The 132,134-nt window shown below is 51.5% G+C and overlaps 3 protein-coding genes across 7 annotated transcripts; 1 reads left to right on the top strand and 2 right to left on the bottom strand.

Annotated features, from left to right (window-relative positions):
* Positions 1-4,638: 4,638 nt before the first annotated feature.
* Positions 4,639-9,579, bottom strand: ACTB (actin beta). 2 transcript variants are annotated; one of them, XM_030002481.2, is made up of 6 exons: positions 9,442-9,579; positions 7,799-7,927; positions 7,242-7,481; positions 6,273-6,711; positions 5,757-5,938; positions 4,639-5,381 (listed from the first exon to the last, which is right to left on the bottom strand). In XM_030002481.2, exons 2-6 carry the CDS (start codon positions 7,919-7,921, stop codon positions 5,238-5,240), a joined length of 1,128 nt encoding a protein of 375 aa, XP_029858341.1. In that variant the 5' UTR covers positions 7,922-7,927; positions 9,442-9,579; the 3' UTR covers positions 4,639-5,237. The 2 variants fall into 2 exon arrangements, with proteins under 2 accessions (XP_029858341.1, XP_040976213.1); XM_041120279.1 differs by having other exon boundaries at positions 7,799-7,923; positions 9,442-9,546.
* A 24,263-nt stretch (positions 9,580-33,842) lies between these two features.
* On the top strand, positions 33,843-45,101 carry FSCN1 (fascin actin-bundling protein 1). The gene is made up of 5 exons (XM_030002195.2): positions 33,843-34,717; positions 42,080-42,236; positions 42,720-42,841; positions 43,105-43,272; positions 43,370-45,101. Exons 1-5 carry the CDS (start codon positions 33,895-33,897, stop codon positions 43,570-43,572), a joined length of 1,473 nt encoding a protein of 490 aa, XP_029858055.1. The 5' UTR covers positions 33,843-33,894; the 3' UTR covers positions 43,573-45,101.
* A 3,137-nt stretch (positions 45,102-48,238) lies between these two features.
* Positions 48,239-130,324, bottom strand: RNF216 (ring finger protein 216). Of its 4 annotated transcripts, none has more exons than XM_030002017.2 (17): positions 130,151-130,324; positions 113,838-113,966; positions 112,532-112,665; positions 110,580-111,437; positions 108,689-108,765; positions 104,837-104,939; positions 103,754-103,918; positions 102,589-102,703; positions 102,163-102,302; positions 101,171-101,221; positions 100,018-100,155; positions 98,857-99,005; positions 98,319-98,397; positions 62,928-63,025; positions 60,197-60,419; positions 51,611-51,680; positions 48,239-50,943 (listed from the first exon to the last, which is right to left on the bottom strand). In XM_030002017.2, exons 2-17 carry the CDS (start codon positions 113,902-113,904, stop codon positions 50,624-50,626), a joined length of 2,787 nt encoding a protein of 928 aa, XP_029857877.1. In that variant the 5' UTR covers positions 113,905-113,966; positions 130,151-130,324; the 3' UTR covers positions 48,239-50,623. The 4 variants fall into 4 exon arrangements, with proteins under 4 accessions (XP_029857877.1, XP_029857880.1, XP_029857878.1 ...); XM_030002020.2 differs by lacking the exon at positions 130,151-130,324 and adding an exon at positions 129,679-130,123; XM_030002018.2 differs by lacking the exon at positions 130,151-130,324 and adding an exon at positions 129,456-129,678.
* Positions 130,325-132,134: the final 1,810 nt, after the last annotated feature.

Here is a 132,134-nt window from a genome sequence, read left to right as displayed (position 1 = left end):
TAGCTCCTCATCCCAAATCTCAAGTACAGACAGGACCAGAGCGCTGGAATTTCCAGTTACGTGTATGCTTCGGGAATTTTGTTCATAGAAAATGTGTCTTAAAGATGACCCACAAAGGAAGATGAATAGGTTGCTGCTTTCTTCCTGCTTGATTGTTGCCATTTAAGGCCATGAATTAGATTAGGGGTAGATTGGGGGTTTCACTTAGAAATAGCAAGTGCCTCAAGTCTTCATTACCTATTTTGCTTCTAGGCCTGTGAGAAGGCTCTGGAGTTGAAGAGGAAAACCCCTCAGCCCTCAGATGAGGGAGAGCCTCGGTTAGAGAATCTGTACCTGCTTTGTTTGTCATGTGTTTCACTTAAATAGAAGGTAATGACAAATTAAATCCGGAGGCTCTTCAGTCAAGACCGACTTGTTTGACATCTGGGAAAAATACCAACCTACCATATTTGCAGTCAGCAGAGAAAGCAGAGACCAGGGTGGAGGAGACCTGCATTTCCAATGCAAATGTTAAATAAAATCATCAGCAAGGCCCATAAGCAGAGTAAAAGCCCTGCCCAGAGAGCCAGATCGGCTGGAGCAGCCTGCATTAGGGCTAGCCACAGGTTCCCTCCAGCCCTGGGGCGTACATGGACTAGACAGCAGTTGACAACCCCAAATAAGAACTGGGAACAGAGATAGGTATAAGAACCTCCCAAGGAGAAACCAGGCTCCCAGCAGTTCATAAGAGGAGCTGCACTTGGACTCATGATCCACCAAATAAAAGAGCAATGTGGTAGTATAGATAAGACACGGAGGTTAAACACAAGGCAGCGGCAGGGCATCAGATGGGCAGTAAAGGAGAAAGGAAACGAACAGCTACACCAAACTCTGGCATTTCATGTGATGGTCACTGGGAGGTGGCCAGCCAGTGAGAGGAGGAACCCTCTCTGCTGTACCTCGCTTCGGGAACACTCTTCTCAGTGTGGGCCCTTGGGAGCCTTCTGTGAAGATGGGTTCAGTTCGGGGCTGGGCCATCTCAGGGCAGACTTTGTTCATCTTATGAGTAATACACAGTTTTCTTAGCCCAAAGAAGGCAGGCACATACCATGCTGTCCCAGTCCAGGAGGGCAAACAAACAAATTAATGCTAGCATCAAGATATTTTGTCCTGTATAAGACAAAAATCTCTTAACTCTTTAAGGCCAGACTGGCCTGGGGATTTTATAGTTTTCCCTCTGGAAAGTCTTGGGTCATTTCTCTCCTCTGATTCTTCTTAAGACTGATATGGTCTGGACATCTCATCTTTTTGTCAGCATGACTAAAGTCCAGCCGGACTACAGTGGCCAGAGCTCTTGGTATGCTTGGGTGAACTGCTAGCTCCACTGTTGTAAGTGATTTTCAATACTTGATGCAGTTTAATACTGTAAGGCCTCCTAAAGTAGCTTACAGATGGGTATAATACAAGTCAGGGCAGACTCCAGGTCAGCAATCCCTCTGCAAAGACCAGCTTCAAAGACCAGGACTCCTCCTGCCCCAAGCACAGCCGATACCCACAGTCCCATCCCTGAACCGATACCTCAGAAAGCCCATTTTCTGAAGCTGATGCTTTGCTCCCTCGGAGGGGACTTCTGTGAGGAGGCCAGTTTTGTTTGAATGCTCTGGGATTTCCTGGGACTTTTGCATGCAGCCAGCTGGCTCGTCTCCTGAAGCAGCACACGCTCGCTAACGAGAGAATGGGACCCCCCCAGCCAGGGACCATTTCTAGTCAACACTCCCTGACACAGCTAAGAGACAATGAGGCCCTTCAGGGCTAAATCCCGAGAGCTGCAACTGTCTCCTTTGCCAAGGACAGCACTAATTCCTGGCGGTGGCTTGATTCCATAAGCAGCTCAGCGAGGTGACTTTCCAGGTCACCAGCTAATTGCAGGTGAAGTGCCAGTGACTGTCTCCAGCAGGAGCGAAAGTTGGGAGCTCTGGGGAAAGAAAGGGCGTAAAATGTGTTTGCTCAGCTCCCTTGAGCTGAGCCAGCTCCCCGCGGGCAGCTAAAGGGAGGCGAGAAAGGGCTGGGTGGCTTGCAAGGATCTACAGCTGAGTCCCGCCGTCTCTGCGGCCTGAGAAATCCCAGTACATCACCACCGCTGAGCCAGACTGGGATGCACTCAGCCTGGCCCATGGATGGCTGTTTTAAACCTCCTGGTCCCCCCACAACCCCAGCTATTTGTGTGCTGGAGAGGAGGAGGAGGTAGCCAGGGGACTGATTATTCCCTACACATCTTCTCCTTTGACTCTTGCCCATGGCTGGTGGCTTCAAGCACCAGGACATGGCTAAACCAACTCCTCTACCGCCCTTCCTGTGACAGGCCCCTCGGCATTTCCCCACCTCTGTGAAACAACGAGGGGTGAACCAAGCCCTGCGAAACACAATGATGGAGAAACTGCAGTTAAAAAAAAAAATCCCCCCTCTTCCAGCGCCTGGCGTTCCTGAGAGGAAACCACCCTGGGCTCCCCCCTGTTTGTCGGAGTCGGGAGCAGTGAGTAATGCTCACAGGCTTCCCTGCCCGACACCACATTCTTTTCTCCAGCATGTAATGGCCCAGAGGAGGAATAAACTGAGCCTTGCTGGAGCAGCCTGCAGAGTAGCCATGCACGCTGCAGCCTCCCGCCGGAGAGGCATCAGGAAGGGCTGTGAAAGGCTCAGCCTCATTTTACTGGGGGGCTGGTTGCCTGAAACAGCAAGTGACATAGCAAGAAAGGAGAGAAAACACCCTGCAAAGTGTTAACTAACAGAAAGCCTCGCCTGCTGTGCTCTGGAGCATGAAAATGAGCCCGGCTCCCCTGCGCCCAGCGGCTCTGCACCAGCGCATGGCTCGCCCTCTCCCTGTGCCCACACCTCTGCCTGCCTGAGCTGCTCTCGGCCCCTGGCGTTTTGCTGCTCTGTGGTTTTTCCCTCACCGCCACCATCATCTCTTCTGTTCTTTGCGTCTCAACACATTTTTCCACAGCAATCAGTGACCATTTCAGGGAGGGCTGAAGAAAGGCACCCCATTTCCCTATTGTCATCATCTTTTCTTGCCTCCTGGCCTTTTTCCTGCCCTGCTCCCACCAGCTCCCTCCCCAGGAGCTGCCATTGCTGCCTCCTCACCCCATTTCCCCAAGACCTCAGGTTATAAGCCCAGTTTGGGCCTTGCTCCAACCTGTTTCACCTCCCCTGTTGCAAACTGGTGCTTCCAGTAACTCGTCTGCTCACAGCCCAGTGTCTGCACCTACAGCCCTGCCAGGCTCCTACTGCACCCGGGGCAGCCAGGAGGGAGGCTGGGGAGATGATGAAGGGCAGAAACCAGCAGGTCCGCCCTGAACACAGCATGATGCCGGAGCAGGATCAGGCCAGGCAGAGGATTAAAGAGCCAATGGAGCCTGTTCCCTGCCTTTCATCTGCTGTGAGCGTGACACAATCACAGCCATTAGCTCTTCAAAGACAGGCAGGTTGGAGGAGCCTTGGGAAGCCAGCACGCCTGTGAGCAAGGCTCCAAGGTCTGGTCTGCCCTTGGCAACGCACAAGTGTCACCTGGCTTTGCTCTCCCTGGTCCCAGACCTGGCAGCCTTGGTCCTCTCTGTTTCCTTCCTTCCACAGCAGTGGCTCCAGCTCCTGACTTGCAGGCTTTGCTGTGCCCAACAGGGTCTCAGCTCCCTGCAGAGCTTTGTGAGGGTCCCCACCGTGGCTGCTCCTTTTCATGAAACTGGAGAATTTGATCCATCAAACAAGGCTGAAGCTTCACTGAAGGTTCAAAAGCCCAGAGGATCGGGACAGAGCCAAGAAGCCGTGCAAACCTGCCTGCTGGCAGAGGCTGGGCTAGAGGCAGGTATCTGCACTGCCCACAGCAAGTCCTGGAGCTCTAAGGGTCACTCACCATGCAAGAGCTTCCTCCCTCCCCATGCCCTTTTCCCAGCCCCAGCCCTGCCCAGTCATGTGTAACAGCCCAGTGGCTCTGCCCTCTGAAGTCAGTTTTTTCCACTTCACAAGATACTTTCTCTTGCTTTCACCTGAAAGCTGCTCCACCCAGCAAGGAGCCTGCCAGAGAGCATGAGTCTCCCAGCCTGAACACGGGACTCCCTCCCAGGGAAAACTAGGAGGACAAAAAAAAAAGCTCAGCTACCTGGTGCAGGGAGAAGAGGGGACACTGCCCCATTGCAGGGTCTGCAGACTAGCCAAAGGAGCCTTGGCTAAGGGAAAAGCCAGCTGCTTTGCACGATTTTTATGGCACCACCACGACCCCCCCCCCCCCACTTGCTTTCAAGCCAAAGCTAGTCATACTGCCCTGCTAAGGAGACACACACAAGTCAGCATTTCAGAGGGTGCAGTTGGATCCCCACTAAGCCCAGCTCCTCCAGCAGCTCCCTGTGGAACACACCAGCAGTATCTGGAGAGCTCCAGCCAGGGCAGCCGTGGAGACCTGTGCAGGTTTGGCAGGCTCAGTTCTTCCCCGCTGTATCGCCATGAGCCATCTGGCTCGCACACTAGACCGCCCGCAGTACTAGCATCCACCCCCAGTCAGATAGCTGACCTGTGCAGCCTGGCAAGGCTAGATCAGAGCATGTAGTAACTGTCAAGAAGTGGCACAGAAGAAAGAAAATGAACAATCAACACCAGTCAAGCCTCTATGGTGTGCACTTTTATTTGAACTGGTCTTAAGTCAGTGTACAGGTAGCCCCTCCCTCCCCCACATACTGGCACCACTTCTCCTAGACCCTGCGGGGGACTGTAAAGCCTTCATTCACATCTATCACTGGGGAACACAGCCTGCTTGCTTGACAAATCGAAGAGAAAAAGGATCAAGTGTGTTTTGTTTTTAAGGCGGAAAGATACAAAAAGACACTTGTTGGGTTACATAATTTACAGACAAGCAATTATAACCTAACACCAGTAACTGGCATGGGCTCCCTCCGAGCTCAGCTGCTGCCTTCACAGAGGCGAGTAACTTCCTGTAACAATGCATTATAACAATATTTGGAATGACTATTAAAAAAAGAAACAAATGTACAATCAAAGTCCTCAGATGCATTGTAGAACTTTGGGGGCGTTCGCTCCAACATGTTTCATTTTAAGACTGCTGCTGACACCTTCACCATTCCAGTTTTTTAATCCTGAGTCAAGCGCCAAAAAAAAAACAAATAAAGCCATGCCAATCTCATCTTGTTTTATGCGCATTTATGGGTTTCATTTCATCACAAGGGTGTGGGTGTTGGTAACAGTCCGGTTTAGAAGCATTTGCGGTGGACAATGGAGGGTCCGGATTCATCATACTCCTGCTTGCTGATCCACATCTGCTGGAAGGTGGACAGGGAGGCCAGGATGGAGCCTCCGATCCAGACAGAGTACTTGCGCTCAGGTGGGGCAATGATCTGCAGGGAAGAGGAGGAATCGGTCAGATGCCCAGTGTCGTACTACACTCACTGCCCACGCATGGCCCCGCAAGACAGAGCTGCCTAATTCCCTTATCTAGCCTTGGCCAAGATACCCTGAAGTCCAAACAGGCTTAAAGACACCTCACACATCCACCTCCCTCCTCCCACCTTTGCAGCCAGTATTTACACTAATCCCATTATTCCTGTGGTTGGGTAGATGCCATCTTGTCCAGAGCAAGGCCATTAAGGCCGCACCAGACACAGAAGCATGGCTTCTATCTTTTTTAGCAGGAATTTAGCTTACCCCCCTCCACCCACTCTGCATTTCAGCATTAACAGGGGTGCCAAGGGGTTACCCTGACTCCATCCTACCTTGATTTTCATTGTGCTGGGTGCCAGGGCTGTGATCTCCTTCTGCATCCTGTCAGCAATGCCAGGGTACATTGTGGTACCACCAGACAGCACTGTGTTGGCATACAGGTCCTTACGGATATCCACATCGCACTTCATGATGGAATTGAAGGTAGTTTCGTGGATACCACAGGACTCCATACCTGTGAGGAAGAAGCAAGTCTCCAGTCAGCAAGGGCTCAGACACAGCAAAGGAGGCCTGAGGAGCTACTATGGGCAACCGAGAAACCAGCAGCCCCTTCAGTGGGAAGGCACTACATAGCCACAGCTCTGACAGGCTCAACCTCCTGTTCTATTGTCCCAAGTCCCTCAAACAAACAGCTTCAGGTTGTGTGGAAAGCGAGACTAACTGGTGGGACAGCACAGACCTTGCTATGGACCAGCAATAATACAGTAACTGGCTGCCATGGTCTCCAGGCCACCCTTTACAGAAAGGAACATTGAGGGCACAGGGTATCCTAGAGGAGTTGGACTTACCCAAGAAAGATGGCTGGAAGAGAGCCTCAGGGCACCTGAACCTCTCATTGCCAATGGTGATGACCTGGCCATCAGGGAGTTCATAGCTCTTCTCCAGGGAAGAGCTAGAGGCAGCTGTGGCCATCTCCTGCTCAAAATCCAGCGCGACATAGCACAGCTTCTCCTTGATGTCACGCACAATTTCTCTCTCGGCTGTGGTGGTGAAGCTGTAGCCTCTCTCTGTCAGGATCTTCATGAGGTAGTCCGTCAGGTCACGGCCAGCCAGATCCAGACGGAGAATGGCATGGGGAAGGGCATAACCTTCGTAGATGGGCACAGTGTGGGTAACACCATCACCAGAGTCCATCACAATACCAGTGGTACGACCAGAGGCATACAGGGACAACACAGCCTGGATGGCTACATACATGGCTGGGGTGTTGAAGGTCTCGAACATGATCTAGGGAGAGAAAAGAAGGGGTTGAGTCAATGGCAAAAAACAGGGTTCTCGCTACAGGTCTACACCAAGTCCATGCAAGCGGTTTTACTTTTGTCCCTAGATAAGACTTCTCTCTCCACTCCCCCTCGAAGTCCATGCTCAACTTGCCTGGTCTCCACCCACACCTGCCAGCTCAGAGCCTGAGCAGGGACACCACCACAACAGACCCATCCGCATGTCACAGCAAGGAACGAAACAAATGCCAAGTAAACTACAGTACAGTCACTCAAGGCTGGTAAATGGATTAGTGTGTCTAGTCAGAAACAGCAGTTAGACAAGTTGCTAGTTCAGTCTCAGAGAAAGCCAGCTTAGAAGAGCAAACAAAACCTGTCAAGGTCCAGCAAAGAGGAGACTCAGGTCAGGAAAGGAAAACCCTGTAAAGATGGCAAAAAGGGAGAATAGTGGTGAAGGAGGAGAGAGGACAACATGGAAGAGGAGAGCTGGCCTGCAGCAACATCCGCTGTAGCTCCAAGCTCCAGAGCTTTACACACCTGTGTCATCTTCTCTCTGTTGGCTTTGGGGTTCAGGGGAGCCTCTGTGAGCAGCACAGGGTGCTCCTCAGGGGCGACTCTCAGCTCGTTGTAGAAAGTGTGGTGCCAGATCTTCTCCATGTCATCCCAGTTGGTGACAATACCGTGTTCAATGGGGTACTTCAGGGTCAGGATACCTCTTTTGCTCTGGGCTTCGTCACCAACATAGCTGTCTTTCTGGCCCATACCAACCATCACACCCTGCACAACAAAGAATAAGCAGTAAGTACAGCTGAAGGGCAAGCCCCACGGGATGGATAACCCGCTTTTCCCAAAACCGGGTCTCCAATTACTGCCCCCACCCTATCAGGAAAGGCATTCGGCCAACCGCTCCAGCACGCGCCGCACAAAAGCTCTGCAGGAAGCCGTACTCCCCACCAGTTGTGCTGCAGCGCAGAAGCCTCTCGTGTTATAAAGCCAAATAAAAGGGCTTCGTGAAGCTCAATGCCCTCTAGGGGAACCGCTTCCACCGAGAACTCCTCTCCTTTGTCCCATTAACGGGCACCCCAGCCACCTACCTGATGTCTGGGGCGACCCACGATGGATGGGAAGACAGCACGGGGGGCATCGTCCCCAGCGAAACCGGCCTTGCACATACCGGAACCATTGTCAACAACGAGCGCGGCAATATCATCATCCATGGCTGGCTGCGGAAGAAGAAGAAGAAGAGACGTGAGCGTCACTGGGTCACCCACCAGTCACCGCGGGCGGGGAAGGGAAGGCGATGCCGCCCTGGACCTTCTTCCCCCCACCCATTTCCTTCCTGCCGGCGAGGCACCGCTTCGCCCGGCGCCCGCTAGAGGGTGCGACGCCTGACCAGATTTCGGCGCTGCACGGATTTGGGACAAAGGAAGTCCCTGCGCCCTCTCGCATTATTACCATAAAAGGCAATGGATGGAGAGCGCCACGCCTCGCCGGCCTCGCCCGCCACCAGTTTTTTTTTGGGGGGGGGGGGGGGTATGCCGGTGGCCACATCCCTCTTCCCCCCCCCCCGGCAGGGCGTGGCTGCCACGCCCCAGCGCCCCGCCGTGTGCCCAGCCAGCGGGGCTTGACGCCTCGCCCGGGCTCCGCGCTTCCACGCAGCACCCGTGGGTCGTGCCCGGTGCTCGCCCTGGTGCGAAGGGGCTCCTGCAGCCTCGGGGGGGTGGTGGTGGGGGGAGCAGTAGCCACCTCGCCCCATCCGCTAGCCAAAGGTGAAAGGGGCTCTCTGCCCCACCGACCGGCGGCAGCACGGGTGGGATTAAAGCCAGGGTCTTATGCAATTGCCACCTGCCCCGAGGAGGGCGAGCTCGGCTCCGCCACCTCCGATTTAATCCGCTGGTATGGCGGGGGGGGGGGGGAACGGACGGGGAAGGGGGTGGACGGCGGCAGCTGCCGGCACATGTGCCAGCCCCGCACGGGGCAGCCCGGGAAGCGGGCAGCCTGCCTGCACAAGGGCACTGCCTCTACGCGGGCACAGGGGGGCTTTTCCCCTTCTCTCTCCCCCCCCCCCCCCCCCCGCTTTGCGTGCAGCTTTTGTTCCGATGCAACAACCTCGCCCTCGGGAGGGGGTGCCGCCCCCCCTTCCCCTGCAAGAAAAAGCCACCGGGGCTCTTTGCATGTGTCTGGGGGGGGGGGCTGCGCCCCTCCCCAACGGGGGACAACGCCCCCAGGCCCGACCGCGGACCCCCCCAAGCCCCCCCCCACCGACGGTTGGGGGCGGGGGTGCAGCGCGGAGCAGACAAAGCCCCGAGCCCCATTCACACACACACACCCCCCCCCCAGCGCCGCTCCCCAGGACACAATAGCCGAACCGCCCGCTCCCCCCAACCCCGTGCACGGCCGCCAGCAATCCTCTTACCGAGGCGGATTAACCCCACGGATAGCTGGGGGGAGGGTGGAGGGGGGCGCGACCCCCCTTCCCACGCAAGCAGCACCCCCAAACTATTATTAAAGCGCCATCTCCTTCTACATCCCTTAAAATATTTACAGCGGACCGGGCTCCCCACCACCACCACCCCCCCCAGCAAACAAAGGGAGCGCCGGGAGCGAGCACGCCATCTTCCAACAAGCTTAATTAAACTAATATTGATAATAACAACGATTTAGCGGTGGAGCTCGGAGAGGAGACACCCCCCCCCCCCCCCCCGCGCTCCCCTTTCCCTCCCCCGGTCCCGCTCACCTTCGGGGAGTTGCGCGGTCGGAGCGAGAGCGGCGGCGGTGGCGGGAACGGGGCGCGCGCGCGCGGGAGGCAGGCAGAGCTCGCAGCGGCTCCCGCCCGTTGCCCGGCTCTGTTTTTATCGGGCCGCCGCCGCCGCCGCCTCGCCATAAAAGGAAACTTTCGGAGAGCGCGCCTCTGATTGGGCGCCGCCGCGCCTCCCCGCCTCGTGCCGGCCCCGCCTCCCCGGCGCGGCGCGCACCGCCCCGCCCGGCCCGGCGCGGCGCGCGCGGCAGCGCCCCCCGCCCGGCCTGCAAAAAAAAAAAAAAAAAAAAAAAAAAAAAAATTGGGGGGGGGGGGGGGGCAAAGCAAATTCGGGGAGGGATGGGGTGCGGGTGTTGTGGGTGCAATCCCCCTTAGTTTCACTCTGCTTTGCTGGGGTAGGGGCCTGTTGCCGCTGTGCTCGGCCCCCCCACCCCTTCCTCCGGGGGTCGCGGTGGTCCGGCAGCCCCCCCCCCCCCCCCGGGAGGGGAACCACCGCAAGCCTCACACAAAGCCCCGTTGCTGGAGGAGGAGGAGGAGGAGGGGGGGGCGGCCCGTTCGCCCCGGGGCTGTTTGGGAGCCGGGTGGGCAGCTGCAGCCCCCCCCCCAGGAGGGGAAGGGAGTAACAGTGGGGGCAAGGTGCTGCAGGACCCCGCTGCCCCCCCCCCCCAGGGGTTTTGGGGGGGTTTGGCTCCTGCCTGCTCCTGCCTACAGTGCTGCCCATCACCCAGGCCACGGGGAGGGCCGGTCGGGGCAAACACCAGTAACCCCCCCCCAGCGTGTCCCAGCTTGGAGTGGGATGCGGGGCCAAGTTCGGTGCTGATGTCAGCAGGCAGCGGTGACACGACGCGGCTCCTGCCAGGCCGTCGGCCCTTGAACCCACCCGGGGAACATCGTGGCCGCCTCCGGGCACCGTTAAAGGCCGTGTCCCTACGGCGGCGGCGATACCTGGGAGAAGGAATCGTTCCACCGGCTCCCGCTCGGATGCCGAGTCGAACGAGGGGTCCCGGTTCCTGCTCCCCATCCTGCCCCGGGGTTGGTGCGGGGGGTGACCGCCGGAGCAGCGATTTGGTCAGATTTGGGCAATATTTTGTTTCTGTCCTCTTTGATCTAAAGCTTGCCGGAGCGGGAGACGTGGCTGCTCCTGCCCGGGCTGCCTTTCTGCAATTCCCTCTTTGGCTGTTACGATCAAATATTGGTTAGAAATAAAGGCGAGGGCAGCATCCGCGGAGCGGCAGGCAGCAGCGACAAGAGGGCTTTGCGTCTCCAGAGCGTTGTACGAACGCGGGCTGATTAATCAAGTTAATTAAGCAGCCCTGTAAGTAAAGTAGCAGCAGCCACTCGCAATCTGTTGCCGGTTGGAAGCACGCAGACTTCGGTGTGGGGACCTTGAATGTCTAATCTCTGCGGTTTGAAAACAGCAATGACAGGGGAAAAAAAAAAAAAAAAAAATCCCCTGGAAGAAAAAAAAAAATGCTAAAAATGCCTGTCCTCCATGGGACACCCCTCGCCTGGCATCACGGTGGGGGAAGCCAGCTCTGCCATCAGGGTCTTGCAGCCCACACCAGTAAGCTCTTTGTCACTGGGGAGCCACAGAGACCACAGTGAGGATGAGGATGGGGCCTGGAGGATGGGGGTCCCTCTCCAAACCACCAGCTGCCCTCCCCAGTGTGGGGTCTGGCTGAGGGGAGGACCCAGGCGTGATTTCTCCCCCCCCCCCCAGCATTGCTCCCTGCTGCGGGACAAACAAAGGAGGAGAACAGCAAGGAGAAACCTGCAAAAGCCTGCTGGGATGGAGATTTGCAACTACCTGGGGGAGGGGGGTGGAGGGGAATGGGAAGAGCTGGGACACCGGGCATGGATGGGAACATGAGGAGCAGCCCTTTTCCATGGGAGAGCATCCCCTTCCCCAGGAGCACCTTGTCCAGGAGCTGGGTGAAGGTGCCCCAAAGCCCAGCACCGTGGCTGCTCCCAGATGGGTGCTGCGGGGGGGATGCTGTGGAGAGGAGAGCCAGGAGCCCCGTGGGCTCTGCTGGGCCACCCCAGGACCGTGCCTCATCCCTCAGGGCAGAGGTGGCCGTGGTGATGGACCTGCCCTGCCAGGCCACCTTGGGACCATGCCATCCCCTCCACGGTCGTTTCCCTGCCACCTCGGGTGAATCGTGGAAGATCTCTGTATTGCAGCTTCCCTTGCAGTAAAATGGGAGTCATCGCTGTTAATTACCTACCTCACGGGGAATTAATTAATGTTTGCGCTCCGCTTTGAAAAGGCTGATTATTAATTAGAAGATTATACGTCAAATAAGGGGAGCCACAAGGCATGGGTACAGCTGATGGCCCTTGCGGGTGTAAACCGTGGTCCACAAACGCGCTGATAAGGGGTCTGCGGAAAACAGCAGCGGGAAAAAGACCTACGATAGCACTGGGGTGACGGGTTTGGGATGGGGAACGTCAGCAGGAGGTCAGGACCAGGTGGGGAGGCCACTGTGACTCACGGGGGTCTTGGTCAGCTGGATGGGAGCGCAACAGAGGGACGGGATGCTCCTCTCCGCCGCATTCCGGTGAGGCGGTTGGGTGGAGCGGGGCTGAGGAGCCACAGATGCAAGACAGCCCATTAGGCAGGGAGGGGAATTACTGGGCAATTAGCGTCTCTTGATTATTGGACTGAATCAGAAAGCAATCGATCCACCAGCATCCGGCGGGCAGTAACACCGGCCCCGCGTCTCCTTGGCTTTCGGGGGCGGTGGGATTTGGCCTCGGTGGGGATGGCAGGATGTGGCCCGCAGCACACGGTCAGGCACCACCGCTTCCTCCCAGCCTGAAGACACTTTGATAGCAAAGCCACTAGCCAGTCACCGTGTTCACCGCCCAGACCATGCACGCTGTGACGGACCGAGCCGGCTCCGCTGGCCACGGCTCGGGGCTCTCCTCCCGTCAGCTCCCGGGCTGCTGCAAAAACCAAGAGGAGAGAAAAGGGAACCGAGCAAAGAAGTCCCCCCGGCTGTCGTGTTACCCTTGGACAGAGATCGCAGGCTCCTGAGTTTCCCTGTTTTGCTTCACTTCTCCCTGCTTGTCCTTGGCGCTTGGCTCGCCCCAGCTCCGGACAAAACTATCCGGGGGAGGATTCTCCTGCCCTTCGCTGGCTGATATGGCTGGGCTTGAATTTCTGCACTTTTGGGACAACATGTGAGCTCTCCTTTCCACTCGCTTCTTCCAGCTCTTCCCCTACAGCAGGAGCCCTTTGCTCAGGCAGGGATGGTGTCCGCTGCACATTTGGAGAGAGGAAGGTCAAGAGGGGGGAAATAATCCCAGCAGCTTTTGGGGCTGGCTTGAATTTCTGCACATCCCCTTCAGCTCCTCCATCGCTGTCCTCACCATGCACTCGGGCCTCCGGTCTCTCCCTCCTGCTGTCGTGACAATGAGAAAAGAGGTGGAAACTTCTGAAACCAGCCCAGTTGATTTAAATCACCCTCCCGCAAAAATCACGGACGTTTTTCGGAGCGCTGCCTTTCTCCTCCCTTCCCACTCCCCAAGGGGAACAGGGAAAGGTGCTGGCCACATCCCCTATTTTGCAGGCACGGGGACCATCCCAGAACCTTCCTCTTTTTCAATTCACTCCTTGCAGCTGCAATGGGAATTTTCAGGAGGTAAAATCTAAGCGGGAACCCCAAGCCCATCTCCCTCTTTGGAGATGATCGGGGGCCTCACCACAGCCCCCACCTCTCCCTTTACGGGGACACCTTCAGCGTTAAAACCTGAAGCAAAACAGCACCTGACATTTTCCTGACTCCAACAAGCTGCAGATTCTCCTCTCCCCCTTTAAGCATCACTCTCCACTCTCGTGCATCCCTCCCCGACGTTCCTGCTCCTTTGTATTGATCCTCAAGCTCTCTGATTTATCAGTGCCTTTTGCAGAGAGAGATGAAATCCTTTCGTTCTGCAGACCTCCATGTGCAAGAGACCATTCTCCCCTGATCTGCTGCATCCGCATGGATGGGCTAACGGTGCATCCACACCTATCCACACCCAAGGTAAATCATTATATTGGATCACGCTGGAAAACTGTATAAATTCACCGCTTTCCATCTTCAGGGCACCGATAGCCAACCTGTGCCAGGTTTTGCTGAGGCTGTTGGAAAGGGCACAGCCCTGCCCAGGTAGCAGAGGTGGTAGAAGGGGACATGTGCCTGGTTTGCAGCCTGCTGTACGTGATAACAAGACTTTGCTGGAGGGGTTGAAGCCCTGAGCAGTGGTTTTTCTTCACCCATTTCCCCAGCTGTGCCTGTCCTCGCTGCCTCCAGCCCCATCGCTCCGTGCCTTCCCTAGCCCCTTCATTACATACCCCTGAGCTGACCCCCGCACCAACATTTCCAGATCATGATGCTGGCCCCAGAGTCCCCCAGTCCATGCTAGCGGCAGGAGACCAGGGCTTCATTCCCAGCCTTGCAGGCGGCCGGGTAAGAACCCATCAGCCGGTGCCTGGGCTGGACATCCCCTGCCCAGCTCCATACTGGTCCCCAGCAGCCGTGCTGCCCTCCCACCCTCCCTGGGCTGAGCTGGCTCAGCCGGAGCAGAGCAAAGCCCTCCCTTCCTCCACCGCTTAAACGTGCTGCTGGTTTTGTCTTGGTTGACCTTGACAGCAAGAGCTGGTGAGGCCCAAGCGCTGAATTGTTATTAGCCCAAGGTCATTCCCCAGCACAGCACGATTACGCCGGCACAGCCAGACCCGCCGGGAAAATGCCAGACAGGCTCCCAGCCTCAGCCCTCCCGGCCACCCTGTGCATCTTTTGGGGTCCGCTTCTCTCACGGCGATGGGACGGGTATAAACTAAGCCCTACGCTGGGCTCTTTCCCTGGGTGAAGAGTTTCTTTGCAGGGATTGAGAGCAGCGGAGCCGCCCTGCCCCTCCAGCCAGGCCCGGCATCAACTTCAGGGGGATATTTCCTCCAGCTAAAAACAGAAGGGGAAGCGAAAAAGCTGATTCTCCCTGGGCTTTCTCTGCAAGTCTAAACTCTCTGGCCCCAGCTGCATCACCTCCCAAACACCACTGAATGACCCCTCTGCCGCGATGCAGCCCCGGGAGGGACTTTGCTGCAAAGGATGCTCCCCGGGTTTTGGTTACCGGTCCTGGCAAAAGGCTCCCACACGTGTTACACGGCGCTATGCCGAGCCGTACGGTGTATTTTCAACTGCTTCTTAATTACTTTGAGAATTGATTTTTCTCGGTCGCTGATAAAGGCAGGGAGGCAGCTGGATGGAGTTTTCTGCTCATACTGTACCTAGGAAATGAAACAGATCCTGGCCTACCCAAGCACGCCGGGAAATTCGCTTTGATCTCTGCTGGGCTAATGGCACTTTCCATCTGGGGGCTTCAAGCCTTTGGCAGAGGTCACCTGTCCCATCTCGGAGAGGGAGGGAAGAGCGCTGCCTTTGTTTTCGGTGTGGGAAACGGAGGAGCAGAGAGCGGGGATGCCCGTTGCCCCCGCTCCGGAGGGCTCTCCCACCCGTGCCAGGTAATATAAAGCACTTCTGACTCTGCAGGGAATTCTGCTTTGGGGCTGGGGGTGTAATCGCCTTTTATCTCCAGCGACGGGGATCACGTTGGCTTAGCTGTTAAATGGAAGAGAGGGGTCTGAGACAGCCGTGCCGCGTTGCTGTGGCTGGGGCAGCCCTGAGCTCCCGCAAACGGGGACCCCCACCCCTCCGGCAGCCCCGGACCCGCACCCAGCTCCTCCGCCGGCGGGCGCAGGGATGCTCGGGGAACGGACGGGTGAGGCGAGGTTTGCCCGTTCCTAGAAAGAGGGATGTGGAGGCATCCGCTGGAGCCGCTCTGGGCCCCGTCCCAGCTCCATCCCTGCCCGGGCTGGCCCCCGGCTCTGTTTGCACAGCCGGTGCTGAGCCCTGACGCAATCGGCTCGCCCCAGGCGGGGAGTTGGCGATGGAGGAGTGGGACCTGCTCTTGTCAATGCCCCATCCGCTCCCCGAGCTCCTCCAGGTTAAAATAAACCCTCAGGGGTGATTCAGCCTCCCACAAGAGCCCCCCAGAAAATGAAACCCAGCTGCCACCCGTCTCCCCCCACCTTGGCTCCCTGCCGGGGAGCGGGTGCAGGGGAGGAGGACCGGGAGGTTTTCGCCTGGTGCCAGGCAGAGCGGGCTTGTTTCTGGTCCCCACGGCAGGAGTAAGAGCGGGGTGATGCCGCTCCCAACCAGCCCCTCTGGTCCAGCTTTCGCCAAAATCTGCAGCAAACCGGGGGCAAGCCGGCGACCTTGCAACGATACCATCCCTCCGATATCATCCAGCGACCGACCGCTCCGCACACAAACTGGGGATGAAAGGAAACCACCGCCACAAAGCCTGTGTGCAGAGGCACCGATCCCCACTGCATTTTATTACCCTCTCAGCCCATTGTCCCCGAAGTTTCCATCCCTCACTCGAGACAGTATTTCCGTGTGTGCTTTGTTTGGCTCATTTCACACATTCCTGCTGGCAGGAGATAAGATCTCAAGAGAAAGGCAAACGAAAGCCGTGGGTGTCATGTGCTGACTGTCCCTCGCCCTGACACATTAAGGTACCTTGCCCCCTCCTCACCAGCTCTGACCTGGGACCAGCAAGGACACCCCGATGTTCATCCCACCGCGGGCTGGTCCGTGGGATGGAGATCTGGCAGAAGAAAGTGTGATGGGACTTGGGTCGTTTTGTGAGTTGTCAGGTCAGTCCTGCTCCCGAGGAAGAGGATGGCAGACCTCTGCTCCCTCCTGGCACCGGGATCCTTTTGCCACCCTTGGGCGCCCTCTCTGCTGTCCCATGTGGGTGATAGGTGCCCGGGCAGGCATTGAGCCCCTCTGGGGTGGTGGAGGTGTTATCGGCTCTGAGAAAATTTGAAAAATGCACTTAAGTCCCATTAAAACCTCGAGAGCTCGCAGGTGGCACTCACCAGAGCAATGGCACTGCCCTGGGGAACCCCCGCCTGCCCTGGCCCGGGCATCCCCCAAGGGAGCCCGTGCTGCCTTGTGCAGGTGTGTATGAATACATCCCTCCCTCTTATGGCCCCTAACAAAAAATGGGGTTAAGATATCCCTATTCCTGCTCTCTTCCCTTCCCCACACCAGAGCCGGAGCCGTGCGGGGGTTGCAGAAGTGGCTTCCAGACCTCCTCCATCGCTGGAGCTCCATGGGCAGCAGAGGAAGCCAAGCAGACACAAGGGCCACCGGGGCCACGGTGGGGCTCAGACGGAAAACGGGCTGAGACATGAAGGGCGGCTGCTGTCTCTACAGCTTCTCGGCCCAAGGAAGAAGCAAGCCAGCAAGCAGAAAACAAGGGAGTGATTTTTCCTACGGGGGCTTTGCAGGAGCCCCTTTGATCCCAATACCACTACCCATGGCTGTGAGATAGCTGCATGGCACCTTTCACTCTCTGGGAGCCCTTGTTCTTGTTTTGCAAGAGCTCGGAGGGAGGGACAAGCAAGAGGAACACTCAGCGACCAGCTGCGGTGCTGGGAATGAGGAAGCCTCGAGCACAGGGCAGCTCCGGCTCCGGCACAGCCAGGGCTCAGTCCTGGTAACAGCCTGGCAGGGCAGGAGTGTCCCTGCTTTGCCCTGGCATCACCCGGCTTGGGTCCCTCGCTCGGGGCTGGCTCGATGGGCAGGGGGGGCTGCTCACCCAGCCCCATGGGACCAGAGCCCCCTGCCCTGACTCTGCAAGCTCTGGGACCAGGAAAGTTTTTCTCCTGCCCATCCAACACGGGGGCACATCATTCCACAACCAAACCCAGACCCCTCACCTTTTCCCTCTGACGCAGAGGTCGGTGAAAGGAGAAGACACGGGAAGGAGGGAGGTCGGGATGGCGAGGGTCCCCCCTCCTCGCCCGCGAGCACCCACCCCTCTCTGGGCACATGTTTTAATGAACGGAGAGTGACCGAGGGACCGACCTACCCAGCAGCTCTCAGCACAGCCGCCGGCCTGGGGACTTAAGCCTTAAATGGCAAAACCTGGCCCTGCCTCTGGGTAACCAGCCGGAGAAAGAGGCAGTGGAAACCGAAAACCAGAGAACAGCTGAGGCCCACTGCTCCCCACCCCGCATCGCTTCATAAACCCTAAATTCACCAGGAATACACCTTAGAAATGATCCCCTCCCTCCTCCGCCCAGTCTGAGCGGTGGGGGTGCCCTCCAGCAGGATGGGTGCCCCGGATCATCCTGCACCCTATACCTGGGGCAGGCACGGGAAGGGAAAAAGGTCTCTGTATTTCCCCTCCCTTGTGCATCAGCTCGAGGAGCAATGACAGACAAACCCCCCCGCAGCCCCGACACGCTCTGTTGTTAGTTTTGCATATTCACTTCCAGCAGATGCCACGGCAGGAGTTGCTGAAGTGCTGGAAGCCTGTGCTTGCTTCCAAGATAGATAACTCTCCACGCTCAGCAGTGAAAACTTTTCTGAACTCCCAAAGTCTCCGTGTACTGGGATGGAAAGGACCTTGGATGCTCACTCGTCCCCTGGAGATTTTGAGGTGCCCCCTCAAATTCAGCTGCCCTTAAAGGAGAGCCACCGATCTGCCAGCAGCCTGAGCCCCTCTGCAGGGCTGATATTCTCCATTGGGTTGTGGGCAAGGGGGGGTCTTGCAGTGCAGGACAAGCCCACCAGCATCATGGATTTCCTCCCATAAATCACCAGTCCTACCTAATGAACCCTGCGCTGGTGACCGGTGTGTTGGGAGCTTCCAATATTTGCTTTGGCCAGTTTATTGGCCATCCCATTTTTTTTTTTTTCGGATAAGCATCTTTCTTACACTTGGTCTAATCACATCCTGATAGCAAGCGGGCAGCAGGCTGCCAGCAAGCTGCTCCCAGCTGATGCTGGGGTGGAGAGCAAGGTCCTTTGCCCAGCTGCTCCCATGGATTCACATCTCTGGGATGAGACAGCCCGGAAAGCCGCACGATCCCAACGCCAAGACTTGCTGCGTTACCATTTCCCAGCACGTTTCTCCATGAGCGCTCTGCCAGCAGACTTGTTAGCTGTGACATCTCATTAAAGCAACCGTCCTTGGGGAAATTGGCTTGCACACAGGAGCGCTGGTTTTGGTGTTGCCCTCTTCCTCCCCACCTTCAGACGGGAGCGAGGACCGAGCGGCGGGAGAAGACCCGTCTGTTGGGATACACGCAGCAACTCCCCTTGCTGCAAGGGAAAATCTGCAAAGGGAAAGTCAGAGGGATAAGTCTGCACACATCAAAAAGAAATAATCTCAGCAAAGTCACGATTATTTAAAAACCACACAGACAGTCACCTCCCTACAGCTCTCACTGAGCCTGCGGAGGAGATGGGTTTCTCCTGTGCCAGGACCAGTTTCTGAGCTCGCCAGCCCAGTGTGGATGGAGCTTCGCCCGCCAGCCCCACTCAGTTGCAGGGTCCCCACCCCGGCCAGCTTGGGGACGGGGAGCCGCAGCACCCACAGGCCCTGGACCGGGAGCGTTTCCTCCTGGAGAAGAAGTATGGAAACGACCTGGAAACTGGCTCTGGGTGGATTTAATCCCGTCTGATTTCCTCTTCTGTGAGCTTCAACCATGTCTTTTGAAATTCTTTCCACTCCTAAATAATAAGAGATGTTTCCAGCATGGGATACGCTCTTCTTCATCAAATAGGGAGGCACCAGCCCCTTCATCTCCCTCTGCTACAGAAGTCCAGAGGCTTAAGTTAAATAGGACACAAGCATCCCTGTTGGGTAGAGACCTAAATCCCATAATTCTAAGCCCAATTTTAAACAACAGAACGGGGCTCCGGGGGACCAGCAGAGCGACCGATCCCTGCAGCCATCCAGCACTTTGCTGTGCGGGGTGGTTGATTTCCACCATTAAAAGTGATGCCGCAACCAGCAGTTGGCTGTTGTCCTGCATCACCGGGTCACCTCCGAGCCGCTTCCCATTGCTCAATCTTGCAGAAAAATCACATAAAAACAGGCTCCGAGGATGGGGACCCCACAGTCTGCATGGGAAAGGTTTCCTCACCTCTAGCCCACATCTCTGCCGCTGACGGTTCAGCCCAGGATTTCTGCATTGGTAACTGTGGCCACAGAGGAAAAGTTGGTCCCTTTCTCTCCACCTTGCCCAGCTGTATCCCCTCTAACTTCTTTTCTCCAGACAGATAAGGGGAAGGGGAGGTTCCCTGCAGCCTAAGCGCTGGGATGCTCAGCACATTTCTCAGGTGAGTAAGGCTTTTTCCCATCGCAGCCGGGTCCGGAGCTCAGGTGTCCCAGCCCACCTCCACCCTGCCTGATTTCTAATATTTCACACGCAGCGGGTCTGAGCATGACCAGCTCAGCGAGCAGAAGAAAAACAAAGATGAAAAAGCTTTTTAAGCCCCTTCACCCTATCTTTTTCAAGCCTCAGAGGAGCTCAGCCCCTCTCAGCGTGAGCTCTTGGTCCTGGGAGGACCTCACTGTCCCTCCAATGCAGACAGCAGAACCAAGCCATAAAAAAAAAAGGACTCCGAGCCCCTTCTCCATAAATTTATTCTTCTGCCGGCAGCTGCCAGGAGCAGTCATGCTGCTCAAGGAGGTCGGACGGTATTTTTTCCCCATGGGTTGTCTTGACCCAGGGTTGAGGGAGCCCTGCCCTCCAGCCAAACCCAGCCGCCAGCAGCCGCAGCCGGGCCGGGCGCCCGCGGGGCTGTGGGGACCGTCCCTCGTCACACCGTTCCCACAGTCCCAGCCTTCGAAGGTTTCACCTTTTCTGAGGCGGAGCAGTACCTAATGACAAGCGAAGGATGGTGCCACACCTGCAGAAAGCCATTTTTGGAAGGGCACCTGGGGAAGAAATGATTCCCATGTCGCTGCTCTGTAATTAGCATTAATTACTGGGGCTTGTGAAACCTCTTCCCCATTTACTCCAGGCAGCACCTGACGGAAACTGTGGGAATCCCGTCCAGCTGAGTCAGCCGGGAGCCGGGGAGGGGACGATGGGCCCCCGCGGGGTGCGGGGACGAGTCTCTGGGGTCCCTCCCTCTGCCCCCCAGCCCACAGGGATGGGATTTTGCCCAGGGGGGGCTGCATGGCTGGTTAATACACCAAAGGACAGCCAAGCCTCATCCATCTCGCCCTTCCCAAGGAGGTGCCGAGTCCTTCTCCAGCAGGGAGACAACCTGGGACATCCCTGGGCTGGGGGGGGGGGGGGGGCTTGAATGTGCTGCCCTTTAAAGCATCCTTGCTCCCCAGCCCTGCCTCACACAGCAGAGCAAGAGGACTGTCCCCAGCAGCACATTTCCTTGGGTATTTGCCTCTACCCCAGCTCATTGCCTTCAGCAACGCCCTGAGGTGTTATTATGGGCCGGGGGGGGGGGGGGGGGAATCCACCCCAAAAGCCTAACCCCAAGCAGCCGCTCCGTCACCACCAAATGGCAAGGTACCACTGCCTGAGTCACTTCTTTATTATTTTCTTTTTTTTTTTTTTTTTTTTTTTTAATATTAATGATTCGAATGAATCAGGACATTTCATCATCCGGAGCTGCTTTGGAGTCATCTAACCCTGCCCCAGTGACTCCTCGGTGGCCTGGGGCTGGGGACACATCCAGCCTCCCCCCCCCCAGGGGGGGACCGGCTGCTGCAGCCTCACCCCTAAGCCGGCAGCGTTTGGCTTCAAAATAAAATGATAAAACAAGAGGAAAAACCCCTCCCCACCCGCAGGGGCTGTTTTCTCCCCAGCTCCTTGCAGCAGCTCAGGGTGCTCCAGCACCCTAGGGGGGGGGCCGAGGGTGACCCCAACCACCACCCTGGGTGGGGGGTCCCAGTGGCACAGGGCATCACGACGGGGGTCCCAGAAGCAATGCCTGGGTGTCCCCCAACTTTCCACACACCATCCCTGCTGTGACCCCCCCAGGGGTGGCCGCAGGCCCCGTCCCCCACACGGGACCCCCGTCCCTCCCCAGGGACCCCGGCGTCCCCTCGCCCTCCCACTTGACCTAACCTCCTGTCCATAAATGGAGAGGTTTGAGAGCCCGTCCCCGGGGTGGAGAAGGAGGAGAAAAAAGGAGAATAATGCCAAGAATGCAGGACACAACATGAAGAGCCCAGTCCTGGCCCCCCGGCACGGGCTGGGGGCTACGGGGGTGGCCACCCCGGGTGCTGGGGTAGCCCGGCCAAAGCCTGGCCCCATAAGTCACCCCGGCCGCTAGAAGGAAAGGTGCTATTTTTGTTTCTCTTTCTCTGCATTTCTCACCAGCTGGGGACTTTCCAAAGCTGGGCTGTCCCGTTTTCACCTCAGCTCCACGGAGCAGCCCCGGGGTGCTGAGCGGTGGGCCCCCCCCCCCACCACCTCAGGGTGTCCCTTTGCAGTGATGTGTCCCCTGCAATGCCATCATATTGCAGCAACACGTCCCTGCGCAGATGAAGCCCCCCGCCCCTGCAGCAGCATCCCCTTGCAGCGATGCGTCCCCCTGCAGAGACGCGTCTCCCCGCAGCCTCTGTCCCCTTCACCCCTCTGCCCACGGGACCCCCAGCCTGCACGAAAGCCACGCTGCGACGGACGTGGGACAGAGACGTAACCTTAAAGGGGGGTGGCACGGAGGGTGCCAGCACCCACGCACCCTGGCTGGCACCGCGGGCCAGGCCTCCGCTCGGGGCCAGCGTCCAGCTCCTTAAAATAGAAAGTGAAAACATTCGGGTGCCCCGTCCGGATGGGGAGATGGGGGGGGGGGGGGGGTCCATCCCCGCCTCCACCGGCCGCACGCTGTCCCAGCGTCTCGCCACCCACCCTAGTCCCCAGCCACCCTGTCCCCAACCCGGCGGTGCCCATCCCCAAGGTCAGGGTGGATCCCTTTGGGTTCTCTCGGGGAATTGCTCCAGTGGCTCGCTCAAATCCTCCATAAAAGGAAAAACAGCCGGCAGGTAGCACTGCCAAACTTAGTCATCCCCAGTCCGGCAGCGCTCACAGCTCCGTCAGCAGCAATTTCCTCTCCGCGTTCCCCTCCGTGCGGGGGGGGGACAGGGAGGAACGGTTTTGCCTCGGCAAACGCCGTGTCGAAAGCACCCTGTGCCGGCTGCGATGCACCGGGCTTGGCCGAAGGCTGCTGCCGGACTCGGTGGGCTTGGGGAGATGCTGCCGTGGTCCCGCACAAGATCCAAGGGGGAACCGCACGCCCCGGGGTGAGCAGAAAGCTTGGCATCAGGTACAGTGGTACCACAGTCGGTCAGGCACCGAAATCTCACTTTTTCCAAAAAAAATTGGTCTAGAGGCACGGAAGTGTAAATGCACCTGGGAGCACCTTGAAGCACCTGGAGTTGGGTGGGTTTTGTTTGCTGCCCATGGAACAAGCATCACAGAGCCCATCATTAATATAAAGGACCTCCAGCGCATCCGGAGCACAGGGACTGGATCCCGGTCCCATCCTAGTGCCGGGCTGACTCCAAGGGTGACCCCCGAGCTGGCCCATCCTTCCCCAGCCCTACCCAGAGAGGGACACGGAGCATCCCTGGGTCCCCCCCACGCCAGCTCCTCCAGCCCCAGCTCTGCCTCCGTTTCCCCGTGCAGGAAGCAGGGCTGATCGCCCGCTCCGCCCCGGGGTGGTTTAATAAACCCTTGAGAAGCAACCGGGGCTCAGCACCGTCACGGCTCGGCTCATTCCTGCCAGGGATTCCCCGCATGATGCATTCACCCGGGACTAAATGCCCCGGGGTGTGAGGAAGAGGTATTTTCTCCCATCGCCCCGGGGGGAGACAGCCCGGGTGTTGGTCCAGGTGGCCCCGTCACCTCCCTTGTCACCTCGCCACAGGGACACGGCAGTGCCCGGTGGTTCGGAGAGCCTTCCTCCGACCACAGGGTTGGGAGGGGATCAGGGTGGTGGCATCCCCACCTGCACAACGGGGCAAACACCCCAAAATACTCACGGGGAAGCCAAAGCAGCAAAAGGACAACTGCCAACCCCGCAATCGCCCCAGCAGTGGGATTTCAGCTGGGTTCTCCCTCCAAGCTTTCCCAAATCCTGGCTAAACAAACCCACCCTGGACGGGCAGCCCCAGCAGGCAGCGATCTTGTCCACACGCTGACTGTCCGCCCTGTCCCCTAAATTCCCCTTGTGCAACCGGTTCCCCGCACGGGGCAGAAGAACCAGCGATGACCCCTGAGCTCACAGCTTTACTCGGGGAGCGAGACCCCCCCCCCGTCCTGGCCATGCTCAGCTGGCACCGGCTGTTACAAGGCTTTTGTAGGCAGCCTGCCCGCCCCAGTAAATGATTCACCCCAGCGATGAACGACCGGGGAAATGTTCCGTGACATCCCACAGCATCGAAGGCGCATGCGGGGCCATGGGGTACACAGCATCCCGGGGACGAAGGGAGCTCCGAGGGATGACCAGGGCTGCTTTGGGGTAGTTTGTGCTTTTCTAGTGCGGTTTTCCTGCATGCTTTGGTGAAGGGTGATTGGGTCTGTGCTGAGGCCAGGTCCCTCCCCAGTCCCACCAGCAGGGATGATTCTGAGAGTATCATGTGGGGCAGGGGTCCGGGGACCCACAGCGTCTCTTGTCCCTGCGCTGGGTATCACAATCTGGATCGGGCTGTGATGGAATAGCGGTTACACCATCACTTTGTGAAATCACGGCACGAGATGAACCAGCCCAAGCAATGAGGTTGGAGTCTGCCAACGATGGCACCAGCTTCACTGGCACACATCGGCCAGTACTGGGGCACCCAGTTCCCCTTGCTGCGATGCTCACTCCCACCCTGGGCTCAAATCCTGCAGCATCAGCTGCTGGAGTGCTGCAGAATCCTGGTTTGTGTTTGGAAGTGATGCACAAGAGCAAGGGATCTGCTCCTGGAGAGACGCAGCATGCCCAGAGGGGATCACAGACACTCCTGTGGGGACCCGAGCAGGCAGCAAAGCCACCACGCTCACTCCCCTTAGCCGCTTTGTTCGTCTCCATATTGTCCACCCTGCCAAGGATTTCCAGAAACTGCAACACCCGTGCAACACACTGCAAAGCACGGCCGGGCTGCTGGGTGGCAGTGTTGGGATGCACACTGCACTGCGCAGAGCTGCACGCAGGGCCCTGCACGCCCGGACGCCCGCTGCATGCCGGACTGCGCACGCCAAGATGCACGCGTGCCAGGATGCACACGGGATTGCATGCACCTCGGTGTGCGTGATCCCAACACATATGGAGTCGCACGTACGGACGTGCGCATGGGATTGCACGCACCAACATGCGTGTTGCACGAGGAATTGCACGCACCGAGGTGCACGCTGTGCAGGGGATTGAACATAGCCAAGTGCACGCTGCACATGGGATCGCATGTACCAAGGTGCACACTGCATGTGGGATTGCACGCACCAACATGCATGTTGCACAAGGAACTGCACGCACGCAGCACATGGGATTGCACACACCAACATGCATGTTGCACAAGGAACTGCATGCATGCAGCACATGGGATTGCACGCACCAACATGCATGTTGCACAAGGAACTGCATGCACGCAGCACATGGGATTGCACGCACCAACATGCATGTTGCACAAGGAACTGCATGCATGCAGCACATGGGATTGCACGCACCAACATGCATGTTGCACAAGGAACTGCATGCATGCAGCACATGGGATTGCACGCACCAACATGCATGTTGCACAAGCAACTGCATGCAGCACATGGGATTGCACACACCAACATGCATGTTGCATGAGGAATTGCACGCACCGAGGTGCACACTGCGCAGGGGATTGAACATAGCCAAGTGCATGCTGCACATGGGATCGCACGTACCAAGGTGCACACTGCATGTGGGATTGTACACACTAACATGCATGTTGCACAAGAAACCGCACGCAGCACATGGGATTGCACGCACCAACATGCATGTTGCACAAGGAACTGCACGCACGCACCACATGGGATTGCACGCACCAACATGCATGTTGCACAAGGAACTGCATGCATGCAGCACATGGGATTGCATGCACCAACATGCATATTGCACAAGGAACCGCATGCACACAGCACATGGGATTGCACGCACCAACATGCATGTTGCACAAGGAACTGCACACACGCAGCACATGGGATTGCACGCACCAACATGCTCGCTCCACATGGGAGCACACACTGCACAGGGGATCACACACACCAAGGTGCACGCCGCACATGGGATCGCACACACCAACACGCGTGTTGCACAAGGAATTCCACACACCAAGGTGAACGCTAAAGGTGCGATTGTGCCTGCCAACGCTCACATTGCACAAGAAATCGCACGCCGACCAAGGACCTCATCCAGCTCCAGCCCCCCCATGGACACACGGTCTCCGCTCCCCACCAAAGGCCTTCGCTTTGTCCTGCAAAGCGACAGCAGTCCCTGTCCCATCCCCTCCAGTGACCCTCAGGGTGGCTCTGCACTGGGCACCCAGTGCCTTCCCCAGAGCGCAGGAAACCCAATCTCCAGCCCAGTTTTTGGGGCGCACACCCATGGCCGGGGAACGGCTCCGCTCCCCCTGGACCCCCAGCCCCACATCATCCCGGGTTTATTCCCCTTCTCGCCTCCATTTCCAGCCGGGAAGCTCTCGCGCGACTCAACCCCAGCTAACAACGCACCGCAGAAATGGGGCTGGGGAGGGGGTTACCAGCACCTTCCCTAAAAGGGGGGGGGCTTCGCAGGCGAACCAGACCCCCCCACACCCCATCCCTGACACCCCCACAGGCACCGAGCCCCACGGCAGCCCCTTCCCACCCCAAAGCCGAGGGGCCTCCCGCCTGCAGCCGCCGCTGGTCCGGATACTGAGACCCGGGGCCCCTGCGTGGAGGTTTTGGGTTTCAGTGGCAGCCCCCCCTGCTCCGCATTCCTGCCTTCCCGGGGGCCTCCCTGCAGCCAGCCCGGCCGCAGGCTTACGGAGAAGCAGCAGCATCCCCCCCCACCCCACCACGTCTCCCCATAGCCCTTCACCCGTGGGTAAAGCTGGTTTGACAGCCCCCCCGTAATGGGAAGCGAAGGCAGCGGTGGGGTGGAGGAGGCAAAAGCCCCCCCATCAGCTCCCATTGCCACCGGTTTCACACCAGGAGCCCCCACGTTTGCCGAGCCAGAGGTTGGATCCAGCACCTCTTTGCAGAGCGCATGGGGAGTCACGCTCATTTCAACAAGGGGCTCCAAATTTGGGGCATCATCCCCCCCGCAACCACCCCTCCTTGCGGGCCCCACAGAAAGGACGGCCTCTGTCGTCATCCCAGATGTGGTTTTCCACATGCCAGGTGGCAAGCACAGCTGGGATCTCCCTGCCTCAGTTTCCCCATGTGCAAAACTCCCTCCAGCCTCACTGGGGCCCTATAAGGATGCATAGGAAGCCCAGATACTAAAGGGAGATGGGCATGGATGTACCTAAGGAGAGAAATGAGAGGCTGCAAGGACTCCCAGGCTGTCTAAGAGCCAAAAATCCTGGTCTGGGACAATACTCCCTTCCCTCCCGCAGCCCTGAGCACCCCCAGCCACCCCCAAAAGCACAGCCTGCCCCCAGCAAGAGCAGGAAGGTTTTTGCTTGCCCCAAAGGCTCTCTCTGCCCTTCCAGCAGCCGTTGCCCACCAGCGGGTCAGTGGCCAAGGCAGCACGGTCCCGTGCACGCAGGGCTGCTGCTGGGGGGTTTGCAAGCGCATGAGAAAAAGCAATGGGGAGCAGGATATCAAATCGCTCGAGGACCCAATTCACTTCTTTCCACCCGCTCCCCCATTTCTCAACCCCACAGCTCAACCAGAACCCCATCCAAAAACAGAAGTGGGGGGGACAGTGCCCCAAGGAGGCAGAGATGGGTCCCCCCCAGCCCAGCACCCACGGGAAGCAGGGGAGGGCTGGGTGGGAGGTGCAGGGCTAATCCCCAAAGGCCCCATTCCTAATCCTGACTAATGGACTCTTTTCACCATCAACAATAGAGTTATCCATCTGGAAGGGGATCTCCTGGCCCAGGAAGGCACAGCTGGCAGGGGCCATGCTTGGGCTGGGAGATTTACCCCCCCACACACACCTCAAACCACTGCCTCCAGCCCCTTCCCTGGGCCAAAATCCCAGCCCCAGCACTCCCCGCTGCAGATATGGGTACATGCACTACCGCTGCCTTGCCTCCCACCCCAGGATGCCCTGATATCTCCACCAAGGAGTCAAATAACCCGCTCACCTCCTCTCCAAGCCACAGACTGTAAAAGCCCCCCCTGCCCCTCTCAGCCCTTTATAGGGATCCCCTGGGGCTTCCCAGCTGGCTCCTATTACTGTTCCTATTACTGCTACCTCATCCTTAAAGAGATGGCCCCCCCCCTGCTTTGGGGGTGCCTGGGGGGAACCCCCTTGTCCTGTTGGGGCTTGGTCTTGGTTTCTCTCCAACCTGAGCCTCGGCCCTCTCACCCCACCGGAGAGGTTTGCACACAAACTTGTGCACCCATGGGTGCAGCCCCTGAGGGGATGGGGGTCTTGGCACCAGCATCCTGCAAAGGGCGTCCATGCATCCACTCCAAAGCTCCACCTCAAGAAGCTGGGGAGATGGCAAAAACATCAGCTGCCTCCTCCTCCTCGTTCCCCATCCTTGGTGGCTTCCTCCCACCCTGCTTGCCTTGTCCCCTGTTCTCGACATCCCTCCCACCGCCCTCTGCCTCCTTTCCAGCCGCTCCAAGGCTTCTCCATCCCTCTGACGTCCTCTTCGGGATGCACCGCGCGCCATCCCAAGGCGAAGCCGGAGCCACCGCGTTGCGTCTGATCGCAGCGGTGACGTGCCAGCAATGGGGACTGCCATCCCAGCTTTTTGGCACGCTGTGGGTTCGGAGAAAGCAGCCGTGCCCTGGGGATTCGGGCAGTGCCATTCCCCTGCCCACCAAACCCTTCGGCAGCCCTGGATGAGGCCACGAGCAGAGGCGGCTCTGAGGCCGTGCATCGGGCACGGTGCACCGACCGCAGTGGGAAACGTGGATCCGGCCATGACGGAGCGAGAAAATCAGAGCAGAAAGGAGCTGCTGTCGCAAGCTGAGTCACCTGCTCCGCCTGGCGCTGCCGAGCGGCTGGGACCGTGTTATTTTGGAGAGCTGCGTGGGCAGATGCTGATAACACACTTTCTTCTTCCCTGCGAATTCTTCCGCGCTGACTCCATGCTGCAGCGGGGAATTAAAAGCGGGGACGTGCGCGTTGGGCGATGGGGCTGGCACTGAAGTCTTCCTCTTGGCCTCCCGGTTTGGGTCATGGCTGCGGCTTCAGTGCCGACGGGTGCAAGCTGCAGGCGAGAGCTGAGCACGGGCACGCTCGTTGCACCTCTGGGCAGCGGCACCTCCTGCCGCCACAGACCGACCCGACGCCGGCCCCGGCCGAAACCTCCGTCCCTGAGCAGCCCGGGGGAGGAGGGCAGCCGGCATCGCCCGCTGCCGGAGCCTCCTCTGAAGTGGTTTTTGGGGCCAAAATTCAGCGCCGGGCTGTGCGTGGGCAGCCAGCGAGAGGCAAACACACTGTGACGCAGCCCGCGGGTCGGGTTTTTTTGGTCCTTTTTTTTGAAAGGCTGGAAAGCATCCCCTGCTACCTGATTATTTTGGCCCACAAAATGCCCTGCGTCTCTCATCTGCTCCTCCTGGGAGCTGCCATGGGGTTATGGGTGCCTTGTGCCCCGGCAGAGCCCCTGAGGACCAGGCAGGGCGCTGGGTCGAGGACAAAGAGCATCGTCCCAGCCACCGAGGCTGATAACCGCTACACAAAAGGTCTTTTAGGCTTTCCTAATAAAATTCATTCTCCTGCTGGATGAACCAGCCTCCAGCCTCCATCCCACCTCCGTGAGGTCCTTGGGGAGAGCTGGAGGAAGGGGCAGGTTTTCACCTTAGCTTCTGATAATGTAAAAACCACACCAGAAAACAAGCTTGGGCAGGAAGAGAGGGGACAAAGTCCCAACCCAGACCCAGGACTGCCCGGCCATGCGTGCTTTTCCGTCCGCTTTCTTCCTTCATTTGTTTGAGCCTTGCCTATGCCCAACACCCAAACTGCTTGAAACAGAGTGCTTCGAGCATTTCCATCCCTTATTGCGCTCTGGATGCAATTAAATTAAGCTAACAGGATAAACCCAGCTAATAAAGCGCTGAGCAAGCAGCATGACCGGTACCATGACCGCTCCTGACGGCTGCGAGACACGGGGACACGTCTGAGCCCCGACGATGCTCCACTGCCATCCCTTGCTTCCCGGGTCGTGGGGCTGAGCAAGCCCCCTCGGGGCAGCATCCCATGGGAAAACTCCCCTGGGGAGCAGGATCCGCTGTTCCGTGCCCCTCTTTTAGGACTGCCCTTTGTTTTCCCTGGTGCTGCTGCTTTTTTTTTTTTTTAAATACTGCCTAATACAATTTTAATGAGGCCGGGGCGCCTGCCAACTGTCAGGACAGCCGCCGGAGAACCTCTGCTGAGCTGCCTGGCGGCATATGGCAGCGAGGCTGGGGCAGCCAGGCACCCCGGGGTGTCCCCCCCGTGGCCCCCAGCAGCAGCAAAGGACACGTCGGGGACCCCGGGGAGATGGCAGCCTCCAGCCACGGTGTTGGGTCCGCGCCTGGAGCTTGTTCCTGGCCCTGGTCCAGCGCTCCCAGACCGCCGGGTGGTTTTGGCAAAGCCCTTTATCCCACCGGAGAACAGCTCGCTGAGCTGCACGAGGTCACCCTGTCCCGCACAAGGGCTCCTGTTGTCACCAAGCCCTGTCCCGTGCGGGGACGGGGATGGCTGGAGAGATGGTGATCACCTGGCAGTGCGGTCCCCAATCTCTGCCAAGCCCCTCCGTGGGGCGAGGGGGGGTACCCACGCTGGGGGGGGGGGGCTTCCCAGGCCAGCCTTGGCCATCTCGCAGCCGCCGCCACCGCCGCAGGGGACATGGACACCCCCGGGACGTCTGTCTGCACGTGCCAGCGCCACCGAGCCAGGGTTGGCAGTGCGCAGGGGTCCCGGGGGCAGCAGGCGGCCGTAAGCCAGCCCGTGTCCCCTGCGCTGCTGGGATGAAAACCTGCGAGCAGCCCCCTCGTAGCGAACCCCCAAAATCACTCTACCGAGGACAAGGAGGGCTCAGGCCAGGCTGGCGGCTATGTGGCACGAAGCCAGAGGACAGCCACGGTCCGAAGGGTGACCCGGTTGGCACCGTGCCGCCGTGCCCTGCCACCCACCCTCCCCGCAGCGGCCCCGGCCACCAGCTCCGCGTTCAAGCCCGATTTCACAAACTCGACTAAAAGCCCCGGGACCGCTCGCAAACGAAGCCGAGCTGCAACAAAAAGCGTCCAGGCAAGCATGAAAATCTGAGGGCGTTTCTGTGCCCGAGGCAGGCAAGACAAGGGTCACTCCATGACCGGGGCTCCTTTTCTCTTTGCTTTTCTTTTTTGGAGCCGGGGTTTATTTGAAGTCCCAGCGGGTGACTCACGCAGCCCCTCCGGAGGGGACACGGCCGCGCTCCGGAAAGCCCTTGTCATGGATGCTGTGTGCCGGGGATTGGGTCTCCTGTGGGATCGGCGGTGGGAGGGCTGCGGGGGGGGGGGGGGGGACCTCAGAAGCGTTTAGTCACGGCAGCTTGCGAAGTCGACGGGAAATGCAATATATAGTGGGAAACCCAGCGCCTTCCTTACTGCTCCAGCGCACCCGGTATGCACGGATGCTCTCAGGCGACTGCTTTTGGCCGCTGCATCCCCAGGCGAGGGGGCACCGGCCATCCCTTGCTGCCACAGTGACATGTGGGGACGTCTCAGACAGTATTTGGGGCTCTCCCGTCCGTCCCCCCCCAGGCAGAGGGTGCGGGCAGGCTGCCCACTCCATGAGGGCAGGCTCTGCTGAGCCAGGCAGTGCCAGCCATCCACGCCACGCTGCTGGGCGGTGGGGAGAAAACAGGGTGGTTTTTTTTTTTTTTTTTTTTTTTTTCCCCCTGCATAATTGCTTTTTTTTTTTTTTTTTTTTTTGTCAAGCAGAAAAGCCGTTTCTTTCTCAGCCTTGCCACCATCTGCCTGCTGCGGCAGGAGAAGGCAGATCCCGGCAGCTGTGGGCCCGGGCAGCTGCTCGGCCTCATGGCCGGGTCCTAACGCCTGGGTGTTTTTAGCAAGAGAAGCAAAAGGACTTTGCGAGACAAACGTGGATCTGCTTTGCTGGAGCTGGGGGGGATTTATTTCCAACCCAGCTGAGAGCCTGTGGGGTTGGTTCTGGTTGCAAATGGTCTGTCTGTCCGGATTTGCAGGGCTGTGCGGCAAGCGCGAGCACAGAGCAGGTCTGGCCAAGGCGGCCGGGAAAACAAACCCCATCCAAACCTGGCGGGTTTGCCCCGGGGCGGTTGTGCCAGCGACCCCCGGGGCAGGGGCGGGTGGTTGTGGGGAAGCCCTGAGGTGGAACAGGGGCTTTAACCAGTATGGCCAGTGCAGAACCAGTGGAGCCTGGGGGGCCCGGGGAGATGGGGGCTGGATGCGGCCCTGCCCCAGGGGGGGCTGTGAGCCTGGGGGAAAAAGGCTTTGTGCCAGCCAGCCCTGAGCACCCTGTTGCACCCTCCCACCCGCACCCGTGCTCCAGCCCTTCCCTTGTCCCGCTTCAGCTGGGGCAGGCGGTTCAGCTCCCTGATCCGGCTGAAAACCGTCTCCCGTGTCCCTCCCATCCCTCTCTCTCCGATTTTCTGTTTCTGCACATTTCCCCAGCAAACAGCTCATTTTCCCCAGGCAGCTCCCCTCTGTGAGCGCGCAGGAGCGTGCGTGCAGCCAGGGGGGCTTCAAATCTGCGACCCCAGCCACGCTGCTCTTTATCTGAGTTTGTTTCCAAGTTAGAGACATGGGAAGGGTCCCTGTCCCCAAGGAGCAGCGGGCAGCACCCCTGGGCAGCGCAGGCAGCTCTCCCTGTGCTGCACCCAGGCTGCGGTGGCCTCGCACGCGCGCAGCAACGCAGCACACCTACACCCTGAGAAACGGCCTCGAAATACCCCCCCCCCTTGCACTGGAGTGCCCATGTTTTGCTTCTGGCTTTGCTGGGGGAATTCAGATTCCCCGGGGCTCAGATGCTCCAGCCTCGCTGGTGCCTGGCACAGGGTGTTGGGATGGTTCAGAGACGGCGGGGGGGCCACGGCATTATTCACCCTTCTCCCCTTCTGTCCTGCAGCCCTGCAGCGTGGCCAAGACCCTGGGAGGGGCAGAGGAGTGCTGGGGGGGGTGTCCGGCAATGCAGGAGGAGTCTTGCAATGGGATGGGGTCTTGCAACGCAGAGGGGATTCTTGCAACGCAGGAGGGGGACTTGCAGTTCAAGGGGATGTCTTGCAATGCAGGGGGTGGTCTTATAACGTGGGGGGATCCTGAACTGCATAGGGGGTCTTGCAGTGTGTGGGGGGGTCTTGCTACGCAGGGGGTGTTCTGGCAACGGGGGGAATGTCCTGCGATTCAAGGGGGCTCTTGCTATGCAGGGAAGGGTCTTGCAACGCCAAGGGTTTTTGCAATGCGGAGAGGAGTCTTGCAACGGGGGGGGGTGTTGCATTGCAGGACAGGGGTCTTGCAACGCGGGGGGTTCTTGCAATGCAGAGGGGCTCTTGCAGTGTGCAAAGGGTGGCCTTGCGAGGCGGGGTCTATACAGTGGGGGTCTTGCAACGTTGGGGGGGTCCTGCAATTCAAGGAGTCTCTTGCTGCTGTGCCAGAAGGGGTCTTGCCATGCAGTGGGGCCTTGCACTGGGGAGGGGGGGGGGCTGCAATTCAAGGAGGCTCCTGCAATGCAGGGAGGGGTCTTGCCGTGTCGTGGGGTCTCGCAGTGTGTGTGTGTGTGTGTGTGTGCGAGGGGAGGTCCTGCAATTCAATGGGGCTCTTGCAATGCAGTAGGGTCCTGCAGTGTGTGTGGGGGGTCCTGCAATTCAAGAGGGCTCTTCTGTCAGAAGGGGTCTCGTCATACAGTGGGGACTTGCAATGTAGGGGAGGGTCCTGCAATTCAAGGAAGCTCCCGCAATGCTGGGAGGGGTCTTGCCACGCAGTGGGGGTCTTGCAATGTGTGGGGGGGTCTTGCAATCCCAAGGGGGCTTTCGCAATGCAGGGAAGGCTCTTGTGATACAGCGGGGTCTCGCAAGGTGGTGGGGGTGGTGGTGGTCCTGCAATTCAAGGAAGCTCCCGCGATGCTGGGAGGGGTCTTGCCACGCAGTGGGGGTCTTGCAAGATGGGGGGGGGGGGTCTTGCAATCCCAAGGGGGCTTTCGCCACGCAGGGAAGGCTCTTGCGACGCAGCGGGGCCTCGCAAGGAGGGGGGGGGGGGTAGTGGTCCCGCAACTCGAGGGGCCTCTGGCTGCACCGGGAGGGCTCCCGCCCCGCCGCGGGGCTCCGCGGCGAGCCGGGGGGGTTGGGGCGGGCGGCGGGGAAGGGGCGGGCGGGGGTCGCGGCGGCGGGGGCGGCCCCGGTGGGCGGGGGCGGGGGGCGGCGCGGCGGCGGCGGGGCTATAAAGGCGGCGGCGGGGCGGGCGCGGCGGTCGGCGGCGGGAGCGGCGGTCGAGGCAGGATGACGGCGAACGGGACGGCGGAGCCGGTGCAGATCCAGTTCGGGCTGATCAACTGCAGCAACAAGTACCTGACGGCGGAGGCTTTCGGCTTCAAGGTGAACGCCTCGGCCGCCAGCATGAAGAAGAAGCAGATCTGGACGCTGGAGCAGGACGGGGAGGATTCCAGCGCCGTGCTGCTCAAAAGCCACCTGGGCCGGTACCTGGCGGCCGATAAGGACGGCCGGGTGAGCTGCGACAGCGAAGAACCGGGTCCCGACTGTCGCTTCTTGGTGGTGGCTCACGGCGACGGGCGCTGGTCGCTGCAGTCCGAGCCCCACCGCCGCTTCTTCGGCGGCACCGAGGACCGGCTCTCCTGCTTCGCCCCCGCCGTCTCGGCGGCGGAGAAATGGAGCGTCCACCTGGCCATGCATCCCCAGGCCAACCTCTACAGCCTGGCCCGCAAGCGCTACGCCCACCTGGGACCCCGCCGCGACGAGCTGGCCGTGGACCGCGACGTGCCGTGGGGAGTGGACGCCCTCATCACCCTCCTCTTCGTGGAGCAGCGTTACAGCCTGCAGAGCTGCGACCACCGCCTGCTCCGCAGCGACGGCCGCCTGGTCCCCGCCGCCGAGCCCGGGACCGCCTTCACCCTCGAGTTTCGTTGCGGGAAAGTGGCCTTTCGCGACGGGGAGGGTCGTTACCTCGCCCCCTCGGGACCCAGCGGGACCCTCAAGGCGGGCAAAAGCGCCAAGGTGGGCAAGGATGAGCTCTTCGCCCTCGAGCAGAGCTGCCCGCAGGTCGTGCTCCGAGCCGGCAACGACAGGAATGTCTCCACCCGGCAAGGTACGAGGGGACGGGGTGGGCGGGGGGGGGGTGTCTCTGGGGTGTCGGTGCCCCCCCCGCATCCCTCCAGAACCGCCACCCCGGAGTGGCCCCCGCTGCAGCACTGCCAGCCCCCCTCCCCGTCCCTCCAGCATCCCCTGCCTCCCTGCAGCGGCAGCCCCACAGGGTGCCCCCCTGCATCTCTCTGCCATCACCTCTTTAGGGTCCCCCCCCCCAGCTTGAACCCCTTGTCACCCGCCATCCCTACACCCCTCCCCTGAAGTCACCGTCTCCCCAGGGCACCCCCCCGCACCTCTCCAGCGTGGCTGCCCGCGGTCCCTCCCCCAATCCCTCCATCATCATCCTCCCACCTTCCTCTCCCTTCCCCCTCCCACAGCCCTCCAGCATCCCCTGCCTGGGGGACCCCATCCCTCCAGCACCCCCATCCCTGCAGCATCGCCTCCGCAGGCTGCCCTGGGTGGGGGCGGAATGGTGAAGGGCCTGCCTTGGGGCGCGGGGATGGATTGGGGGGGGGGTTTGGAGGGGGGGGGGGCTGGATGGCGTCTTCCCTTGCCATGAAGGAGGCAGGGCTGCTGGCCGTGCCTTCCTACCTGCAGAGCTCATTGTTCACCCAACAAAGCCTCCACCAAACTCCCCCTTCCCCGAGCATCGCTGAGCCACACACCCTGCAGAGCAGGGCCCTGGGGGGGGGGGGGGGCTGTGCTCCCCCCGCTCCCCTCCATGGGGCTGCAGATCCCCCCATGGGGCTGCGATCCCCGGTGGGTTGGGGGAGCGGGTGCCACCCACCCTCGGCGGCGTTACAAAAACGGCTTCGCCAAAATGCTCGCGTCGAGCCGCGACCTACATCCACCCGCACAAAGGCAGCCGTCCCTCCGCGCCCGCTGCGCCGCCCGTCCCCTCGCCGGAGAGGCCGCCGCACCGCCTGCCTCGAAGGTCGTGGCCACACGGCACGGCTCCCCGCGCACGTGGTCGCCCACCCGCCTTCGAGCACCCAGCGTGTATCCTGGCCCTCACCCCCCCCCCACCCCACCCCCAGCTTAAGGGGTGCTCGCTGGAGGACGGGGTGCGGGTCCCCGCTCTGCAGGCAGGACGATGCTGGAGGTGCACAGCTGCGTGCTGGGTCGGTGTGGGAGCCCCGGGGCGCATCGCCGGCGTGCCAAGTCAGGCCGGCACACGCTGGGCGCGGGATGGGTGCGAGCATGTCTCGCTGCAGCAAAGCCTGGAGGAACAAGCAGCGGGGAAATTTTTTTGTGTGTGTATATATATATATATAATATTTCAAGGTTGCAGCTTAACCCCCATCCATGCCTGGGCAGCTCCTTGCAGGGAGCTTACCGCCTTTCTCCTTTCTGAGAGCAAATCCTGCCCTGCAAAGCAGCTCCTTTAAAAAAAAAACAAAACAAAAAAATGCCTGCAAAGATGGGCGGTGGGGACTATTTGCCCAGACGCAGGGGTTTGGGGGAAGAAGAAGAGGATGGCGATGGCGGGAGGCTGCCGCAGCGCCGTGGGGGAAGGGCTGCTGCAGCCCTTTGTCACCGGAGATGGGAAAACCAGATGTGGGGGGAGATGTGCGGGATGGGGCGGCGGCAGCGGGGGACCCCACGGCGCGGGTGGGAGCGCTGCTGGCAGACCCGCCGGCTTTGTGTGATTCGGGATGGATGGGGGGGAGCGGAGGGTGGGAAAGGGGGGGGGGGCCGCAAATCTCCCCAGCAACAGGGGGCTCTTGGCTGCGCCCGGCCCCTTTCCAAGCAAAACACGGCGGGGAGGGGTGCGCTGGGTCTGCACATCCTCGCTGAAAGCCATTTTGGCCAGAAAAACCGTTTCCACCCGGTTTATCCCGCCTGGCAGCGGCGAGAGACTGCGAGCCGCAGCTCTCCGGGGCTCGCCCTCCCTTCTCGTGTCGGGAAAGCGCCTTTTCCCAAGGTTACGGAGAAGGCAGCCGAAAAACAGCCGTCGGAGGAAGCGGTTGCAGACAGCCCTTTCCCCCCGCTGAGCTGATAAGCGCCGCGCTGCTGGCGGATGCGCTGGAGGCCACCGGGGATGGAGGATGCGGGATGCGGGCAGGGAGCGGCTGCGGCTCGCTGCAGGCTCCTGGGAAAAGGCAGCTTGTGCCCGTGGGGAGTCGGAGAGGGAGCGGGGATGGCAGCGGTCATCCCCCCCGCCGTTCCTGCCTCATGGGAGGAGCAGGGATGGGGTCACGGGGCTTTTGTGGCTTCCCTGGCTGGGAGCTGGAGCTGGTCCAGCCTTGGGGAGAACGTTGTCCCACGAGTGCCGAGTCAGCTCCTGGCTTGGAGTCTCTTCCTCGTCCCCGGGATGGCCGGCGTCACCAGCCCCTGCACACAAGGGCACTGGGGACCACGACGCCAGCCATCCCAGGCTGTGGGGTGGGGGCATGAGGTGGGTGCCCCTGCCTCTCGGCACCGGGGCTGGGGGCAGCCCTGGCACCTCTCCCCTGCCTCGAGCTGCAGAAGGACGGGATCCCCGGGGAGCCCCGGGGTTCCGCGAGAGCCCCCATCTCCCCATTGCACCTTCAAACGGAGCCGAATCGGGGTTCTGCCGGCAGAAAGCAGCCTCCTCCGCGGCTCAATGGCTCCTTTCTAGCCCCGGCTGCGGCAACAAAGGGCCCTTTGTGGGCGCGAGGGTCCCCAGGGGCAGAGCGCTGGCGTCCTCCCCGCTCTGCTGGGCCCCTGCCAGCCCCCCGCCCGGCGGAGGTGTGCCGCCTGCCTCCCCCATTCCGCATGGGGGGAGAGGATGGGCCGACTCGGGAGCGAGGCATTTCGGGAAGAGGGGTCCAGGGAGGGGGGGGCGAGCGAACAGTGCGGTGACGGGAACGTGCCTGGGCATGCCGGTTTGGTGATGGGGAGCTTTGCTCTGGGGCCAGGGGTCCTCTGGGCACGGGGTGGATCGGTGGTGTGCAGCCACAGCCAATTTCCACTGTCCCCCCCCCCCCGGTTCATCTCAGTGCCGCAGCGAGGTGGGGAGATGCAGCTCCGGGGGGGGGGGGGGGGGGGGGGGCACAACTGGGGGACACGTGGCCTCAGCCGCAGGTTTTCATCCAGAGGTGCCAAGTGGCATGTTGGCACTTGGCAATACCACGAAGCCACAGGAAATCCATAGGGAAGGAGGGGTGGGTTTTCCAGGAAATCTGTGTTTCACCCCTGCCTGTGACCCCCTTGCAGAGCTGCACGGTCCCCAGGTGCTCCAGGCTTTCCTTTTAGACAACAACATGCTTGGATTTATGTACGGGGACAACATAAGCCCATCCGAAGGGCAGGGAGGGGACAAGTCTCGAGGCACGTGCGCGGCTGCGGCGTGGGGTGGAGGGTGCCAAAACCCTGCAGGGAGACCGGACCTGACCTGCACGGGCAGAGCTGGCTGCAGCATCCCCTGAGCTGCTGGGGCACGAGGACCCGAAACCCTGCCCTGCCACCCACGAGGGCTCGGGGGGCTTTGCGGGGTGCTGCCGGCGTTCCCTCGGAGGGAGGCGGGCTCGGGTTTTATTTTTTTTTTTTAGGCATAACCGTGGCTTTTTTGAAAGGGAGGCTCTGGGGAGTTGGAGGATGGGAAAGGTGCAGCATCCCGTCTGCTCCTGGTGCTGGGCAGGGCTGGCAACTGCCTCTGCGAGCCATGTGGGCTCCCAGCTGTAGAAAGACAGGGAGCAGGCAGCTCCTGATGTGCGGGTCTGCTCCCCGTGGGTCTGGGCATGGGGGCTACACCAGTTGACTTGTCCCACCGGTTGGCCGTGGTCCTCCAGGCTCTTGGCCTCCTCTCCGAGGAGCGCGTCCCACTGGGTCTCACCAGCATCCCGGGACGGCTCGTAGGACGCCTTCCGCGTGAGTTTAACGTAGAGGGAAAGTCTTCTACGTGCCATAAATGCCCCCCACGCTGGGCCTGTAGCCCCTCGTGGCACGGAGGCTGGCACAGCCGCAGCAAGCTGCTGCTCCTCGAGGTGGGAGAAGCTTCTCTCTTTGGGAGGTGGGGGAAGGTGTGTGCGTGCTCTGGGACGGCCGCGGGTCTCCGCGTGAGACCAGCGAGGGCTGGGGCATCGATCCTGCAAACCCGCGGGGTTGGCAGCGGCTGGAAACCTCTGCAGCCGAGGATTTGGGAAGCCCTTTCCTGCTCCAGCGCTGCCTCTCCTCCCCATCGCCCTTCCCCAGCTCGCTGAGACCTCGAGCCCAGGGACCTGGTTTGGGGGGACTCAGTGTTAAGAAGCCCTGTGGGGGGGGAACACACGCCTCAGCCCCCCCCCCAGCTCCCACCTCCAGCCTCTGCATCCTCCCCAAGACCCCCATAGCAAATGCATGTTGCAGACACAGCCGAAGGCCATCCCACGCGGGGAATTTTGGGGGGGCACAGGCGTGCCTCCGCTCTTCCCCCCCCCTCCCGAAGCGCCGCCCTGCCTCCGAGCGCTCGCCCCCCTCCCGCCTCCAGCTGTAATTAGCAGCTTCGTCAAGGTCAGGCAGAGTCGGTGCCGGCTCCAGACTGTAAATTTACCAAGAGCAGTAATTAAAGCGTGATTGCAGCGGCTCGGCCGGGCGCTGCGGGAGAGCGGGCGGACGCCGGCTCCCTGCCACAGCCCTGGGCTGCAAAAAGCAAGGGGGGTGGCGGGGGGGGTGGCAGGAGGGACAGCGTCTGTCCTCCACCGTGGGGACATCGCTCTTGGACCCGCCATGGTCCTACCACCTCTCAGCCCGTGCTTCTTCCAGTGTTTCTCCCATCCTGCCCGGTTCTGACCCCCCAACCCTCCTGCTCCAGCTCGGTTACAGCCCTTTGAAGCCGCCTTCTGCCCCAGCCGTAATTGCATTCCTTTCTGCTGAGTCGGTGTAACCCAACCCAGCGCCGCTTTCGGGGAGGGGGCGGTGGGAGACCCTCCTGCCGCCGAGGGCCCTCGGGGAAAGCCAAAAACCTCGGCGCAACGGCGAGAGCGTGGGCAGTCGCACGGCAGCGGGGTGGGGAGGCTGGTGGGTTCGCCGTGCTCTGTGGCGGGGGTCTCCGGGGAAGAGGGGACGGTGCTGGGAAGCTCCCGGCACTCGTCGTCTCGTCGCCAGTCCGATCCCGCTCTGCGGAACAAAGCATCCCCCCCCCCAAGGCTCTCCCCATCATATGGTGCCTTGCAGGTCAGGGAGCTCTTTCCCTAAAAGCGCAGCGAGGAGGAGGAGGGAGCGCTGCCGCCCGCTTCACTCCCATCCCCGCAAACCGCAGCAGCAGCTCTTGCAGGTTTGGGGGGGTTCAGGGGTGCCGGTAGCCTTGGATGGTGGGCTACGTCCCCCAGCGTCCTCTCCCGCAGCCCAGTCTCTCTCCGTGAGCCCCCGCAGAGCCCCTCTCTCCTTCGAGCAGGCAGTTGTATGGCTCTCGAGGGGGGCTGGAGCAGCCTGCCGCGGCGCTGCTTTCCCGGCGGGGGTGCAAAAATGAAAACCAAATGTTTCCACCGATCCGCCAGCTCGGCCCCCGGCAGCAGCCCTGGGAGGCGGCGAGCGTGGGACAACCGCGCGAGCCGAGGACTTGGCCGGTGGGGCTGGGGTCGGTGGCCGTGCAGCACCTCTCTGTCCCCCCCCCCCCAACCCCACGCTGCCCCAAATACCCCGGGGAGCAAAGCGCCGGGGTGGCTGCGTTATCCGTCAGGAGCTGCAGAAGGTGCTGGAGGATGCCGGGCGGCAGAGGGGATGCTGTGAACAGGCAGCCGTGTGGCAGCCATAGGACAGTTTGGGCGTGGGAGATAAGATTACAGCTAACAAAGCAAAGGCTTCAAAAGGGAAAGGTGGGAGGCTGGTACGCAAAGCAGAGGCTGCAAAGCGGAGGCTGCTCCCTGGAAGCCACTGGATGGGGATGCCTGGTGGGAGATGGGGCAATGGGAAGCCGCCAGGTAGCTGTGTCTGCAGTTTCTGGGGGAAGACATCTCCATTTCTTCCAAGGTCGATAGCTGGTGTGTGGAGGTAGATGGTCCCTCCCCAGGTGGGTCAGCACCTGCTGGGTACAGCTGGTGGGACTTGCTGGTGGCTTTCCAGTGCAGAAGAGCCACCGAGGCTGTGGTCCCCGAAGCCTTCCCAGCGACCGTGTATTGCAATGCTTGAAATCCCAGCAGGCGAGAAACTGGGAGGCAATGCGCTGCGGAGGTGCACGGGGCTGAACACATGGCCAGCCCCACAAGCAGGTTCTTGGCTCCAGGAAAAGGCAGATTTGGGCAGAAAGGTTGCACGCACGCTTTGCGTCCTTTCCAGGACCAGGTGCGTGGTTGGACTCGAGCCCGTAGCACCCGTGCAGTGGGGGATGGATGTGGGTGCTTTCTGCTCTGAAAAACTCATCCAGTTCCTCTAAACTGCAGTCTGTATCGCCATCCCCCCTCCCCGGGCTGCTCTCACTGGTTACAGACCCATGCCCCACTGGTGGTACTGGGGCCCGTCTCTGCTCATCGTGGCTGTACACAGGCAGGGAGGAGCGGGGCTGAGCACGGCACCCCGGCTCCCTCCCCAAAACCCGGCACGGCAGCTCGGCCACTTTGCTTTGGCTCCGGGCTACGGCTTGTGACTTGAATCCCCGAAGTATTTTTAGGCAGAAATCCACCAAGCGGGAGAGCTCTGGAGAGGATTTGGCCCCGCCAGCCCTGACTAAGCAGGTTTGCTTGGGCTCAGTGCCTGTGGGTGGATGTGCACGTGGCCCGGGGGGGGGCCGGTGGTGGCCCCAGGACTGTGGCCGGTGGCCCCAGGACCGGCTGCATCCACCTCCGAGGCTGCCGGGGCAATGCTGTCTCTGGTCCCTTTGGTGCAGGGACGGGTCATCCCGCCTGGGGGACAGGCTGGTGCCGATGGTTTTTTGGGAGCCAGGGAAGGGCTTGGCTGCCTCAGGACTTTCCCGAGGCTCCTCTCCCTGCAGACCTCGCCGCCCCAACGGGCTGTGACAATTTACGGATGAAAAACGGTGCCACGGTCCTTAAACATGCCACGAGCTGGGGATTCATAGGTGGTGCGGCGGCCTCTGCTAATGGATTGAATAACCTGGCTGTCACCTCTGGGGAAAAAATTGCAGCCCTTTCCTGTGTGAAATATCTAAGTTGGTCTTTGCTCGGTGCTTAATCGTGATGGAGCTGGAGAGTCCTGAGCTGAAGCTCCTGGCTGCCTCAGCTCAGTGCAGCCCTCGTTTGCGGCCTTAACACTCGAGCAGCCAAATGAGAACCTGGATTTGAACCCAAAATGCCAGGGGGGAGATGCGTGCGAGGGATTCGGGAGTCACCAAAGCTCACCCAGGGGAGCGGGACGTCTGCTCAGTTGGGTTTCCCTGGCTGCCCCCGCACCCGGACCTGCCGGAGGTGGGTTGGGGTCCCCCCTCCGGTGCCCCCCCCGACCTCCATCTGCCTCTGCCCCGCAGGGATGGACCTCTCGGCCAACCAAGACGAGGAGGGCGACCAGGAGACCTACCAGCTGGAGATCAACAAGGACACCAAGAAATGCGCCTTCAGGACCTACACTGGGAAGTACTGGACCCTCACCTCCAACGGGGGCATCCAGTCCACCGCCTCCACAAAGTGAGTCCCCTGTCCCTGGCGGCTCTGGGTCACGCCTGGGCTTCGGGGACCTCTCTGCCTCCCCCAGGGGAATCCAAGGGGGATTTTCCAGCCGAGGCGCTTGCCCTGAAACACTTCCCAGCGAAGGCAGTGCATTCCCCGGAGAGCTGGGGCCGGGTTGAGGCTTGCCGCCCGCAATGCTCGGGAAGTCCTTCGGGCCACGTAATCCTTCCCGGCTGGCTGGGGCTGTCGAAATACTTCACCCTGCAGTTCAACCCTATGCTTGCTGAGAGCCGGGTGGAAACCCCAAAAGTGCATTTGGCTGCCTGCCTGCAAGGCGAGGGCTTCCCGTCCAGATGGCCACCACGATGTGGCTGATCCCACAAAAAAATGGATCAGATCGGGGTCTCCTGATCCAGCCGTGGCCCTTTCTAAGCCGGCAGGGTGGCACCGGCACGGCGCCCGTCTGTCATATCCCGCTGACCGCCCTCTCTGCCCCCGCAGGAACGCGAGCTGCTATTTCGACATCGAGTGGTGCGACAAGCGCATCACCCTGAAAGCTGCCAACGGCAAGTACGTGACGGCGAAGAAGAACGGGCAGCTGGCGGCCTCCATGGAGACGGCGGGTAAGGGACCCCCTTAGGGACCCCCGCGCCACGCTGGGGTGGCAGGGGACGAACAAATTCCCCCCCGCTCCCCGAGCCAGGCTTCTCTTCCAAGTGATGCTCAGGGATGCAGGCAATAACTTTTCTTAATGACCGTTTCACACGCTGTGAGATGGGGGAACAGGTGGGGTGGGTGAGAAATGGGGAGGGGGGGGTTCAGCCAGGGTCCGGGCTCTGCACCCCCCCCCAGCCCGCTCTCACAGCCCCTCTCCCCTCTGGCGCAGGCGAGACGGAGCATTTCGTGATGAAGCTGATCAACAGGCCCATCATCGTCCTCCGCGGCGAGCACGGCTTCATCGGGTGCCGGAAGGTGACCGGCACCCTGGACTCCAACCGCTCCTCCTACGACGTCTTCCAGCTGGAGTTCAACGATGGAGCCTACAACATCAAGGGTGAGTCCCCGGGGGTGGGTACGGGGGGGGGTGACGGCCGTCGGGGTCCCCGTGGTGGCTCACGGGGCCACCTTGTCCCCTCTCCCTCTGCCTGCAGATGCCACCGGGAAGTACTGGATGGTGGGGAGCGAGTCGTCCGTCACCAGCAGCAGCGACACCCCCGTGGACTTCTTTTTTGAGTTCTGCGACTATAACAAAGTGGCTATCAAAATCAATGGCAAATACCTGAAGGGCGACCATGCCGGGGTCCTCAAGGCATCCGCCGACGCCATTGACGCCTCCACCCTCTGGGAATATTAATGCACTTTAGCGTACCTCCCATTGCCAACTTTTCTTTCCCCTCCTCTGTCCTTTTTTTTCTTTTGGGTTTTGTTTCTCCTCTCTGTAAAATGATTTTCAGACCGGCTTGCCCTTCCCTCCCTCCCACCCTAGAGTCGGTGCGTTATGTGGGAGGTGGGTCTCCATAAATCTCTGTAAGAACTGGAAAAGCGATGGGTCAGCCTGCCTATAGCTTTGTAGAGGGGTCTGTCTCTATCCCCCCCCGCCCCGCCTCTCTCCAGGTTTGCTGGGCTTGGAAACTGCCGTACCCCCCTCCCGGCCCCGAGCATCACCTTAGGTAGTTTATTTTCCTCTCCTCAACTGAAAAAAGGGAATAAGATCACCTCTGTGCTCGCTTCTGCCATATCACTGCTGGTACCACCTCGGTCTGTGCTGCCAGCGTCCCCCGGAGCGCCCGTCCCATCCTGTCCCGCTCCAACCAGGGGGCAGAGTGACGGTGCTGGGCTCAGCCGGCTTCTCCTGGCAGCTTCTCTCCGCTCCTGCCTTTCGGGGCAGGATTCATCCCCAGCTGAGCCGTATGAGGTGACCTTACATATCACAGCATCCCTGGGGACGGGGCTGGCGTGTGCCGGCACGTGTCCCTGCGGAAGGGCCAGCAAGCTGCCCCCCTCCCTCCCGTGCACCTGGAAATGATTTTTTTAGGGTGATCCCGTCTGGAAAGCCTCAGCCTTTCATCTCATGGAGCCCCGTGCTCCTTGTGTCCCTCTGCCCCTCCTTGTGCTTCTGGCTCTGGAGAAGCATCTCAGACCCCCGTGGTGGGTCCAGCCTGGCAGGCGCTTCCCCAAGGCTGCTGTCCCTGGGAGGGGATGGCGTTGGCGGGGGGGGGGGGGGATGCAGGGTAAGCCCACGCAGGGTGGTGGGGGGCTTCATCCAGCCCACCTCCAGCGCCGATGGGCTTTGTTCCCCGCGGGAGCCCGGCTGGCCAATGCAGCCCCCCACCTCCACGTCCCTGGGCGGTGGCTGGAAGCATAAACTGCAGATTTTGGTTTACAGAATAGAAAAAAGTTCCTTAGCAAACTTTGCACAGTGATATTTGCTCAGTACCTTTGTTGTTTTTTTTTTCTTTTTTTTTTTTTTTTTTTTTTTTTTTTCTCTCATAAAATACTGGAACAGTGAAGCAAATCACTGAACACCTAATGTTGAATTAGGAAGCGCCCATTCCCACGGGCTCCCCCGAGGAGGGCAGCTCCCGGTCCCACCGCCCCTGGGGCCTGGCTCTCATGCCATCGCAAGCCTACTGGAAAAAAAAAAAAAAAAAAAAAAAAAAAAAAAGGAAAAAAAAAAAAAAAAGACCAAAACAGTATTTTTGTTAGTCTCTATTTATATATGCTCTCCATGGCACTGTGTTACCAGCTGTTGTCTGTACTAGGTCTGCATTAGAGTATAACGCTGTTTGTAACGGGTGATGCTGACGTGTTCGTTAGGGTGTTGAAAGGCACTTTATCCTTTGGGGCCTTCCCGGGGTCGGTATTTGCTCCCTGCAAACACACCAAGGAGCCTCTTCGCCCCTTCCGCGGGCTTCCCCCCCCCCTCCACCGCCCCACGCCAAGGGTGCTCGCGGCGTCGCCGCCGTGCCAAAACAGGGCTCGTCCTCTATCTCCGGAGGCGAGGTAGGGGCTCATCAGCCTTAAAGCCATGCGGAGGGCTAACCCTCCCCTAGGAGCTTGGTGCTAAACTCTCAGCTGGGAGAGCGAGTAACCCGTCGCCCTACCAGGGGCAAAATTCCGGGCCGGGGTCCCTGGCCGGCGCAGGGGGATCCCGGCTGGGACTCTACCTCGGCTCCGCGCTCACATCCAGGGGCTGCCTGCGTTCCGGCTCACCCGGGGACCGCGCTGGCCCTCGAAGGACCGAGTGTCTTGATGAAGCCCTGAGTGACCCTGTGACTTGGCGTGCACACTTTTCGCTGGCCTTCGCCCCCCCCCCGTCCCCGCGTCGCCTCCTCCCTGTTCCCCCATCGCAGTTCGAACCATGTTAACTCCCGCTCCGGCTTCTTCCGTGTGACACTAGGTCAACATCTCTCCTGTCTCCTCTTATCGGGTGTCGTGACTCTGAAAACATCTCACTCTGAAAATTTTCAGTTTTGGGTTTGTTCGTTTTTTTGGTTTTGGTTTTTTTTTTTTTTTATTATTATTTTTTTGTAAGTGCCATTTGTATAACTTAAAAAAAAAATAGCTTCAAATGGAGAAAGATGAATAAAAAATAAAACCTGCATTCGGATACAAGCAGTGGTGCGTGGTTCTGCGTGAGCGTGAGCATGGCGCGTTTCGGGTGGCGGAGCGTTTGGGGGCCAAATCGCTTCACGAAGCTCGAGCTGGCTCTAGAAAGCTCAGATGAGTTGGCGGGAAGGGAATGGCGACCAACGGGCTCATTTCCACCGAGCGGGCTTAAAGCCGAGGCTGGATCACCTCTGGAGATGCTCAGAGCAGCCCTAAGCCACCGAGGCCAGGGGCGTCTTTGAGGACGGGTGCCCCATGCATGGGTCAGGGAGATGCGCCAGCAAACCAGCTCTCCTGCCCGCGGAGCCGGGAGCGGAGCCGGGAGCGGAGCCGTGCCCCCCTTCAGCCTGGCAGCGCTGCGAAGAAGCTGCTTTTTTTCCCCTCGGGCTCAGATATTTCTCCCCCCATACGATGGCCGTGAGGGGGAGGCACCTGCTGGGAGGGAAGAGCGATGGGATGCTGGTTTTGGATACATGGCATGGTGGGGTTCAGCAATAAGCCCCGTCCTCCTCTGCTTGGTTATATGGAGAAGGGGAAGATTAAAAAAAAAAACCAAAACATAAGGATGGGAGGGAGGTGGGAAGCCCAGCCCAGCCCAAAACACGACATCCAGCCGGAGGAGCTGGGATGTGCCCCCAGCCCTCCTGAGACAGCCAAAACCAGCCCTAAAACTCCACCAACCCACTCAGGTTTGATGCTGGAGCCAACCTCAGTTTTTAAAACCTAAAGTTGGTATAGGAAGGACCTTCAACTTCAGACACGGGTTTAAGCACCGCGGCAAGGGCCGAATGAAGGAAGGATGTTCGTGCCTTAATACAAACGGGGCAAAATTAAGGCTGTGCAGGGCACGCGCTCGCCCTCGTCCCACCAGCGACATCCGCGTGCGCACGAGCAAACCCGGCCGTGACACCCGGACCGGGGGGAGGCAGGCGGGGGGGTGTGCCGGCGCAGGGAAGGGGCTCCGGAGCCGCTGGACCGCGGCAGGGAGGACCCTCAACCTTCCCCTCTCCCCCAGTCGCCAACACACAATTCCTTTTGCTTTTAAGGGCGGATTCTGCGTTTACCATTGCTCCTGCAAGAGGGGAAAAGCCCCCCCCCATCCTTTCCCCCCACACATCCTGGTTTCCATTTAAAGGAGCGACTGGAAACCATTTTCTATCCCGTCCAGTTCTTCCTCGGGAGCATGTGGAACGTATTAAGCTTTTCCAGGAGGGTCAAATGGGTTTTGCCTCGTAACTTGCAGAGTTTTCAACCGCGCAGGCTGAGATCTGGCAAAACAGCCCTGCCTCCTCGTCCCTGCTGCTGCCTGTCATTAGCCCCAGCACCAAGCCGGCACAGTCAGGATGGAAGGACAAGGTTTCGGCTGTAACGACAGCACAGAGGTAAAAGCCAGAGTGCACAAATTTATTTACAAAAAAATTCAAATTACAATATAATACAGGAACTTTTTACACACAGAATATTAGAACAGTTTACTACCAGAAGGTAAAGAAAAATATTTTTTTTGGTTTGTTTTTTTTTTTTTTTTTAATAAACCACCTATTTATTTTCAGCTATTGTTATACAAAGTTGCAGAACATGCACATCTTTACAGGGTTTCTTTCTTTTAATATAATGTTTTGCTAAGTGCAAATACTAAGTTTCTCTCTCCACCTTTAAGGCAAGTAAAGTGGGACACTGCAATTAACCATAAGAAGTACCTGTTACGGAATCAGCCTGGGCACAGCAACCTCCAAGTCGCCTTTTAAAGGACAAATGGTTTCAAGGATGGTGGGGTGGGTGGGAAAACAGGTGCAGGAGTTAGAGACCAGATCACGGATCGCTCTGGTGGTTGTGCAGAAATTTTTGGTTTTTTCTTTTCTTTTTTTAAAATAAATCAACACAGATCCAAGTGCTATCAGCAACCACAACTCGAGGTCTCTCGGGTTGGAGGGGAGAAGCAGCGACGCGCTTTGGCTGCGGAGTAATTTTTGGTGAAATGGGTGTTTCCTCAGGAAGAGAGGCAGCGCCGGGAGCCCAGCGCCGCCCCAGGACCGGGTGGAGGGCTAAGCCCATCGCTCGGGGCTGCTGGGCACAGCGCATCTCCCCATCGCGGACCGAGCACCGATTTCTCTTCTCTTAGACACAAAATAAGCTCACGGTTTTGCAGGGGACATGGGGACAGCGGTCTTCTCTCCCCCTACCTCTACCGGGCTCCTCCAGGACCGTGACCGCTGCACCACGGCAGCAGAAGACGCTCACGTCCCAAGCAGGACGGACCACGGACACCAACCTCCCCACGCCACCTCTGCCCGACGTTTCTCCATCCCTCTCGCTCCATCTCTTGCTTCCCTCTGCCAAGGCTCAGGTCTCGACGCCCGCGCATCTCTAGACACGCGCCAAAAAATGGGATTAGACCATCGGTTTTTTGCTCGTGCTCCCAGCTACGTAGGGCTGTGCGACACGTCACGTTTCCTTCGCAGTTTGGGCCACCGGTTCAGCAGCTGAGCCCCGGCTGCCCGACCCACCGCCGCTGCGTGACCCCCCTTTGCACAGGCAGGTGCTGGGGGACAACCACGACCGCCCTGCCAGAGAAAGGCACATGCTTTAGAAAGCCTCGAGGGCTCATCCAAGCCGGCCCTGGAGCCCAGAAAATCTCAGCTATTAAAAAAAAAAAATAGGATTCCCTTTCCATAAGGGGAAGCCACCCATGCTGCTTCTGACCTGGGTCCATTTTCTCACCACCCGCTGATGCTGTGAACCCAGCCCTCCCCAAATCCAACGGGACACCCTGCTCCTGGCTACCGCAGGAATCACTTGGTGCAAGGCAGGGCTTACACGTGGCTAAAACCCAGCTGAGCAGCAAGCGATAAGCTCCTGCAGCCCCCAGACTACTTCCAGAAAGAAGTAAAAATTAAAAAAGCAAACGATAGCAGCAAGGAAATACCACTTGGTTATTAATGCTAGAGACCATGGCACTGAAGAACTGGAACAGAGCACTCCGCACGTTCAACCCAGAGGGAATGCCCCAGAGGGGAGAAAGTGCTGACCGAGCTCCAAAAAGCGTGGAAGTCCCCTCCGGGAGACCCCCCTGGGGACACCCGTCCCCAGACACTGTCCTGGGCCACGCTGGAGGCTGCGTCTCTCCGGGAGCATCCCACCGCCAGCCCCGCGCCCATCACCCACCGCACGCCTGAGGAGATGCTGTGCCGGGAGCGGTAAGCAAGGATTTTGGCAGAGTCCGTCAGGAAGAGGCAGGGAGTTTTACCTGACAAACAAACAAAACCGAAAGACACCTAGATGCTTAAATTCCGGGAGGATTAACGGGAGGGGAAGTGCACCCAGCGGGTTCCCAGCAGGACAGAGCAGGATGTGGCCCAGACCAAACCACTCAGGGAATGACAGCACAACTGGGCTGCTAAAAGCTAGCCCAGTGTTTCTGGGAGGAGTTGGGTTTTTTTTTTTCCATTCCAACCATTTTCTTTTCTAGAGGGGGCCTGTACCAGACAGTACAGCCAAGGGCTGCGGGGAAAGGGCTTTGTGCCAACGCTCCTCCCGCAGCCCAGCAGCTACACCCTCCGCTTCTTACAAGGAAGTTTTGCTTTTCCTAAACCCTTACTTCCTAAGCCCAGCAATACTCAACGTTTGCCTTTTAACACGCTTTTCCAAAGCCAATTAAACTGAAACACGCATCTTCAGAAGTTACTAAGCGCCGCAGAAGCAGCCAGCTTCCTGCAGCACAAGGCTACAGCTGCCCATTCGGTTGCAGGGGGTTCAGCTAAGGGGGCTCCCGGCTCACCGCCGCCTGCACGCACGACTACAGGGGTAGTTCCTAATTTTTCTGCCACAGCACACATCACACACCACTGTCTACGCATCTAACCGGGTATTTGCCCAAGTAGTTTCTGCAACGAAGGGCGCAGCTTAGGCTCCGGGTGCTTCTACCAGCTGTTTGGGGACTGCTGCCAAAAGCAGGGGGAGATTTGGGGTACCAGATGAGAACGGCAAAGCAAAGGCCACATTTTGGAAGCTGAGAGGCACCCACCTCTGGGGGAAAAAAACCTGAGCCCTTCAAAGGGGGCAAGTTCAGTTCAGCCAAAGATCAGGGTGCCCGAGTCTCCTGCTACTTGCTAAAGCCCTGAGACAGAACGCAGCTCCGGGCTTCCTAGCAAGATCTCAGCAACGAGGTGGCTGCTACATCCCCTCACTCCACTTGGAGAGCGAGAAATGCTAAAAACACTAGATTGATTTGGTTTTGAACAATTTATTTCTGCTGGGAGGTGCTAGCAGGTTACAGGGATGCTGGAGAACATGGGAACCCCAGCCTCATGCCTCTCCGCAGGCAGAAGGCTAGGGCGGCCGACTCCGGTTATCTTGCTCCTGAAGGTCTTACTCAGAGGCCAAGTCTCTCTTCCCTTGCCCCAAGACTCATTTGACTCTGCGGCAGCTGCTCTGGCCGGCAGGAAGGTAGGACTTTTGGAAAGTCCCCAAGGAACGGCTGCATCCCTGCACTCCACAAAGCCTCACTTTCCCTCCCAATAGCTGCCTGAACAGGCTTTGTCAAATCAAAATACCTGGATGCCCAACATAGGGAGAGACCCCTTGGAAATGCAGCACCGAGCCCCGTTGGGTTGAAATGTTTGATCGCAAAGGTTCAGAGAAGCTCTAGAGAGGGGTGCAGTGCAGGTACGCGTGAGTCACAGCAGGTCCCCTTGCAGCTGGCTAAACCGAGAGGGGCTGGAGCAGGACGGGGGGGTGACGTTACTGGGGCGGCTTTGCCCTGCAGTGACTCTCTGCCAAGTGCTGTAGGAACCAGGTCAGAACCGGTGTCGAGGCTGAGGGCCAAAGTGCATAGGCAAGTTGTGCTCCAGCTGAACATTGATCTGGGGAAAATCATAGTTCACCCTCATGTTAGGTAACGGGGGGACGTAGGGGGCAGGGATAGGGCCGATGTTGAGGGGGATGTTATTGTACATGGGACGGACAGGAGGGAGCGGGAAGGGAGGGTGCACAAAGGGGTAAGGGGGCATCCGGGGTTGATGGAGGTTCTGAGGAACAGGTCTGGGGATGACTTCAATTCTCTGGATTTTCTCCATGGGCTTTTCCGCAGGAGGGCCGATCCGCTTGAAGCTGTTCTCTGCAGAGGGAGGAGAGAAAAGAACCAGTCATCCCACAAACAAAAACTCACCAAGCTTGGTCCGTGGTCTTACATTTGCAATCGGCATCCTCCACCCTGAGCATATTCCTTAACCATGCTCTCTACAGCATCACTGCTTGCCCCTTCTGTGCTCCAGACACCATGGAGCACAGCACTAGCTTTCCAGGTCGGCTCCTTTCATCAATACCACACCACAAAGAGGGGGAAACACCTCCTTTCGCAGGGATGTGGGGCAGCTCCTTGCATGCCCCCGTGCCCTCCACCACAAAGAACAGAGGTTATGCTGCCCTTCAGCTACTTTGCCAAGTGGAGAGGAGACAGATCTGTGCATCCATGACACCCGGCGCCAACCGAGAGCTGGACACAAGCCTCGTGCCTCCCCAGGGTCCCAGCTGAAGCCTGCAGGCAACAGCACTTCAAAGCTAGACTGGTTCCCAGGAGGAACAGGGGGATGGCTTGCACTCCTCTCTGGAGCAAGATTTGGGTGATGCTTGGTGCAGCACAGCAATGCACGGAGAAGCCTGCAAGCAGTCAGGCCGTGGGAAGAATCCAGTGAAAATCCAGAGTCTTGTCAAAAGCTGGGAACATTGTGGTCTCCTGTCGTCCTCAGTCTGATCTTAAAGCACAGGTCCAGACTGTGACTTACCTCCGTTCTTCTTCCTTTGCTCCTCTTCAGCCTCTTTCTGAATCTCCTGGATTATCTTCTCATCATCTTCCTAGAAATCAGAGGAGTATCAAGAGTCAGTGGGCTAATTCCTGCTGCAGCAACCTTCTGTTCTCTCAGTGCTGCTTTTCTTTTCAGCATGTGTTTGCATGGGAATAAAAAGGTAAATTTGGCCGAACTGTCCTCATTTGGGGTTGACCCAGGTTTAATCAAAAGCAAGGCTGCCATGGGGGACTGCAGCACAAGCAACTTGCACAGAGCCAAGCCTACTCTACGGAGTATAACGAAGAGGCTTAGATCAGCTTTCCAGGGAGATCAGTGCTAAAATTCATAGACTTGATGGAAACCAGAGAACTGCAACCCAGCAACGCCCATCTGAAGAGTTGCTGGAGAGCTGTTAATCTTTTAAATGGCAATAGTCTATTAAATATTTACATTACACTAGCACTTCTAGAGTTTTTGGCCCAACAGCTGGAATTAACACAACTTAAATACTGGCTCTAGTAGCTAAATGGTGCTGTGACAAGGCCATTTAGATCTTATCTGTAACTCTGAGGAGGGCATAAATCGCAACATGTTTCTTTAATGTCTATCTAGAGGTTATAACAAGAATATTCAGACTCGCTGCTCAACAAGAACACAAGGACAAGCCAGAAATTGAAAGCATCCTTCTGCCTCTCATCACCTTCAGTTTTCTCAACCCAAAGGAGCAGCAGTGAGACCAAACAGCGCAGTGAAGCCTCAGGTGGCTGACTGCAGGTATCTAGAGAGACGGCATTTACACCACCTTCTACTAGACCAAGGGAGCGTGATGGACAAAGTCCTGGAAGAGGACTATGCAACTCCTGAGCCAGCAGAGGCTTGCCCGGAGGGATGGTGGCCATGGGCACCAACAGCCCATAGGGTCCAGGCAGCTCTCAGGCTTTACACAAGCTATGCGTTGGCATGAGACCAGAGAATCACCCCAATTCATGCTTCAGCATCAGCTGTCCACTCCCAAGCAAGGCTCTGAAAAATGAGCTTCTTCACTGCACCACAGCATGCAACAGCTATCAGGGTAATAAAGATCACACCAAACAACTCGAGAGACAACTCCCTTTTAGTGCCAGGCAGCAGATGCTTCTGCTGGCCATATGTGCAGCGATGGCAACAGAGGTCCTCCCGGTCTCTGCAGGGTTGCATCTGCTGCTGCTTCATGTCCATTGGGATGAAAAACTACCTGGCACTTGCAGAAAACAAATGAGAATAGCTAAGCCTCCTCGACAGTGTTTGTACTCTTGGTGTTAAGTTATTAGGGAAGAAGGCCAAGAACAGGAGCTGTTGGATGACACGCAACACCTGCATCAGGCATCAGCCACTCTAGGTCTACCTGCATATGAAGAAGCATTTGGTTTGCTTCAGCAGTTCATCTGCAAGCACTAACGGTGGAGCAGGAGGGAAACCCCAAGCCCCACGTACCCCACGATGTGCAAGACTCTGCTTCGTTTTATTCATCCTAATTTCAGTACTGCCAAACCCCATAAATTTCTTCCTGAACACTCTTAATGTGGAAAATATCCTCTATTTTGAAGAGTGCTCTGGGACCAAATTCGAAATATGCTCCATGTGTGCAGCTACGTTGAAATTATTTTAAGTCTAGCCAGCTTCCCAGTTCCAATCTCACGGTCCTGCACATGTCTAGCAGCAACGCCTGGAGGCTTGCTAAGATGTCGCCTCCTCCCGCCACCAGATAAGGTTTCCCTGGGAGACTGAAGTTATCTTAATCTGCAGAAAGCCATCAAACTCAATACTTCCCTCCCTTTTATTATTCTGTGAGTCAATGGTTAAAATTAAGACTTTCTAGGACATGCTTTTTTTTTTTTTTTTTTTTTTTTTTCCAAACAGGCTGCTTCCATGGATGGTTAATTACAGCCTATCTATCTCCATAAAAACTGCTGAAGAATGGCTCTTCTGAGCCTATACAGAACTTCTAATTACCCCCCAAGTATCAGATTGCAACGTTCCCTGCCTGGAAAACAACCTGGGCAAGATCCGCAACAGGCAACCAAACATCCTCCGCTCCTTTGCTGCCCCAGTAACACTCTCAAAGGGTGGCCTCTAAGCTTCAAGATTTCAGTATTTTTCTTCTCAGGCTATTTTTTGCAATCCTGTTGAAAATGGAGATAGCCACCTCTCCCATCTTACTGCCACTTGCTGGAAAAGATGCACCTGAAAGGTTTTTAGTTATATGAGAAGGAATGTATTTTAAGCTCAACTGAACAAGAATCACCCCTATCTCCTTCCCTCACACAAAGGCATAAACCTCACCTTAAAGCCTAGAAACATGCAGAAGTCCCTTCTAACTTAAAAAAACCCCTTTTACTTTAGTCTAAGTCTGGGACTAACCCTCTGAAACAGTGCTTTCCAGGTGGCTTTCCTGCCACCACCACCCGTGATGCTGCAGCTCCTGCAAACCCCGCTGCTGATACCGGTCAGTCCTGCGGAAGGCTGGGGAATCGGACACATCAACGACGCAACTTTACAAGATCCTCCCGCAGCGAGGGCTACTCCACCCTCCCAGTTTAAACTGCAGCTGACCTCCACACTAATGAGGGATCGACAAAGCCATCTGCCCCTGGGGCTGGCGAGCCAGCTGCACGCACACCCAAGGTGATGCTGGCTTCAATTACTGCAGCTCCCAGAGCACCAGGGAAACACGTAACAGCAAACCCCATCTGCCAGATCTCCGAAATGACGTCTATCTCGCAGGGACAACATAAAACACATCACCTCGAATGCAGTAGCCAGAAATCCCTACTCAACTCCATCCCCTCTTGGTCTTCAAGAGGAGGCACACCTTGCAACACACCCTGGATGCAAAAAAACTGCCAAGAACAGACCTGGATCGGGATGATGAATTCCTGACTTGTTCCGTGACTGCAAATCACAGCAGAAGCATAACAAACTACATCTCCAAGAACAGAAGTTTTCAGCTTTGTTGCTTCTCTGCCGATAAAAGTGTTCCACGTTGGAAGGTTAAGCAGTATTTATACTTAACCCCAAATACCAAGCCTTGGCTTAGAATTCTTTTGCGTTAGTATTTCTGAAAAACTGGTATCCACTAATAAAGGAAGAACAAAAATACACTGCACTTCCTATTTAAGAAGCTGACATTAAATTTGGCAAGTGATGAATACACAGCACAGTTCAATACCTGCAGTATTTAGGAAAGATCCACATCCCAGCTGGAACAAAAAAAAATTGATGATATGTGCATAGTAAGACAATTTTAGGATATTCGTGAAGGAAAGCTGATGCCACAAGTTCTGGCTATTACATCTTGTACTGGCACAGGTCAGAATTAAAAAACAAGTCTCAGTCCTGCAAATATTCACCATGTACAACAGTAATTTTTGCAAAACACCGCAAATTCTTTGAGAAGCAAAGGCTGGTTTTTTTGATTCCACAGTTAATTGGAGAGAGGTGACACATTCACCTGGGGTAAAGCATCCACACCAAAAATTAAGTTTTCATTAGCGCACTTATGGCTGGCTGTTGAGGTAAGAAACCATTTAATGTCACATGGGGTGGAGGTTGCAGTACAATTTCAAAAGCCTCTTGTGTCCATTTTCCTGAGCGGGTTCAAGTCTCTTAATAAAGGATTAGATTATAATTTTAATAGCCTGTTCACAGGCTGTGTGGATTGAAACGACTTATCTTGTCAAGTTAACAGTCATCTTCCTGTCAGCTGCCTTGCCTACAGCAAAAAAAAAAAAAAAGAAAAAAGAAAAAAGAAAAAAGAAAAAAAAAGCAAAAAAGCAAAAAAGCAACCCCCCAGCCCCTGGGGGGGGTCTCAGCACTGGCCAGCCCGCATGATTTTTGAGCAAGGGTGTAACTTGGCTCTCCTCCTGAGAGAGAAAATGCAGTGCAATGCTATAGCACGGCCCTTCCCCAGGCTCTGTTGCATCACGGGAGAAGGGAGGTGGCCAAGAGAAAAATGCAAAGGATCTATGAGATGTATTCACCCTTCTTATCTGCAAACACTGCAGAAAGCAAACGCTGTTATTAATAGCAGCTGTATTTTTAAGCGGCCAAACGGGACCAAGCTTCGCCCCAAACCCAACAGCAGGATGCTCTTTGCAGGAACCATCCCCAGTCCCATAGCCAAAAAAAGTGTTCGTCCCCGGCCAGTCTGAGAGCCTGCCCTTGCGATCCCCCACCTGCGAAAGGATCTCGGCACGGAGGAGGCTTTTCCTTTCAGCCCTCTCCCACTGAATCCAGGGAACGCGGCGAGCACGGAGCCAATCGCAGCAGAAAGGATGGCTCGGGTCTGTGGATGGATTAACTAAAGAGCTGGGTTGGGTTGCTAAGCGAGGCACCTTTTCGGGGCAAGGAGGCCCGTTTCAACAACGCTGGTCCTGAGCAGCTGCGTCCAGCATCCACGCAGGGCCCTGCACACGCACAGAAAGAGCCGCTGGAGCAACAAACAGCCCATCGGGAACATGAAAACACAGCAGCAAAGGAGATAAAAGCTCCACCAGTCACACAGAGACAACCTCTCCCCAAATAAATCCTCCTCTGCTCAGAACAAAAGTGCCATCCATGGAGCTTTTGAAAGCTGTTTTTATCTACTGTGCTTCTTGTTATCTTTAATTATTAAGTGTCACGGGAAAGCGGCTGCCCGCCTCCTGAAAGAGGGAAAACAAGAGACCTGGTAACTATTTCTGGGCTGTGCAATCCCTCCCCTGTCTTTAGAAAGTGCCTTCATCACCATTGCCTCCCCCTTTCTGGCTTTTTACTGCTTTCTTTTTCCACGTACGTGTGGCCGCAGCCGTTACTAATAAACTTGAAATGATTTTTCACGACGGAGGCTTCCAAAGGACTAAGGGGTTTTGTTTCAAATCATTCCCAGATCAGCTGCGGAGAGCCTGAGCAAGAACAGGCATCGGCTGTCTCCAGCGTGTTCCTCCATGCAGCAGGAAGCAGGGGATAAAAGCAGGCTGTGTTGTAACTGGAACAGGGCATCCGCAGTGCTGCAGGAAAAGGGGGGCCAGGATGGGGACGAAGCACACGCTGGCGTTTAAGAAATGCAGAGTTATTTTAGCAACAGGCATTCCATATTGATGGCTTTCTGTGAATACCCTGGATTAACTGCGTGCTTATGATTAAGGCATTTTATAGCATGTCTAAAAAAAATAAAAACACCACACCCTCAGTTTAGGGGTGCTTCCCCCCCTCCAAATCCTAAAGGCAGTGCTGTGTACTTCATGCATTTCCTTAATGCATTTGAAGTTTTACACGGTCTTCGCTCAACATCTTCTTTTTATAAGGCTAGAAGGAGGGATAACTGCAAACACCTTATAATGATTAGTCTTCTGCTTTGAACTTTAATGATGGGCCTTTGGGAGTGTTTTAAGAGTTTACCGAAAACATCTTAAACTTTAAAGCCAAAAAAGCCGCTATGCAGTATTATTGATAGTCCAAAGATGGGTATTAAATTATAATACGTATGAGAGAGAAAAATAATACATATGAGAGCAGAACCTGGTTTACCAAAACAGTCAGAATGCATTAGTCACATTGCATCACGGGATTTGTACGAACCGGCTAAAATGCACACAGCAGCCTCAGGTTTGCTACAGATATTTAGAAAACAGGGAAAACACAGCCCCTGAGTCCCAGAGCCTGCTGTTTGCAGGGCCAATTCTCACTGCTCCGTCCTGAGCTTTGTCTCTGGCAATATTGCATCAGCCCCTCCTGCAGCCAGCAACGTCTCAGCGAGCCGAGCCAAAGCTAGCACGGGCTGCAGAATAGGCACACGAGGGCTTTTGGCCAAGCGGCTTACTGAGAAGAGCTCCTGGCACGTGTTCATATCCTACAGGGGTGCAGGGCACCGATTAGCTCTAGAAGAAATGCAGCGATTAAGCGATTACCGCCTGCTACCCTGGAAGCTGCTGACCACAGCCCGATTGCAGCTTGTCTCTGAGCCAGCAAATATTGCACCAATACTTTTAAATTAGACTCCAGTCTGATTACAGCACAGGGACAAGATTTTAGCCAACCTTTTATTATGGGAAATTTTGAAGCGTCTGCTTTACTCTCTCAAGATCATTTGAGACAAAGACTAACAGATGCTGCAGTTCCTAGAGGACTGTCTTTAATTTGTTTTTAACCCAAGCTAATGAATAGGTTTACTTATACTTTTGCAAGAATCATTTCAGACTCAGAAAACGTTAAACATTTGGAAAAGAACAAAGGTTCCCTATTTTAAACAAACCTGAATTTTGCTGTAAATAATGGGGAGTTAGACCCAAACCAGATCCTTCACAAAGGATTATCCAGATCTGACAGAAAGCTGAAGTCTACATCCGTGAAATGCAAATGGACAAGACCACAGTACTGTGACTATGCCACCGGTTTGCTGCGAAGACGGTTTCAAGTTAAGGCTGTACATGAATATATCGGAAATCAGAACAAAAACATCCTGTCACCCTCTGGAAGCCAGGCTTTGGTGCCACACGTGTGCCCTCCCCATTTTGCAGCAGAGCCTAATCCACAGAGAGGAGCAGCAGCTCCTAAGCGATGGGCTGCAAATTCCACAGGTGACAAGACAACCTGGTCTTGTCTTCTCTGTACTTGCACACACAGCATGGCTGCAAACATGTGCGAGCCCGTAACAGATAATCTCTTCCTATACGCACAGTATCAGCTGTCTATTTACTTCAACAGAATAGAAGACATTGAGCCAAAAGAGGAAACAGAAGACTTGAGAAAGGCACAAGAAGATGCCAAAGCAGCTGCCAGCAGAGCAGGGATGGGGTAATCCCTTGGATGGACAGCATCCCTGACAAAGGACAAGACACTACCGATACAATAGCCTTTTGCTCTTTCATATCCCCATGTCAAGATTCAAATTCATTCCCCCTCTTCACACCTACCACGTTAACTCCTGTTTACGTGTCCCACACGAGAGTGTAGGTCACCCAGGTGGGACTGCGTTAGTGTCACTAAGCCCCTTACGAAGGGGGACAATGCACACAGGCATCCGTCATTTCAGCCTTAGAAGCCAACAGTTGAGTTTCATGTTATTCTTTGCACTGCAGCAAGGACAGTCACCCAGCTTTACCTCCCCAGCACACCAGGGCTCCATCACCCCAAAAAGAAAAGAAAAAAAACCCAACCCAATCCAGAGCAGGCAGTGCCAGCTCTTTGCTGACGGTGGGAAATTTTTCTTTGCCACAACATTGGTTAATTAGAGAGATGGAAAGGGCCTGATGACAGTGCCCTCTTTGTGCTTCTTATTTATTTATTTATTTTAAAGTACAGTACGAGCTTTTTGAGAGGCCTCATGTTTTCTCTGGCTCTGAACAAATGCCATCACCCAGCACAATCAGCAGCCTGATGGGAACAAAGGATGTCAGCGCTGCTGAACCCTGAATCGCATCCTGGTAGATGGGGAAGAGTGGGACAGGAATCCGAGAAGCACATAACCAGGTGTTGGAAACGCTACAGGGGTGCCTAGAAGGAGTTGTCTGTGTTCAGTTTAAACACCTTGCATTGATAGGATAACACAGGGAATAAAGGCAGGCAAGCAGAGGACTAGGAAGTTTACACTGGTTGGGACACCGCTGGGAGATCCCCAAGCGCCCGCAGGTAGGAGGGAAAGATTTAGAGTGGCTTTTCCTTGGCTCTGTGCAAGCACAGAATTGTGCACATCCCTTGCAGGAAGGGGGCCGGTAGCAGTCTGGCAAGCTGCAGCAGCCCAAGACAAAGAAGCGTTGGGACAAACAAAGCTCAGACATGCCCTGGGAAGGCAGATCCACATTGATGTTTGCTCTACTGCTTTGCTGAAATCAGGAAATTCAACTCCTGCTCCTTCCTACACTCATTCCAGATTTCTGGTATTGAAGACTTCTATTTACAGAGATGCTGCACTAAGTTTTCCCATGCTTGCCACAGCTACAAGCTGTATTAAGTTACTACAGCTTGCCTTACAGCTCAGTCCATGCTTCAGTTCTCCCTTTGCAGCTGTTGACAACAGCCGTGAGAACAGTCCCAACTATAACTCGGGTCCGTTGGCTTGCAGACAGTTTTCTCGGTGGGTCCATCTCTGCGAAGGGACTCGTAGAGCCAGCAATCAGCTGATCTGGGCACCAAAAAGATGCAACTCCCCTTGCCTCCAGATGCAAAGCCGTACCAAACAGCATCTCAGCTGCAAAACTAGGAACGAGTCCCAGTAATCCCAACGCCGGCTACCGTGGCTGGTGCCAGCACACGCTCCCCACCAGCTCCTTCCACAAGCCCCGCTCCCCAGAACAACGCTCAGAGCACTTCCAGCCAAAGCCCTCGTCTAACAGGAGCTGTTTTTCCCTAAAGCAACACCAGTTCCTTCCAAGTTGCGGTCAGATGTGACTCTGTGCTGATGTAGGCTTCCAGTGTGTTTTTTAGCTGCCTTGGGAAAGGAAAAAAGTTGTGCTGCCTAAAAACGGCTGTTTTCCTCTGGTGGAAGGCATGTATTTCAACGCGCTGGCATCGAACGGTAATTGAAATCAGGGTGCGAATCATTCACAAAAGTCCTAAGTTACTTACTGTGGGATCTGTCCAGAGAGAACACTTTGCACAGTCCTGGCAGGGAGCCCCGGGCGACCGGGGGTGCTGGCAGAAGTGGTCGTACCCGTTAATGGCAGCCCGGCAGAGGTAGCACATCTGAGCACCGCAACGGCAGGACATGCGGTTGCAACCCTCCGATTTAATTAGGCCAGTCCCACACTTGTGGCATTTTCTAATTCGGGCGGCTGTCATTTTCTCTTCTCTGCAACACAAGGGGAGGGACAAGAATTAGAGAAGGGGTGTTTGCAGTCACCAGCCTGCGGTAAAATTACTGTTGCGCTATCCCAGCGATGCTTTAACCCCCCTTCTCCCCAGTGCACCTCTCCCCCTCCTCTTCCCTCCTACGCCATCCCCACGGTCCACCGCTGTTCCAAGGAGGTCTGGGCTCAGCTCCACTTGGAGCCAAACCATGACAACTCAAGAACAAATTAAGTGAAAGAAAGTCAATCACTGGCTGCATGCTGCAGACCCGATCCTGGTTTCCATGTGAGCCATAACGCCGCAGCGGCAGGCTCTGGCTTGGGAAGAATTTAAGCCGTAAGTCAAAGGGCCAAAGGGCACGTGGATGCTTGACTTGGCTGCGGAGAAATACAGCCTGGGAGATAAAGTTCAGGAAAAGCAAACCCTTGGCTGTCATCTGCTAGCAAGTTTTATGTTTGCCTGTTGCTCTGGCTACAAAGTTGCCACGACCATATTTTTTTTTTTTTTTTTTTTTTTCTTCAAACCCTGGCTGCTACACTCCAGATTTATTTGGTTTTCGTTAAATTTAAATCAGTAACTGAAAAATAATCGCATCTTTCCCCACAGAGACTGGGTTTTCCCCCTTCTCTTAAGATTCCCTACATACATTTTCCAGAGGTTATTGCTTTAGGTTCAAGAGATGGGATTTACTCTAACGGAGCACTAATGGGAATCCAGGACAAAGCACAGTCCCTGTCCCCAAGAGACATCCTGGCAGCGACACGCGCTCCAGTGCAAAGGCTCAGCTAGCGGCAATGCTATTTTGGCACAGAAATGAAGGAAAGCCTCGGTCATTTAATTAAAAGACTTAAGACTATAAGTTGTCGTCCTAAGGGCCAATTTTCTGACCGCTGGAGATCACATTACAATTTAATTCACAACCTAGAAGTGAAATCTGATGACAGAAGAGTAAAGAGACTATGTTTTCATTGAGGGAAGCACAGTTCTCTGGCTGTGCTGACCTGACAGTGGGGAATAATCTTCCTTAGCCAGGCATCTCCACCCAACTACTTAAGTGGACCTGCAAAGTCAACATATGTTTGGGAGATGACAGGAAGGCATTTTTCAGGAGGATCACAGCAGCAAACCAGGCTACAGCACAGCCCCACAAACCGCTCCATCAGCACAACCGGAGGAGCAGGGAATGGCGAGGTGGCAACTTCAGCTGCCTTGCAGCTACCCAAAGCTCCCACGCAGTTATACCTGGCATGACCTGCACCCAGGCATTTGGAGATACACTAAGAATAGAGATGAAAAAAAACCAACTTGAGCCTGACTTTCCTCTGAGCTGCAGCTGCTCTTCCCTCCGCTACTCGACAGGATGCTGCTGATGCAGATTTTTTTTTGGAAACTTTGAGCAAGGCAGGAAGTTTGGCCTGAACTCCAGCTGTGCTTCCCTTTCCTTACGCAGTGGCTTCAAAAGGAAGCTTTTATTGTATCAGGCAGTTAGACTCATCTATCCACAGCAACGTTCTGCTAAAGGTTTTGAAACTGGTATTTTTTTCCTTATTAGGGACATGACAACTCATTCTTCCCCCCTCTCACCACTCTTTCCTATCCTACAGGGAAAGGAGTGGCAGAAAAAAAAGTCGTATCAAACCTGTAAAGATTTTGTTCTGAATTAGGGACTGCAGGATGAGCAAGCAACAGTCATTCAGCTTCCCAGTGGTGGAGCTTTCCAACCTCTACTCATGCCAGACAGACTCTAAATCAGAGAGGGAAGGATTGGGCAATGTGGGCAAGTCCCATTTGACTGCACCAGACATGCAGCTCCACGGATCAACCCTCCTTTATTTCCTAAAGGCAGAGGATTTTGTCATTTACTGTAGCAACGAAAGAGATCAAACTTAAAAAGATTTTAGGGCAACACTCAGGATTTACACCTGAGTATTTCAAAATGCGACTCCATTCTGTAACAATTCCTACAAACCAGTTAGAGACATTCTTCTGTAAGAAAACACATCCCCTCCCAGGAAGCCAGAAAGCAGTAGCTGAGCAAACTGCCATCGTCTCCGGTCTAGACTTTCAAAGGGTAATAATGACTTACTGTGACTCAATACACTTCTTTGCCTCTGTGCCACACCTCCCTTCTCCCCCCCAAGCAACACTGATGGGGGTTTCTCACCTCTGAGAAGGGCCAGGTGCCAGCCTGTGAGACACCGGGCTAGCCAGAGGAACAGGCTGGTCTGGTGACAACTCTCCCACGTTCTCCAATTACCAGCTGGATGTGCTGCCAAGTGTCTTTCACAGAAAGAAATCCCATCCTGGGAGCCTTCTGACCCCTCCGCTTTGACAGCTCTAGGACCTCCCTGACAGACGGTAGCGACATCCAGCAGAACTTTAGGGCCTCTGCTAGTCACAGAGACAGAGGGGTTTCTCATCCCCTCCACACCAGAGTGTATTGCCTAGTGTATTGCTATTACGAGTTCATCCACCCCCCCATTTTTGCCCGGTTGTGGAGTTTACTTACATGGACGTCCTGTATCTGATGTCATCCTTCTCAGCCAGCTGCTCGCAGGTGAGGTTCATGTGCTCCTTCCAGAGCCCCTGGCATTTCCGACACGTTTCCTGAGGAGGACAACAACAATTAAAGGAAGAGAAGACCCAGCACACCACTAACAGCATTAGGAATTGGAAGAATTCCCATCTCCTTGCCCACCACGCTGCAGGTTCTCTGTTGAGGATGGGGCTGGCAGTATGGTGTAGAGGTCTGCAGGTCTGTCCTCCACCAGAGACCAGAGTAAGTCCATCAAATAATGGGAGCCACGGGTTTTTCCGAGGCACGAGAACCCAGGTACAAAATGAGTCCATAAATCCTAGTTCACCTAAAACTCATGGAACAGCTGCCAGGTCCACCAGTTACTTCCCAGAGGAGACTGCAGAGATGAAAACGCGGTGCTAAAGGACATCAAGTTCATCTGTTTCCTGACCAAAATCCTTCACCTTGGTATAAAGGGCTTCTAGTTCAGCAGGCGACAGAAACCTTGCAGCTGCCTCAAAAACTCTGCTTCACCATACATACAGAAAAACCCCTATTATGCTTTGTAAAACCTCACAAAATAAAGTTAAAGCAGTTTACGCGAGTAAACAGCTTAAAAAGGCAGGATGTGGACAAATGTCCATAAAACAGAGAGGTGGAATATGAGCAAATGTTTATGAATTTAACCAGAATAGCTGAAATAAACTTAGAGCAAGTGACTGAACTCTCCTGTTCTTGTAAACTTTTTAGCAACAAGGCTCTAATCTGGGACTGGTAAAGCTGCATGGAGTGGGAGAGCTGTGGAGGCACTACTGGCAAGGAAACTTGGACTAACACTGGGGATAGAGTTGACTTTTTTTGGTTGGCTAGCCAAAGAAAACATAATTTTGTTTTGGGTCAAACAAGAGATTTTCCTTTAATTTGAGGAAGATTAAAAAACATCCAGATCAAACTTGGAAAAAGTACACGTTTCACAATCCAACTGTTTCATCTTCAGGATGGCTGGGGCTCAAGCTTTTTAAATCCAACTTTCTCCCCCTGGCAGGAAAACCCATTCGGCTGTGAAGCATCCTCTTCCCCTCCACACCAAAGAAGGTCCCAGAAGAGCTTTGCCCAGTTCTGGTCCCACTATTAGCAAAAGATGATGACTGCAGAGACAGATCTTAATTGATTGCATCACCTTAATTCTATTTTAATGAAGAAATTGGACCTTTATGCCAGATACGATAGAAGTAACTGCTTAAAGACACACGTAGGCAGCAACACTCTTTTGATCGCGAATCAGACAAACAGGATGAAGAATAAAGCTTCTAAGGAAGCCACCCCTCGGAGGGGAGTGCAAAATGTTGACTTGTGTGTATTTGCGCTCACTGGGAGATGCGTAAGAGCTTGTGCTTTCATCTGGAGAATTAAAGGCTCCTCATCCTGGCTGGTAAGCCCGACATGTTTGCAGACTGCAGGGTAAGGGCTGTAGTAAGAGGAGAGCCAAGCGTGTGACTCTGTCCCAAAAGCTCAGCAGAGGATTTTGTGATCACTCTCCTTGCAAATGCACCCTTTGGCAGGCAGGCAGTAGTTTCAAGGGGCAGTAAATGCCTCGGTTCTATTGATCCTCATGAATCATTCATCATACTGTGTGTTTTCCTGCTAAAGCTGTTAAAACAGGCACCATTTTGTGTGCATTTGTTGGCAGGCCACGTCTGGCTGTTATCGGCACGGGAGGATCAGACTTGGACCCACCTTCCCCTTTTATTCTCGACACCCGGCCACATGCCATTCCAAGATCAAAAGTGCTGCAGGTTTTGTTTTTTTTTACGTACATCAAGGGTTAAAACCAGTCTTTGGAGCCCCTGCTACACAGAACCACTTTCACACGCCAGCAACAAAGATTTAACAGCTTTTTGCCAGAAGGGTTGGCACACTTTCCAGCCAGGAGCCTACTATTCCCAATTACTTAACTCCAGGAGCCTCCTTCACTGCCGAATTAGAAACGCTGCCCTTCTGAAGCAGATGGTGCCGCTTATACTTTTGTACCAAGTCACTCCCTTTGCCTTTTGCTACTGCCACCATCCTTGCTTTGCACGCTGCAGCTATTTAAAAAACAATGCTCTCCCTTAAGCTGAGGCTGCTGTTATTTGCCAAACAGTTGTCTCCTACGCTCAGGAAACGGGATTTCTGTGCAGGCGAGGAGAAGGGAAAAAGGCACGGCAACGCAGATTCCCAAACGCGCTGGGATGGCATGAGATAGGAGGTATCCGGTTCTCCGCATTACTGTGACCGCTGCACAACGAGTGCCGTTGCAGCTGTGCACATTTCTGGGATCCCTCCCAAGACGCGTTGGCCACGAGGATCTGCAAACCCACGGGCAGCTCTGCCTGCCTGTTCCAATGCACCCCCCCGAAGGAGATGTCCCCGTGGCTTCCCAACTTCGAGTGTCACCTGGTGCTGCCTCTGACCGAGCCACGTCCTCTCCAGAACAGAGGCAGGGGAAAAATGGACAATACATGCGCCATTAGCAGAACTCAACGCAACTTCTCCCCTTGTTCTACCCAAGACAATGGCACATTGTTGGCAGTTACAGGAACCCGTGTTGGACCCCTTTGCACAAAAGGGGGGAGAAAGCCCACAGTTGAGACAAAGGCAACGGCTCCAGTGCCGTAACTGAGGTCACAGCTCTCGCCCGAGAAAAGAAAGGTGACTTTTAAAAATTTTTACTCTTAGTCAAATTCAACCCACGCGGCTGATGAGAGTTTTGCACGTCTCACGTGATGACAATTCTGATCTCTACATTTTCCACAGGGGGTTCTTTTATTTTAGAAACAGCTTTTTGTTTGATAAAGAAACATACTCTGCCATTACCATATTAATTAACCTAAACACACAGTAGGATAGCTGATTTTTTGCAACCAGCCTAGATTATTTCTATTGTAAGAGCAGCACTTGGCACTAAGACTGGCTACCGCAATATGAGGCAGCACCTAAACACACACAAAGAGGGAACGCATCCTTCCCAACCTGGAATCTTCTACTCCGAGTGTAGCAGACAAAAAGCAAGTCAGTCCACCAAAATAAAGACCCTGCCCAACTTCTTCAGCACCTTGTCCATTAGCAAACCCTGGCCTACTCACGTTGGGGTACCTGATGTGGGAAAACACTCTTTGTTTTAGTTTTAACAGCTTTACATTTCATTTCAGGATGGTGTGAATTCCGCGTGTTTCTCCTGCCTTTCCCCAGCCCACTCCTCCTCGCAGGCAGATACAGCTAACGTAGCTCACGCTTTCGTTGCGAGGGGCGGCGTGTTTGCACGAGCCCTGGCATTAGCAAACGGCTCCAAACCAGGCACGGATGCAGGAGATTAAGTATCTGCTGCCTGTTACATCTGCCCGAGCTTGGCAGGCAGCCTGGGACAGTCCATTAATGCGCCGGGCTGGGACGGCGGAGAGGAGGATGTGATGGAGAGGGTGTTTAATCGTACCCTGTAATCTCCTCACTGTACATCTGTTAGAGGTAGTGGCTCCGTTTCCTCTCGCTGGCCGCCAGGAAGCAGCCGGGATTAACACAAACATGTTTGGGTTCAGGAGGATCCTTTGTTCCCAGGGTCAGCAGTGCGGATACGAAGCTTTCTGTGCTCAGGGCCAGCCTGGCTAAGGGTGGCCAGTTTGCTTTTAGCACGGGCATCGCAATCTTTAAACGTCCTTGTTAATTGTCCCAACACCTAATGAAGGTGGAAGGGAGGGTTTTATGTGAACCTACCTCCTTCCTCAGCACTTCTACTGGTACTTGCAATGGATGCTGCAGTTTTAAAACACAGCCTAAACTTTTTTTTCACTCTGCTATCTACTACTAAAAATAACTCTCCAAGGTCCAACCCACATATCAGGGGGGAAAAAACCTCCCCAAGTAATCAACTTCTCCCCGCCAGCCTCCATGTCCTTTTGGCTACAGTCAGGCTGTTGTGTGCACTGCCGGCAACCTAGATGCACCAGCTTTCCTGGTTTCAACCCAAACAAATGCCACATGGACAAAAACATCAGATGATACGCACAGATCGCAGACCGACTGCCCACAGCATTCCTGTGTGCCCGCTTCTTCTGTAGGAGTTTACACCAAACCATTTACTGATTGAGCAAAATGCAAAGGCGGGGGGGGGAAAGCTCAACTTAAACAACAACAGGCAATGGACTAGGCTGTCATCACCGCCCTCCAGCTCTCAGCGGTGGCTGAGCAGAGTCCAGCGCTCGCCTTAGCTCTCCATATGGTGGTTAATTAAAACCTTTTGCCGCTGTGCCGTGTGACTGCCTGCGTCCCCCAGGAAGGGCGAGTTGCACACTCCAGCGGTCTCTGCCGATTGCACACACGGGGACGTTTGCTGCTGCGCTCCCTGCTAGGAGTGAGAGGGAGGTAAAACACACTGTGTATCCCTTCGATGCTCGCTGGGACGGAGCCCCGGTGATTGATTCTCTGCTTCTTCCTGCTTTTAGACACACAATAGCACAGGCTAACCTCAAACAGGCCAAGTTTTACCCAAAAGCAGATGTGAATGCAATAGTCTTAGAATAGCACCTCAGGGCCAGTCCATACTGCACTGGTTTAATTAAAGGGCTGCAATTCCCAACCAGATGAGTTAATGGGAAAACAAAGAACCATACAGTCTTCCTCCCCACAAAGTCTCCACTGTCCATAAAGCTGCACTGCCCTTAACTAAAAATGGATGCAGAAGTAACTAAATAAATACAACCTTTAAGCATGGATAAACCCTCATGAGCAAACTCTTTCGGGGCTGTTTCTGGGATTTCCTATATGTTAAGCTGGGTTAAAGAGACTATAATCCAGCCCAAGCCAATCCCATTTTGGCGAGAGACCCCTCTTTAGAGATGTACAAGCACCCAGCACAGGGAAGCAGGACCCCAACTCCACAGGCACCCGACTGCCCAGTACAGAGAGCACTCCTTTCAGCACAAACTGCTGCGCCAGCTCTCCAGTCCCGGAGCTGTCGGCATCGCCGCACGCAATGGGCGAGATAGTCAGCAGGTACCGACCCCAACCGCACAAAATCCACGCAGCGCAGAGAAACGAACGTCGTGCCTCGGATAGACGATGGGGTAAAGAGCAAGGGGCTGGGAGGACGTGGGTGCTGGGTGGATTTGCCGCTCCCCCCCAGGGGAGCTGTGCTGGGTCCCCCAGCAAGGCTGTTCCCCGGGCAGCGCTGCCGCTCAGCGGCCACCGGCCACGCCGCAGCTCCGGGCCCTGGGACAGAAAGGAGGAGACGAGTGGCTAAGAGAAACCCAGGAAAAACCAAAGTCTCCTCTCCTTAGCACGGCCATGATTTATTCTGGGAGGGGAGAGGTTGCAGGAGGAAATAAAGCAAAGGCACAAGCCTTGGACTAGGCTGTAAGAATGTGCCAGGGTGTAAACAGAGACATACTATGAGTGATGGAGAGTTAAAAGCTGGATAAGGAAAATAGGCATTTATATCCAATACCCACCAGGAGGGTTGGTTAAAGCTTTTATGGCCATATATTAAACCCCATTACCAAAAACAATGACCCCAACCAATGCCTCCTATTTTGCATGTTCTTGTTAAATTGAGCACATGGTACTCCCTCCCCACCTTTAAGACAGTGGAGATACGCAATGCCCTTTTGCTTCCAGAAACACACCGGCAGGCCGGCTCCCATGGAGTTTTGGGTCATCTGCCTTAGAATCTGAGAACCAGAAACGCATAGTAACTCCCACCTCACGCTTGCCTAAGTCAGTAGGACTATCTCATATCTGTAATTCAGACGTTCCTGAAACACATATACCAAACCAAAGCAAGCTTTTCTCCTCCCCAGAGCTTGACTGAGAAAGGCCAGATCAACTCCTGGTTTGGGTGCAGCAGTTAGAGACCTATAGAGCAAAAATAGCTGCAGCTTCATGCAAGAAGTGCCGCTCAGCATCAATATCACCCTATGGTTGGTCAGAGGTGCAAACCGCGCTAGCAGGAGAAATTGCTCACTGACCTCATGCTGATGTACCACAGTGTAATTGGAATAAGAGAAACAGCAATTTCACTGAGAAGGATCATGATTTAATCTGAATTTGTACAAAATGTTAAAGTTTTTTTCATTATTTGGGATGTTTTGAAAGAAGTATTTTTGTTTCAAAGCTACTTCCTCTCAAGCTCCAGAGGTGAGGAATATACCAGAAGTTGCAGGCAGCAGGTCAGCTGCGTAAATGAGCACTGGAGTATTTGCATCACACATTCATCACACCAGGATCCCTTCCCCTAAACTGAGAAACAAGTGTTTCTCGTAAGGATAAACTTTCCCCTCGAAAATAACATTTTTCAGAAGCTAGTCCCCTGCCCTGAGCAGACTGGTATTGCACAAAGCAGCATCTCTGAAGCTCAGCCCACCGGGAAGTTTGGATACGGCCAGGGTGGATTGGCTTTGTGACCTACCCAGAGGTGGTCACCCACCAACCTGAGTCAGCCTGCAGTGCAGATAGAGAAAACCGCCGCTTGGTCACTTTATAAAGGGAAGTTAAATATAGTCTGTGACCTCACACTGAAGATATTGTCTATATCAGTATACCTGAGGTCATATTCCTCCTTCCCAGGGCAGAAAGTTAAGAGAGATTCAGTACATACTACTGGAAACACATCCGTAGTTGTTAAGCACAGTTTTTAGATCTGTTGGACTGATTGCAGATAATAGCTATATGCCTTCCCAGCCAATGTAAATAATTAAATACTGGCAGACTAGTTCAAAGCACTCAGCAGCTGACCCTCTTGCTCTTCCCCCAGTGCAGATTGCCTTACCCCATTCAGCAGAGGAGATCTAAGAGGTTATCCATTTAATCCTATGCACAACCTCACACAAAAAGGGATGCTGCTTCCAACAGCTGGAACTCTAACTGATGAAATCTAGCAGGGCTAAACAACAGCGGCAGCAACTGTGGAACTGGTGGAAACAATAGAGACCTTAGAAGAGGAACAGATTTAGATTTCAAGACAAGCAATCTGATTTTTAAAGGATAACTCTGGAAGGTTACTCGAGGGGTTGCACCCAACAACATTAAGAAGGTTAAGGGGCAACAAAAGCAACGTATCTTATTTGCAGAGGTATCTGCTAATGATGCATTGTAAGACTGAAAGGAGGAACAATTACTGAAGTTAATTTTGAAACTTCCCTCTTATACCATGATAAAAAAATCCATCCGTTCCCCCCCCACCCTGGCACCCCATCCCAGACACAAATCCCTACCCAGGGCTTTCGGTGGCAGGAACTAGAGAAAGCCTCCTCCAGACCTGCCTTATTTTTTCTCGTGGTTCTCTCTCCCCCTACCGTCTCCCAGATTTTATTGTATTACAAAAGGATCGCACGAGGAACGTGGTTACAGATGTCCTCTCCTCCATCAACAGTTGCATGGAGACCCAGGTTTATGTAACACACCTACAACCACTTTTAATGAGTCTCTGCAATATGGCAATTTTGATGGTAATTGAGCAGCATTAACACACTTTGTTTCCAATTTAGACCCTTTTTAACTTCTGCTGTAGGTAGAGAGTACGGTTAACACTCCAGGTCATTATAACACCAGCAAGGGATGAGAAAAGGTGAACTGTCTGAGCAGAGCATCTTTAGTCTAGGTATAAATACTCCCTCAGAAACCGGGGAAAGTACAGCTTGCTTTGCCAGGGAAATTAAACCCAAATGAGGGGAAAACCCTAAAGTAAGGCGCTCCTAGCCTTAAACTGGCCATAGTAAAACCAAAACAAATAAAAAATGTTGGGGAACTAGCAAGGGTAAAGAAAAAAATGAAAGCAAAGTGATACTTGGCCTCCTTGAAATCTCAGAAGTTCAGCTGATTTATTGTTTTGATGCCTCTGTGGTACAGAGTTACCTCTTACCTGCTGCTCCCCACAAGAACTCTGCGCAGACAGTAAGAGGACAGCTTTGCAGCCTCTGAATCTGCCACACAGCGCAAAAGCCACAGCAGCCAGCCTTGTAACTATAGTATTTATAGCTATAGTATTTACGGCAGATAAACTGAAAATGGCCCTCTGAACTGCTAACCTCCATCTTCCAAATTCACCAGTGTGACAGTGAGTCATCTGCAGCTCATTTGCTATGCTAAAATAAGCTAGCGGTAAAACCGAAGCCGATGGCCCGTACCAGCAGCCTGCTAAAACTTCCCAGCAAGAAAGAGCGCTGCGTGAGATTTTAAAAAGCCAAAACCACCAAGAAGTGCAGCGTGATGGAAGAGTTTACACCTGATGCTCCAGGGCAGATATGCACTGGATTGCCCCCTGCACCACAAAAGCTACTCAGATGCCTGTTCAAAATAATAAGATATCAAGCAAATGAGTATGCACCAAAATAAAGCAGAGTAAAGCACTGAAAACTAATCAGGGAAATAGATGTGCTGGCAACTCACCGATTCCTCTTTCAGAGCCCCCAGATGATGTTTCCATTCCGTCCCATACCTAAAGCACCCACCAGCCCAGCCTAACACCAGCTGACCCTGGGTTTCTGTTTGGTGGAGAGGTTGCAAAGAAGCCTCAAAACTGCAATTTGGGGGTGGTTTTTCAGGCCCTGCTAAGGCTGTTTGGCCCCGCAGCTTCAGTAGATGCAACTTGCCTCCCCAGGGCTGCAGGGAGCAGAGGGACACTGGGAAGGAGATGCAGTGAGACGAGTGATGACCAAAACCATCAGGCACAGGTTGCAGCGTTCAAAAGTGTTTCTTACCCAAAGCACGCCTTGCAATGGGGGAAAACACCAGCTTCAGCCCTTGCCAGGCGTACACCGTCACATCCCCACACGTCACTGCACCAGCACCGTGTGAATGAACAGAGGTATTTTGCGGGCACGACCATACCAGCCTTGAGGCTTTGAAATAACGGAGGAATTCCCAGCACACATCCCGCAAACCCGCCAGCCCTGGCAAGGAGCGTGGCAGAGGGGATACAGCGATCCGAGGCCGTTGTGCAAAGTGCCTGCTTACCCCCAGACCGGTCTAATCTTGACCAAAGCAGATCAGCCGCCTTAACTCCTGAGGGAGGACGGGTAGGTTAATAACAGCGCGGCTGCAATATCCTGCCAAACAAGGGTAACTCAGGACACGTTTATCTTCTAATTAGAAGAACTGTTTAATCTGTAATTTAATTTTTGTTTAAGTCGTATAATCCCTTTCAATTCACTTCTTACTTTGGGGTTTTTTTTTTGTTTTTTTTTTTTTTTTTTTTAAATAGTCACAGAGAAATGTGGGGCTTGGAAACATTTTGGAATAAGAGGAAAACCATCTCAGATCTGCAAACATTGAAGCTAAACTGAGTTAGCAATTCCAAGGGGAGCCTCTCCACCTGCACCAGCTCGGAATCTGCAAACATTGAAGCTAAACTGAGTTAGCAATTCCAAGGGGAGCCTCTCCACCTGCACCAGCTCGGAAACAAAAACTGGTAATCCAGCAAGACAGGCTCACTTCCGCACAATCATGTGAGACCAGGCAAGAGGCAGGGAAAACGAGACCAAAACCAACTCTTTGAACCCTGAAATATTTGTGAGGTCCCAGCGCCATGCAGAAGACAGCCCATCGCAACAGAAGTGAGACGGGAAGAGTGCACTGCAACCCTCAGCGTTGTGAAATCCCAAGGCAAGCAGTTCCCTTTCTGTTACGCTTACAAACACTGATCAGAAAGACCCGTTCCCCTCTTCTTCCCCTGCTTCAGTAGAGCACACAGGTTTAATTAAGCACACTGTTCAACTATTTGCACGGCATGACTTGTCTACAAACCAGTGCTGTTACAAGCCTGTTTTCTGTAAAAGCCAGAAAAAAAAAAAAAAAAAAAAAGGACACAAGCCACCTCATCAGGGATCCGTTTGAGACCCAGCAGTCATTCCCAAGTAGCAACAGTCATTTCTGCCACGACCCAACCACAATGGCAAAACAAAACGGAATATTTCATGTTGTATTGTTGACATCAATTTAATTTTGAGGGGAGAACCCTGGCTGGTTCAGGAGAAGGAAAGCCATCCTACCACCCCAGACCACTGAGGAATGCTGCTCATGTTGCAAGATGGGGGTCCACTGCGTGCTCACCTTTACCACACGCAGACCATCTCCCTCCTTCTACACCCATACAGTAAAAAAAAAAAATTAAAAAAAAAAAAAATTAAAAGAACTGCAAGTACGGAGTGCTTTGGTATGATTGAATGTAGGTAAGGATCAAGACTGGTGCTTTGGGGGTTACCTTATCAAAAGGGTAGATTATTAAGTTATGCTGTACATGCAGTTCCTCTGAAAGGATTAAGTATGATACCCTCAGAGGGGTAGGAACCACAGACAAAAATGCAGAGTGTGGGACAGTGAAAGATTAAATCAACAATTTTGGCAGCACAAGTGAAGTATTTAGAAACAGGCCTGGTTTCAGCCTTTTCCCAGCCCCAGAGCAGCTTACAGATCCTGTCCTCATTTTCCCGGCACCTCTATTGTAAAGACAAGGAGAGGAAGGAAAAAAAAAAAAAAAAAGTGTGATCACAGACAAACCTTCATTAAAACAGCATTGAAGAATATGCGGATGCTACTGAAAACCATTTCCAAAGTGCTTCCCCAGCACGTGGGGAAGCATTTAGCTCCTACTGACCAGCTAGTAACCCCGGGGAAGAGGCCTGCCATGTCAGCAAAACCTGCCGCCTTTCCTACAGTCAACCACGAAGGAACAGAGATCTTCAAAACACCTTTCGCCAAACAAGAAGCCCCAGCCACACACCTTGCCAACTGGAAATGGATGGCTGGAATTCAACACCAGACCCATAACATACTGAGATGGTTGCATGAGCCCACATTCACCACTCAACTTTGAACATCCAACTCATTTGTTCAAAGGCGCAAGTAGGGAAATACCAACCAGTTGGACCAGGGTAAGAACCGTCTTTCAGCTGCCTGCCAGAGGAAAGAGCAGGGGAGCCTGTAAATGAACCATTTTGTTTAGGTCAGCAGCTCCTGGAAGCAAAGGAAGCTCACGGGAACATCACAACAGACTCTCCTAACCAGTTACTCTTTTTTTTTTTTTTTTTTCCCCCCCTCCCTCCTAATTTCAGAGCTCAAGTGCTGAATAAGAACCCAAACTAAAGTGGCAGCCAGCAGGTTTTGCAGGGAAGAAACACGAGCTGTACCACTTAAAAATCGAGGAGTTTAACCGACTGCCAAACGAACCATTTGCATTAAGGTCATGAAACAGGATATGAAGCACTTTGTAGCAAGGAACAGGAGATTCACTTTATTAGAAAAATACTTTCAAGGTTCAAATTCATCGAACCATTTGCAGCCACGGATGATTTGTAAAAGACATTACTGGCTGGCAAAGTTGGCTTTTGGCTTACCAACACCATCAGCAATTACCACCCAGAGGGACATTACCTATTCTCAGCTAATGAGTGAAGCCAGTGCCAAGTGCCAGGCACAAAGACCACATTAACTGCTGTAGAAAATGGCTCTTTAGGGTCCAGGAAGAAAACTGTTGGAGACATCCATAAAAGGCCAAGACATTTCTGCTTGGTGTAAAGGACAGAAGGTGACTATCCAGAAGAAGTGGGTATTGCCCTCCTATGCTTATCTAGATTCAATCAGAGTTATCTAGACTCAATCACACTATCTGAAAACCATCCTGGGGTTGGACTAGATAAACTTCTCCCCATGAAATCAAGGTGAGTCACAATTCCTAATTACTGTCTTAAGCAAGAGGACTGGAAATCTAAGGCACCCCTCAAGCAAACAAAACCAGCGCCTCTGGGTAGATGTTGTAACTTGGTTTATTTTAGCCTAGAATTTACTGTGTCGCAAATCGCATCCCCACCCATTCAGAGCTGGTAAGACCAGCCCCTTCCCCCTGCCTGACTTCTCCCTTCCACTTCTGACCCAGGATTTTATTGCAAAGGGAAACCAGCATTATTGGCCATAAAAGGAAAAGACCCATCTGTCACATTTCTGTGGAGGGCAGTCAACGAGGAGGAACTTCAGCGACTTCCTTAAAACTCCGGAAACACCACAGGCCGCCGCTGTCCTCCCCATAAGGATTAAAGGGTTTTTCTCCCGCTTCTGTCAGGGATGCACATGGGCAACGACACCCAACTGCAGAGGAGCACAGCTGTCTCGTTTTAAAGGAAGACAAAAGGAAACAAAAAAAAGATGGCAGCAAACAGGCAGAGTCGGGCAGCGTTCGGGGAGCTCTGCCCTGGGCTCCCGCGCGTGGTCCGGGAAGCCTCGGCGAGAGCGCTTCGTACCCACGACGCACCGTCTCACCGGGTGACCCGGGATGCTCCTTTCCACGCAACCCGAGTTATGCATCTGCTGGAAAATGATGTTTAACAAGCTGAGAATCTCATATAAATCAGGAACACATTTACCTCTTTAGTTAGCACGTGTTTATGTTTGGGTAACAAACCCCTAAGTTTCTTCCCAAAATTATTATCCCAAATTTCTGAGCTTAAATGCAGACACACTCAATCTAAAAATAAGAACAGTCAGAAGCTATTTTATTCAGGAACATTAACTTTGATTTTTTTTTAAATTTTTTTTTTTAATGAAAAACTATTCTCTTACTCTTACACCATTACACATAGCTATACTTAAACCCGCTTACACAAAGGTGAAGGCCAAATGGCCCTACACTGAAAATCGCTTGCTGGTTGCCATCAGCGCTTTACACCTTGCATTTCAGATGTATCAACAACAAAAGCTGACAGGACAATTTCATTTTTGTTTGGCTCTAGTTTCACTTTCAGAATCATATAAAACAACGCAGCAGTATTGGGTAGAAACCACAAAACTGATTATGACTCCAGAAGTAAAAATGAACCCGAGCTTCACTTTGTCAAGTCTTATTAAGGGAGATGATGTCTGCACAATGGCATTTGGGGAGAACAGTCAGCGTAATGCTCGCAGGGCATGTTAAGATCCCAAGACATCATCTATTGTAGTTTTTCTGGGGGCAAGTTGCTATTACTGAGGAATCTATGTAGTTAGAGCTTTATGTTAAAAGGCATTTTAGAGAAAGTAAAAGAATCGCTGCTCTGTACTCGCAATGTCTCCAAGTTTCTTCCCTACTATGGTTCCCACATGCATGACCCTGGTGCGTCCTCCCCTTCCCAGTACCAGCCTCTCAAACCAGAAAACTTCCAGCAAGAAGGGAGCCAGACAACACTAAAGGATCTGTGTCCTTCCCCTTTATACCAAAGGAAATATTGCTCTGTCCCATGCCAGACCTTAGGACAAGCTGCTTCTCTCTGGGCATCTCCCAAACGCCTCCAATTGCTCTCCAGTGACAGTCCCACTAGCAGAGCACCCAAGACCACTTCTACTATTTATCTTGACTTTCGTTCAGCCTTTTTCAGGTGCGTAAGCTTAATCTTTGGTAACACACATACTACAACTGAGTACCTTTGTGAAATGGTTCAGTGTGGTGGGTTAGACGCTGCCTGGCAGCCAGAGTGAGCAGCTATTGAGACCCTCAATCCCTTTCCCCCTTTTTTTAATATATAAGCACAACTACTTGACTTCCCAGGAGCACAAAGAAGATATACTACAACAGAAAACCATAAAAAATTCACTTTTTGGTTTTGGCCACCAGTCTGGAACCTCTCCCTTGGAAAAGCAGCTTTTCAGAACAAGCCTGAAAAACACCGTCTTACAGGAGAGTCTCATTACAAGACAGGCGAACAGAAGAAAGTTACCCTCCCCAAGACACAATAAACCACCAAAATTAACTACAGATCAGATAGACATCAAACAGCTTCAGGCTGCAAGGTTTCTTTGGGTGTATTGTTTGAACCATATCCTTCTTAAATCAGATCATCACTACCCACTAAGTGTTTGGCAGGTTGTGGGTCCCACTGCTAAACCTGATGCTGATGACTCCTTGCAAGCAAGCCAGCGGCCTGTGGGCTGTGTTAGCTACCCCAACAACTTCCAACGCCGATTTATTTTATGAAGCAAGACCCTCAGCACACATCATACTCAGAGAAAAAAAAGAAAAAGAAAAAAGCAGGTACAATACCGCAGTCTACTATTTTCTGATGCAAAACCCCACAAACCTTTTTTGACATGAGGCTGCTAAAAATAACTCATCCTTAAGAAGTCCTGTTATTTTTATACAGTCACAAGAATCACTGGATTGCTTCTAATTATCCCATCCTTCCTTGGAATTTCTATTTGTGCTCAACAAGACACAACAGGCTGCAATACCAGTGCAATCATCACACATCTTGAATTACAGGCTACTGGATAGGATAAGTTTAGTTTCACCTTGTGAACAGTTTGGGGAGAATGATAGTTAAAAAAAAGCCTGTTTTACTGTGGTCTTTGGAGCCTGTGTTAAAAGGACGAGTGTACAGCCAGGTACCAGATCAAAGTAGAAACAGATCTTGCACTGGCCATGCTTGAAAACAAAACCAGTCTCCAACATGGATTAGAAATGTTCCACCTAAACAGGATCAACAAGGAGATTCCTGAAAAGCCCCTAGAGCAGGACCAGGTCTCCCGGACTTCATTATTTTTCCTGTAAATGCATCCTTACCTCTTCTGGCTTCCAGGGGACATTTACTTTCCCCCAGACAGTGGTAACACTGAGGAATCTGCTCTAGGCACAACAGAAATATAAATAGTTAGCCATCTGCACTGTGCCTGACTGTACCAGACTGGCAGCTGTATCTTCACTGGTAAGCACGCTATCAGTGCATGGTCCCTACTCTCCCACTATCTCCCATGGTGCGAGTCAGCAGTCAGCTATTACTGGAACTCATTACTGCACATCCAAATATTTGCATGGAAAACTTGCTGGACGCTTACTCATAGGATGCCTGGCTCCTGCATGATCTTCTTAATGCTCCCTCAACACCCCAAGGGGAAGAACATTTCCAGAATTAACACCTACAGCCCCATGTTTTTCTAGCAAGCCACATCTACTTGAAGCTAGAATTCACACCATATTTCAACTGCTATTACTTTCCACCACTTTTTTTTTTTTTTCCCCCTCCTTTGAAAACCGTGATGCTTTTATCTGAAGAGTCATCCATTGCAATTTATATTGTCATGGCAACACAACTCCTTCCCCTGCCCAAACCCCCATCCCTGAGTCTCATTGTGTTCATTACCAGACGGGCATGCAGCACGCTGCATACAGATGAACGGCACCTCTCAAAGTGGTCTCAGGCCTCCTCTCCCTGCTGCTGTACTGACACAGCTCCTGCTATGGGGTATAGTTGCAACAGAAGGGAAGAGTCTTACCAAGTCAAATTTCTCTATTCAGACAAAGAAATAAGCTTTATTAGTACAAGGCATTTTTGCAGTACATATAACTATACTGGTTAAAATGAAGAGATCAGGTTCATAACCAGTCTAAGCAATACAAGAAAAAAAAAAAAAGAATATTTAGAGCAGGTGTATGAGGGTTTTGCTGAGGCAGCTTAGACATACTGGTAAAGGAAAAGGGGAGAATCGCTCCACAAAGGAGTGTACTCAAGAACAGGGCTCTGGAGCCCTCTTATGGCAGCTTGCTCTCAGCTTCCTCGGAGCAAAATCCCACGTACGCCTCACAGAATCTCTGTGTAGACAAGGATGCAATGCCATTGAGACAGGGTGGGAAAGAATATCATCTGGCTGGGACTGAGCTTTGATAACACAAACGTTAAAAACCCACACTTCCAGCTACTTGACTGCTCCTGATGAGTGTGCAAAGACTGGACAACCCCCATGTTTAAAGGGGGTGACAGAAGACAGTGAGACCAACCTCCTCTGAAGCTAAAGTTGCTTTAGCAATAGAAATGCATGAGGGGTACTAAGGAAATTATTAAATCTACTGCTCTAGTACTAACAACTGCTCCACAGGGGTGTCAGGCTGCCCAGTGCCATGCAGGAAGGCCAGACTGGTTTCACACCAATCCTTTCTTGACTTCTCCAGGCCAGTAAGATCCGACAGAGCCACAGAGCTGTTACTGATGGGTCAAAAACTCTGCCCAGCAGACGCTCGGGGAGCACACGGTGAAGAGGCAGCTTGCTGCTAGCAGGGAAGAGCACAGCTGCTGGGCTCCGAAGGGGTTACAAAGATTCAACAGCAGGGAAATATTTATGGAGGAAAGATGCTGAGCTGTGCATGTTTCCCAGGCTGGAGATGGTTTTAATTTACCTCTTGCAAAGGCTGTGGTTATTTGCTGCTGGTTTTTGTTGAAAGCAACTATTTCAGGCTCACTTGCTCCCTCTGCTGTCACTGCTCTGCAGCTGATTCAGAATAAAAACACTCCCCAAACCCACACAAACTACAAGGAATCCTGCTTTTCTCCCCCCGCCTCTGGGAAAGGGGGGGACAATATTTATAAGCATTAGCGATTACCACGGCCTTGCCAGGCACAAAGCATTCTTTGACTATGGCACACTGAGGACATTACAGATATCTCCTAGAGTTTAGAGCTACATCCACAAAGAGCCTCCTTCTCTTTTTCCAGCTCTCCCCTTCAGAGACTGGCCTCTGCCTGACTTTAGCTGAACTGCCACATCCACCATGCTCCTCACTAGGTCTTCCTCCAGAGCAGCTCCCAAGTGCACGGTTCACATGTGTTGACATGCTGCTATTAAAATCTTAGTTTAGACCTTTTTACAAGCACAGGGATTTTAAAACTAGGAGAGTATTCTCACCATTAGCTAGACTGGAGCCTGGCACCCGATCACCTTGGGACTAGCTGTAGTCTGGGGGAGGAAGCCATACCTCCTTAGCCCTCTCATGTCACTCCCCCAATCTCCAGAAACCTGCACAGCCTCACAGACAAAAAGGAACCAGACTTCACCATGATTAAAACTATCACCTCCCATCCAGTACTGCCTGCCCAGGCATTTATCAGATGCCACTTTGACATATAGCTCTTCTGCTTCTTTCTTCCAGCCTCAAGCAGCTCCTCCTTTGCTTTGCTTTTATGTTTCTTCTCCTTTCTCTCGTTACCGAGTTGCTGTATGATGCTGCTATAGCACCGAGGGCAACCGAGACGCTGGCTCTCGTTCCCCCTTTTTCCCTTTGTGTGAGCTGCAACTGCTCCTCTCCCCATCCCCACCTGAGGGATGCTACACACCGAGGCTGCCCAGCTCTTGCATCCCCTCCTGCACCCTCACTAACACCGCAACCAACGGCATCAGCTGCCCCACGCCTCTTCCCCAAGCCGGCAGCAGCAGCTTACCCAGCCTGGCAGAATCCCTTCTCAGCCCACGTGAGCAAGGTTTCCGAGCTCTCTTCATAACACATCTACCCCACTTCACATTTTCGGATTAATACGTACCTTGAAGGGAACCATAAATATTTGCCTGGATTTCCTATTAATCTTGCTGTGACATAGCTATTAGGATTACTGGAGTGCGGGTTGATAAGCAACGGTGTGGAGTGCTGGAGTGTTTCAGGAGATGACAGTAACATCTCGCTGTATTTTACTGATGTGGATGCCTTGGTGACCTGCGCTAATCCACTTGGAAAATTACTATGAGAGAATGAAGAGTCTTAAAATACGAAGCAGGAGGTGGAGTGCTGCAAAGAGGAGTTTATTTCCACACCAGCCTTTTCTAAGTATATGCATAAACATCTGTATTCAATGCTAAGCAGAGAGTCACTAACAGAAACGCACAGAGAAGAGCTCAGAGCAGGACTTTCCCGCACGCCCACATCCACATGCATCGGTTCAGTAGCACGAGAAATCGAGGAACCCTAGTTTATAGCATGACCTTTCTCTTAGTATAGGCGTACAGAAATGACTACCATCAGGCTGGAACAACAGCCATTTAACAAACCACCGTGCTGAAACGAAGACTGTTTTGCAGAGTTCAGGCCAAAAGCGGGGTTTTAGGTGCAGTGTTTACCTACAACCCTTTTCCGTACAGATCTCTTACCTTCTGTATATCAAGATGGTGCTAGTTTTCTCCACTGGCAAAATTAGCATGACCTAGTGTGGTATCTTACATTAGAAGTCCACCTAGTCCTGATCCTACGGCCAGGGCAGGCATGCTGCTCTGGCATGCTGCTTTCTGTGGGCCAGGGACTTCCTGCACCATTGGTGGTACTTCGTCTAATGGCTCTCTATAAATTTTTCTTCTTTGAGTTTGTCCTGTGGCCTTTGAATCACACATGTTCCAAAGTTGTCTCTCCCCTGGTAGTGCTAATTAACACAGCACACAATCCCCGGGAGAGCATTACCTACTGAATCCAGGCTACCGCTTCTTGCAGTTCTTCAGCTCCTTGGCTGTCAGCCAGCCACGTCTGTTCACACCTAGTCTGGCTTAGCCTGGACAATCTAGCTGAATCACAGCTTGAAATGGTGGGGCTACAGACTATAATGATGTTAAAGCAATAGACTTCAACTCAGAATGAAGCCAAAAGTCACCATTAAAGTAGGGAGTCCTATAAAAGCAGCTATTCCCTGTATCAAAAATTCCATTTACAACTAAGTCTAAAATGTCCCTTTCTCCGTCTCAACCAAGATATCTAACTTGATCCAAAAGCTCCAGGCTGACTCAAAGCATGGGTTTTCAACCAGCTTTACCTTTTAGACTTTTAATACTATCTTATCATTACCTGTTACATTTAAGATGTTACATACATCTCTGAAGGTGTACATTTACAGACTTATCAAGTGATCTCATAACATTTCTCTTTAAGGAGTTAGCTTTAACATCTTACCACAAGGCAGGATTTCTAGACTGCAGAGAATGCTTTTAAACTTTTTCTGAGGGTCTTCTAGCTTCCTGTCATTCTTGACTAAGAATCAGAACAAAACATTGGTGTCACCAATGCCATAATAAAAAGAAAATAAGATCTTTCTCAGACTCTACAAGCCCCAGAACGCAAGTCCAAGGACTGTATCAGCTTTCCTGGTAATTGCATTGCTTGCTTTCACTTCTCCATGGTGATGTGAGGTACTTCAGAGGAACTGTCCAGTCCAAATTTTAAGGATAGCATCTGTCATCAAGCCCGGAGAAAGCAACAAGAAGGCTCACCGATACGCCAGGCATGAAACGGAGAGGCACTCTGGACAGAAAGGAATCTGGAGTAACATATGCAAACAGATCACGGGAATTTTGCATCTTCCTGACAAGCAGCTGTAATGAGTCCATGTGGGAGACAAGTCAGAGGACCTCACTCTGTTTTGGTACAGCTGTGCAGTTGCACAACTCATTACATACAAGAACAGTCCACCCAATGCACTGAGTAAATACCTTTCAGTTTTACATAGCCAAATCAGCCAAGCCAGCCTTTCCCCCACACCCTCCAGTGCCTTTAGGCTCCTTAGGGTCTGGGCTGTTTATGCAGTCTTGCAGGCAATGAAAAAATTGAGAAAGGGTGTACAGGAACAGCAGGGGAGCGTGTATGTGAGGCCACACGCAACACACTAACATCCAACACTTGCTTTTGCAGATACTTTCTGGGCACTGGAGATGACAGATACCCATTTCTATTAAAAAGCTGAAGAAAAATCCTCTATTTCAAAATAACAATAATTGATCGGTGTTTTAGCCGTGGCAATGTGCTACCTATAACAGGACGCAGGCAAAGGATAACATGTCCCTTCTTCAGCAGTTCCTTCATTACCATTTAACTTTCAGAGCTCACAGGAGGGAAACAGAAAAAGCTAACAGCTACAGCTAATGCACAGCAGCTTTTGCCTGATCAGGTCATCTCATTCCTCACCCTGGCTCTGCTCACAGCTGGACTTTAAGGCTGCCCCTCACAGCAACAGAGATTTGAGCCAACTGCAATTTGAGAAAGCACGTACACTTTTACACGTAAGGCCATGCACAGCTATCGCTTGACAGTCATTTTCCTCTGGTACAAGTCACCTACATTGGGACTGAGAAAACTGATTTTATACTACATGTTTTAATTATCTGCTTATGGAGGTAAAGCATAAGGTAGGCAATTGCAAGTGTGACAGCAATAAGAGTTCAAATTTCAGACAAGGAACCTGATGCACGTGTTTGGTGAGTACCCGGGGCTTGTACCTGGTCCTTAGGGGATCACCTGCATTTCTCCATATGATCATCACTTTTCCTCATTTGCACACTTTGAACTCATCACAGTGCTTGGATCAGGAAAGCAAAAGTAAATATAATTATATATAAGGCACTGCCTTTCGAAAAAGCAATGCTTGTTTTTTTAGATCAGGGGTCAGCTTTCACTAGGTAAAGGGTGCTTTGCTTTTAGAGGACCAGCTCAAAACAGCTGTGTTAAGGCTCCTATGCAGAACATAGTTTAGTCTGGCAGATGGAGATGCTAAGTAAAACTCATTAATCTGTTATCACTTTCACCCACCCACAAAAATCCCAGTGGTCTGAAGTCATGGTTTTCTGACACAAATCTAGAAATCTATAGCTTGTACAACAGCTGCAACCAGAATAAAGTTCCAGGAAGAAAAAAATGCTTCATTTAATTACATGGGTAGGTCAGAATTATTCAAGACAGGGATCTCTTACAGTAAAAGAAATTTGTGTCTGAAAGTATCTGCGTGCTTGTTTGTGGTACAAAACTGGAAAAGTTACCTAACGACTCCTGCAAAGTACCTGTTCTTCACTCTGCATGCCTGAAATATACCACAAAGGGTTAAAGCCACCGGATAACAAAATACTCCAAAAAGCAGCTTTTATTAAAAAAATACGCCAGCTTTCACGCGCAGACAGAACAGCTACAAAAACAGCTCTTGTTCAGACAACCTCATCTAACTATCTTCTACCCCAAACACGGGAATGGTGAGGACCAAGGCTGAAAACAACAACTATAAAGCCAAGAAGTTGGCAAGCTGTTGTTCAGAGCTGGCTGGTGTTGTGCCTATCTCCATATCTAGAAAGGTTCAACGCTTTCATTCTGGGAGGCCAAGAGAAACTAAATATAGTAGCAGGCTACCAGCAAACACACTAACTGGCACGGCTTCCAGCTACCTGAAAGATCCATCTTTTTCTTCGCAGGCCACTCCGATAGCTGCAATCCTTTCCCTTGTTTGGGGAGAACATGCCGTAAGGAGGCACGTTCAGGTTTTACTTACATGGATAATTGCATACACAAACTTTAGGATGGAGGTAATGCAACACCACCACCGATATTCCTCTCTCACCCCACTCAGGGGGATCATCTGGCTCTTTTAGATTGTTTTTTTTATTAAGCCTGACATCCGCTTGCAAATGCGAGGTAGCATCCTCGTTTCACGTGCCAGGAGCCAAGGCAAGGCCTCTTACAGCAACTCCCTCTTAGCAGAGACACCATCCAAGAGCATCTGTTTTGTTTTAACCTTTGCCCTTTAAGGAGGACCCAGAAAGGGAAAAAAAAAACAAAACCCTTCTAGCTGCAGACTGGCTTTGTTGGTTTGTACGAAGCTGGGTATCGTGGCGAGGCTTTTCAATACAGAAAAGGCCTCGGGGAGAGATGCTCACCTCTCGGCTTCTGAATGGCATCTCTGCCACTAACAGCCCACAGATATTGTGTTTTAAGCAGCAGCCCTGAAGACAGACCCTAATTTTGACCGGGCTTTGAGATTTAGCTTAAAGGCATGCATGCTCCCAACACAAAAAATGAGGTCAAAGAAGCTTCTTTTGAAAAAATAAATAGAGCAATAAAGCATTCTTTCAGATTAGCTTCACAGAGGATAAATCACAGAACAAATATGACCATTTTATCTTGTTGGCAAATGGTACATTACAGTGTCCAGCTTTACAGGAAATATGTTGGTTGGTCTGGAGAGCAAACTGACTTCTCATTGTCTAGAAAAATGCTGCTCTTTACTTTTACAAGATTTGTTTGTTTTTAAAAAAACCGTATGATCTCTAAGCAGTGCCAAGCCTGCTTTGCCTCCTGCCTCTCAATGCTTTCCTGGATGCCTCGGGACTTCCTAGCAACCTCGTGGCAGAAACACGATCCATCTCCTTTTACCAGAAGGACAACTTGTTTAAAACAAAATCCCAGCTGCCCTCCCGCCATTCCCCAAACGGGTGGGATGCAGTAACTACGGGACCCCACAAACGCCGGGGGGAAGGCAGTGAAGCAGGCAGGGCTTTCCCAGTACATGGAGGTACAGCTTTCCTCAAACCCTCTGTTTTCAGCCTCTATTTGTCCCTTCTGAAGTCAAGCACTAACGCTAAGAGCACCCGGCAAGGAAAGCAGCCACCGAATAGCTAATGGATGGTTACAGAAACGTCGCTGGCTGCGGGATCCAGCGGCAGCTATGCCCGTTCAGTATTTTGGCACTGATTTATGACAAGTGTACTTGCGTTTCCATTAGCCGCGGCTTTCTCAGTTGACCCCTCGGCTCGGAGAAACAGACTCGACATTAAACTCCCATCAGCTTTCAGTACCGCTGACCTCATCCCCAAAACTCGCAGCAGTGTTTTACATCAGCCGGGGCCGATGCATTCCATTAATGCTCCTCCGACTCCGGGAAACATCTGCTCTGTTTACACTGGTAGCAGCACGGAGACCACTTAAGCATCACCTCTGCTCCCCGAGCCCACGGCGGGAGAAGCAGCCACACATGGGCCAGGCCCTGGACCTCCCGGCCCCCAGCACGACAACCTGACCGTTAGTTATTCGACAGGGCAGAGGTCACTTAAACCATCAAGGCACAGGAGAGGTGTTATGTAGTAGTAAAGAAGGTGGTTTCCTTCAGGCCAGAAGTGCAAGCTTGAGAGGCGCATTTGTGCTGACTCCAGCTGAAGATGAGCAGGCTGATTGGAAATAAGGAAGGATTAAAGAACGCTAGAAAATAATTAAATTTTTTTAACCCCAGTGGTTTTATGGATTCGTCTGTTCAGGCAGAGATTCAATGGATACGGCTGATTAATGCAGGTTAGAGCTCACCGGTGGACAGCACCTGGCTTTGTGCCACCTCTCCAAAACGCGTATCGCTAGGATGCTGGGTGCCATACCCACCCTCGCACCCTGCCGGCTCCACGGCCAGGGCAGGGGTACCTGCAGGGCGGCTCTTCCCACAGTGACGGCAAGAGACCGGACACCTTCCTGAGAGCAAAGCATAGTCCATCCAAAACAATGCCCCCGGCCCCCCAAATGTACCCCAGACACCACCTTATACACCACAGCTTACCAGCAGCCACCAGCTTCTTACTGGGAAAGCCTGACAGCTCTGAAATACCTGTTCACGTAGGGGATGCTTATCTGTCAGTACCACAGGCTGGATGGTTATGGCAAGTCTCCACCAGATCAAAAGGATGCAACTACACATATTCCCAAGGATTTCTGACAGCTAAGACCTCCAAAAGGCAAAACCCTAAAACTCTTGTTGCTCCTATTGTTCCAATGTTAGATGTGCATTCAATTAACCCCCGATATCTTCTGTTGCTGCTGGAAGCTTTCTTTTCTATTAACCATCTAGTCAAGGCTATAGTTGCTAACAAGCCCACGAGGATGCATAAAAACCTACGGTAGCCTTGGAGTATTTGACAGCATCTGTCACAAATAGAGATAGAGAGTGCCACATATGGGGGCATTCAGCAAGGGTCATAAGTTTTTATTATAACGAAGTCAGGAACACGATCGGCTGTTTCCATCACTGATCATTTTACTGGTTCATAGATTTGCTGCATTTTAGATTTTTGCCCCTTTAAAGAACTTTGCAGAGCCTGGACTACGAGCTCACACAACAGTCAACACGAGAAGACCACAAAAAGACCTTGATTCTCATAGAGGTCTTAGGCACTAAAACCACAGCTCAAACACCCCTGTACACAAGCAAGAAATCTACCCCAAACCACTGTTGGTTTCGTGTTTTTTTCCTTTTTTTTTTTTCTTTTAAACTGCATGCTAATGAAGGCTGGTTTGATTTGGGCTGTGGCATGCAATTCAGTTAACTTAACCCCTCCGATCCTGAACGTGATGGCAGGTACTGGGGTGGGAGAAGAATAAAAACTGTATTTGCTCTCTATCTTCTGCAATACATTAGGGATGACTGACACGATCTGCACAAACGCTCCTTGTTTTTCACCTCATTCCCAGTGTCCAAGGTGTCGGCAACTCGCAGCTTTGCCAATTCCACCGCAAAGCTGAAACACTGACTTAAAGCATTTTTATCTAATCCTCTTTCAACCAAAGAGATGAAAAATCAGTAGAAGAGGAAGAAGCTGGCACTGAATGAGACAATTCAAATTGTCCCTTTCCACTTCCTTAATTCACATGTTAGGGGACAACCACAGCTGGGAATTTCAATCTCTGGAGCAATTAAAGAAAATTAAATTCAAGGAACAAGGCCTTATGCACTCAAAGCTTCATTAACCCTGTCGCCTTTTAATTAAATACGTGCACATGAAATTTTGGACAGAGAAAGCATTTGCCTTACTGACAATGCTCAGTTTTAACAGCAAATCAGTACTTGCCTTTTAAAAAAAAAAAAAAAAAAGAATACTGGGGTTGTAAACTCTAGACCTCTCCAGCTCCACAATGGCTTTATTAAATACATGGTAGAAATTACTGCCTATCATCAGCTCCCACTTCACGGGAATGTCTGCTCTCCCTCAAATGCCCTAAGCTGCACTAGCAAAGCTCTGCTTTGGGCTCACTTCAAGATAACAGGCAGCCCCACCAACACCACGGATAAAACATGAGCCAGGATTTAAGAGCCCTACACTTATTATGATCAGTTAGAGAAATAAAGTTGGCTAGCTACAGCAGGATAGATTTTTCAGCCCACGGAGAAGAGATTAGAGTAGCCAGCCTCTCTTTTAAATACTGTTCATCCTTACAAAAGGCTCAGGCAGGCGCCAAAGGGGGTGTGCGACTAGGACAGTTTAAAGGATAATCTTTGAAAGGGGATATTGTCAAGTCTGCCCAGCCTAAATATCCAGCTCGCTTTGTGCGAGTTACCATCTGACTTGCGAGGCAGTCATGCTGCTCATGTGCTGGCCTCCCAGCTTTCAAGAATATAAATGAAGCACGCTACTAGTTCATCTGGATGCACGACCGCTTAGCTTGGACTGAACACAAATTGCTTTGATGCTTCCCCATATTTATCCAAAAGCAGTGTCACCCAGCTGACACACGCACAGGCGGTCACACATACCGGGACCAACAACACGGAGAGGGAAGAAACACACAGTCCCTTCCTCTGTCTCCAAGAGACTTCTAAGGAATCTGCCACCTTGAGCCAACATCTCACCCAGAGACATGCTCTCGTCCCCTCATCACTAGCAAGCAAATTTATACCTCTGGGAGAGATTAGACTTCAGTTTGTCTTTCTTATTTTAAAGTATCTTTTTGGGAGACAGACTTCAGTCTTTTGCCAGCACACGTTAATCGATTTTGTATTTGCGTTTTTATTGCTGACCTATGTGTTTCAGCTGTTTTAACTATTTCAAAGAAGACAGCATGCATTTAAAGAGATTACTTTCTCTAACTGTCACTTACCATAAGAGTTTATACATTTTACAGTAAATGATACTTCCCTTTTCACACTTGCCCCTCTCTCAAGGAGCAAGCTAACACAACAGCACAACTGTTCATGCAAAGCCTCCAAGGGATGCCAGATTCCCAAGCGGATGCTCTGCCCAATTGACTGAAGAGGCACAGCTCCATTAACCAGAAGCACGATAGACAGGCAATTCCTTATGCTTACAGCAGCCCGGTATTCACAGGTTAATTGCTGCATCCCCCAAATAATGTTCTCATTCTGATTTCACAGCAGCCATATTCTCTTACGTGGAGCATGAAGAGCAGTTTGCTGCTATAGGATGCCCTTGGTACTACCAAGGACAATCTGAACGCATCGAGTGTGACAGGCTCTCACTGAATGCAAAAATAAAACGCAGCCACTTATACTTCCTCAGCCTTTGACACCAACAAGGGAAGGGGCTTCCTACCACAGCACCAGCAGTGAAGAGCACATGAATTTTGTGATGCTTGAAGTGCTACCAGGCAGAATACAACGTATCGCTTCATTCCTCTGCTCCTGAAAATTACACGGCCATTAACCTTTTTGCGTGCGCGAGATGGTCTTCCCATCTGCATGCAGCAAATAAGCACGGAGGACACGCATGGTGAACACGCACAGGTAGGCTACCGGGTGAAGGAGGCCATGTCCAATGCAAACCTGCCCGTACAGAGAGTTCTGCACCCCAGTTCTAATGCTATCATTTTATGATGACAACATTTCATGACCCAGTTTCCATCTTGCTCCTCATTCCTCTGCTACAAGTAGTAATTAGTAATGTCAGTGTTCTGGCTGAATTGCTACAGTGCCATTAATAATGCAAGAGTAGTAACAGAGAGAGAGCAAAGAAAAGAGGTTTGAAGGTTAAAAGCAGTAAGAGAATGCATTTTGGGGGGCACTGGAAGGGGAGGGAGGAGGAGAAATGCCGGCCTACTGAGATTATAAACCGTAAACTTCAAAACATATTGTTCCTTTCAGGTGGAAGTGGTGGATGAGTCAGTCATGGCTAATTAGAAGATAATATGCAAATAAGAGTGACACACAAAGGTGATTTTTACTAAATCAGAAGAAAACTTGTTTCACCTTCCCTTTCCCCCTCTAAACTTGCTGCCTCACCACTTCATGTTCCCATTTCTCCGTTAGTCATGTTTCAGAGGTCAACGGTAACCTGGCATCCAACACACGACACACACTGAAGTTTCCTCTCTCCAGAAAGACTTCTGTAGAGACCAGCCCGTACCTGCCCATCTACAGCCAAACCTTTAACGCCAGTAATCAAGCTGCTCCTGGTGCACCTTAACCTGAGGCTCTGCTGAAGCTGTTTACGACATGTACTCTGAACCTAAAATAGTGCTGGATTTGAATTGGTGACCCAGCATCTCCCGGTGCTTCCAAGGCCAGGGAGTCTTCTCCAACACCGACGGCAGCTCCCTCAACAGCAATAGCTTCACCGCCACGCAAGGCACACAAGCCTCCTGACAGCACCAAATAAAGCTGCTAAAGCTGTATCCTCAACTGCATCACCTGGAAACTTTTTTTGTCTCCCTCCTTTTCCTCCTAGAGTCCAGCACAGAGTTAAAAGAATAAAGGAGCCTACAGGCTTGGTGTTGATTCCTCAGCTGTTCCTATTGCTGAATGAAAACTCACATTGACAGTAGAAGGGCTAAACTGTCTCCTGCACACCAGGAAGGCGGCTTGTTTGGGGCTGACTCTGGTCCAACACTGAAAAGCAGGCATCTTCTCAAGGGGTTGGTGGTCCCTAGTTTTCTTAAGGATTTGCAAGACACTTGAGCTAACTTTTAGAGGTCATTTAGCAGAACTGACCAGCCACGCTATTTCTTCTCCCTGTGTTCAGCATTTACAGCTTTCTCCATGGTACCAGGCCCCTTGTTAGTAGGGATGTACAAAACAAAACAAAGCATGTGGTCCTTCCATTAGCTGAAATCACACATATCTCTCCCCCTTGCAACATATATTCCAATATATCAGCTTTTTAATGTTGTTATTTAACTGCAGCATAGCTCCCTCTGTCACTTAAGAGAACTATTCCAAAGTCCCCTAGCACTAAGGGCTCAGATGACCACCCAGAAGGGATAAAAAGCCAGCAGGCTCATGGAGATGAGCTCACAAAAGAGTGGAAAAGGAAGAAAAAAAGCCAAACTCGAAAGATCAGCTTCTGAACTACACTGCTTTTTCAGAGAGACCTTTCAAGTATCACTTCCTCTGCAGAGAGGAAGTGAGAGGAGCTAGAGGTTCTCCGACACAAACAGCTTCCCCTCTGCAACAATGATATAAAAGGATGGGTGTTTTTAAGAAGAAAAAAAAAAGAAAAAAGGAAAGCAGGCCAGCCCTGAGCACACTGTGACCAAATTAGGAAACAAACTCTACTGACAGCCTCCAAAATGGACATTGTCTGCAGCAGCCTTGTATTAGCTCAGGAAGTCTGATGACTGTGTCATCTGCTGAAATCTGTTTATGTGCAAACAGAAAGGAGAAGCAAAACACCTCCTTGCACTACACATGCCAGGTTAGGCCATCTCAGCGCTTTGGCCCGAAGGAGACAGTCATCAGCTGCCCTGACACAATACTATTCAAAACCTCCACTGCTGACTCACGGCCCTCCAAAGATAACTCTGCCCTGGAAACGCTAAGGTACGGTAAGATGAGGTGTATGCAGAGAGTCAGGGGTTTTAAAGTGCATTTTTAAAGTGGTTAGCTGTGGCAGATGAAGCTGAGGTTAGAGATCAGTGATTACTACGACAGGAATGTGAGGGGGAGGAAAGAGAGGGAAGATGTAGCTTCTTGAGTAAGGTCAGAACAATGTTTTTAATTTGGCTTGGGAACAGCCTTTTTCCATCCTCTCCAACCTCCATTTCCACTGCGACAGCAAAACGATAACCCTGCTCCGATGCTCTGCAAATACAAGTAACACCAGGCAGAGTTTTAACCTTAAACTTGCCCCTGCTGCCATGGAGGGTACCTGTACTGAGCTCCCACAGCAGTCCCAGGGCAGCTCGGTGGCATCGCTACCTGTTGCGAGGACAGGCAAGTGACAGAGGCTAAGTTACTTCACTGTTTAAAAATTAAACAAATCAAGCAATCTGAGCACTCTGGTCCATACAGAGGTTTAGGGTTTCTCCCTGATGTCAGGGCAATCATGTTACATTACTCCCTCTCTTGTTCTCTGCATGAAATGGACCACCACCACTCCTCCCTTTCTTTTTCAAAGGGACATAGGAGGAAAAGGCAAAGCTTACAGCTCATCTCAGCCTGCAGCAGGTCTCAGCCTCTGCTCCACCCTTAGCATAACTACAGCCTTCAGGGTCCTTCCAGCCCCAGCAGTTTGGCTATGGGACCACTCCGGCAACTCGCCACATTCAAGGTAGCCGAGGACCTTTCACACCCCAGCACCAGCTGCCCAGGGCGTTCTTATCCAACCCCTCGCGGAGTCCATCAGCTTATGTCCAAAGCCACTGTCATCGCACATCTGCGCTGACCACCACGGGTTTCAAGCTGCTCTCAGTGGCTCCTTTGCCTGAAGGGTGGCCGGCTGTGCCTAGGGAGAGAAGGTGAGACAAGACTGCCGAGGCTGAAGTTTCCATCCCCACATGAAGTTGTGTTCAGCTTATTACCTCTGGACCTTTCCTCGGCAAAGGACAAAGCTACAAAGGGAAGATAGTGCTGCTACCTCTTATGGACCTGACAAAGAGGTATTTGCTGGTCAGTAAACAGTGGGAGAATTTCCTTTTCACTGAATGAATATTGCTATATAAGGCAGAAAGCAAGCACAGGAGTAAGCTTTGTGGCTTGAAATTGCACTGACTTACATGGTCTATTTTTAAAAACTAGTTTGGGTTCTTGCTTTCAGCAGCTTTTTTTTCCCCCCCTTTAAGAGACAGATACCCCAGTTAAACCAACCTCTTTCTTCAGGTCCATTTCCAGGCTGGGCTTTGCCCTCTCCTCCTCTGTCGGACTCATTTATCAAGTGAAGCATTTCCACATACCACTGCATAAATAGACTTGACCTTGTAAAAGCAGCAGCACCTGAGCTCCCACTGATGGAGTCTCTCCACCCCACCACAGCAATGAACTCTGCCCACTCCTACCCTGTTTCCAGGTGAGGTATTTTCAGGGCTCCTACAGCCCCTTCCTAGGTGTCCCAAGGAAGGGTGGCAAGCATATAGACAAGGCAAGAAGTGATTCTGGGCTGGTCATTGTGCCTCCTCCCTGGAAAGGGGCATTTGGGAGTAAGCTAGTGCTGGCACCACTCAATTCGTATAGCTGCTCCCAGCCCAGACCAAGCATACACCAAAAAGCAAGCTACGGGAGTTCCACCGGGGGGGACAACTCAGTTCCTGGTCCCTGGCTTTCCTAGATGCTCCTTCTCAGCCAGGGAGCAAGCTGTGGGCATGCACCATCCAGCTTCCAGGGAAGCAAGGAGAGCCCCTGACATGTGGCTTTCCCTTGCTCCCCTTGCAGGCCCCCGCAAAAGGTAAGCATCTTGCCCAGCATAAACCTGGGGATGAGAAAATCTCCCGACTCTCAGCCCTCCCCATGCAACTTCGACCCTACATGCCTCGACGGGACGGACCATGTGGTTTAGCACTCACATACTATTCCTACATGGGACTGTACTTTTAAGGCTTTGCTGTACCAGGAACGCTTTCCTGTTATCTATCTTCCTTTAGGACTTGGCAATAAAACCTACTGGGGTGTTATCTGCCGCCTACAATCACCTCAACCCCACCTTCAGCCTTGGTCCCTCCCTCCTGCCCATCCCTTTGAGGAGAGATACGGAAATCACTGGCACTCCTGCTGCAGTACTGCCGGCACTGCTGTCGATAGCATCGCCGCTCGCCCTGCCTGCAGCACAGAGCACCACCGCTGCAGACGAGTTTCAATGTCCTTTTATGGAAGAAAAATGAAAATCGCCTGCCCAGCCGTGGAGTGCCTCAGAGCCGAGCTGAGATGACAGACGGAAACTTGCCATTTGTTGTGGTTTTGGCAGTAATAGAGTGGAGCGTGTTCCCATGCGCACCGCTCATTTAAAAAGGGTGCAGCGAAGGCACTGAGCTGGAGAAGAAAGCTGAGAGCTCCAGAGCAGGAGGTTTCAGGGATGCAATGCTGAGGGAGAAGATGGCAGTCATGAAAAGATGGCTTAGACCATTCTGCTGGCCCAGACAAGTGGGAGAGAGGCCTCCAGACAAAAGCGTGTGCAGACACAAGTGCTCCATTCCCAACACCCCCCAGTAAGACACATAGCAAGGTCCTCCACACTGCATTTCCCTTTCTTCCTCATTCCAACAAATTCTGCTAAGCTGCATTCACACAGACACAGACAGGAGGATGGCAATTTAAATGCAGGAGTTGGGCCTTGAGGTCATTGCCACCAGAAAGAAATTACAGGGGTCTGCCATAAGCGAGTGCTACCTTTGGCTCTTCTCTCCACTAAAGCTGTGGGGCTAAGCTCTAAGTAACAATCAAATCTAAACAAATAGGCTCAAGGAAAAGCATACAGAGAACAGCAGTAAGAATGGCTGAACAGAGAATGAGACAGGGCCATGGGACCTTCAAAATGTTTGCGCTGCTGTCAGGAAGCTGAATGAGACAGCAGACTTCAACAGCTGGGAAAACATGTTGCAAAACAAGGAGAATTAAGTAATTCTCCATATGCACATCCTACTCTGAGGCATTTTGGACAAGCTCAATTTCTCCAACCAGAACAAATTTTTTTTTTTTTCCTCCATGTTGCACACGCACCCTGCCAGTGACAAACCTTGATACGGTTTAAGCCTAAAACCACAGCGCATCTGGAGTCAGGCAGGGCAGCTCCGGGCAGCAACGGGCCAGCCTCTAGCACAGAAGTAACGGGCCCTGTGGTATGTGTTAGATGACATCCTTGGAAGGCTACGACATCCTGAACACATCCCCTGCTGCTGGGTACTTGATTACACAAACATTTCCCCTTGCACCCTATAAAACACTTGTAACTGGATCATAGGTGGCTGGGGCTGCCTCATTACCTACCTCTGAATCACAAGCAGCTGCGTGTCCCATTACCGCACCAGGTACAGAGATCACAGGCATTGCTGTGTGCCCCTTAGCTGCTTCTGTAACTCTAAGTCCAGTTCATCGTGCAACAGTTTATTTCAGCAAGGCCACTCACGTCAAAGTTGCTGCAAACCGTACAACGTGACTTAGGCTTATTAACATAGGTTGTGGATGCAGTGTTAGCACCCTGCTAAGAGAAGCCATGTTCAGACACAGCTTGCTAGGCAGAGCTCTGTACAAGCTTAAACCTGTCGCGCTTCCAACAGAAAATGAAGGTTAAAAGCAGCTGGGTGCATCTGTTCCTAGCCAGCACCTTGAAATCAATCCCGAGACATTCTAGCAGCTTAAAAAGTAGTCCCATAAAACACCAAGTCTTAGTCCTGCAAATTAAAAGTACACACAAGGATTGCTGTGACCAGAGAGCCTAACCCGAAGACGAAAAGGCAAGAGTGGAGATTTTATCTATCTGACACAGGCACATCAATGCTCACTTTTCCAGCATGACACTTCAGACACCCCAGCAGGCAAACCCACTCCCCAAACACAGCCTCATTAACAGCATGCACTAAGGAGCCCTGAACAAGAGTGGCAGCTGCCCAGACCGAGGGCAATGCGATTTAGCACCATGCAACCATACGCCACCACCTCTTCGCATCCAGCCAGCACCGAGGCACACAACAACTCGGTACAATAAAGTGAGAAAAATTTTAAGCTACGCAAAGGAGTTTTAAGGAAAAGTCTTGGAAATGCAAGTCCCTACAGTATGGCCTGGCTATGAAATGAGTGTTGAGGGTTTCAAGCTCTCCGGCACCGGAGGGACAGCACTGCTCCGTGCATGCATTATTTCCATGGCAACGGCAGCTTTCACCTCCCCATCTCTTCGCTGGCTGAAAGCCCTGCAGTGCTTTGTGCTGAGACTGCAAAGAGGGGAGACTATCTCCCCCACCCGCAACACAGCGCCAGGGATAGCAGCGAGCAGCCCGGGAACAAAAGCCTTGTCTTCACCAACAATAAGTGGTCTTGGGAGGAGGGAAGCTGAGAAGAAAGGATGGCCTTCCTTTTCTGGTGAGAAACAGTACTTCCCCCAACATGCAAAAGTGCATGCTCACTTCCCAGTGCTGCACAAGTCAACAAGCAACATGTGCCTTTCCTAGTTTTACCAGAATTGCCAGCTTTGATTTGCTCTGTCAGAGCACTGGGAGGAGAAATGCGCATCATTAGAGATGAGAAATTCGAGCACTGCTTCCATGCAGGGATCCCTGCGCAGAATAAGATCGAGGTTGACCAAGCAGGCTGGCAAACCCTCCTGTCACCGGGAAGCCTGGCTCCATGCGTGGTCAGCAACCTGTTATAGAGCAAAACCTCAAACTCAGACAAGTCCAAGCAAAAGCTGCCTCTGCCCCAGCACCAGCTCATCCGTAGGGTGGCTTGGGCAATGTTTTTCCTTGGCTAATTAAGCTTTTCCTCCACCCTGCAGTTCATGATATTAAGATTCAAGCCCTGGCCACCTAACTAGGAGCCAAACTTCACGCCACACAGCTGGAGCCACTGTGGCCCTGGCAGATGGTGCAGGCTCATCTGCATGCTCTCCGTGCAACCGTTCAGTCACAGAAGGCGACCGGCAGCTCTGCCCATTGCTGAGGTTACAATTAGCCACATTTTGGTCCCTGCAAGGGAACTACAGGTGAGATGCATCAGCAGCGACCTGGGGATGCCTAGGGCTCTTATTATTGAGCCCAAGATACATACATACAGCCAAAATGAAGGCTTCCAGCTGGCTCCCATCATGTACTTTACAATACATCCATAGCTGCCCAAATATGAAGCAACATCTCTGCAAGATTTAAAGGAAAGCCTGAGAGTATCAACATGAACTCTCAAAGCAAGACAAAGCATCCAGGTGATGGAGCACAGAAATACAACAGGTCCACCATCTGGTCCTCCTCCGCCCACCCTTGAAGAGCTTTGAGGTTTCAGGAGAGGCACATTTTGACCTTTCCCTTTCCACACTTCCCTTTGCTTTAGGTTCAGCTGTGCAAGTGCAGTCCTTCCAACCAGAGAGGGACTCCTTCCAGGATCAGTCATCACCACCACCGGGGCTGCCAGAAGCACTGCTAGCAAAGCCAATGCATCCTCTCCAACCTCTGTAGAGTTCCCTAGATTAGCCCTTTCCTCCCTAAGGGCAATAGTTTCCTGCAAGCAAGAGCATTAACAGAAATTCTTCACTCTGGAGAAAGACAAGATAGCAGGAATATGAAGAACCACTGCAGTTGATGCTGTGAGACACCACCACATCCTGCTATCCGAATTCCTCACCCTCGACTTCAAATCCTAAAGTTGTTCGAGACTTCTAAGAAGAGCACAAAGCTACTCAGCAGATTTTCAGCTAATGAATCAACACAAGCTGTCCAGGAAACCAGAAATCCAGCCCACTGGAATGCTGCAACCCCAGGGAGGGGGGACAGGGAGTACGCTAGGAAGGAAATGAAACAGCAAACCAGAAGGAAAGGAACATTTCAGCACTGACCCTTCTTACCACAGTTACTGTGCCACATTACACATTTTAGGGAAAAAAAAAAACCAACTTCAATTCCTTTTGCACATTGAAGCATTCATGTTCTTCAAGCCTGAATTTTGTTCTGTGGTGCTGACACATGTACATTTTGAAAACAACTCAGTTTTTGCAAAAACAGTAAGAAAATTTTTTTTTTATTTAAACGTGAATCAACATTGCCACCTAGTGACAAGCAAGTCTCCTCGCTCATGACACTTGGACAATCCATCAGAATTCCGTTTCTTTCTCAAATGCTAGAGGTAGATGTTAGCAAAACCTATCTGGAGACACGGTAGAGATCTCAAATGAAACTGTGCATCTTTCATAAGCAGCTTTCTCCCCCCAGTAAGTTCAATTTTCACTACAGAATGGCAACTTCAACTTCTCCAGACAGCAGAATTTGACTTCCTATTGATTTCTCAATACAGGCAATGGTGGTATCACATCAATACGAGAACCCAAAGCTATGGCAGCTACAAGCATAAGGTTAATGCACTCAAGAGAAATTTCAGTGATTAGCAGAAAAGTCTGCTGAGGGACAGGCAGTTCCCTGAATATTGCAGGAGAATTCATTGTTGTGGCTAAAGTTACACAAGAAGCCTTGTAGCTTCAGTGCTAAACACTGATACCGTACTGCCTCGGCTCACTGGCACCAGATGTAAACAGGGTTCTGCATACATTCAGGAGACTGTGAAACACGTTTCTATGCTTCTATTTTTCCCCAGAACAGATGGTGCAGAAGCAGCAAGTTTTCCCCACTCCATCCCCCCATTGGGCCTGACGATTCTGCCGTTATGGCTATTAGCAGATTTTGAGAGAAACACAAAGATCTTCTGCCCTTTGAATGGCTCACATTTCAGTGAGCTCTTCCAACAAGTTTTTGTCACTTCCAACTGAATCTGTATTCAGCCAACAGCATAAAAAGAAAGATGCAGATGCTAATTCTCTTAGGGATTGCATGTAACATTGTTTCAGCTCATTCTCCAGAATTTCATTAGATAAAGAATTACAATTTGGTTTTATGCCTTTTAAATACCCAGCTCCCTGTTCACCTAAAACATTTCTGTATACGCACGACAGCAGCCTATGGCATCCATAAACTTTTTTAACCAACATCTTCCAAGGAAAGAAAGGAATACTGCTGTCTTTATCAACAGTGCCCTGAAATTCATCTGTCCAGCCACATACTTTTACAGGACGTCAGTAGGATCCAGCAAATACTTTGACTGCTGCCCCACGTAGCCACATTAGATATTCATTCACCTGCTACTAGGAAGTGTGAGCTGTCCTCCCAGCTCTCCTGCCCAATACTTCAGGAAAGACCGAATGGCAAAGTATTCCCCCAATTACCTTTCTGCAGCGGGGATTAGGGCAGCTGAACCGCTTCACATCGCTGTCCAGTAGAGCTGGGAAGTTACAGAATGGACACCTGTAGCCCAAAATAAGACACCATTAATGCAGAGCGCCAAACATATCTTTGCTGAAAGCAGATTTAGTCAAATAGCTATGTGATAGTTAATGAGGCTGCCAACCAAACACCTGCCACCAGGATGTGCTGACTATCGCCTTTTTGCTCATATTTCTTCGATCACTTCCCTGTTTGCAATCAAAATATTATATGCTCAGCACTGCTTTTGACCATGTAAGTTAGAGGATCAGCACAGAGCTGGCAAGGAAGTGTTGGGGGACACAAGTCTATTGAATTTTAATCTGCTCCTAGTCAAAGGCAGACCAACCTGAATAAAAACAGAGCTGGGAAGGCAGAAGCCTGAATTTATAATACAGCTCTTTGAAAGCTACCTATCTCATAGTCAGCACATATTTAGGGTTTCAGGGAACAATTTTCTACAACAGTAAGTGCAGTCTGCATCCTCTGCTGGACACTTACCTGACAAGCTCATCTGCACAGGCAGCAGCGACCTCCTCCTCAGCTTTCCGCTCATAGTATTTACAGAGGATGTTCTCTGGAAGCACTTTCTCCAGCTCGCTGGTGGGGAATGAACAAGTGCAACTGCCTTCCATGCAGCTGAGCTCTGACTAGGGTTGGAAGGAGAGAGCCCAGGTTCAGTATGATACTAGCAAAAAGCAATACTCAGTACCCAGAATATTTCCAAACAAACCAGTGCAGAGCCTTGCTTAGAGAGACTAGAACTTAAGTCAGCAGATGACTGCCAGAAAATGGGTTTACTACGGAAGAACAAGACTAGTTAAACGGATCAGGCCTCAAACACACAGTGGGCACGAAGGTGCTGTTGATAGCTGGGATCACAGTTCACTCTCTCCAAGTCCACTGTGACCACACAGCAGCCCGTTATTACTGTACGGTCTCTGCTGAGAACTAGCACTCTGCTCACAAACAGCATGTTGCATTCTTGTCAATAGAGTCATATAAAAATACAGCTGTCAGTTTATGTTTACATGAAATATAGGTCACAGAGTACAGAAGCATCCCGCAATTTGACCATCATACCTCGAGGCAAAGGAGTATGCACACCTCAGAGCAGGTTAATGACTTGTTTATAGCTCAGCTAAGTTCCAGGATAATTGCTAGCTAAATTGCAGACCAAGAAGGTTAGTAGTATCATAGAGGAACCAACTCCCAAATTAAGTTGGGATCACAGTGATATTGTGAAGGACAAATACTCTTAGCTAGGAGGAGACTGGCCAAGTCAGAGACAAGAGTGTGTTCTCTGTGTAGATACCATTGGTTTAAGTAGAAAATAAAAAACAGACAAGTGCAAGTTATTGTTGTTACTACGAATGCTGTAGAAGGTTTTCCTAATAATCCAAGTTCCTAAGCATAGAGCACAGAAGATGGAGGTTAACAAAACTGAAATCCTGTTCAGCAAAGATCCCATTGTGGAGTTGTTGGCTTCACTTGATGGTGAGACCGACTTGTTGGATTTGGATTTCAGGACACAATTTCATGCGAAATATTTCCTGGGAAATGCAGTTAGATCCGATTTAAGCAGACAACACTACACAAACAGCAATGTGATCTCCCAGCAGCAGTTTACCCATTTTCCCCTCACAGCTGGGAAATTCTTACCTTCCCAGAACCAAAGACTGCCTCCTGAGCATATTTAATTAGGCACTCCTTGCAGAACAAGTGACCATCTGCACACTGAGTTAGCTCTTCAAACGCAAACTCCCCATAACAACAGCGGCATTCTATCATCTGACCATCCTGCAGCCATAAACAGAGGTATTAGCATCATCATCAAAACATTGACAGCTATAGCAACACACAGACACATATAACTCCAAGCCATAAACAATGCCAGCAATAATTCTAAAAAAGAACAACAGATATACACCATTCCACTAGATATCCTATTTGGTGGTCAAAACTTACTAAGCACAACCAGAAACTCAGTTTTAAGTAACTTAATATCTACATGTCCTGCTTGACAGGTTCCAAAAAGCTACAGAACACATGGTGTTTAACAATTCTTAGCTCACAAGCAGAAAAGCATCTTGGGTTTGGGAAGCTGCAATCACAGGGAAGCAGCAGAGAGTACACACCATTCATATGGGGAAAAACCAAGCTCCAGATCTGTTGCCTTCTAAAGGAACATTTACCCATCTGCCTGGAGAGACCTTGTCTTAGCCTCTTCACTGCAGGGGTGGAAAAGCTTGCCACTGTTAAAAAGTAAGTATGCCCACTTCTTCAAAGGTCCAACATCTTCTCCAAAGTTTGAAGAGAAATGGGCATTGACAACAAAGGTAATCGACAGCTGCTGAACCGATCTCTAACTTTTCTCTCTTTGTTTAAGGGGAAAGACCTGATTTTCAGGTTTTTAGAGTCCTTTCTGCAAATTACGAAGGCATTTCCACTGGCAGAGCTCCAACAACAGCAAATCTGTTTTAAACAGCCATAATGGTGGTAGCAAGAGCAAACCTGGTACTATTCTATTGCAATGTTTGTTCTGGCCGGTAAAGATACAAGCAGCAGCTGACTGAATTACTACAGATCATTACATGCATCAATACTGTCTTGCTGGACTGAGTTCTCGTCTACCTTTTCTAAAAGCCAGCCAACACACACTGTGCAGGTTTTGCCAGCTCAGCAAAAGCAGAGCAGTGCAAATACAGCTTCAGAGAAGCTCCATTCCAGAAGCCAAAAGAGTCTGTGCAGTAGCAAGTGCAAAACAGTGTCTATGCATAAGCAGAACTCAACGGACCACATTATAGATACTGACCTTCTGATACTGCTCCTCATTCATCTGCAGAGCAAGGAGAAAGTCTGCATGCTGTAAGAGAGACATGTGCATCTGTGTTTACAGAATAGATGAAGCAATTTTCCAGCCTCTACACTCTTTTACATTATCTCAGGACTTAAAAACCACCATAAAAGGCTCACTGTCTGCTTACAACATCACTCAGCCCATCCTTCCAATCCATTAAGCTATTTATGATTCAGCTAAAACAGATGGGAGAAGCAAAGGCAGCAAGAACAAAGAACCGAATTCTGTACTATGGAGGGCTGCTGGTTCAGGTTTCCATAGGCAGAGATGATCTCACCCAATGCACCCCTCCAGAGAAAGCCCCAAGAACATTAGCTTTGTGTTTAAAAGGAGACACTATCCATCTGCCTAAGAGACAAGGATCATTAAGAAGCTACTTTAGAAAGGACCGTAGGTGCAGAGCTGTGAATTCAGTCTTTCCTCAGACTACAAGGGGAAGACAACACACCAGCGGGTGTTGCAGGGTTCTGCTTCAAAACACATGGTCCTCAGCACAGGACAAAACGTTCCAGAGACTGCCAACTTGCGGAAGGCAGAGTGAGTGGACAGACTGCCTTGGGCCTGGTCATTATTCACCACCAACAGTGAGCTGCAATTACAAGCCCTAAAGCAGCAGAGAAGCCTGCTAACATTTAGAGGAACAATTAATTAGTAGAGATTTTACTATTTTGTAGCAAAAAAGGTCTAGAACAGTGTTTGCAAAAGTAGCAGCTATATATTTAAGTAAATATGAAACTCCGTGCTTGCCTTTTTTCCTTCAAAAATGAGTTACTTGGGAAGAGTCATACAAGTTAACAGGTAGTAAAGGGGCAAAGGTAGTCAGTTATTCAACATTTTGTTCAGCGTTTGAATTTCTTCAAGAGGCAGATTTCCATGTTTAGGGCCAAGACCTCTACAGTAGTTGAAGTCGTTTGCACCACAAGATCAAAACAGCTCCTACCACTCACCTCTGCCATCTCTTTAACTTTCTGCTCATAGAATTCCTGCTCCAGTAGCACTGGTGGGAGAAGAGAGAGCTTGTCGTAGGACCTCCAGTGCCGTCTCTTATTCTCCAGGAAGAACATGCGCTTCTCAATTTTCACATCCCCTACAGCAGAGTTAAAGGCACAATGAAATGGGATGGGGCAGCCAGAACAAAGCTTAAATCCTTCTTCCTCCACACACCACCAGCTGCATAACTTCAGCATCTCAAACAGCACTGTACCAAGCAGAGGTACTAATGAAGAATATCTCCAAAATAGATACCAGACAGTGACAGAAACATAGCTGTTCTGGGACCACATCCCTTTTCAAGAACAGTACCCTTCTGCTGCAAGCCAGTTCTGCTTACAATAACGATGCAGAGACCACAATACATACAGCTTGGTATTTACCTTGCTCAAATTTGAAGTCTATATATGAATACTGATTCATTTCTTTCCTCCTTTTTCGTTTCCCGCTGGTTTCGGGAGACAGCTCCTGCCATTTTTTGATGGCATCTGAAAAGGCCTAGAAAACAACATACAGACTTAAATCCTGTCTGTTCCTGGAAGAAAGCAGAAGCACATACTTCAAATTGAAGCACAGTACAAACATGCACATAAGACTGATCCAAAACTGGAAAGCCAGACACCCCCTATAGAGGCAAGTATACCCCTTTCCTTTACTCACCTTGTTGCTTTATCTACTCATAAAGCAATCATTCCATAAAAAAAAAATAAAAAAAAAAATAGTTGAATGATACTTCAACAACACCTCAGCTATTAATTCTAATACAGCTGGTGTCCACTCTGATGCAACAGAGCTGGTTTGGCTTTTTTTTTTTGGTTGGGTTTGGTTTTTTATTTAAAAAAAGAAAACCAACCCAAAACAAAACAACAAAACAAACCAAAGCTGAAATACTCAGTGCTCAATCAAGCAAATGAAGAGAGAAGGAGGTTTGGCTTTAGTTAAGTCCTGGAATAATGGAGAAAGAAGCTCATGCAATAGGAGCATATCAGAGGAGTAGATCCAAGTCAAAAGCTTGAAGCCACATTTACATCCAGTTTCTTGATACTTAAAACAAGTGTCTTTGCAGCTCCATTACAGTGAAACTGTTTTACAAGGAATATAGGACTCATTCCACAAGTCATAATAAGAAGAGACAGGACAGTGAGAGCTGGGCTTCTTCTCAATTACATGCAGTCAGTTAACTAATAGCAGCAGTTAAATGTTTTAAGATTTAGCTAAATGTCTAGGCTTTATTGGCAATTATACCGCACTTCAGCAGCGACGTACAGGAACACTTCTCAGTTTAATGCATCGCCTACCATCAACTAGCTAGTGTTTCCCCAGTTCTCCTATTAGAGAAAAGTAAAAACTTCCTGCAGCATGCTGTCTGGCCAATAAATTTTGCAAGTCTACTAAATGGATTAATACTTCTTAAAAGGAAAGGAAGATTATTAAAAAAGCCCATAACCACACACTAGCAGATGGTATAGTAAAGCAAAAGACATCGCGCTGCTCTCTGCAGACACAGGAGATAACCCTAGGAAAGAAAACAGACTTGAACTGGAGAACCTTTCGCGTGATTGCATAGTGTCCCTTGAGTTCATGTAGTGCCCACTTAATGTCTTGGCTGCTCAGCATTTTGAAGTCTGCCATAAGGAGGTCAGCTGCCTGAATAAAGCACCGCTGATCAAGTGGGGCAAGTTTGGAAAAGTCGAAGTAGTCCACTTTAGGCACCTAAGGAGAAAATGCAAAAGATATAAAAAGGCTGCTATAAATACACACAAGAACACCCCAAACCACTCTTTCAGTGATCAGGACCTTCTGCAAGACCACCCAAAATTCAGGTTACATGGCACCCAGTTCTGAGCACCTATCTAACCATCAGCTTAGAGCACAGCAGGGGTGTGAAGCCTACTGGTCTATGCACTTGTGCGGGTAACCTGCCCTGAGCTGCAACACGCTGCAGCTCTGCTCCTAGCCACGTAGTTTAAAGCCATTGCCTGTGACTACACAAGACAGCGAGGAGAGGATACGTTTAGGTTACTATAAAGGGTGAACAACTTTATTGGTTTGAGGTTGAGAGATGCTTCCAAGAGTAGAAAGAGGTATTCAACATTTCTCTCTCTCAGGCCACACACAGCTATTTCAATATACTCAAAGCAGCTCAGAGAGAATTTTTTGTCAACTGGTCTTCAAAAAAAAAAAAAAAAAAAAAAATTCAAGAAGCTGCAGGGATATTTCCAGTTCGGAGGCTGAAAGGCAATATCTAAAGGCCACACAAGAGAGACCTGAGGGCCAAGTCTACTTCATGTGACAGAACGACTATGGAATTCTCATATCAGTTATCAAAATGAACACTTCAGACAGGATAGCTGACAGGCAGATAGGGCAGAGGGTCTCGCTGAATGCAAAAGAGCAGACACTGTTCAGCTATGCAACAGCAAAACAGGAAAGTCTTGGAAATCATCTTACAAGCAACTAACTATTGCTATTTAACAGCCTCTTAAATGCACCCAGAGGCCTCCTATGAAAGTACGGCTCAACCGAGCACTCTACAAATACGCACTAACAGAACCAGACACCCCAAGGTCCACTCAGGTTGAACAGACTGGATGAGAGGCATGCTGTAGGTGAGGATACTCTCTCACTTGCCTTTGTCTCATCTTGGCTGGCGAGCAGGCTGCTGCTGGGATTTAAAACCACTCTGCCTTCCTTCTTTGGGTAATCTGGATTTTCCAGAAGAAAGTTACAAAGTCTGAAAAGATAAATATAGTTACTTCAGGGTTTGGGAGCTCAGGTTCATTCCTCGCTTGTCCAATTTTTAGTATCCTATAATTATGAGGCTAGGCAGGCAAGTCACAGACTGCCCTGTAAGAAGCAAGGGAAGTCCTAGACTAGAGCAAACTGCAAGTAAATGAGAATTAAGTAAATAATGATCAGCTGCATGACTGCAGAAGGAAAAGCAAATAGATTTGCCTTTCCAACAATTACATTTACATACATGAAGCTTATATGGGTGAGCTACTAACCAACCTACATCTCTCCATGCCAGAGGTGAACAATCAGGCTTACCTCCCCACTCACATCCACGGGTAAAACCATGTGAAGTGGTACCTCCTTCGAGCACATGTCAAATGCTACACGACTACGAGTTAAGGTGTATTAACTTTCTGCTACTCTGGAATTAACATTATAAAGACCATACAAGAAAGAACAGTCACAGCATTAGCAGCAGTAATTGAAATCTAGCGGTCATCTACCGCAGCTAACACAAATGCGTCCACGGAAAAAGAAGCATACAAACCCCTACAAAACCCGTGAAAGGTTGATGTATTCCTCAACAAAAGATTACGGATTCAAATTTGAATTAAAGCCTCCAGTCTTGATCTACTTTCACATTAGAACAGACACAGCAACTTGTTTAAACTGTGTTTACGTACAATATGTACTCTGAATAGAGGTTTCATTGTAATAAAGTTTGAAATCACACCAGCATTGTCCAGCTTCCACTAGAAACTGATCTAGTGAGAACAGCATTTAGAAAATAATCACTAAAAATTGCTGAAAAAATTGCATACTAGCCTGTAAATGCAGCATACCTGAGGTCCTATCACAAACAATCATAACTGTCAGGTAGATTTAGTTTAACTGAGTATTTCAACTTAGAAAAGACTCTAGCAAGTAGTTTCAGAATACCCCGTTGACGGAGATCCACAAGTACTTCAGAAGCCCTTTTGAAAGGGAAGCTTGTTGTAGGCTATCTGTCTGAATCAGACTTTCACAGCTTATTCTCAACCACTACTAACCAGCTGTGCTAGCTGGGTCAAGTAATATAAGCTGTTCCTCAGTTTCCCCAGCTGTAGAGTAATATCCTTCTGAAAGGAGCTAGGACAAGTAATTAACATTTGTAAAACTTTTTGAACAAGAAGGTGCTAGGTTGCAGCAAAGACATAATTGCAGCTAATTTACATTCCTGATGTCAGAAATCAGTCCCTAATTAAGAAATCTGAACTGGCTTGAAGCATTAACCCACTATCAAGGCATGATTACTTTAGCCCTGCTTTCACATTCAAAGCAGAGGCATTTCTTTTTGTTTAATCAGGTATTGACATATTGAGCCAGAAGCTTTTGACTGAGTGTGAATGCTTCTGCACACAAAAGCTGAATAGATGATACCCTGCTAAGAGGAGCTCCCACATCTTATCTTTCACGACAGTTGAAAGTTTTAAGAAGATCATTTCAGAAAACAACAAAATATCTTGGCACTGAGCATTTAATAGCTTCCAGCCCTACCCCCATCCCTTTGTAGAAGATAACTGTTTTAATCCAACAAAACAGAAACTTCAAGGAGCTCAAATCACTGCAGCTCAAACGCAAGGGTTTCAGCTGGGGCACAGTCAGAATACATTTGAACTTTTCTGCATGTTGCCATTTCAATGCTCAGGATTTTCAGAGATGTTAACCTTCAATGTCTGACAATTAGTTAAGTGGGTCCCAGCGCGCAATGCACGCACACTTGCAGCACTGTTCATTAATATCTGCACCACAGGACACAGAGCCAGTTAAAAGCCTCATCCCTGCCCAAACCCAGCCACCCTTATTTATTATATTTCAAGCCTGATTCAGCTTGACATACCATGGAGATCAAAGAGACCCTGCCAGCGAGGCTGACCAGTGCTTTGACCCGTTTGTTCTCATACAAAAGATGCAGTGACAACTCAAAAGATAGTTTGGTTAAAGGAATAAAAATATGGAGAAGAAATCTTTATCATCCAGTAAGTGGGTAACGCACCGCTGAGCAGACACTGTAGATGGCCTACAGGGAAGCCTGTAAGCACCTTTTCATCTCACTGGGTCTGTGGCACACAATAGGAGAGAAGAGATTTCAGGCGCAAAAAGGGAAGGAACACATTAAGACTGATAGAAGCTGATACTGGGATTTAATTCTATCAGGCTTCACTAAATCCCCGCAAGACACAATGACAAGTTTTTTCACACAATCTGCAAGAGAGTCGTGCAGTCAGATGCCCAACTTCAACAGCCCAGTTGCCCCAAGGAATGGCCCTACTGGTCTTCTACACTCCCAACACAACCATCCACGCCGAGGTGCACAAAGTATGCAGTGCGGGCACCTGAAAGCTTCTCTCATGCTGACCACATCACCACTGCAGGACAGCACTTTTGAAAGACAAGAAAGAAGTTACAGCCTGATAACTTTCTAACCAAGAAGCCCTACTTTGGAGACATGACTTCATAACACACGCAAAGGCAGCAGAATAGGAAATCTATGCCCAACGGATGGGATCATCCTTAGTTCCTTGCCAGTTAACTTATTTATGGTCCAATAACTAATTCTAAGCCTCACGCATTTGAATGCTGCTTAATTAGTGCCCTAGTTAACTGGAAAGGGCATTGGATTCATACAAGATAGAGCGAATACTCTGGCAACCAACACCTATTCTTCATTCTTGTATCCCATAATAACTAGTTTCAACATGTTTGAGATAGCAGTGACAGCTGCAGAGAGGGAGAAAGAGAGAGGGGCCACCTAGCATCAGACAAGTCACAAGTGATTTACTTCAAACCACTTTCCCCTCTGTGTTGCTGGTGCCAACACACGCAATCCTTCACTCTTCAGCTTTGCAAGCTTCACCCAAAAGGGCAGGGACATGATGCAACTTATTGATAAGGTTAATGACTTTTTTTAAACTTTTGATTCTAACATGACTTCCAGAGATATCAAGCACGATGAACACTAAGGTATTCTTGAGCTGCTAACACAATTGGGAAATCAACAGTCCTCATGCTGATTTTCCACTCCTTTTACTTCCCTTCTTGGCTCATGTTTCTGCTCAGTTTGACCAAAATCAGTCCCTCGACAGATATCTAGAAACAATCCTATCAGCCCTTAAATGTGTTTGCTCTATTCTATCTGCAACAAGCAATGTGAGAGAACTCAAACAGTACCACTACTACTTGATTAAGTAAAGGGGATAAAAGGCAACATCACTACTTGATTAAGTAAAGGGGATAAAAGCCAACATCATGACACTAAATAAGGGAGTCCAGATCAGGTCAGCTTTACCTGGAAAAAGCCAAAAGCCAGTGAAATGAAGAGATAGGAAACTCTTTCCTCCAACTCAAAACTCACCAACCCACCTTCGTACTATATTTTACAGAAGTCATCTCAACACCTTAATCCTGACACTCACCCTTTTTAAGAACCCTAGTAACAGTTAAGAGGAAATGATATGTAATATCTTTAAATGAACAAATGATCTTAAAAGCAGAGAAGCTACAGCACATCAGAATTAGAGAGGATTTAAGAAAAGCTCTATTAGAAGAAAAAAAAAAAAAATACTCTGCTCTTTGGCCCTATCAACGCAGTGCTGACTCCCAGCCTGGATATGCTCTAGAACAGCATCATTAGCGGGCAGGGAAATGGAAATGTGACTGCAGCCAGACTGTTGTATGATACACCCTAGCTCTTAGATCTATACTTACACATTTAAGTCATAGCAGTTCTTGATACTGATTAGCTCTTCAATATATTCCTTCTTCACATCTGGGAATCTTGCCTCCTACAGTAGGAAAAGCTAAAGGTTACGTAGGTATTAGAGGAGCTGAGTAGCACAACCTAGCAACAGCACCAAAGACAGAGATTTATAGGTAATTATCTAGCATGCTCCTGAGACAAGGGCCAAAATGGATTTCAAGAGACCATTTATATCCATCCAGACTGGATACTGCAAGCTGCTGGCTTTCTTTTGCTCCACAGGATGATTGCTAACAGCTCGTTCTCACAAAAAGAGTATGGGTACTGATGTGAATGGCCATAAGCAGCTGGCCTAACGAGTGATTCAGGCTGGATGGAAAGAGGCAAGGCACATAGGTATGATCTACAACACAAGAAAAGCTAATATTTACCTTCAGACAGAAGACTAAGGAGTTCCAGATCATGTGCTGAAATACAACATTCCAAAGCAAAAGGAAAAAAACAAACAATACACATACCCACTCAAAGCACCCAGACACACTAGCAATGAGATCAGAACAGACAACAAACCTTTACTGGCGTTTCTGTGAAAGCTCTCCCAGCATTAGCCACATAGCAAAGAGCACCCCTTGCTACTCTCTCTTGTTGGGTTGCTGTACAGGTACTGCAATCAATTCCACCAGATGATATTTTGCTTTGCAAGACTGAACTGGTCAGGGTTGTCAAGCAACCCTGAAAATGCAAGAGTTTCTACTTACCCATCTCAAAAGCAAGTCACTGATCAACAAGGTCTTACTTGGAAAGAACTGAATTTTGTTGGACTGCTACTTAAAGAATATTTTCCTCAATCCCAGTTTTCACTAATAGAATCAGATATGGGATGGGGAGGGAAGACTTGGAGAGGATGGGGGTGGTGGTGTAAGATACAGATACAGTAAAATACGCTTGTTTGCAGAAAAGCATTCCATAAGGCATCAAGAGAGACCCTTCCTCCTAGCAGTCAAGGGGAGGAGTATGCATTGGAATGGAAAACATTAGACATGTGAAGCATCACCACTTTTTTTTTTTAATATTTTTAAATATACACCATGTTACCCAAGCTGCTGAACATACCAAAGGTTAAGGAGTACCATCCTTGGCGGTTTGGTTCTTGTAGCTAGTGCCCCTCATGCTAAGCTTCACACACAGAGTCATAAAGGAGCGCATCGAGTTAACATACGCAAGTCTTCATGCTGCTTATCCAGTAAACCCTCAGTGCTACTGCTTGGAAATCCACACTGCAAGGGCAACCATTACCCCCAACCACCATGGTGGCTTTAACATGGCCATGGACCAAACTACTTTAGAAAAGCCAGCTGAAAGCAGCCATGGCTAGCAGCCATGTCTCTGAGGCTTCTCTACCCCACCCTCTATCCCTCTGCCAGTGTTTAGTGTCTCAGTTTTGCTCATTTAGCTCTACATCCATTCCTAAACCAGCTCTACCGAGTTGGGTTAGGAACCAGCCAGACAAAAACAAACTAGCAGAACTGAGAGGGCAGTAGCCTTTAAGGGAACAGACCCATGTTATTTCACCTCACTGTGCCCCTGAGACCCTGCAATCAGTTCTGCTAAATCCCTCTGGCCGAGAGCCCATCCCAAGCCAAACAGTGCCCTCAAGATTCGCATCCTCTCACCACTTCTGCCATAGTGCTGGGGTTAGTCTTTCAAACCACAGTTTCCCAAGACAGTTCATTGCATGCTCCTCACCTGGCGCATAGCTGAGTCTCAGCCAAAACAAGGAGGATTTGCAGCTGAAGTCAACAGGGCTGTGCTTTCAGCATGTGAAACACTACGCACCTTGAAAAACCTGTCTGAAAATAACATGCACACAGAAGGCAAACAAGCCCTGGGAATACTCACTGTCTCTCTGATGAGCAGTGCAGTGGGGTCTTGGTCCTGCCCAGCAGCTCCTTGTTCTGGCACATTACTAGAGCCAACTTCGTGAGAGCCCTGTGCAGGGAATGCTGGACCTGGCTGTTCATTGTCTATAGCTGCCTGCTGACCCGTTTCTTCTGGTGGATGTGCTGGCTGGGGTGAAGCAGGACCTGGAATCCCATCCTGCTGTGGTTCAGGTCGGGGGAAGGCTGGCCCAGGAGCCTCCTCTCCATATGCCCTCAAAGATCCTGGGTCTGCTTCAGGCTGCCCTTGCTGAGGAGCACAACCATTTACTACAGCATGTGGCTCGTCTTCCAACGTCTGGAAGTATGGGTGATCCAGCTGGCTGTTTTTGTGGATCTCCTGGTCTGCGGTAGGTGCAACAGCTGTTCCTCTGAGGTTTTGCTCTGGCTCCAAGTCCTGTACTTGCCATCCCTGGGCTTCTACCTTTTCTTCCTGTTGTGGTGGAAGGTCTGCATTCTCCAGACTAATGATTTCTCTGTTAACAGCAGGCTGTGGACTCGTCTTTATTGCTGGAAGCAAACTTGGGCCAGGCTCCTCGTTACTTGTAAGTTCAAACCTGGCGCCATTAAGCTCAGATGGTCCGGGCTGCTGCAAGGCAAAGTTCATATTCTCATCCCTGCTTGGTCCAGCACTGCTTTCCACCATGTGATTATTCTGGTCTCCCTGGCACAGCGGAGTTGAGATCTCATCTTGCAGATATGTGCTCCTCAAGGGCTCGACAGCACTTTTAGATCCTCCTTCTCCCACAGTGTTTGCACCCTGCCATTGAGCAGCAGGTCTGATGACATTGGGACGCAGAAGCTGCTGATGCTTTGGGGTCTAAAAAGAAGACAGACAAGAGTAAGTAGGAGTTCTTGTCTGCATGTCAGAATCCTTGCTCCAGATGATCTTTTGCATCTAATCAAATTTCTGATGGGAAGCAGATGAAAGGTCTGTTTAGCAAGGTGATTAATAAGGCATAAAACTGCAACCCACCTATCTTTGTTTCACCAAACTCCATCCTCAGTCTGTCCCCAGGTAGTAAGAGAACATTTGGCACAATTTGGGGATGAACAGGACTTTCAGACTGGAATAATTTCCTGAGCTCACCTCAGTCCCCACTTCCCTCCCAGTAAAACAGTCTGGGAAGGAGGAACTAACTGATGGCATATTTGCATTCTCACCAATTTATTTAAACAGGCAGGAACCAAAGCTCAAAACATTAATCTCTGGCCTTGTCCTTGCCTCTGGCAGACAGAGTGCTGTATGCCAACAGAGTCTGAATATTCTCTGCTACTGTTTTCAACTAAGAAACAGAAAGGTCAGCTTCACAACCCATTTTCTCAATGCCTCTGGTTACTTTAACAGAAAAGTGGAATATATTCTTAATGTAGCTTAGATATAAAATAAGACATTTAAAATAATCAGGGCCGGCTAAAGACTTTGGCCCTCCTCAGCATGACTGCCTGTGCCAGTGGAAAGAGATTTATCAGGTGGGCTGGCTTTGTAAAACCACAAAAATTTAAGTGCCTGCCACAGCCCAACAAGAATCCAAATAACACAGAGGAATATAAAGCATACAAGGTCAAACAACGCATGTTTTGAAAAACTGCCTTCTAAGGAATATCAAGTCCTCTTACAAAGCACTCCACCGTTCTGGATTTGTCTAGATAACTTTATGGAAGCTACAGCCTTTGTTAAGTAGAACTTTAACTACAACGCAGTTTAACAGCCTTGTTCTCCCCTCCTGTGCCCAAAATATGATTAAACACTTAAAGTCAGCAAAATGCCATCATGTGAACATGCATTTCAGACATCCTAAGTAAATTACTGTAACCAGACATGACTCTCAAAGGAATGCATCAGATATTTGCACAAGAGTTGGCTATAAAGGCCATGAATAAAGCAGGGCAAGTATAAGAATGAAAAATTACCTCTGCCAAGATGACTACATCATCGTCATCTTCCTCACGCTGCTGCTCTGCTGGCATTTCCAGCAACAAAGGTAATTCTTCGTCTGAGGAATCTGATATCATGATAAGACCTTCGTCCCTGCGGTTTATCCAGTCTGTAGTAAAGTAAGTAAAGTTAGCTATTTGCTAAAGGTAAATAACTGAAATTACAGGACACAAGCACCGAAACATCTGAAAAAGCAATCTTTGCATTTGCATTGCGGCAACAGGGAAGAAGCGCTCAAAGGTCACTGGTTCCTCTGCAAGTTACTGTTACAGCCACTCCTACCTCCCTTGGCCCTCTGAGCAAAACACCTGCACAAACTGTAGCTCACCGCAACGGCACATGCATGAAACAGTCACTGACACTTATGCAGATATTCTTCTATCCTAAACTTCAGCACGAGTCAAGCTGCTGCAAAAATTATTCTGGAAAGGCCATGTGCAGGGTACTTCCTAATTTTTGCAGGGAAGTCTAGAACTTTCACTATCTCAGGGACGACACATTTTCTTTTATTAACAGAGAGATAAGGTTCCCTGTGCAATTCGGCCTCTTCTGAAAAAGTGTGATGTTGCAGGAGTACCTTATGCGAGACTGAGATAGGACCCCTAGCTGTGGGTGCAGAAGATATCCTGCTATTAGATGACAACCGTGTCCCTCACAGCTTGTCAAGAGTGGAATATAGATGCTACTGAACACAGCTGCTGAATGCAGGAGACACACTCAAGCCAGAAACAGAAGGTTTCTGTACTTCAGAGACAGCATACAACCATGCTTTCCCTACGATTTGACACAACTTTTTTGCTCATGCTTTAGCATAAGTATTCATGAGTATTCATTTATCACCTTTCAGGCATACACAGAAAGCATCATTTTGAATTCCACTCTTGGAGGAACAGGTGCCATACATCCATACAGCCCTACGAGGATATAAATGCAGAGCCAGCCTCTTTCCTCTGAGGTCCTCAGAAGCGTGGAACACCATAAGCCCCTCAGATCTGCTGAAATACCTCTACATGGTGTTCTCAAGAAGTCAGCAATCTGCCTTAAGGCAGTACAACATGAGAAACACAAGAGCCAAATATTTTGCATGTCTGCATAAAATGAAAGAATTTTCTGTAGGTGGCTGTGAAGTAAGTGTAACAGAGCAGCGTATGACATGCTAAACAGACCACTAGCAGGTTCCCATTAACAGCGCTCTTCCAAGTTTAGTATCTATGAATCCTGCTGCTTGTAAGCCGAGTTCTACAAAGAGTGTTTTGGAAATATGCAGCAGTCAGTACTCACCTTTCCCTCTGTGACTACGGAAGCTGTTCAGGTTAATTACTTCTTCATTTCCACCTCTCTCTGCCATTTTAAACAGCTGTACTCAAAAGCATCAATGTCCACACATGGCAGTCAGGCTCGCATGAGGAACTAGAAGACAAAATAAAAACAGGAGAGAGTTAGACAAAGTCAGCAGCACCCTAATCAGGCTTTCCCAAGACTAAGCTGCTAGATCATTTTGGGGGTTCTCCTGGCTCTCCCAGCACAGTGTCTCCATGATGATATTTTTCTGTACCACCTTCTCAGTGCCTAAAAGCAGACATGTTTCTGTTATCTTCTGTTCCGACAGTTAAGACAGCTGACTGAAGAGTGCAATCAGGCCCAAGAAGCCTCTCTGGAGAAGACACAAAGATGCTTATAGCTATGCAATCACAGAAAGAGGGTGGCAGGGAAAAACACAACAAGATGCAATTTTGTCCAGCCAGGACTCAAACCTTCCATATATGTGGATCTTCTCCTGTTTCCAAGAAGTCAAAAACCTGATGCATCAACTCACGTAGTGATGTTTCTGCCACCATCTACTGGTGAGAGGAGCAAAACCCACTTGCCTGAGCTGCCACAGGGTAACACCACGTCAGCCTCCACCTCAAGCGTACCAGTTGATGTCATTACAACCATCCCCTATCACACTTAATGTCACAAGTGAGCCACACTGCTGAAATGGAGACACCAGCATCACACCCTGAATTCCCTTGTGTGCCGCCAAGCCGAGGCACAACTTCAGAGGGACCAGAGATGCTTTGAGCTCACTTCTACGACGTCCGTGTTGTTGGCATGTCAGAAGGAAGCTGCACCCCTGGCAGGGCAGTATATAAGTGCGTGTTTTGTGCCTGCACTGTGAACCGGCATGGGAACAAGCCACATTTAGAGCACACTTCCTTGCCACCATCTGCTATTTTAAAGAAGAGACTTTCCTGATTTACGACACGTTCCCTCCTCAATGAGGGTTTGGTACAAATTCCAGGATATGCCACCTGCTCTCAAACTGAAAAGAGACCGCAACAGGGATCAGGTTCCTTCACAGGACTGAGCTTTTGGGACTAAAATTTGCTACCCCCACCTGTTGTCAGAGAGGCACAATGAGCTGGCTGGAGGCTCCCAAACAGGATTAGGAGGTCAGAGGAATCACTGCAACCTGAACAGTAGGTTTCCATTTTATGCTCTGTCAGCTTATAGCTCTCAATTCCTGCTATCACAGAGCAACTGAATACATACGGGAACTCTGAGCACAATTTGATCACTGGAATGAGAAAGGAGGTCTTTTTATTGAGAAGTATTCGTCTCATTATTAGAGCACGGAAGAATCTGTATTATTAAATATTTACTGACTCATAAGTTGGAAGAAAATGGTGGGTCTGCTATAAAATCCTGTTTGCTAGTACACAAGAGCAGTATAAATTCCTCCTCAATAATTCTACCTAACCTCCTCCACAGGGAACAGAATTTGCAGCTAGGATAGGACAGCAAAATGAAGAAATCAGTTCAGATGCATACTATGTACTCATATCTATGCCCCCCCCCCATGCCCAAGGAACTAGTTATTACCATCTTAAAAATATTCTAATACAGGCTGAAATAATAAAAATTAAGAAGTATAATTTAGCACTTAAAAAAAGCCAAAACCCAAGCCACATTTCACAGAGAGCACACGCTGCATGGCAGCACCGAGTCAGCCAGCTTTGGGCAGGAACGCACCCTCCTCCTGCGGAACAGCCTGCACAGAGTCCACAGCCTTGCACTGTAGGCAGTGGGATAAATAAGCAAGGCAGCAGCATTCTCCCGTTTGCAGGGCAGGACGCTTGCTTAACACACACAAAGGATGCCAGCAGCGTGGCTCAGTGCCTGAAGCAGCCTTATCCGGAGGGAACCTCCACCATAAAGGTTTTCAAGGCTGGGCTACAAACACCCACGCTCACCTGGTCTCAGCACTGGTGATGGTCCAAATTTGAGTGGGACATCAGGCTAGGGAACTGCAGAGGCCTCTTCTAGCCAGCATTACTACAAATATGCAACTACCCCTATATTTGTACCCTGAAACCTCAGTAGCACACCCTATTTCCAGTAAGCAGCTCCAAGAGTATCATGGGCCTACTGATGCTTTGAAAACACTTCAAAAGCAAGATTTTTGGGAGTATTTCCACTAGGTTCTTCAGCTTCTGCCTTATAAGCAAGGAGAAATAAATCTTCCTTTATTTGCCAGAACGGCATGAAAGCACTGCTCTCATCATTGCAGACAGGTGCTGGAGCAGCAGCTCAGCAGCTGGGTCACTCACTGTAAGCATACTTGGTGAAGACCCTGTCCTTTTAAAAAGGTCACACCCACATTATTACAGCTGTATTTTCCCTGGTACTCGTGAATAGCTACCACCTAGTCCTGCATAGCATTTTTCAATTCTTAGCCCTCTCAGTACTTCAGAAAACAAGATCAATATGCTTCCTGCCATTTAAAAGATGGAGAAATGGAAGCACAGAAAGGACCAGCATGGCCAAGGCCACCAAGCAAGCTAGCAGCAAAGCCAGGATCGGCACCCAGGCCTCCACAGCTCACGTACCCATGCCAAGCGCTTCTGCTTCCCAGCAGGTTGGTCCTTCAAAGCACTCCTTGCAACAACCAACAGCCCCTGCATAGCTAACACCCGCCTTGTCTCAGCTGCCTTCACACAGGGTCACACTCAACAAAGGAACCTCTTGGCAGGCAAAACCAGCAAAGGATCACTCCGAGATTGGCTGGGGAGGAACAAGGACATTCGTGAAAGCCACAAATCAGCCCTCGCAGCATCGAGCGGTGCAGACAGAGGCTAGACAGGTGTCTGCTTGGATTTGCTCTGAGCAAAGCTAAGCGGCTTGGATATTTCTCCCGTACAGGGGCATGCAATGCGTTAGCAGAGTTGGGCACGCGTGTATGCACGGGTGGGTCGACACCGCAAATGCTCGGCACAGTCACCAAAAAATCTTCTCCCGAACAGCTCAAATGGTGCTTTGTCCAATGCTTGCTAAACCACAGCTGTTCACATCCAAGAACAAGGCATAAGCCACAAGACTGACATTAAAACTGTATTCTCTGTAGGCAAGTCTGGTTCCCATAGAGAGGAATTTACACACTTCGACCTTGAGCATCAAGAAAGAGGTACAGGAAATAATCTGAAATGAAATTTGGGATAACAGACTGCCTACCCCCCGTACAGGAGAAACATGCACACACATCACCAAAAGACTCACGGTGGTTTAAAAGCAGTAAGATAATAAACAGCATTAACTGTAGTACACAGTCAAGGGAAAAAAAAAAAAAAAAAAAAAAAAAAAAAAAAAAAAGCCAAGCCTGGAAAGAACTGGCAATGTACCACTTTTCTATTTCAAAACAGACTGCATAAAAACCCAAGCAGCTTAATAAAGCACTGCTTTGAGGGTAAAAGCCAAGCTCCCACCAAGAGCTAGCAATTCATTTTGTCAATACTCAATACAGAGCTCAAGTTTAAACAAATATCTATAAGCGTGAGCCAGTTCCATCTAGTGGCATGAAAAAGAAGTTTATTAATGTTTATAGCACTAGGCCGCCAAGAACGTGAAGTAACAAGATCAAAGCCACTCTAGGGTCTTGCCCTACATAAACAACATAATAAAAAAGCAAGCAAGACAGATGGAAAGAAGCTATCCCACACTACCTCAGTGATTTCAGTGCCTATTTATAGGTAAAGAATAAGGCTACCTATAACCAAGCTCTAACATTACCATCAGCTTTTTTGCAACACAGTCAAGGACAGGATACTAGAACCGTTTCAAAAGAAAAAGACCTGGCAGCAGGCAGATAGACACTCAGCAAGCTCCCCCCCCCCCCGCCTTTTTCTTAAAAACTACCGCCTGCACTACAGCACAGAAACTGGACTTGGGACTTGAATCCCTATACAGTATTAGGGTGACACAAAACTCTTGTCACGACCTTGAAGCCACCCGCTGACAGTGCAGTTAAGACTGCTATGCTGAAGACACGGTTCCGTCAAATCTCCCCTCTGTTTTCCACATTACTCCATGTATTCATGACTCTGCACATCCAAGTTTCACTGCACAGGCAATAAAATCCTCCCTGTTAAGGTTTTTCCTACAGCAACTCGAGAGGAGAAGAACCCATTAACAGAACAGCTACTGGAAAAATCAGAGACTATCAGGAACTTACATGTAACTGTTCTCTGAACTGACTAGATCTCAGACTGACAGTTGAAGTCACTGGTACTTTACAAACAAGCTTCTCATACATGCAAAAACTATAATCTACAAAACCACTGGTCCTAACCACGACTATGAGTTGATGGAACAGCTGCTAAGAGGTGAAGCAGGTCTCAGGTGCACACAAAATGCTAACACAAGGATTTCCAAAACCCATTCAAAATCCATGCAAACACCACGTCACATATTTTTAGCCCAGCCTAAAAATAGCAAGCATCGGAACTGTACATATATTTAAACTCCCGGTATATGCAGGCATTTCTGGACTGCAGTAATTGGAGCAGAACTCAAATCCGCTCCTTCCACCTCTCATTTGTGCTGCAAAGAGCATCTTCAGACAGTGCTGGAATTTAAAGCAACAGTCAAGGGGAGACCCCCTCTGAGACACAGTGTAACATATTTTTCCCCCCCACTTACAGCACTTGAAATCTTGAACTCCCACATACCCAAGACGGGACTAGATTCAAAGTGCTCTTCGCTGGCTCTAGCTCAAGGCAACAGGACTAGACAGAAAGCACTGCAGGGGAGGTAGGAATTGAAATCCCAAATGAACGGGGAGCAGGGGGGGAAGAGCAAGTTGAAAGAGATGTCAGCAACATCAAATCATTGTGTGTTTTAGCCTTTCCCCCATCCAGCAACACCACCGTTGCTCACCTACATTGACAGAAGAGCATCAACTCCTACTTTCTGCCTGCGGGCAGCAAACGCATCTGCTGGTAGCCTGCGAGCAAGGTGAATTTCTGGCTCGTTTCAAGCTGCTAAAACAAAGAGAAGCTACTTAAATAATGCATGGCTTGTGACAACCAGCAAAATGAAAAGCTAAAAATTCAGCCCTTAAAAAAAAAAAACCAACAAAAAAACCCCACACAACAGAAGGGAAATAAACCACCCCGACTTAACTGTCAAGCATTTCATTGAAACATTTCAAAGGGTTCACGATTTGCTGGGGGCTGCTCCTTGTAACAGTCACTTCGCAAAAGCAGGGAGAGTTTAACAGCGGTTGATCGTGTTAAGCGGCATCATCCCAACCGAAAATTAGAAATCCCCTGATCATAAGCCCAACAAGAACCGCTGTGCGCAAACAAGTCCTATTTGCTATGCACAAGGCAGCTACTGCCACTGCATCGCACCTCGCAAAGGAATAAAGCCAGAGGTTAAGATGTGGACCTGCAGCACGGCTTCTCCTGAGCAGGTTTGCACGGAGGCCTGCCTGCGGCTCAGGCAAAAAGTGGAAAACCACGCCAAAACAAAAGCACTGGCCCCGGCCCAAAAGCTTTACCCCTGGCCTCCTGAAGATAGGAATGTGTGGGCAGCGGCTCGCAGGCAAGACAACCTGGTTTCCAGCAGCGGCTCCGTCTGCTGCTAAGAAAACAGCACAACCGGCTACAGATAGCACACAAAAAGCTCCTCATAGGAGAACAGAACAGGGGTAGACTTATGGCAACTGCATCCATACAGGTCTGCCACCCATTTTTGGACCCCTAACGTGCTGAAGAGGAACAACATACCAGAACATCATTTAAGAACAGAATTGCTTGTAAGTTTTAAAACTGTTTCACAAGACATTAGCAGCTGGCTTGGTTTACCAAATGATTTTAGACAGACACGTACACCCTGTAAGAAGACAACAGGATTCCTCAGATCCAAGCAAAATCAAGGAACTTAAACTGATGAACATTTTTTTCTCCATTAAGAGCCAGGTAACACAGTTCTGCTGAAAGCCAGAGAATTGATTTTGTCACACCAAAACATAAGACCACTTAACACTAGAAGCATTTTGTGGCAAATAAATCAAAACTGAATGTTTACTGCCCCATATGTACAAGACGGCCAACACACACATTGTTCAGAAAATACCTCAGAAGAGCGGCCACTATTTCTGCAGCCACACCAGCATCATAACTGTCTTCAGAAGCAGTGCTCCAGGCTAGAACATTATTAAGATGGACAAGAGGGACAGGTCTTCAAGTTTCTCTGGCAGCAATCACAACTTCTAGTTATCTCACAGAAGTTCCCAATTCCTCACCCTCTCTTACCCAAGAAGAAAAGCCGCCCTGTGAAGAAACATGCACCAAAGCAAGCGATGCCCATTCCACCAAGGCACAGCACTGATGCGAGCTCTCTTGGTAACTGCAGAGTGCTTATGGATCACTGCATCGACGAAAAGCAAACTACGAGCTCACTAACACGGGGCTGTCCAGCTTTACTAAAATCCTGTACGGTGTGTTGTAGCCTTGTTCAGAGCTCTGCTGTGCATTTTTACAGTCAAGCCTCAGTCAACGGCATTACCAAGAACACATCAGAAGATATTTTGAAAAGAGAGGCTATGGATTAACAGGGTACGAGCTACATCTATGTGCCACTGCTCCAGTCTAATGAAAATTGCTTAGTCAGGAGCAATTAAGAGAGCAGATTTTTAGGGATTACATGGATTCAAATCCCTAACTATGCCCATTTTGCAAGTCAACTTAGGACTTACAGGAAACATCTCGACTGTCTGTACATCACAGAACTTCTAATCAATGTCACTTGCAGTTCGTCATTCCATTAAGGTGACAGTATCACTTAATCATAATTTTTTTAGATACCCAATCTCCATTTTTATTCCAGCTATTAACACAAAGTACAAGAGGAAAGAAATCTGCCCAGTTTTATCTTATTCATCTAACAGCTGGCCACCTACAATGATACCAGTTTTCCTAGCAAAACCAATCTCTGCTCTGTGAGCTCTTCTACAAAATCTAAGACTGTTTTCAAAGAGATGTATGTGTTTTCCAAAAATGGGCAACTACTAATTCAACTCAGCTGAAAGTTTCTGATGCCTTCAAGCTATTCCCTGATGACTGGCATTAAGGTCAACCACTGGTCATTTCAGTGCCTTCCCACAACCCCCGTTAGTCCTTCTTCTAAATAACAGGGCTCCATATCATCACACCTCTCTGACCAGCATGAGACTGCTAATTTTGATGTATGCAAAAAACCACGCTCTGCACAAGAGGTGGGGAGCTTTGGATCCGTCATTTCCCTCCCCCATCAAATTGAGTCCTTAAAAAAAAAAAAAAAGTTAAATTTACAAAGTCTGGTTAGAGAGTTAATGCCACTGCCTTGAGCAGCTCATTTTAAGAGCAAAGTGAAAATTCAAGGCTTTGAGGGAGGAAGAGACATCTCTGCAGTTAGCTCCTGTAAAGGGTGCTACTCTGCCTGCCTCAGATTTCTGGCACGTGCAAGATCATATGGTATAATCCCCCAAATCCAAAACCTCCTTCCCACATCACAAACACAGGTGCCAGCTTGGCATTTCGTGTTCAAGCAACAATTCAGACACTAGCAGCTCAGCACTTAGCTACGGCAGCACATACACACAAAACCAATCCCTTCGGGCTCACAGCCTATCTCCCAAACCATCGTTTTAAAGAACTGTTTTGTTCTGATTTTGTGGTATAAGGGTGGGGACAAACGGAAGAGCACGTGAAACCATGTATTTTGCAGCTTTGCTGCTTCCAGAGCGAGTTTTACTTCCAGTTTTCTTGCCCCAAATTCACGCGTATCCCAAGAGAATGGGGCAGAGGCTCCTTTCTCTGAGCAGCACCGTTATTAAATCCACTGGTGTCTGAAAGAGCGGACTCCATGGACTACCAGGTGCTGCACATTCCTCTTACAGCTCTACATAATGCTAATTGCAACTGCCTTCTCTTCCCCATCAACCCAGCGGCCACACAGAAAAGAACAAGAGAAATGCCCTACGTGCCCCAGGATGTACATGAGAGTGCTCCTCTGTTACTTGTACTTCATACAGCTCTCCAGGGGAAAGGACACAGCATTTCCTCTCCAAATCCTTAGTAGTTTTTTTCCTTTTTTCTTTCCTTTTTTTAAGGGATCCTGAATGTCACCTTTAAAAGGTATTACAGAACAAAGAAAACCAAGTGCAACCTTTTAAGTAGTTATTTAACAAGTTGGATGCACGTCTTCAGGAACCTTCAGGTTACCGTCTTAACACCATTTTTCACTGGAGAGGCAACAGAAATAAAGGAGTTTAAGGTTGCTGGTTCGAGTAACCGTGGGACAGGCTATGGCACTGACATTCACACAGATGAGCAACCAGCAGCCTGCTCCGCTTGCAGCCCTGTTTGCAGGGCGCACTAGGAGCAAAAAAGAAGAGAGACAGGCTGCGCACAACCAGCAAACTGCTATTAAAAGCAGCAGCAAGGGACTAACTAGACCAAAGTCAAGAGGGCTGGAAAGCACAAAGAGTCAGTTTTAGTTGCAGTAACAGCCAGAAGACTTAAAATCACAAAGGACTGATAGGTTGCTATGGCATCCTAGATGTTAAGCTGCTGCCCAGCAGAGCAACTCCAGAAACAAACATCTAAGCTGTACTTGGGAAGTTATGTTCCAGAAAAAAATATAATGCACCAGCAGGAGCAAGTGTGGAAAGGAAGGGGGAATTTTTTTAAATTTTATTTTAAATGTGACCTGAACCTAGCACAAGAAACTTCGCTTTCAAGGATGGCTGCAGTCTGCGAAGCACACTTCACCTCATTTCACAAAGCTGCTGACAATATAAAAAGCTAAGACTTGACCTTGAGGTGGCACAGAAGGAAAAAAACCCTGACCTGTTGCTGTAGCCCACCTTAGTAAAAAGGAAGGTTTCTGTGCCGATCTGCACAGTACTTTCAGAAGCACGGACTTAAAAGTTAGGTGTCAAACATCCCAGAATTAGGGACTTCCAAAAAGAACAACTTCACAGGTCACGTATTCCGGTTATTACAGCCGTACGCTTTTTTTTGTGCCATGTTAAGCATCCACACTTGCCATAATTTCAAAGGTCAGTGGCCAGCGGTGGCCAGAAGCTGTGGCTTCATGTTAAGAAGGGTTTCACTGCAATACCTGCTTAAGACGGTCACACTCCCACACCACAGCCTGTCACCTCCTCTCACCAGCATTTGTTACAGCTTTGAAAAGAAACGCCCTGGAAAACTTTGTGGGATTCAGATAGATACTTTTTTTCCCTCACACATCCACCACGGCATAACTGGGAGAACAGAAATCAGATGCTAAAATAAACTGCAAGAAGGGGGAAGATCTTAAGCTGCAGCCTAACAATTGACACTATGCAACCACAGACGATACCTACCTAGCACTCAAACTATACGTGCCCCTAGTCCAAGATCAGGAACCGCCTTTCAAAGATGCTTTTACACACTCAATTGAAGGGCTTCAATACATACAAGAGTCATCTTAGAGCCATACTGGGCCAAGAGGCCAGGTTCACTCTGCAGTGAAACAAGTCTTAAAATGCCTTAAGTACTGCAAGTAAAATACCGATAGAAGCCTTGTAAGGTACGCGCAGGACCTGAGCAGCAAGTCCACGCTCTGCACCAATTCCTGCTGGAAAGAGTAAAAAAAGCTGCCTATTGCACTGTCGTGGTTTAACCCCAGCCGGCAACTAAGCACCACGCATCCGCTCGCTCACTCTCCCCCGCAGTGGGATGGGGGAGAGAACCAGAGGAGTAAAAGCAAGAAAACTCACGGGTTGAGATTAAGACAGTTTTAACAGGTAAAGCAAAAGCCGCGCGCGTAAGCAAAGCAAAGCGAGGAATTCATTCACCACTCCCCATCGGCAGGCAGGGGTTCAGCCACCTCCAGGAAAGCAGGGCTCCATCAAACGTAACGGGGACTTGAGAAGACGAACGCCATCACTCCAAACATCCCCCCTTCCTTCTTCTTCCCCCAGCTTCATATACTGGGCATGACGTCATATGGTGCGGAATATCCCTTTGGTCGGTTGGGGTCAGCTGTCCCGGCTGTGTCCCCTCCCAAATTCTTGTGCCCCCCCCAGCCTCCTTACTGGTGGGGCGGCGTGAGGAGCAGAAAAGGCCTTGACTCTGTGTGAGCACGGCTCAGCGATAACTAAAACATCTCTGTATTATCAACGCTGTTTTCAGCACAAATCCAAAACATCGCCCCATACTAGCTGCTATGAAGAAAATTAACTCCATCCCAGCCAAAACCAGCACACGCACCCAACAACTGCTGCACGGAAGGATTGCCACCAACCCATCTGAAGAACAGTAACTATGTCCTTACTGCTCAAGCACTGCAGATGACCAGTTGTTACAAGATTTTTCAAGCCAGCCAGCAACTGCTTTTGTAAAACTGGGTTTAGTTTTGTTTGCAGCCACGCGTTAGCCTTGTGGCCAACCAATTCCAGCCCAGCAAGCAGGCTCTCAAGCAGCAGAAACTGAGGGCAGCCTTCCAGGCTCATGACAGTTGTCCAGTCTGACTTCATCCACGCCACGTGGCAGTGGCCATTGCAGGGTTTAAGCAGAATATGTTAAAATAGCAGAAAAGAAAAGGGGTTGTATTTGAGGTAAGCGTACTACTACATCAGAACTGAAACCGGTGAAATCGGATCACGGCCAGATTTAGAGATGCGCCACATCCAGCACTATTCTTTTCTGAGCCTATTGAAGTTCACAAATGAATGAGTTACCAGTTGGCCAGCTAAAAAGCAAGGAAAGAAGCACTGCACATTAATTCCCCAGGTCCACAGTCATGCAGATTTAAGAGACTGCAGGGTACCTAACAATTTCACCGCAAGGCAAACAAACATTTTGCATATGCAAGACTACAAAAACCACTACAAGCCACAGCTAGGAGGTTACACAGGCTGCAATCAGACCATTTGCTAAGGACACGACTGTTTTCAAGCTGCAAATTTGCGTGCCTACCCCTTAGTCATCACAGTCAAGTGTCCAACACTGTTTAAGCCTTCACATTGCAGAATATAAATTCTTTTCCTGGGTGTTGCAGCAGTACAACATCAAACAGATTATTTAACCATCTGGGATGGAGGGTCAGTAAAAGCAGCCACAAACTGCTAAACAAACAAAAACATTAAGCTGAGGAGCACTCTTCAGACACTGTGCTCAAGTCAGGGGTGCATTCCAGCCGTTGCAAGCTGGTCTGTGCTAGTCATGGCTGATCCAAGGGCACCTCCCAGTTTATACACAATGAAGCCTGCTCCACTACAATAGGATTCCGGTTTAACAATATAGAGAGGACATGAACTATTTGTGCTAGCCAAGTTACTGCTAATGGGTCTTGCCAGTCTTCTTCATCTGTAGCTGGAAATCCTAGCAGCAGGGGAGGTATGAAACACCCCACGCTGCTGGTTTCCTGCAAGGGAAAAAAAGCTTCTTTTCCTGCCTCCCCATTATGCTGCTGCTGTCATCTTCCTCAAATTGCATTACAGTGCACTACAGCGAGAGCAGGGAGAGGAGGAAAGTCTTCTAGGCAGCATCGCCGCTCTGCTGCGGGCAGCTGTCAACATCGCTGCCTGTTCCACTCTGCTATCCCACTGTAACACGTCTGGCCAACAACATTTTGTACTTGCCACCGGTATGTGGGTAAGAGCTCCTTCTGCTACCGGCCTTCAGGTACCTTCGAGCAAATATGATCTGCAAGAGAGGTTTCCCTCCCCCGTTCCATCAAATATAAAAATGCATCATGTCTTCAGGATGGTATTTGGAAGCAGAAGCATGAATCTGTTCCTAACTCTGGTTTTGCAAAGGCTGCAAAAGCCAACCACCGTCTTCCTTTCTCTTATTGAGAAACAGCAGTAACAGTGCCCACAGCTTGGTAAGAGCACATCAGTGTAGACAAAGCATTATACGGGAGCCTTGTGTGAGAAGTGATTTAGACAAAATATATTACTTGAGGCCGTTTTCCATCCTGGTATTCCCCAAACAAAGATTCTAGCTAGTACAAATCCTGATCGCCTTATACTACAGAGTAATATCACATGATGCCTCTACAGATCTTGTCCAAATGTTTATCTAAATAATGCAAACAGTAGCTTGGCCTTCTTACAGAGATAAACAGACCGAGTGTGAGCAATACAGCACTTGTCCTGAGAAGCCAACTGAAAACGTTTCAGGTCACCCTGACACCTACATACGCTCCCAGATTTATTTCAGCTCATCAACTTTGCTTCTCGTTGTGAGCAACGATGACAGCCTGCAAAAGTCACCCTGTGAACAGACAGGCACCATCGGCATCAGCAAAGGAGCTGGGCTCCCCTAAAGCCAGCAAGGAAGCCACGCTTAATTTAAATTCCCCCGACCTGGGTCAGAAACACTATGAGATGGCATCGTGACTTGGGGTAGCAGCTGCCCTGTGATGAAATCTTTCCCCAAAGCCCAATGCTTTTTCCACTTAATCAGGCACTGACAGTTCCCCTCACGAACGCAGGGAAGGAACCACAGCAGCGCTGGTAATTAGGAGAAAGGTGTCATTCAGCAGGAATATGATTTCTAGTCCTCAGGAATTAAGCTTTCTCAAGGACCGTTACGCATTTAAAACCACCGCAAGCTCTTAAGCACTGACCCAGAGGGAAAACATCACTCCTGAGATATTCCAAAATAAGCCTGAAATTCTATAAAAGCAACATGAAGGCTGCTGAGAGCGAGATTATCCCAGCTCAGTAACGCATTCCTTCTTATCTCGCATCTTGGTGCTTTGGCAAGGATAACTTATCCAAGCCACCAGGACACTGCTAAGTGGCCTTTTTCTCTTTTTCCTGCTCTCCCTGCCTACCCCCCCCCAATTTCCCAGATTTCCCTGTCCCAGTAACCTGCTTAAAACAAAACTACTCTACTTCTTCTCAGAATAATGCTGATCAGCATGTTATTAGCTCAGTTTCAAACACAGGAACTACCACGTCAGTACACAGATAACCTTATCTCCTGGGCTGCTACTGAAAGATAGCTAGTGTCCCAAGTCAGCTGCATGTCTCGCACCTTCCACTGATCACTGTATTAAAAAAAGGCACCTACCCCACCAGGGGTAGATCCTACTGCGAGTAATTGACATTACGTGTAGCAGCTTGAAAAGCCCACCCATTGACCAAGGCAGGCAATACACAACACTATTATTTTAGTGCACGCACAGACTTCTGAGACTGTTAGCGCCTCTCCTTTAAGTAGTTAAGAAGATGTCTGAATTCAATAATTTAAATGGAGACTTAAAATATCTCCAGACTGAATCCACGTGCAAAAAAAACCCCAAGCTTCTGGTGAGAGGAATTAGTGGCGCAGTTCTGACTGTCCCGAAAAGAATGCAGCCGGTGGCAAGCCCTGACGCCCATTGCTGCGCCGAGCTGCCGGCGCTATGACACAGTAAACCACTCACAATGACTTTAAAAAGAAATAAATAAAAATAAGACACCCATTCCAAATTAATGAATGGGAGCTTCTTCCAGCAGGCACTAAAAAACACCCAAAGGGCTCCATGTCTCTTGTACTTGGGTTTGGGCGACTCAGGCTTGCTAAACAGCTCCTGGCCCCCGAGATATGCTTCCTGCCTCTCTCCAGCTGTGCCAAAGTCACCGGAGTTGCATGCTCGCTCCACCTATTTTTGCCACAGGACTTTTTAGCGATTTGTGTCCTATTTCAAAGCACAAGCCACGCTGCCAGCAATCGTAGCTTGCCGGCGGCAGTAACGCCCACTGCATTCTCAGGCAGACAAAGCATGGAGTACCCAGGAATCTGGACTTCCGAGGCAGCTTCTGAAACACAAGCCCAGGAACAGGCTGCCAGCATCCTGCTGGAAACCAGAATGTACCTTATCATCAGTAAAGCCTGCCCCAACCGCTGTTCCGGGAACTGTTATTCGTGCCCTGACTTACGCAGTTGCCCAAGAAGGATGCCTGAAGCCAGGCTGACAGGAAAGCATCCTAGGAAGGAAAGAAAAAGAGACGGAAGGCCCGTTACCAAAATGCAGCACTACCAGATGGGCTGAATGTCTCTACAGATCTTCAGGAAGTGGGTCTGAGTCCTTTCCCAAGTCTTGGTATTCCAGGCACAAACTCCTGTCAAGATGATTGTTTATTAACATCTAGTCACACCATGCAGACACCCAGCACATGAAATCTATTAAGATGTTTACAGTATCAAAAGGCCTGATGTAAGGCAGTGGAATTTTTGCACAGCATTCGTCCTAGAAATGAAAAGCTCAGATTAAAGCTGTAAATCCCACAGTTCTGTAATTAAACGCTGTCCCTGCAACTCTACTAGTCCTAAAGAAAACGGGTTCCACCATATGGTTTGTGCTGCACACCCCTGTAGCCCAGTACCTGTACAGGGACGTACCAGAACCTGCTCAAGATTTGAGTCTGCAGAATGATGGGTCTCAAACATGCCCCCCTCACCTTCCAAACAGGTCGCTAGAGGAAAAGCTCACATGCCATCCTCTCTTGAAGCTGGAGGAGGACACTTTACAATTGAGCATGCAAAGTCCAGTCTATCCACCTGATGGGGGACACCTGCCTTCTCCTCCATTGCTACCGCTGGAAACCTGCAACAGCTCCAAAGTAGGTTGATCAAGATAGCAGAAATTGAAAGAAAGAGGAACCAACCACCACAGAGACAGAATAGAGACACAGGGGACTGCTCATAGGTCTTAACACTAAGGCTGCCCATGCCTTTCAGCCATCACAGCAATTGGCTATTGCTTTTAGGATTGCTGCTCAAAATACAGCAAGAAGAGTCCGCTGTTCTGCGTAGCAGTCAGTAAGCTGGAAAAGAAACACAAGAAGAGACGCTGTGAAAGACGCACAGACAGCCAAGTTATAGACCCTCAACATTACGCCTCGATAATGGAAATAAAAGCGCACAGCAGCAACATTAGCTTTTCTTTTTTTAAGGCATCAGAGGTCTCAAACCAGTGACCAAACCGTAACACTTCACGTAAGAAACTGAATCTTGCTTGACACGCAGTAAGGAAGTTAAATAGAAACATCGACACCTAAACTTATTCATATGAAAGCTATGTTTCTGGTATAAGTACTTCTCCATAAGACTCTAAGATAGATATTTGAAGACAACGCTTCAGGTCATAAAGCGAAGGTGAGATGAAAAGAAAAACCTCCTGGGCCAGACTCGCAGGCGCAAGAGGCCATTACCTGCCCAACGGCCGCACAGGGGTTCCAGTGAGCGTGGCTGCAAAGCCAGCGGATCCGCGAGACGACGGTGACTTTTTAAGCTGACCTACATTTCACCCATCCCAAACCGGCGTGCGGGAGCGCTGCCTGGGTGAACTCGTGCTCCTCTCTTCGCACGCACGCTGGAGTTAGCTACAGCTCTTCAGTCTCGGAATACTTCGGTGAAACCCCGACCTCCCTCCAGCCGTTTGGGGGAACGAGCGCAGCTCCATAGGCAGAAACACCCATAGGACACCTCCGTTATATAAACGCCGTGTACGTTAGCGCTTCCAGCGTTTGCTCTCTCCCACCAAGCTGAGCTAGCACTCAAATCAATAGAGAGAGAGGGGAAGAGGAGGAGGAGGAGTATCTCTTACACAGATCTCTCAACTCCAAGGACAGCTGTGTTTTGGGTTTCTTTTCTGCAGCAGCTCCCACAGCAGATGCCTGAAATGTCAAGATGTCCCAACGGCACCAAGTGTTTCCACAACAAGACGGGGGTCAAAGGAGAAGAACAAGCTTACATCCGCCTTTCCCCACCAGCTCCGGGAGCCGACGCTATTTTTCTTCCCCGGTACAAACACACACAGCCCAGGGTACCTGAAACGAGCCGCTGAAAAGAGCCCACGGAGAGCAGCTCGGGCAATGGTACCTGGGTGTCCCTCACCCTCTTCACCTCCCTGAGGGGCGGGGGGCACACACGGGACTTCAGCAGGACCCCAGGGCCGCTGACCCCGGGGAGGGGGGACACGGGGGGACACGACGACCCCGGCCCTGAGGGGAATGTGGGGGGGAAGGACCAGGCCCTGAGCGAGGGGAACACGCCGGGCAGAACCCCAACCGGGGGGCAGCGACCTACACCCCCCCCCCCCCCCCCCCCGCCGAGGAGGCCGGTGAGGCCCAGGGGACGAGGCGGGGAGCCCCGGCGTGAACCCCGGTGTCCGGAGCGAGCTCCTCCCCCGCCGCCTGGCTACCGCCGTTCTCCACCCCACCCGGGACGCGGAGACCGCACCGAGACCGCGGGGAGGGAAGGAAAGGGAGGCGGGAACGGACGACCACGACCGGGACTCACCGGGCCCCTCCGGCCCCGCTTCATTTAGCCGCCGCTGCCCCGCTCCTTCCGGCCTGCCCGCCCCACGTGACCGCACCGCCCCGCACCATAGAGAGGAGCGGCGGGGAGCGGAGAGCGGCGAGGGAGAGACGGGCGGCCCGAGTGGTCCCGTCTCGGCAAACCTACCATAGAGGCGGGGGGGAAAGGGGAGGGGGGGGGGGCGGTCCTCCAAGGCGACCCCGCCCCCTTCCGGGCGTTCAGGGGGTTCGGGGGCGGGGCCTGAGGGGAAGGGGCGGGGCGAGGAGCTACACGTGTTTCCTAGGGGTGGGGGTGCTTTGCTGGGGGGGGGCAGGTCCTCTATGGGGGTGCTCTGCCATGGGGGGGTGCAGGTCCCTTGGGGGGGGTCCTCTGCCATGGGGGGGGGTGCAGATCCCCCCTGGGGGTGGTCTGCCATGGGGGGGTGCAGGTCCCTTGGGGGGGGTCCTCTGCCATGGGGGGGGGGTGCAGATCCCCCCTGGGGGTGGTCTGCCATGGGGGGGTGCAGGTCCCTTGGGGGGGGTCCTCTGCCATGGGGGGGGGTGCAGATCCCCCCTGGGGGTGGTCTGCCATGGGGGGGTGCAGGTCCCTTGGGGGGGGTGCTCTGTTCTGGGTGGGGGGGCTGTGCAGGTCCTCTATTGGGGTGCTCTGCCATGGAGGGGGGTGCAGGTCCCTTGGGGGGGTCCTCTGCCATGGGGGGGGTGCAGGTCCCCTGGGGGGTGCTCTATTCTGGGGGGGGGGCTGTGCAGGTCCTCTATGGGGGTGCTCTGTCATGGGGGGGGTGCAGGTCCCCTGGGGGGATCCTCTGCCATGGGGGGGTGCGGGTCCCCTGTGGGGGTGGTCTGCCATGGGGGGGTGCAGGTCCGCTATGGGGTGCAGGTCTCCTGTGGGGGTCCTCTGCCATGGGGGGGGTGGTGCAGGTCCCCTGGGGGGGTCCTCTGCCATGGGGGGGTGTTCAGGTCCCCTGTGGGGGTGCTCTGCCATAGGGGGGGGTGCAGGTCCATTGGGGGGGGGGTCCTCTACCCTGGGGGGGGTGTGCAGGTCCCCTCTGGGGTCTGCCATGGGGGGGGGGTTGCAGGTCCCCTGTGGGGTGCAGGTCCCCTATGGGGGTGCTCTGCGATGCGGGAGGATGCAGGTCCCCTGGGGGGGTGCAGACCCCCCCTGGGGGTCCTGTGCCATGGGGGGGGTGTGCAGCCCCACCGCAGTGGTTAAGCTGCTGGAAGGGAAACGCGGGCGCACGCTGCCCAGCCCAGCCTGGCCGCCCCTGTGGGCTGGGAGCCAGACCCAGGGTGACCCCCCCCAACCCCCACAGGGGCTCTGCTGCCTTTGGGGGTGTTAAATTCTGGTTTTGGGGTGCAAAGCGGCTGTAGAACAGAGCCGTGGGGTGCTCTGCGCCCTCACTGCCTGCAGACCGGGGCGGGTTTATTTCCCCCATCCCCAGCGTTGCTAATTCAGCCCAAAAGCACGGGTGAAGCCAGGAGCTTCCTATTCCCCCGATGTTGCTCGTAAGGACCGCAGCTGGTCCGTGGACTCTTCTCGCCTTCCTGGGACCCTCGAGCTGCCTCCTTCCCAGCACCGGATCGGTTACCATCCCCAAAATGCCCTCAAAACCCAGCAACCCCCACCCGGCCACAGGACAGAGCAGCTTTGGGGACAAGACACCACTGTGAATTTTTGATGTCATTAATTTCTCCTTTGATACCTGGTTAGGGGGAGCCGAGACCCCCGGGAGGGCGAGGGCTGGGCCACATCCCGCTCCCATGAAGCCCCCCAGCCCGAGATCAAACCAGCACCGCAGAGCCGGGAGACGGGGAAAAATAAAAAATAACAGTAATTAAAAACAAATCTCATAGAAAATGATCTGTCTGCAGCAACGCACGTTACGGAAGGAGGCGGGCAGGTGTCCAGGGGCAGCGGGAAGGGCGGGTGGGCGGCTGGGGCATCCCCGGCATCCCCAGCCGGGAGGGCA

Source organism: Aquila chrysaetos, chromosome 25, assembly GCF_900496995.4.
Source record: "Aquila chrysaetos chrysaetos chromosome 25, bAquChr1.4, whole genome shotgun sequence".
In the NCBI taxonomy this organism is placed as follows: domain Eukaryota; kingdom Metazoa; phylum Chordata; class Aves; order Accipitriformes; family Accipitridae; genus Aquila; species Aquila chrysaetos.
This window is presented reverse-complemented; position numbering and strand designations above follow the sequence as displayed.

What these genes read in the sequence shown, in the direction of transcription:
- ACTB (XM_030002481.2), bottom strand. Translation starts at nt 7,921, where the DNA reads ATGGATGATGATATTGCCGCGCTCGTTGTTGACAATGGTTCCGGTATG. An exon ending in CTTCCAGCCATCTTTCTTGG is followed by an intron (nt 5,939 to 6,272) that starts GTAAGTCCAACT and finishes TCTTCCTCACAG; the next exon opens with GTATGGAGTCCTGTGGTATC. An exon ending in CCAGCACAATGAAAATCAAG is followed by an intron (nt 5,382 to 5,756) that starts GTAGGATGGAGT and finishes TCTTCCCTGCAG; the next exon opens with ATCATTGCCCCACCTGAGCG.
- FSCN1 (XM_030002195.2), top strand. Translation starts at nt 33,895, where the DNA reads ATGACGGCGAACGGGACGGCGGAGCCGGTGCAGATCCAGTTCGGGCTG. An exon ending in GAATGTCTCCACCCGGCAAG is followed by an intron (nt 34,718 to 42,079) that starts GTACGAGGGGAC and finishes TCTGCCCCGCAG; the next exon opens with GGATGGACCTCTCGGCCAAC. An exon ending in CAGTCCACCGCCTCCACAAA is followed by an intron (nt 42,237 to 42,719) that starts GTGAGTCCCCTG and finishes CTGCCCCCGCAG; the next exon opens with GAACGCGAGCTGCTATTTCG.
- RNF216 (XM_030002017.2), bottom strand. Translation starts at nt 113,904, where the DNA reads ATGGCAGAGAGAGGTGGAAATGAAGAAGTAATTAACCTGAACAGCTTC. An exon ending in CCGTAGTCACAGAGGGAAAG is followed by an intron (nt 112,666 to 113,837) that starts GTGAGTACTGAC and finishes ACTTTACTACAG; the next exon opens with ACTGGATAAACCGCAGGGAC. An exon ending in CACTGCTCATCAGAGAGACA is followed by an intron (nt 108,766 to 110,579) that starts GTGAGTATTCCC and finishes TTCCTACTGTAG; the next exon opens with GAGGCAAGATTCCCAGATGT.